The 144,179-nt window shown below is 41.3% G+C and overlaps 2 protein-coding genes and 1 long non-coding RNA gene across 9 annotated transcripts in view; 1 reads left to right on the top strand and 2 right to left on the bottom strand.

Moving 5' to 3' along the window:
* Positions 1-21,460, top strand: part of LOC120298227 — a 183,409-nt gene extending 161,949 nt beyond the window's left edge. For both annotated transcript variants that reach the window (XR_005554005.1, XR_005554004.1), the window contains exon 3: positions 19,851-21,460. This is a non-coding gene — a long non-coding RNA (uncharacterized LOC120298227). The remainder of the gene's footprint in view (positions 1-19,850) is intronic.
* IFRD1 (interferon related developmental regulator 1) overlaps positions 1-47,793 on the bottom strand; it is an 80,342-nt gene extending 32,549 nt beyond the window's left edge. Inside the window, exons 1-5 of one of the 3 annotated variants that reach the window (XM_039321708.1) lie at positions 47,445-47,792; positions 30,834-30,938; positions 22,067-22,148; positions 459-583; positions 200-357 (exon numbers count right to left, since the gene is read on the bottom strand). In XM_039321708.1, coding sequence (XP_039177642.1) covers positions 200-357; positions 459-583; positions 22,067-22,148; positions 30,834-30,938; positions 47,445-47,493 — 519 coding nt within the window. In that variant the 5' untranslated portion in view covers positions 47,494-47,792. Of the gene's footprint in view, positions 1-199; positions 358-458; positions 584-22,066; positions 22,149-30,833; positions 30,939-47,444 lie in introns of all 3 variants that reach the window. The other 2 variants (XM_039321709.1, XM_039321711.1) reach the window with 2 other exon arrangements.
* A 20,690-nt stretch (positions 47,794-68,483) lies between these two features.
* On the bottom strand, positions 68,484-134,177 carry ZNF277 (zinc finger protein 277). Of its 4 annotated transcripts, XM_039321716.1 has the most exons (10): positions 133,947-134,177; positions 131,877-131,968; positions 128,606-128,647; positions 127,063-127,173; positions 109,246-109,378; positions 75,660-75,727; positions 73,370-73,466; positions 70,687-70,729; positions 70,107-70,281; positions 68,484-69,212 (listed from the first exon to the last, which is right to left on the bottom strand). In XM_039321716.1, exons 1-10 carry the CDS (start codon positions 134,172-134,174, stop codon positions 69,020-69,022), a joined length of 1,182 nt encoding a protein of 393 aa, XP_039177650.1. In that variant the 5' UTR covers positions 134,175-134,177; the 3' UTR covers positions 68,484-69,019. The 4 variants fall into 4 exon arrangements, with proteins under 4 accessions (XP_039177650.1, XP_039177652.1, XP_039177654.1 ...); XM_039321718.1 differs by lacking the exon at positions 128,606-128,647; XM_039321720.1 differs by lacking the exons at positions 127,063-127,173; positions 128,606-128,647.
* Between the last annotated feature and the right edge of the window lie 10,002 nt (positions 134,178-144,179).

The raw sequence follows: 144,179 nt of genomic DNA, 5'->3' as shown, positions 1-144,179 counted from the left end.
AATGTCATTCTTTTTTCCTTTTATTTTGACCCATATGGATTCTAGGTTTTCATCCTTGGTTTTGTATATTTCTGTAAAGATGTAGTGATCGTTTATATATAATGCAACTCCACTTCCTCTTTTGTTGAGTCTGTTTCTTTTGAGTAGTTTATATCCTTCCACCAGTATATTCTAGTCATAAGTTTATCTATATACTTACAGCTTGCCTAGCTTGCGTACTTGCTGATACATCACAGAGTATTTTTTTCAGGACAGGTGCAAGGGTTTTAAAGACTTCCTCACTTTCAATTCCTGACCCCAACTGTATGCAGAGCAGACAAGCCAGTCCGGTAGCTGCACGCTGTTCATCACCCTTGCCTACAATGAAAACCAATAAGAAATCATGATAAAATACATCTGAAAAAAATGGACTTCATTAACAGAATATTACTTTTCAGAAAGATAAAGAATAGCATTACCTTTCTTGATACAACGTTCAATACTGTCTGTGAGTGTTATTCTCCTTTCCAGGATGAACTCATAAAGCATTTTTGATGTCAAAGCACTTTTCAGACCATCAAGAGCAGACCATCTTGTCTTTGTACTTTTGAGATAAAATGCAGGAATTCATGGTAAAATGTCAGTTATAAAAATTACATAATCCTTTTTTAGATTTCCTGCACATTTGTAAGGAACACATTACCATAAATGACATATTATCTATCTATATACTACTAAAACTCTTGTGTCTGTAACTTTTATCTAGGAGAAACACTGCATTTTTGACCCAAAGTATTGAAAGGGGCTAATTTATAGAACACATGATTTCCATGATACTGAAATTTGGCAAATAAAATGATCACAAAACATTTTATGACATAATATAAAATATCAGAAAACATTTCCTATGATCAACCTGGGATACTTTCAGTACAAATGTATCTCTGAATATCTCTCTGAATTTTTAAAGAAATTTTCTAGAACATTAGAAGCTCTATGCCAGGTCCACCATGGTGTCCTGCCATTCTGTTGAAGGGGAGGGAGGATGCCTTGCTGGCATTTTTACATACTTTTGCTGTAACTGCTTAGGAATTAGGGAGGGGGATTGTCTTCGGAGACAAAGCAGACTCCTTCCCAGGCAGTTCCAACTTTGTTCCAAAGCCGTCATATCCTAAGAGTGACCTGTTATCTGCCCAGCACCTCAGCATTCTCAAAATAATCTTGCGGTATCACTTTGGCTGCTGATGGACTGGTCAGGGGGTTGGATTTGAGGAAACGAAAGAATTGTTTTGTGCTTTGCACAGGACCTTCAGATTCTTCCTGACTTGTCTGCAACCACTTTCTCTCAGTAAAAGTTCTTTTGATTCAACTCAATGAAGTCAAGAATTTTGCTTTCCTGAGGAACCAGCTAGGGCATGTCTTTACATTAGGCAGAATCTGCAAGTTCAGTCAAACCAAAGAGGCACACAGCCGTACCATGGGGACCATGCACACGATGTCAGCCTTAGGCAGTAATTAGGTGGAAGCTGAGTGCTGGGGGGAAGCGTCGTCCTGATCTCCCCCCAGGCTGGGCGTCTCTGAAAGGAAGGAGGAGGTTGGGAACCTAAGAGACTAATCAGTCCCCTTGGAGTTGGAAAGAAGGACGATTAGGAAGGAAGAACCATGGGGTGCCCCTCACCCAGGGCAGCCGTGGGAGCTGACAGAAGTGGTAGCCAGAGCTAGAAGAGCTTGAGGACGGGGAGGAGGAAAGTGGAGAATCTGATCATCCGACCAAGCTTTCCAAACCTTGAAGGCAAATGAACCCCATGCCATGGCTGCTGCCAGCGAGATCTGACAGACCCAAAAGGAAGATGATGGGGGAAAGTGCTTGTTGTTAGACACCATGGTGGGAGCTTCATTGACCCCATCCACTGTTACCGCAGCTGCAGACGTGGCACTGAGGGGGGCCACCAGGGCTAATGCTCCAGTGGGGTCTGGCCAGGCAAAAGCAAAGCATTGGAACACCCCACCCCTTGGCATGAAGTTTGATGGAGATCCCCAGCAGCTGGGATTTTTCCTAGCTCATATACTAACTTACATGCAAGAATAAGGGCCAGAGATTCCCACTGAAGGTGCCAAGGTGAGGAATGTCACCCTGGCACTGGAAGGAGCTATGGCCCATTGGATGGTGATGCTTCACAACGCGAATGAACTGAGAAACTTCAATCGCTTCATGACAGCGCTTCATCAGCAGTTTGAAGACTTCTTAGCTAACTGCAAAGCGAGGGACTGCATTAAGACCATGCATCAGGACCACAGAGCAGTGGCGGAGTTCACGAAGAAATTCCATGACCTGGCATGCTGACTCAATGACTGGCTGGAGGACATCCTCATCAGCTGTTTCAAGGATTGAACAACAATTTGTATAATGCCTGCATCTCGAGGGGAGTCCCCGCAATCCTCCACAATTGGTACATCCTGGCTGAGGAAGTGGAAATCAAACAGGCAAATAACAAGTATCGCCTGCCTAGACATGGAAAAAATCACCCCAGAGAAGAGAGATGACAAAACTGCAAAACCTGCAGCCATGCTCCACTACCTGCTTCAAATGAGGTCAGGAATGGCACCGAGCAGCAGAGTGCAAGACCGGCCACCCTACCAAGAAAACCACTTCTGGTCCTGCGGGGAAGGCCACCAAGGCACCACCACTGGCTAGGGAAACAGTGCTGAAGGTCATTGAGTTCATCCTGTCACCAAAACAAAATGAGGGAACTCTGACCTCACCGATTGATGGCCAGGAGCTAACTGACACCAATTCCGATGATGATACCCTGGTAAGTGGCCCAATCACACTAGTAATAATCCCCATAGAGCTACATTTCCAGCCTGAAAGTTAATTAACCAGGCTGTACCAGGTGCCTGGTGCCAAGTACTGGTCGAAAGGCTGGGCATTCAGTTGAGAAGGCTGAAAGTCCTGATCGCTTTTAGCCAACTAGATGGTTCCATAGGAATGGGCATCCTGGAAACTTTTGTCACAGCCAATAGAAATGCGAATGGGGGCTTCCAGTTTTGTGCAGTAGCATAAGCTGAGGGATCATGGGGCTCCGCACCCTACGGCTGATTCTTTTGTTTGGGGACCCTAAATGGGCCTAAAGTTGCCCCAGAGAGGTGACAAAGAAGGAGGGAAGCCCCACCGACCATGGAGAGACAGTGGTCAATCTGGTCGGTCCAAGAAAAGCCCTCCAGAAACCAGCAGGAGAAAGTCTAGCTTAACTCCAGAGCTACAAGCAGCCGAAATCCAAAAGTACTATTTTAAGCTGACTGTAAACAATGTGATTGGAACTAGGTAAGAACATTGATTTTCTCTCTTCCACTTGATAATTGATTTCCTGGGAAAAAACAAAACCCCAAGAAGCAAAAAGCCTCCGAAAGTGAGAAAGAAGGGGTTGCCCCACTCTCCTACAGACGGAAGCGGCGAATTAAACTTTTTATGGGTGACAGAAATCTATTGAAATGAAATGAATAAAAGACCTAAATCTGGACAAGTTTGAAATTGGTGGAATTTGTTAAGATTTTCTTTTTAAATCATGAAAAAGAATAAAGCAATTGTTTATTTTGAAAACTGAAAAACAATCTGGTGCTGACATTTAGTGGTGGATGAAAATATATACAATAGTAGTTGCTCCAATATAGGAACTGGCAAAGCCCAGGAAAAGATAACTTGGTTTGGTGATCTTCAATGTTTTAATAACAGAGAACAGCTGTGACAAAAAAACAAAAACATTTTGAGCTATCTACAAAGTGAGAATTGTAAACTTTAGAAAAAAAATTGACCTTTCTGGATTATAAATACCTATTCAATTGTGACTCTAAAGCTGTTTGCAGAGAAAGGAAAACCCTGATTTTTGGCTATCATGGAAAATCAGAGAACTGCAGAAAGAATATACCAAGAAAAAACAAACACTTTCCAGGAAAAGATAACTAACACTCTAAGATCACAAAATAAGTCTGAGGACAAGAAAAAAGATTTGACAAAATGGATTACAGAGCTGTCAGGAGAACTACAAGAACTTGAGAGACAAAAATGATAAGAGAAATTAAGAGAGAAAGAAAAGATTTTCAATGAATACGAAAGGGCAAAACCTTCCCATAAAAACATCTTACTTGATTTGCCTTTTGTACCTGCAACAACATCTACAAGACTATGGGAAGACTTTTGATTCAGCGGAGCATATTGATCAGGAAAGATGTTTGGCAAAAAAAGAAAAAAGAAAAGGCTAAAGTGAGAATTAATAAATTAAATGATGGGACTTATCAGAGGGAATATTTAAAAATTAAACATCTGTTTGAATATGGTTAAAGAAATAGAAAGATTTTGGATATAAATGAATTTTAGTTTAAGAGGGATGAGCCGCTCAAGTAACACAGTATTTTTCTTTCTTTTTTCTTTTTTGTTTTGCTTTTTGACATGAGAAATATAAAAATGTTGGGATGGTTTATATAAAGGAAATGTTTTAGATACTTAAGTGTAATTGATCTTGAGAAAATTTCAATGGATAAAAATGTTTTGATATATCTAAAAGATTAGATCATTGGATTTATTAAATGGAACATTTGAAGATTAAACATATGTTTGAATTTGGTTAAAAATAAGAGAAAAATTCTGGATATAAATATACATTAGCCTAAGAGGGACATGTATTTTAAGTAGTATACTATCTTCTTATTTCTTTTTTTTCTCTTTTTTGTTGTTATTGTTTTTTAAGACATGAGAAATGTAAAAGTGTTGGGATGGCCTGTATGAGGGAAAATACTTAAGTGTAATTAACTCTGAGAAAATCTGAACCGGTAAGAATGTTTTGAACATTGGAGGGAAAACAAATTTAAATAAGAATTTTGTAAACAGGATCTATGACGAGGGATGATCAATTAAAAAAGAAGCTTTATATTGATGTGATTATTTGCAGAAATATTAGAAAAATGTCTATATTTGTTATTTATCAAAATAATAAGAACTGTATTAATTCAAGGTTGGCAAAAGAGAATATTATTGGAAGAAAAGAAAATCAAGCAAAGCTATTATGTGGACTATAGAATTATAGAAACTAATTGTTATTGTTTTTTAAATATAAACCCAGACAACATGCTGTTTACCAAATATTAGATTGATTATGTTAAAAAAATCACATTTCAATAAAAAAGAAATGTGAATGGGGGCCCACTTAGAGACTCTAAGCTTTATAGTAGCACCCGAGATGGAATGGCCCCCATTGCTAGGGCTAGCTTGGCTAAAGAAGTAGAACCTTTATGTGAACTGGAGAAGGGGACTGTTAAAAATCTGAACGAACTGCCCTCCCCAGAGTGAGAGAAAATCCGGAAGGCGACATCCCCACGGCGGAAATTAGGGGCAGCAGCGCAAGGGGACAACCTTGCTGTTATCCCCAATGAGTATTAGGATCTAAGACAGTGTTTCTCAACCTTGACAATTTTAAGGCATGTGGACTTCAACTCCCAGAATTCCACAGCCAGCATTGCTGGAATTCTGGGAGTTGAAGTCCACATGCCTTAAAATTGTCAAGGTTGAGAAAAGAGCGTTGTCTTACCTGAACGCTTTTTCTCAGCAGGATGGTGTAGACTCCACTGATTGGGTAATTTAATCCCACCTGCTCAGACTAAGACAAAAAAACTCTGCCACGCCTCCTTCTGGGTGTGACTTCCCAGTTTTTGTCGAGGCGAAGCTACCAGACGCAAGGCTCCAAACAAAAAAGGAAGACACAGGCCTAGACTAACACTAACAGGGTGGGTGTGGAGTCTACACCATCCTGCTGAGAAAAAGCGTTCAGGTAAGACAACGCTCTTTTCTCCATCAGGATGGATGTAGACTCCACTGATTGGGACATACCAAAGCTGCTCATGTCCCTATAGGGAGGGAGTCTAGGCTTGTGACCCCTGAGAACCCACTATTTGCTGTAGGACTCTCCTACCGAAAGCAGCCTCAGCTGCTGCAAATTGATCTATCCTATAATGTTTTATGAATGAGGAAGGAGAGGACCATGTCGCAGCCCTGCAAATCTCCTCGAGTGATGCCTGGGTAGACCAAGCCGCTGAGACAGCAGCACTACGTGTAGAGTGAGCAGTAATATGTGAAGGTACCGGAAGGGACTGGGAAATATAAGCCCTGGAAATACACATCCTTATCCACCGACCAATGGTGGAAGAAGAGACCTTCCGACCCATAGTTGAGGGTTGAAAGGACACGAATAATGCCTCGGACTTCCTGAAGGTCGAGGTTCGTTTAATGTAATGGCACAGAGCCCTGCGCACATCCAACATATGCCACCGTCTCTCCAGATGATGGGAAGGGTTAGGACAGAAGTTAGGAAGGACTAGTTCCTGCGAGCGGTGAAACCCTGTATTGATCTTTGGAACAAATGCAGGATCCAACCTGAGGACCACTCTATCCTCATGGAACATGCACAAGTCCTCCCTGACCGACAGGGCCGCCAATTCTGAAATCCTCCTGGCCGACGTGATGGCCACTAGGAAGGCTACCTTCAATGTAAGGAAGTGAAGGGAGCAAACTTTCAGAGGTTCAAATGGAGAGGACGTTAAAGCCTGTAACACCTTAGAGAGGTCCCAGGATGGATAACGATGAACCGTGGGAGGCCCTACATTGGCCGCACCCTTGAGAAAGGCACTGACTGCTGGGTGTTGGGACAGGGAAACCTGGTTGTCACAGGTGAGAACTGTCGACAAGGCTGCTATCTGCCTACGTATGGTGCTGGTTGACAGACCTCTAGTTAACCCCTCAAGTAAGTAATCTAATATGTCTGGGATGGAGACAGCAAGCGGTGAAAGCCGCTTTTTGGTACACCAAGAGCAAAAACTTCTCCAAGTGGCGTCATAGATTCTGTTGGTCGAGGGACGCCTCGAGGCCTGGATGACGGAAATAACCCCAGAGGAGAAAGACTGTTTGGTCAGACTCTCCCGCTCAAGTGCCAAGCGGCTAATTGGAGCCACTGTGGATCCGGGTGTTGGAGGTTCCCCTGGCTGAGAGCTACTTGGTCCGGGGGAATCTTCCATGGAGGTGAAATTGACAGGTCCACCAGGTCGGCAAACCACGGGCGTCTTGGCCAAAATGGAGCCACTAAGATTAGCTCTGCCTGTTCCTGGATGAGCTTGCGAATGGTCGCTTGTATTAGTGGAAGAGGAGGGAATGCATAAAGTACGCCCTCCGGCCATCTGCTCCGGAGGGCGTCCGTTCCCTCCGCCCCCCTCGCCGGAAACCTGGTAAAAAATCTGGGGAGCTGTGCATTGATCGGAGAGGCAAAGAGATCTAGGATGGGCTGTCTGAACCTGCGTGATATTTCCTGGAATAGGATTGAGTCTAGCTTCCACTCTGAGTGATCCACTGTGACCCTGCTCAGGGAGTCTGCCTGTTGATTCGCCTCCCTCGATATGTGCTCTGCCCTGATGGACCTCAGGTTGGACTCTGCCCTCAGCCCTATGGCCTGGGCTTCCGGCATGAGTGTCCAAGAGTGGGTGCCCCCTTGTTTTTTTACGTGAGCTTTGGCCGCAATGTTGTCTGTCAGGATTAATACGTGTTTCCCTGATACCAGGGGGGAGAATCTTTGGAGAGCCAGGTGGATGGCCCTGAGCTCCAGCCAATTTATATTGTGAGCCAGGTCTGAACTGGACCACTGACCCTGGGCTAAGTGGTTCAGAATATGACCGCCCCAACCGAACAGACTGGCGTCTGTGGTGAGGGTGATCCTGGTGGGTTCCTTGAACAGAGTGCCCTTGGACAAGGCGGACGAGGTCCACCATAGGAGGGAGGACAGAGTGTGATGGGGAACCCTGACCTTCCTGTTGGAGGCGCTGATGTTGCGTTTCTGAAAAGGAAGAAGGAACCACTGGAGGTTCCTGGAGTGCAGTCTGGCCCAAGGAACGATGCCCAGGCAAGAGACCATCTTCCCCAGGAGTTGGGATAATTGTACCAGGGGTACTCTTTTTTCCCCTCGGATCTGCAGTGTCAGCTTCCGGATGCTGACTTGTCGCTCCTGGGAGAGATATACCTTGCATAGGCTGGAATCTATCAGAGCTCCTAGATGGAGCAGACGTCTTGTGGGTGTGATGTGACTCTTTTTGAAATTCACGGAGAACCCGTGATCCTGAAGTGTTTGAATAGTGATTGCCAGGTCCGACTGCCCTGATTGGAAAGATTTGGACTGTATCAGTATGTCGTCCAGGTAGCACTGTACCCGTACGGGTATCATCCTTAGATGAGCCGCCAGCACGGCCAAGATTTTTGTGAAGACCCTCGGGGCCGAGGATAGGCCGAAGGGAAGAGCCCGGTACTGGTAGTGTTTGTGTGCGTAACAGAACCGCAGGAACCTGCGGTGTTCCTGGATGATCGGAATGTGTAAGTAAGCCTCTGTCAGGTCGATGGAGGAAAGGAAATCCCCCTTCCTGATACTTGCCAAGATGGACTTTAGGGTCTGCATCTTGAACCTCCTGTAAATGAGGAAGTAATTTAGACCCTTTAGGTCCAGTATCGCCCTCCAACCGCCTGAGGCTTTGGGAACTACAAACAGGATGGAGTAGAACCCTTCCCCGATCTGTTCCTGAGGAACCCTTTCTATGGCTCTGATCTCTAATAAATGAGCGATGGCTGTTGTGATTAGTTGTGTTTTTGATGTATTGTTTGAAACCGGGCACTGTATAAAACGATCTGGGGGAGAAGATCGAAACTCTAGGGAGAGACCCTGTCTTATGGTCTCTCTGACCCAGGCGTCTGTGGTTGTGTTTTCCCAAACGTCGTAAAACAGTGCCAGTCGACCCCCAATGGGGTAGTCCTCCTTGGCGTCACTTGGACCGCCTGTAAGGACGACTGCCTGATCCCCTGAAGGGACGCTTGGTCTGGAACTGACCCCTGGCTGCACTACTCTGGCGGTCCTGTTGCCGATCCTGTCTGAAAGAATAGGATCGCGAGCCTCTGGGCCAATCCCAGGACTGCCCTGCCCGAAAGGGCTGTCTCCAATCCCAGGAACCGCTGGGACGGAATGATGGCCTACGGAAGTCCTGTTGGGGCCGTCTATCTGGTTTTTTAGAGGGATGGGCCAGCGCCTTGCGCTTGTCCTTGCCCTCAATGATATGAGGCTCTAGGACCGGACCAAAAAGGTGGGTGCCACTGTACCTAGATTCTGCTAAGCGCCACTTTGCCTTTAAATCCGTGCGCCATTGCTTCAACCAGAGCAGCCTACGTGACGCCACTGAGGCTGCAATGGATCTGGCTGAACATCTAGCCGAGTGTAAGGATGCATCCGCAATGTATTCGGATGCTGCCACTATTTTCCCTATTGTTTGGTGCGCTCTGACCTGATCCAGCGGAATGAGCATCTGGAGTTCCTGCAACCACATAATTGCCGAGCATGCAAAGAAGGAGGATGAGGTTGCCGCCCTTATGGCCCAAGCCGAAGATTGGTGAGCTCTATGAAAAGAGAACTCGAGCTTTTTGTCCTCTGCCTTCAAGAATTCAGCCATGTCCCCCGGGACGGCGGTATTGGAGAACAGAGAGGTCAGCGGAGCGTCTACAGATGAGACTTCTAGAAGAGAAGCGAAAGAAGAAGAGACATTGTAAAGTTTCTTGTCTAAACTGCTCTGTGAAGGAGTGGTAGCAAGGGATGCCCACTGCTTTTCCACCGTAGACCTGAAGACCAGTGGGCATGGAATCTGCGGTTCCTCCTTGACCTTTTCCGCAAACAGAGGGTTGGCTTCCCGGTTGGATGAGGAAGAAGGAGTCTCCTCCTGGGCTGAGGTAAGTTTTACCGTGTCAATAGCCCTTACGAGGAGTGACCGAAAAATGGCCGGATCGAAAAGCCCGGAAGAGGTCACCTGTTCAGGAGCTGGATCCTCCTCCTCAGACAAGGGAGTGTCTGCAACTCCCAGTTCCACTGATCCCTCCTCCCCTAATTGTGAGGATGTCTCCGAAACAGCAGAGCTAGGTCTAGTATCACGCTCCACCAGAGGTGGGGGAATAGATGCGGGAGGAGTAGGATGGGACTGCACCTGGCTACTCTCAGTTGATGACATAAACTGCCTGAATGCTTGGTGCATGAAGGCCCGGAATTGAGCCTGGGACCACATTTCCCCTTGGTCCCTGGAACTGACCCCAACCTCCGTTGAGGCAGACCTGGTCTCAGGTGGTTGGTGTGCTGATGAAGGAGAGGAGCGAGGAGGACCTACCTGCTCGGTTTCCCCCCGAGGAGACCAAGGTCTTGGGACATCCTGAGATGATTCAAATTGAGGTTCTGTCAAAGGAGTATCCAGTGGGGCGGGGGAAACCGTTTCAGTCCCACTGGATCTGAGCCTTTGTGCCTTGGAGAATTCTCTCTCCAATGCTAAGTGTCTCCTTGTGGCCTCTCGCCCGGCTGATTTGGAAGTATCTTTGGAAGACAGATGTTTGGTTTTAGCTTTTTTCTTCCCCCCCCATGTCCAATTCTTCAGATCTGCGCTTTGCTTGAGCGGGGGGGACACTAGATTGAGAAGCCTGGGGCGAGGAGCTGTCTGCCATTGCTGTCTAGGTATTCCTGGACAGTAGTACCTAGAAATGGGGGGAGGAACCCAACACGCAGATCACAGTCAGAGATGGAAAACCGATCCTCACTCTGAACAGAAGTCAATGGCAAGAACAGCCAGACAGTGTTCTAATGCTGTCTGTACAGGCCTTGTGACAAAAGGTCACGGGCTAAACTGAGAAACAGGTGGACAATAAAAGAATCTCTTCGCTCTTCTCTTCTAGGCCTTAGGACCAGTTAATAACACCTTGGTCTGCTCAAATGCAGCCAAGGCCCACACCTGGAGTAGCCCCCTCAAGTTTGACCACAACTCCTGTGGATACAAAAATATCTTCCCCCCTGAACAGGTCTGCTCACAGACCAAGTGACACAGGCAACAACTATGCGTCCGCAATAATGCAGGAATAACTGCCAATGATTATGCAAAAATTTCAATTAGGCCTCCAAAATGGCGTCCGCCATGTGGGACCTCTAGAAGCAGCCGCGCTAGACCATGCGGTCAAAATGGCGGCCGCCAGGCCTTAAGGCCTGGAGAAGCAAAACCCTGTCGTATTTTAAACAGGAGAATCAATTACACAGCAGGGGAATACAAGGCTGATTTGGGATTCCTCCCCCAGTCCCCAAGCACTTGCGATTAGTAGCGCAGCCCCTGCTGCGATCCAGATAAAGCTGCAGTCAGGAATTCTCCCTCAAGGCCTCGAGGCAAGTAAATCACTCAGGAGGTCTCCGAGTTGAAAAGCCGACCTCCGCTACCCAGCTGAATTGGCGGAATCGCAAAGAGGCTACAGATCGTCGGAACGGGAGCTCCCTAACGAACGAAGCCTGCAGCCTCCTTTTCAAAGCCCAAAGGGCTGCAGGGGAGGGAGGACAGAGTCCCTATCCCCCCCAATGCAATCCTCTTAATTTGGAAGTGAAGCCGAATTAATCTAATTGTTAATCAATTTGAATTTAAAGTATCCCATTTTAATTTGAATAGCCTAAAAGAAAAAAGGAAAGAATCAAACTTAGCTAGGAGCCTTCTGAAAAGCGTCTTGCTGAGCACGAGACTAAGACAAAAACTGGGAAGTCACACCCAGAAGGAGGCGTGGCAGAGTTTTTTTGTCTTAGTCTGAGCAGGTGGGATTAAATTACCCAATCAGTGGAGTCTACATCCATCCTGATGGAGAAACACTGATCTAAGAGATGTTCAGTGAAAAGGGGTTGGACGAACTTTCCCCCTACCAGTCGACGGACTGTGTCATAGAAATTCTGCTAGGGATTAAACTGCCAAAACTGAAGCAATACTCGATGACCTAGAGGGAGCTGGAGGAACTGCAGCTATTTATTGACAAGAACCTCACCTGCAATTTCATCTAGCTGCCACGACTGCAGGTAGTGACCCGTTCTATTCCAAGAAAAGAAGGATGGACTGCTTCGTTTATGCGTTGATTATAGAAGGCTCAATGCTGTGTGCATGGAAAATGTCTACCTATCACCCCTGATGAAGGACATGTTAGCCCATTTGGCCAAGGGCAGGTATTCACTAAACTGGACCTGCGAAAAGCCTACTATTATGTGAGAATCAAGGAGGGAGACAAATGAAAAACCTTTCTGAATGTTTCTAGTTCAAAGTCCTCCCCCTTTGGCCTCCAGGATGCCCCTGCCGTGTTCATGCAACTAATCAGTGAGGTCCTACAAGAGTACCTGTATAAGGGGGTTCTAGTATATTTGGACAATATTTGAATTTACACTGAAACAAAGGCTGTGCACGTGAAACTGGTGAGGGCTGTCCTCAAGAAATGACAAGCTGCCAAACTGTATGCCAATCTTTCCAAATGCGAGTTCCACCAAAGCACAATAGTCTACCTAGGCTATCTCATCTCGCATGAAGGAATTGAAATGGACCCCCAGAAGGTTGGTGTTGGAATGTGCTCCACCCCAAACCAGGAAGCAGCTGCAGAGTTCTTCCTGGGCTTTGCATATTTCTACTGGCAGTTCATCCCATCTTTCACCCAAATAGCACTCCCTGTTACAACCCTATTAAAGACAAAAGAGGAGGACAAACCTAAGCCCAGTCAGCCTCTGGAGTACCAAGTGGCATTGGAGAAACTTAAGAGATTGTTTGCAGCTGAATCAGTTTTAAAGCACCCCAACCCAAACACAACCCTTTGTCACTCAAGGTGACACTCACGATGTTGCTGTAGGGACTGTGTTGCTACAGAAAAACGAGAATGGCCAACTGCAACCCTGCGCTTACACCTAGAAAACTATCAGGGACTAAACAAAGGTGGGCAATATGAAAAAGGAGGCTTAAGCGGGCGCTGGATGTTTGTGTCCTGGAGGCACTTCCTTGAAGGAAGCAAGGTGTCTTTCAAAGTATGGACTGATCATAAAAATCTAGGGGCACTGAAGACCCCACGGGGGCTATATCCCTAGCAAATGTGATGGGCACAGTACTTTAACTGTTTGAACTTCACATTACAGTACCTCCTGGGAGAGAAAAAACTTTTTAGCAGATGCGCTATTGGAAATGCCTCAATACAATTGCTCTAAATTAGAAGTAGTCAAGCCACTGTTCCCATCACACCAATTGGCTGCCCAAGTGACCACCTGAGCAAAATGGAGAGGCATCTGATAACGAAGTGACTGCAGGCCTTAAGGCTGTGCTGAAAGAGGATATCTGCTCAATCAGGACGGACTAGCTTGAATAGGGGCTAAACTCTATGTACCGGAGAGTCAAAGGCTGATGGTTTTAAGGAAAAGCCATGATTCCAAGGTTGCGGGACATTTTGGCTTTGTAAAGACATTACATCTGGTAAAAAGGCAATTTTGGTGGCCGTCCCTGAAAAAGGACATTGAAAGCTATGTGGCCAGTGGCCCTGTTTGTACGTCAGCCAAGCAGTGGCAAGGGAAAACCCCAGGACTCTTCCAAACCATGGATGAGCCATCAACAACCTGAAGAGAGATTTCCATGGATTTTATTATGGAACTTCCTGAAAGCTCAGGAAACACTTATATATGGGTGGTAATTGATTTATTCTTTAAACGTGCACTTTGTCCCATTTCAGAGGATTCCATCGGCACGGAGCTAGCCAAATTATTTTTACACCATGCCTTCCAATTACATGGGGCACCCCAACGCATCATCTTGGATAGATGGGTACAGTTCACCTTAAGTTCTAGCAGGCTTTCCCAAACCTACTTGGATTGACCAGGGGTTTAGCTCCAGTCACCATCCCCAAACAAATGGGATGTGTGAATGCACAAACTTGGTATTGTAACAGAACCTCAGATGCTATATTATCAACAAGATAACTGGACTGATTTATTGCCTTTTGCAGAAGGGGCATTGTCTTACCTGAACGCCTTTTCTCAGCATGACGATGGAGAATCCACCAATGGGTTAGCTTCGTCTTTTGCCGAGATAGACTAAGTCAGCCAAGTTGCCACACCTCCCTCCCTGGAGCAGGACCCCCGTCTCAACTGAGGCACAGCTGTTGGATATGATTTAGGTGTGTTGGCTCAATTTTCCCTGACACAGGACCTGACAGGCCCTAAGGGTGGGAGTGGATTCTCCATCGTCATGCTGAGAAAAGGCGTTCAGGTAAGACAACGCCCCTTCTCTAGCCTGACGAGTGGAGAATCCACCAATGGGATGTACCAAAGCCTCACTGTCCCTGTGGGTGGGAAGCAGTCTGGGCCTGTGTCCACTCTCTGATACTATGCATTGGAGGACCCTCCTACCAAATGAGGCCTCCAACGATGCAAACTTATCTAGTTTATAGTGTCTTACAAAAGGGGAAGGTGACGCCCACATCACTGCCCTGAATATTTCTTCAATCAGCGCCTGAGTCGCCCATGCTGCTGATGTTGCAGCGCTGCGAGTGGAATGGGCGGTGATCTGATTAGGAACTGGGAGTGATTGCCTCTGGTATGCTCCTGTTATGCAATTCCTGATCTATCTGCCGATTGTGGATGCCGTGACCCTTCGAGCTTTTGAGGGAGACTGGAAGGATACGAACAGGGCCTTAGGCTTGCGGAAGGGTGCAGTTCGTTTTATGTAATGCCTTAAGGCCCTACGAACGTCTAAAGCAGTGGTTCTCAACCTGTGGGTCGGGACCCCATTTGGGGTCAAACAACCATTTCACGGGGGTCGCCAAACAACGCAGTCCACCATTTTTTCCCCTTTTCCTTAGCTGTGCTACTCCCTTTTATTCTATTGGCTTTTGAAAGCCAATAGAATAGACTCTCTTGAATAGAGTCTAATTCTATTGGCTTTCAAAAGCCAATAGGAATTGTCCAGGCTGTCTCTGCCCTGCTGAGCCCACCAAAAGTCCCATTCTGCAAACGGTGCTGCACCAGTTGAGTAGTCCTTGACTTACGACCGATTGAGTAGTCCTCAACTTATGACCAGTTGGGGGTCGCGGCATTAAAAAGGTTGAGAACCACTGGTCTAAAGTATGCCATTTGCTTTCCAATTCATGGGAAGGCTGAGGAGAAAAATCTGGTAGCACCACCTCTTCCATCCTGTGGAACAAGGAATTGACCTTTGGAATGAAGGATGGATTCAGTCGTAGGATCACCCTATCTGCGTGGAAGATGCAGAGGTCCTCCCTAACTGATAGTGCTGCCAACTCTGAGATGTGTCTGGCCGAAGTTACGGCGACCAGAAATGTGACCTTAAGTGTCAGGTACTGTAAGGTGCAGGTCCAGATAGGCTCAAATGGGGATGAGGTGATGGTCTGTAGGACCTTGAATAGAACCCAGGAGGGATATCTGTGGACCACGGGTGGTCTGTTGTTTGTTGTGCCTTTAATGAAGGAACACACTATGGGGTGTCTGGCCAGTGGTTCAGAGTTGTCATACCTGAGGATAGTGGACAGGGCGGCCACCTGTCTGCGAATTGTGTTGGGTGCTAAACTCTTCTTAAGCCCCTCCCACAAGTAGTCTAAGATCCTTGGAATAGTAATTCTAGAAGGATCTAAATGCTGTCTAGCGCAGCAGCTACAGTAATTTCTCCACGTGGAGTCATAAATTCTGTTAGTTGTAGGCCTTCTTGAGGCCTGGATCGTGGTAATGACGTCTGGGGAATAAGACTCCCCTATTAGGAGGCTCCGTTCAAGTGCCAGGCAGTTAGTTGGCGCCACTGTGGCTCTGGGTGTTGTAAGGCCCCCTGGCTGAGGGAGATTCGGTCATGTGGAATCCTCCCCGGAGGAAATACTGAAAGACTCACGAGGTCGGCAAACCACAGCTGTCTGGGCCAGTGTGGAGCAATAAGTATCAACTCTGCTTGTTCCTGCAATATTTTTCTGATGGTTGCTTGCATCAGAGGAAGCGAGGGAAAGGCATATAGCAGCCCCCTGGGCCAAGGCCCCCGGAGCGCATCTGCTCTCTCTGCCCCTGGTGACGGGAAGCAGGAGAAAAACCTCGGGAGCTGGGCATTCTTGGAACTGGCGAATAAGTCCAGTACTGGATGGCCGAACTTCTCTGATGCCTCTCTGAAGAGAACTGGATGCAGGCTCTACTCTGAGTGGTCTACTGTTGCCCTGCTCAGGAAGTCCGCCTGTTGATTTGTCTCTCCTGATATGTGTTCGGCCCTGAGGGAGACAAGGTTGTTCTCTGCCCAGATTCCCGTCGATTGAGCCTCGGCCATGAGAGATCTGGATCGTGTACCCCCGTCGGTTGATATGGGCCTTTGCCGCCACATTGTCCGTGAGAACTAGGACGTGCTGATCCGCCACTGAGTTGTGGAAGTGGCGAAGGGTCAGGTGTATGGCTGAGCTCTAGCCAGTTTATGTTGTGTCTCAGATCTGCTTTAGACCATTAGCCCTGTGCCAGCTGTGATTGTAGGTGTGCTCCCCAACCGAATAGGCTGGCATCCGTGGTCAGAATGACTCGGGTGGGTTCCTTGAACATGTATCCCTTTCCCACCGCTGGGGATGACCACCATTGGAGAGACTTCAGGTCCTGTGGTGGGACCCTTACCTTCTGGTTGGAGGGGCTGATTCCTATTTTCTGAAACGGGAGCAGGAACCATTGCAGGCTTCTGGAATGTAGTCGTGCCCAGGGCACGATTGCTATGCATAAGATCATCTTTCCCAGAAAGTGGGAGAGTATGACCAATGTGGTGGTCTGTTTCTTTTGAATCTGACTGACCAGGCCTCGAATGCTGGTTCGACACTCTTGAGATAGGTAGACCTCACACTTCAGTGTGTCTATCACGGCTCCCAGATGAAGAAGGCGAATTGACGGAACTGACTGACTCTTCTGGAAATTTACTGAGAACCCGTGGTCTTGAAGGGTTCTTAGGGTCAATGACAATTCTGACTGTGCCACCTATACTGATGAGGATTGTATGAGAATGTCGTCCAGGTAGCACTGGATACGCACGGGGATGGTTCGTAAATGTGCAGCAAGTGCTGCCAGTACCTTTATGAACACTCTGGGGGCCGATGGCAGTCCAAAGGATAGAGCCCTGTATTGAAGATGTTGGCCTGTGTAATAGAACCTGAAAAACTTCCGATGCTCGGGAAGTATGGGGATGTGAAGGTAAGCCTCCGTCAGATCTATGGATGTCAGGAGGTCTCCCCTTCTGATGCCGGCTAATATGGACTGGAGAGTCTGCATTTTGAATTTTCTGTATGCCAAGTGATTGTTCAGACTTTTTAGGTCTAGAATTGCTCTCCATCCCCCCAAACTCTTTGGAACTATGAATAAGATGGAATAGAATCTCTGTCCCTGTTGCCCCGTTGGTACCGGTTCTATAGCCTGAATGTCCAGGAGATGCTGGATGGCCTCCTTGATGAGGCCCCTCTTGATCGGATCCTTGGATGATGGGCAAGGGACGAAATGGTTCGGGGGCTTGCAGGTGAATTCCAGTGAGGCCGAATCTGAGAGTGTTTAGTACCCAAAGGTCTGTGGTGGTGGCTTGCCATCTGTGTGCAAAGAGGGCCAGCCTGCCACCAATGGGGAAGCTTTCCCCATCACTTGGATTTTCGAAAGGGGCGGCCCCCCACTCCTCGAAAGGGCCACTTCGACTGGAATTGTTGCCTATATCTGTCCCCATTGCTGGATCTGTCGACTTGACAGTCTGATCTGGGCTGAAAGGGGCATGAAAAGGAAGGAAGCTCTGGGCCTGCTTCAGATCTGAAGGATTGTCTGCGAGCGTAGGTAGAGAGTCTCCTCTCAGTCTTCCTTGAGAGGTGCGCCAGGACCCAGCATTTGTTCTTGTTTTCTACTAGGTAAGGGTTTAGGGCCTCACCGAAGAGTAGGCCACCCTTATAAGGCGCAACGGCCAACCGCCACTTGGCCTTGATGTCAGCTCGCCATTGTCTGAGCCACAGTAATCTGCGTGCTGTGATGTTGGACGCTATTGCTCTGGCACAGTAGTTGGCGGCGTGCAATGATGAATCTGCCATGAATTCAGCTGCCACCACCAACCTCCTTAAATCATGGTGGGTTCTCTCCTCCTCTGGGGAAATCCTGACCTGGAGTTGGTGCAGCCAAAGCAACAAAGTCCTGGCAAAAAAGGAGTTAGCTATTGCTGCTTTGATCACCCATGCTGAGGCCTGATGTGTTCTGCGGAAAATTAGTTCTGCCTTCTTGTCCTCTGACCTCAGGGCCTCTGCCGTGTCCCCGGATACCATGGCTGATGAAAATAGAGCCGCCAGTGGCTCATCTACTGCTGGGACCTCTATTACCTCTGATAAGGAAGGCAGGATCAATGTTGAACAGCTTGTCTATCCCCCCCCCCATTGAGGTGAAGGACCCTGGTGCTCCCCAATTCTTCTGAATTGTATTAAAGAAGAGGGGAGGGCAGGGGATATATTGTTGTGTGTAGGTGAGTTCCGAAAACACCCTGCTGTTTGTGTCCTGACATGTAGAGGGTCCCTCCTGGGGGACCCTTGGCCTCTTAAACTTTACTGTGCTGCTGGCCTTGTGGAGCAGGGATATAAAGAAGGTCGGATTGAAGAGGCCTACGAACGGTGGGGGTCTGGAAATATATCCTCATCCTCTGACAGCCCCTGATCCATTTGCTCGTACTCCCCCATGGGGACCTTCTGCTTCTGGAGGAACGAGATGGTAAAACTGATCCCTGGTATGCCGTAGCTTCCTCTTGGGAAAGGAAGGATCAGCCCCTTGAGACAACCGATCCGGTTCTGGACCTATGATGCCTTGTAGAGGCCATGGCCTGCACGATAGCCTGGGATATTAGGATTGTAAGTGTTCCGATGATAGGGCTCCCTGATTGTCTGAGGGGCAAAGTCCCTCTGCTGAGTTTGTACCGGGTGCCCCCAGACTCTCAGGCCCCTCACTTAGGAGGGATCCTGATTGTTCTGCCTCGGCCTCTGTTTCCAGAGGTTCCTGAATAGACTGCAGCGGCCAAAAATCTCCTCCTCTGCGTTAAGCAGGGGGAACTAGTCCATCTCCTGCTGTGTTTTGTCTCTTTTCGGCTCTAGAGAACTGTTTCTCCAGAGCCTGATGTCTTCGTTTGGCCTCCTTATCAGCGGCCTTGGAGGATCTTTTGCCCGATATTGCTTTGGCTTTAATCCTTCCCGCTGCTTCCTGATTGGATGATCTTGGCTTCTTATATCCAGGAGGACTAACAGAGGAGTCCTGCGCTGCCTGAGCAGCAATGGTGTCTGCCATTGACACAAAAGATATCTCAGCGTAGGAACTGAGAGGAATCTTCAGGTGAGAGGCCTGGTGATAGGTCGTTTTAGGCCACAGAGCAACCTGGTGATGACTGGAAGCAGTCCAAAGTGGCAAGACCAATAAGTAGTACAGCCACACCTCTGTGCTCTTTTAATCCAACACTCTGTTGTGCTGCTGTTAGTAGTAAGATCAAATCAATGATACGACCCGTACACAATTGTTGGGCAGACACTCAGTTTGCCGTGACTCTTCCTCTTCTTTCTCACTTCCTCCTCCTTTTTTTTTTTTAAATTCAAAGGTGTGGTAATTGAACTTGTGCCAGATTGTGAGTGACTCAGCAGGTACGGGGGAATGGTATTATCCTGTACTGGGAAGGTTTGTAGCTGAGGAGGGGCGACACGCACTTCCCCTTCCTCCCCCCCCCCCGTTCAGAACCTCTCCGGCTTGATCCCGTTCCTGATTCAAATGGAGAGAGAAGTTGAAATCATCTATCTTGTGCCAGTCTGAGCCAGCTGCTGCTTACTGGCGCTATGCCTCAGGTGGCAATTGATGTCCAGCCTGGATCTGAGCGAGCTGGCTAGCAGGCTAGCCGGTCGTTTTAAATTTCGTGGCTTGAAAATGGTGTTGTCATGGTTCCGACTAATGAAACACTTCAAATATTGTATATTCTTGCTTTGACAGGTGTCCACAAGCTTGCAATGGCATCCACCTGAAAAACGCTCTCTACAGCTGGTGGGAGGTGAGCCAATATCGAGCAGTCCGGCTGTACCGCAGAGGCTAGTAATGGCTTCTTTCCACCTGGGGGGAGATTCCTCCCTCCCGCTCTGAAGCCACGCGGTGCCAAAAATGGCGACTGGTTCTTTGTTTCCCCTCCGAGGATCAGCTGGGGCTTGAACAGAACCCTGCGGTCCGCTCCAATCAGCTGGAAACTGCGGCGAACAAATGCCTGCTCGTTTCCCACCCCACGCCTTAGGTAAAAGGTAAGAAAAAGTTAAATACAACCTGATCTACTGATCTGTCCTAGAGCCAAGTTTGTGTGTCCTTTCAGGCGAGAGACTAAGTCGAGACTGGGGTCCTACTCCAGGGAGGGAGGCGTGGCAACTTGGCTGACTTAGTCTATCTGGGCAGAAGATGAAGCTAACCTATTAGTGGATTCTCCACTCGTCATGCTGGAGAAGCAGCATATGACAATTCTGTGCATAGCTCCCAGGATTCATCCCTTTCAGAGTGGCTACAGGACAGGAGTTTAATCCAATGCTCAAACGACCCCTAAATAACTCTCCGCCACCCTTGTTAAAGAAGTGGGTCTCTCAATTATGGAATATATGGCCTGTGGTGAGAAAATCCCCGGTGGATGCATGGGAGGCTTACAAAGCCTAAGCCAACCAGAAGCGAGGGGAACCCAAACCATTCAGTATTAGTGATCGAGTCTATCTCTCCACTTATTACCTACAGTCATTACAACCATCGAGGAAATTAGTACCCAAGTTTGTGGCACCCTTCCCCATCAAACATAACATCAATCCTTTGACTAGAGCTGGATTTGCCCAAGTCCTTTCAGCGGGTCCATCCTGTATTCCATTGCAGCTTATTAAAACCTGAAATTACCTACCCCCTCAGGCCCAGGAACTGCTTCCCAAGCAATTAATGGTCAAGGGGGAACAACAGTTTGAGGCCCAAGAGATTTTAGATTCACGCAAGCATAGGGGGAACCTCTAATATTTAGTAGCATGGACGGATTTCCCAAAGGCTCAGAATGAGTAGGTGGACCACTGCCATGTTAGGGCTCCTAGACTTTTAAGGTGCTTTCACAATCAATACTTTGATAAACCCAAATGAAATTTCCCGCGTTACCTTTTTCTCTCCCTATTTATTTTGTTCTGTTCTACAGGACTAATGGCATTATTCAGGAGGGCAGCATTACAGGTCCACCATGGTGTCCTGCCATTTTGTTGAAGGGGAGGGAGGAAGGCTTGCTGGTATTTTTGCATGCTTTCGCTTTTGCTGTAACTGTTGGGAATTGGGGGGGGGGATTGTCTTCAGAGACGGAGTAGACTCCTTCCCAGCCAGTTCCAGCCTGGTTCCAAAGACATCATGCCCTGAGAGTGACCTCTTATCTGCCCAGCATCTCAATGTTCCCAAAACAACCTTGCAGCATCACATTGCTGCTGGTGGACTGGTCAAGAGCGTTGTGTTTGGGGAAACGGAAGAATGGGTCTGTGCTTTGCACAGGACCTTCAGATTCTGCCCAACTTTTCTACAACCATTTAGTAAAAGTTTTTTTGATTCAACTCAATGGAGTCAAGAGTTTTGCTTTCCTGAGAGACTACCTGGGGCAGGTCTTTACACTCTGCCATTGAGAAATATGGTAAGGACATATCTCTGAAATGACCAAAAAGATCATGGATTGTCTATTAGTAAGTTAAAACTAAAGTTTGCAATGTTAAGATTTGGAAAATGCTCATCAAAATTCCCCAAATTGTCCCAGTTTTGATAACTGCCTCAAATGCTTAATCTCTGTTCTATAGTGACTATAAAATATCAAAGGCATTTTTAAAAGACATTTTTTTTGTAAAGTGCCCACAGCCCTTTTCCTTTCTTATAAGTCCAAAGTGAAATCCCAAGTTTTGTTAGAAAACTTCAAAGAGAAAAATAACAACAAACAATAAGGGGGAAAAGCAGTAAACAAACTGTGAAGTCTAAATTTAAACTAGGCACATTTACAACACTACTAATAATTAAAATTGCTGGTAGAAATGATGGCATAAAACATATTTGTTAATAACTAAAAATCATAAACTTGCACATCAGCAGTAAAGTCCTTAGGGACTTTATCATGACTTCAAACCCACAAATTAGAGAGAGTTACTCAAGCGTACTTCTCAGAACTTCCCTACCTCTTATCCAAAGTCAAGTCAATAAACCCCTTCAGTTTATATTCCAAATCCTCTTGGGTTGCTTCGTCATCAACCTCAGGTCCTGTAACATGACAAAAAACATTAGAAAATGGAATGTTAACATCTAAACTTATGCATAACTACAATACCAAACTGATCACTAGGTTCAACTGAGTGTAATCTATCTGTCATTTCTCCAATTCTATTCATCAGATCTTGTGTTATGTTCTATTAATAACAGATTAATCATTACATGAGACATGCCTAATTTTTGTAAAAGCAGAATGAATATAATAAAATATAAACTGCAATCAATGTAGGCTAAATCTGTCATTCATATTTGTGGATGTTCTCTCACTGTTTAAAAAACAGAATATCTACACACACTTCTTAGCATGACTGCATCATAAAATAGAATTGATTTAGTTGCTTCATCTTCCCTGAAAAAAAGCTGTATTCTGACATTTTTTTATTTTCAAACTGGGTAAGGAAAATATTTTGATTTAGTATTTTTTTCCAAAGTGCTCCATTTGCATTCAGGCAGCAGTTGCAAATGATTCTCTTTTAGCTACCTTCCAATTATCTGTCCCAAATAAAAGACAAATAAAAATGCTCTTCACAAACCTAATACAGGGCACATATGCATAAAAGCATTTTATCATTTTGAAATTTAAAAAAATCCCTTTCAATAAAATTTCTCAATCTGATTGGTAAAATAATTTTGAAAAGGTTTTATTAAGAACATTCTGCAAGCCTCTCTTCTAACCCACCTGTTATTTATCTCATTCTCTAGATTCAACATTTATTTCTGCAAATGTTTCAGAAATGTCTCTTTGCTCTACAATATTCCTCTGCCAATATTTTCATATTTTCAGTAGTAGAACTGAAAGAGTTTTCAATTTTGTAACAATGAAGTGAAAACAGATATCCTCTCATTCTCAAATTCAGATTTGATGGGTCTGGGATGAAAGATTTATTTTTTATTTTATTTTATTTAGAAAATTTATAATGCCACCTACTCGCACACGACAACTGAAGGCGGCTCACATGAATATAAAAACACCATATAAAAGAAATAAAAATAATAAAATAACACACACACACACCCACACACACAGCAACAACAACATATTCATACTACACATTTAATGGGCTCCATCCCACTCTGGGTTTCCCAGGCCCGCTGGCAGAACCACGTCTTCAGTGCCTTCTGAAAGAATATTAGAGTGGAGTCAGTCTAATCTCTGGGAGGATGATGTTCCAGAGAGAGGGAGCCACCAGAGAGAAGGTCCTTCTTCTGGATCCCCCTTAGGGAATAGGACCCGCAACAGCTCTTGCCTCCCCATTCTAGTGGGTCAGATAGATGTGACCGGCAAGAGACAGTCCCTCAGATAACCTGATACCAAGGCATGAAAGGCTTCAAAGGTGACAACCAGCAGCTTGAATTGCACCCAAAAACAAATCAGCAACCAATGCAGTTCCCGCAGGAGAAGTGATACATGTACACACCGAGGTCTTTACAAAGCCATGCAAGCTGCTGCATTTTGCACCAACTAGAGCTCTGGATGCTCTTCAGGGTAAGCCCCATGTAGATCAGGTTGCATTAGTCAAGACAGGAGGTGACCAGGGCATGAGTGACTGTGAGGAGGGATTGTTGGTCCAGGAAAGGGTGTGAGTGGTGCAGAATCTACAGTTGCGCAATCCTCCTGGCCATGACTGCCACCTGCTCTTTGAGCAGGAGTCGCAAGTACAGGAGTACCCCCAGATTATGCATAGGGTCTGTTTGGGGCAGTGCTACCCCATCAAAGACCAAAGGTGGCAATTCTCCATGGGACAAGGAACCCCAAACCCAGAGCCACTCGGTCTTGCCAGAGTTCAGTTTCAATCCATTGCTCCCCATCCAGCCCCTAAAAGTCTCCAGGCACTGCGAGAGGGAGGTCACAGCATTGCTTAATTCACCATGGGCTAAGATATACAGCTGAGTATCATCAGCATATTGATGATATCTCAGTCCATGGTGATGGATAATCTCACCCAATGGCTTCACATAAATGTTGAATCGGAGCGGAAAGAATACTGAGCGCTGCAAAACCCTCCTATTAATACCGACTGAGAGCGGCCACAGACGAAGGAAATGAACTAGGATAGCACAGAGGCCCCAACTCCCAAAGCCACTCCAAAAGAATATCATGCTCGATGATATTGAAAGCCGCCAAGAGATCAAGTTGAGCAAGGATGGATGCAGTACCCCATCCTATTCCCGCCAGAGATCATCAAAAAGTGCAACCAATGCTGTTTCTGTCCCATATCCAGGCCTGAATCCTGATAGGGGTTTAGATAATCCGTTTCATCCAGAAACCTCTGGAGCTATCACACAACCACCTTCTCAACAACCTTCTCCAAAAAGGAAAGATTGGAGACAGGTTGGAAATTATCCAACAGGGTGGAATCCGAGATGGCTTCTTGAGAAGAGGGCAGACCACAGCCTCCTTAAAGTGCTAGTGCACTACCTCCTTCTGTAGGGAAGCATTAATCACCTCCAGAGTCCACCCACCTTTCACCTCCTGGGAAGTTTTCATAAGCCAGGATGGACATGAATCTAAAACACAGGTGCTTGCATGCATATTCCCTAGGATCCTGTCTGTCAGGACCCCTCAAATAGATTTGCCTACAGTTTATTGCTTATGCCTATAAATTCTTTTTTCAGAGCCTGCCATTATGTTGGAAGGAGGGTTGGTTGGTTGGGTAAATATATTTGCCTTGCTCTGCTTTGCCCTCCCTCTATGTGAAAGGAATGTGGCTTGAAAACTCTGTCTTATTTCCAGATGACGGAGCCTGGGACTGTTGGGAAACAAAATCTAGAGAGACCTTGGAAAGGGCACTAAAACTAGGTTCTCAAAACAACCTAGTACCTATGGATTGCCTGGATTTCAAACGGACAGTTGGACACTGGGGGTAGGAGACCGGAATAGGCATTTTGATGTAACCTTTTGCACGCAAAATCCTCAGACTTTGCTTTGCCTTCCTGCCATCACTAACTCTCAATAAAAGTTCCTTTTGAAACAATGCTTTCCTTTTGAAAGTTCTGCTTCTTTGGGAGATCTAGTTGAGGTAGATCCTTACATAAAGCAAGGTCTGCAATAGTGCCCAATCCGGAGAGGCATCTGCCCTACTATGGGGGGCCATGCATATGTCTCTGCATGACAGCGAGATGAAAGAAGCCGGGACCAAGGATTGGAGTGAGTCAGAAGGCACCTCCGGTTGGCTGGAGAAAGCCGCTGCCCTGGAAGACACCACAAAACCAAGATGGTCACTCGGTGTCAAGATGGAGGAGGACTGGGAACAAAGGGCCCAAAAGATAACCTTCACTTATGGGGGTCGGAAAAAGACTTGGAAGAAAAAGTTACGAGCTGCTTTCCGATGGTGGACAAGCAGTCAGACCAGATGGAAGGGATCCTGAAGCAAGCCATGCAGTACATGGTGGAGGCTTTCAAGGACCTAAAAGCTAAATCCCTGGGGTGCCCAGAAATGGAGGAAGAATTAAAGGAGGACGTCGAGCACGGAGAAGGAGAAATTGCAGTTACCAAGATAGCAGGGAGGACGATGGGCTCAATGGAGACTGCGGCAGCTACTGCAGCAGTGCAGTAGCGTGCAGTTCCCCAGAGAGCCCAGACCCCATGACAGCCCAGAGATAGGACTCCCCCAGACGAGCCAAAGTTGATTCCACTGGGAAAGAAGTTTGACAGTTGGAGTTCTTTTTGGTTCACGTTCTCACCTACATGCAAGTGTATGAGAGGACCCCATCCAATATGCAGCCAAGATTAGTCATCACCTTAGCCCTGGAAGGGGCCGCCACCAGGCGGATGGTGACCCTACATAACTGTGATGCTCCCAAGCTTGGGAACTTTAACCAGTTCATGACAGCACTGAGGCGCCAGTTCGAAGATCACCTGGCAGACCGGAAGGCCTGGGATCACATAAAAACAGTGAAAAAAGGGCGTCAACCAGTGGCTGAATATACGGAGGAGTTCTGCAAATTAGCACGCCGCCTCAACTGTCTTGAAGACATCCTGGTAAGCTGCTTCCAGGACAGGCTAAATAACAATCTGTACAATGCTTGTGTGGCCCGTAGAGCTCCTGCATGCCTATGTGATGCTGCATTGTGGCCAAAGAAGTAGAAATTGACCAGACCCCAAACCAGTACTATCCCAGTAAGCCAGGAAAACGAGGTCAACCTGAAAGATGGGGAGAAGCTAGCAGACCCTCCACAAGCCAGCCGCGATCAACCGCCTACTTCAAGTGTGGCAAGGAAGGACATATTATAGAAAGCTACAGCCAAGAAAACGGACCGCTATGCCGGCATTGTTGGACTCAGGGTGCATCTGGTGCAAATAAGCCCAAACCTGCTTGGGAAACTGTGGGTTCATCTAAGGAGACTCAAAGACCCAATCACTTTTTGCCAGCTTGATATGTCAGGGGCAGGGGGTATCCCAGCCAGCTTTGCCCCTAAGCCCCTGGGACTAACCATGGGAGGCCACTCAGACTTTAACCTTCATTGTGGCTCTCGGTATGGAATGGCCTCTGGTTTTGAAATTGACCTGGTTAAAAAAGTGGATCCTCCTAATCAACTGGAGAGAGGGGGATTAAAGTTTCCAAAGAAGAGAATACCTCCCCAGGGTATGCGTGATTATGAAGTAGAGGGCTTGGAGCGAGAGTGGAGTGTTTCTAGTTCAGGGTGCTCCCCTTTGGACTACAGGGGGCACCAGCAGTGTTCATGCAACTGATTAATGAAGTCCTCTATGAATATAGAGGACTTCTATAAGGGGGTTTTGGTGTACTTGGACAATATCTTGATCTACATCAAGACCAAGGCAGAGCATGTGAAGCTGGTTAGAGCAGTCTTAAACTCTGCTCCGCCAAACTATATGCCAAACTTTCAAAGTATAAATTTCATAAGAACAAAATTGACTATTTGGACTACCACATTTCGCACAAATCACCACGAGGTAGGCCTCAATAACAGCTCTTACCAATGTTCAATCAAGTTCATCCCTTGTCTTCTGCCAGCGGTGCTTTCTAGACGTATCTTCATTTGTTTCATCCCTTTCAATTCCTCTGTATACCATGGAGGGTAGAGAGGTCTATGGGTGAGGAAAGGTCGCATGGGCACAATCCCATCCAGAGCCTCAGTTACCTTACTATTCCAAACAGTGACTGACTATTCCTTAACAGTGACTACGTAGCAGATCTGCAGTTATAACCCCTAGTTCCTTATGGAACCTATCTGGGTACAGTAGTCAATGGGAATGGACCAATCTAATAGGTCCTACTTTCCTGTGGGAGGGGGGTACAGTTCACGAGAAACTCATTGCCACTAGACTGTAATCTGATCATGACAGGAGGACCAAAGACAAGTCCTCCAATTCCAAGTCACATAGGCTCTGTTCCGACAAGAACATCAAATTGGGTGTGTGACCACTATTCCTGGGACAGGCTCATGGAAATCCTGGTTTCCATGAAATCTCGGGCTATCTCCAACCCCAACCCCAGCGATGGCAGACTGAAGTCCCCAGAACTATAAGTCTGAGAAATTCCACTGCCAGCCCTGCAATGAGGTTCAAGAGCCCGAGTAGGGAAGCTGCCACACAGCAGGAAGGCTGGTACAGCAGCAGCAACCCCACCTGATCCCTTGAGCCCAACCTAAGAAAAAGGGTCTCACAGCCAGGCACTTGTGGAGCTGTGCCCCTGGAGGCTGCCAGAGATTCTCTGATAACAACAGCCACATCCCCTCCCCAGTCCTAAGGTCTAGGCTGGTGCCATGCTTGATAACCTACTGGGTGTATTTCTAACAGAGGAACACTTCCCTCTGGGCCCAGTGAGGTCTCGGTTATATAAGCCAGATCAGCCTTCTCTTCAAGGATCAAATCAGCAATAAGGCTACCCTTATTACAGGCTGATCTGACATTTAAAAGCAACAGCAGTCCAGGGCCACCACAGATGTGCTGAATGAGATGAGTATAGGAAGGCAAAACACAAAATCGGTACTAAACACCAAGGTCACATTCCCCATGAATGCCCCCTTGCCTCCCGTATCTCCTGTTACCCTACACCACTGAAATAGACCGCCCTCCTCTGCCTTCCCTACAAACCATTTTATCCTTACTTCTCAATTCTTCCTTTAAAAAAAGGAACCTTCTCCAATTGAGGAAGTCAGGGGCAGGGTGAGCCCAACAGGAACTTGCTCTCAGCGACCTCAAACTCACACCACCCCTTCCTCACTGCTGCATAGGGACCACCTCCAGCATGCCTTTATCCCCCAATCCACTCATAATATATTCACTCAATGCACAAACAGCACCCTGCCCAGTTGCTGTCACCCACCAAGCAGGAGCCATTCCTTCTCCCCCCACAGTCTCACCCAGGGGAGACGGACCAACATATTCACCTGACTCTCACCCAACTTTCTCCCTTCGGGTCCAGAGTTTCCTGAACAGCCTTCCAAGGCCAGATTACAAAACATTCCAAACATTGCACAAAATAATCAGCGGAGGAGCCAAAATGCATGCTATGCTGGACTTCCGGTTTTGCCCGGGGGTGCACAGTCACAGGATTGCAAAAGCTCTGCTTCCCGTGGCTCTTTTCACCCTGCCAGGGGACCCTAAATGGATCTAAAGCCGCCCCAAAGAGACAGCAAAGAAAGAGGGGCGCCCCAGAGATTCGGGAACAATGGTGGTTGTCCTGTTCAATTGGGAAATTCCCTCTAACCCGACAGGAGAAAGGCTGGCCCCATCTTGGTAACCAGCCCAAGCTACTTGCAGCCAAAGTCCACACGTACTCACCAGAACATCGGTGAACTGCGTGCTGAAACTGGGTGAGAAATTTGATCTTCTCTCCCCTACTCTATATCATGAACATTTGGAAAAGATACCTGAAGAAGCAAAAAAACCTCCGAAAGTGAAAAGGAAGGGGAGCTTTGCTCCACCCTCCCATGAAAGGAAGCAGTGAATTAAACTATTAAGGGGGACAAAAAACATACTGTTGCTGACATCTAGTGGAGGAAGAGAATATATAACCTTAGCTGTTTTCTTATAAGTATTGGCAAGACGCCCAGAATGAGATAACCTACTTCTTTGATCTTTAAAAAGAGCTAAACAAAACATTCTGGGCCAGCCACAATAAGCAAAGATTATAATTGAAAAAACATAACTGACCTTCCTGGATAATAAATACCTACTGACTGTGACTTTAAAACTTTTCAGAGAAAGAAAAAAAATTGAATTCTAGCCTTCATGGAATCTCAAGAGCTTGAAAAAAGATTTGTCAAGAGAAACCAAATACTTTCCAGGAGGAAATGTCCACTATGTTGCAACTAATCCAAACAATAATGGCTCTAAACCACAATGAAATTAAAAACAACTTTGATGACATATCTTTACGTTAACCTCACAACATAAGACTTTTCAGAAAATGAAAGAATCTACCAATGGAAGGGATTGTGATTTAATGCACATGGAAGAAAACACTCAAGACATGACTGAAGCAGCCGAACTGGAAGAGATAATCTACACCCCAGAATCATAAAACAAAGCCGAATATAAGAAGAAAAACCTGACAAAATGGATTACAAAGATACAAAAAAATCTACAACTTGAGAGACAAAAAAGATAAAAGAAATTAACATCTTATCTGATTTGTCTCCCCCATCCTTAATAATATCCACAAGAAAATGGCAGGATTTTTAAACTAAGTGGAATAGATGGATGAGAAAAGCCGTTTGGCAAAAGAAAAATACTAAAATCACATAATATGTGAAAAAAACTGTCTTATCAGATGCAATTTTTAAAGTTTATGTATTTGTTTGAATATGGTTAAAATATAACATGGATTACTTAATTAGTAAATATTGAATGGAATAGAGTTAAAAATGAAAAATGGGGGATATAAATGAATTTTAGTTTGAGAGATTATGTTTTTCTTTTTCTTCTTTCTTATTCTGAGTAGTATTGTATTTTTTTTTAATGATATGAGAAATGTAATTGTTGGGAGGATATTGTGAGGGAAACAGCTTAGATATTTAACTGTAAATCAACTTTGAGAAAATCTTAACAGATAAAAATGATTTCAATTTTGTGGTGAAAAAGTCTAAATGAGGATGTTGAAAACAGGACATATAACACAACCAAGAGGACTAACTAGAAAAGTAGTTCTATATTGATGCTATTACTAATTGGATAAATGTTAGAAAAATGTTTATATTTAACCTCTTTGTTACTAAAATACTAAGAACTGTATTAACCTAATGTTTGCAAAAGAGAACAATATGGGAAGAAAAGAAAATCAAGGAAAGCTGTTACGTAGAGTATGATATGATAAAAATTGACTATTATTGATTGCTGTGAAATGCGAACCCAGAAAACATGCTGTTTACTAAGCACCAGGTTGTTAGTTTTAAAAAAATCAATAAAATATGTATCAAATAAGGCATGCTATGCTGCACTAAATATTGTTGCACTTGTGCAGTCCTACGGCGTCTGCTAGAATTCAAACAGTTCCAAGCTCCCACTAGGATGTTCACACAGAAATGGAAAAGAATCAAAGGATGTAAATGCACAAGGGAGTCTGCAAACAGCCCTTATACTTTGCAAATCATTCTTTTGTTTATGAGTTGACTTAAAATGATGTATTACATTCCCCATCCAAACTATCTCCAAAGGGAGGCTATATTATCAAAAGCATTTTTTTCATATAGGCCCAAATGCTCACATACCATCTTCATTGAAGCTGGCAGGATCACTGAAGCCACTGCAGTGGCTCATAGTTTCAACTGATGCATCTTCATCACTAAAAGGTTGCATGTTTCTGTGCTGGGCACCTACAAAAGTAATACATAATTCACATTAATGATGGGAAATTTATTTTCAACTGTCTACAGAAAGACATTGCCAGATCTTTTAATTTATAAAATTAGGATCCCCTACTGAGAATAAAATGAATGCTGGGAACCTTGTTGGAGACCAGATACTACTTGGATTTTGAACATTTTGAGCTAACTATTATAGTGCTTTCTTAGCATAAAACGTTCAATGTGTAGTACTGTAAGAATATTCTATTTTGCTCCAGACTATCTCTGCCTGTTAACTATTTAAAATATGCTACCCAAAACAAATATGAGTAAAGAATAAAACTGAAAGGCTAAAATAGTACAGGTCCTCACTTAATGACCACTCACTCAGCAACTGTTCCACTTATGACTGAACCTTGGAGTTCCAGCCATCACAGCATCTTTGAGATCATTTGATTGCAATCCAGGTGTGTGGATCATAATTACAACACTGCATCATCCAATGTCATGTGCTTGCCATCTGCAATCTTCTTTTACCAGTTTCCAATAAGCAAAGTCAATGGGGATGCCAGGAGAAAGTAAAAAATGGTAGCCACATGGCATCCTTAAATATTGTGATTTGCTTAGTAATGCCAACCAGGGCTGTTGGAATTGCTGTTGCTAAGTAACAGTCATGTGAAGCTGTGCTTTCTGACTATATTATTTACTGATAGCAATTCCAATCCCAATTGCAATTGTTAACAGAGGACTACCTGTACCCTGGATTTACAATGAAGATCTAATTTCCACACAGCAAATAGGATATTTTTCCCCTACTTTCTTTGAAGGTAGGGTTTTAATTTTTTTTTCCAATCCTAAATCCTATGTTCTCTGGGAGGTAATAGCCTCTTTCTTTAGTTTCAGAATGATCCAGAAAAAGAAGTTAAAAAACAAAAAAACTTGAGAAAAGTAAAAGTGGTAAATTATATACATTGACTGTACATTGTGTGCATAATTATTAGGCAAGTATTTTCACCATATTGTCATTTTCATGATTATTTTCCACCTCCAAGTTGTGTAAACTTGAATGCTTATTGGATATAAGCATATCAGGTGATGTGTATTTGTATAAAGAGGGAGGGTGTGGCCTAAGGAGATCAACACCCTATATCAAGGTCCATATAATTATTAGGCAGCTTCTTTTCCTCAGGCAAAATGGGCCAAATATATATATATAAAACTGACTCTGAAAAGTCAAAAATTGTAAAAAGTCTTTCAGAGAGATGCAGCACTCTTGAAATTGCTAAGATATTGGTGCATGATCACAGAACCATCATTTTTTTGTTGCAAATAGTCAACAGGGTCACAAGAAACATGTTGAGAAAAAAAGACACATATTAACTGCCAAAGATTTGGCAGTGCTGTCATATTCCAGAATTACAACCTACCTGGACTGCCCAAAAGTACGAGGGCAATTTGGAAATAAAACACGCAGATAAGAGAACTTTTATTATACACATTAGAAAATTACAACATTATATTACTTTTTGACATACTCACTATTCAAACTGAGGCACTTGTCATAACGTCTTACAAGGTTTGAAATTTCTTAGTAGTCGCTCAGTGCCAAATATGGGCTATGGGGGGTGATCAAAAACATCCCAACAGAACTGCTTCAAAAGTTCTTGGGTGTGTCTAGCGGTGTGCGGGCAAGCATTATCATGAACCAACACCACACCAGAAGTGGTGCCAAAGAAAATCCTGCCAAATGTGAAGATGCTAAAGGAGTACTACTAATGAAGTTCATGAGAGTGGTTCAACCATCAATTCAGAAGTCTACTGTGAAAAGTTATGAAAACTCAGACAAGCCATCCATAACAAGCGTCAGGGCATGCTGACTCCCATGTAGTGTGACTACTACTAAGGAATTTCAAAACTTGTAAGACATTATGACAATTGCCTCAATTTGAATGGCAATTATGTCAAAAAGTAATGTAATGTTGTAGTTTTCTAATGTGTATAATAAAAGTTCTTTATCTGCAAGTGTCTATCATTGATAACCAAATGGAGGTTTATTTCTGAATTGCCCTCGTACAAGGTGTTCAGTGCTCAGAGACATGGCCAAGGTAAGGAAGGCTGAAATCCAACCACTACTGAACAAGACAGATAAGTTGAAATGGCAAGACTGGGCCAATAAATATCTGAAGACAGATTTTTTTCAAAGATGTTATTGGACTGATGAGAATGATTCTTGACAGATCAGATGGATGGGGCCGTGGCTAGATCAGTAATGGACATAAAGGTCCACTTCGACTCAGATGCCAGCAAGATGGAGGTGGGGTACTGGTATGGGCTGGTATTATTAAAGACAAGCTAGGGGGACCTTTTGGGGTTGAAGATGGACTCAAAATCAACTCCCAAATCTACTGCCAGTTTTTAGAAGACACTTTCTTCAAGCAGCGGTACAGGAAAAAGTCTGCATATTTCAAGACCATGATTTTTATGCAGGACAATGCTCCATCACATGCATCAAAGTACTCCATTGCATGGCTAGCCAGTAAAAACCTTAAAGATGAAAGAATGACATGACCCTTTTCCTCACCTGTCCTAAACCCTATTGAGAACGTGCTCTCTTCTTATACGGAAGATTTACAGTGAAGGAACAGTACACCTTTCTAAACAGGTCTGGGAGGCTGTGGCTGCTGCTGCACAAAACATTGATCAACAGATCAAACAAACTGACAGACTCCATGAATGGAAGGCTTATGACTGTTATTGAAACAGAAAACAATACAGGGTGACTATATTGGTCACTGATTTTTTGTAAAATCTCAGAAATGTTTATTTGTACATTTTGTGTTGTTAATTATTCTCACTTTAAAAGATGTAAATAAATAAAATGGGCAAATTTTCATTTTTCACTTAGTTACACAATAATTCTCCACACCAATAGTTGCCCAATAATTATGCACACATCTTCTTCTAAGAAAACCAAAACCTCACTTTTACTTTAACTATTCAGGTTTGAAGTTTATTAACATTTTGGATTGACCAAGAGTATTGTAGTTGTTCAATAAGAAAATTAATCCTCCAAAATACAACTCGCCTAATAATTGTGCACACTGTGTAGGTGTGTTTTTTATGACTGAGTGCTCCACTTCTTTTGCAGAAAACGGTTTTTCAAAGTAAGCATATTGTACTATTTCCCAACAATGGAGTCAGGGCATTTTCAAATGAGTCATATGAATTGCATATAGGAAAAGACAAATAAATGAAAAACTATTTCCTGTAAGATAAAATTATTCTGTCCCTTGTAAGCTAGTCTAATGTATGACTGGTGAAATTTTGAAGCGCAACCTAGCTTATAAGAGCAGACTACCTAATGCTGTCAATTCTGTTCTACTGAAGATAGCATGCAATTTGTGCTACTCTATTTCAAGTTGGGTTTGGTATTAGAGGAAGGAAAAGGACAGTATGCTACAGAAATAAAGGTGGAGTCTTTTTTTATTCTGTCTGGATAGATAATATAAAATTCCTTTCTATTACAGCACTGTTTTTAGAATCTGTTGAGCTGCACTGTAGCAATTACAAGTGTCATTTTCCATGTTACGCATTCTATAGATCAATGGTTCTCAACCTGTGGGTCAGACCCCATTTGGGGTTGAACGACTATTTCACGGGGATCGCCAAACAACGCAGTCTGCCATTTTTTTCCCCTTTTCCTTAGCTGCGCTACTCCCTTTTATTCTATTGGCTTTTGAAAGCCAATAGAATAGACTCTCTTGAATAGAGTCTAATTCTATTGGCTTTCAAAAGCCAATAGGAATTGTCCAGGCTGTTTCTGCCCTGCTGAGCCCACCAAAAGTCCCATTCTGCAAACGGTGCTGCAAGTTGTCTGCAGCAAAGGCGAGCTGTCTGGAAGCTTCCACCCCTCCCTGCCGAGCAACTACTAAAAATATAAGTAAAAGAGGGCCAGGGGTGGGAGGTGGGAGGCTGGTGGGCGCAGGGAGGATTGCTGGCGCGCATGGGGCCCGGTGGGTGCCTTACCTCCCTTGGGCTGGGCCAGCTGGTGGCCCAGCCGGTGGTCGGCCTGCGCCGTCTCTGCCGCTTGCCAGCTACGCCTCGGCCAGCGCAGGGGGCGGCACCACGCATGTGCGAGCCAAGGTTGCCTACCCCTGCCCTTGAGGATTCTCATCCATGGAATCCTTCTCAAGCTGTCTCTAAGCTTATTGAAATTACTCTCTTAAAGTCCATGATTTTAGTTTAACTCTGTTCTATTGCTTGTGCTTGCATAATGTTGAATTCCAATATTTCATGATCACTCCCCCCCCCCAGGTTCCTGTGGCTTCAACCCCTTCTATCATTTCATCTCTGTTAGTGAGAATTAGGTCCAATATGGCTAATCCCATACTTCCCTTCTCTCCTTTTTGGGAGACAAAGTTGTCAGCTAGGTTTGTCAAGAATCTGTTTGATCTTCCACTTGGTGCAGAGTTTGTCTTCCAATTGATGTCAGGGTAATTTTAAGTCCCCCATTACTATTGTGATGTGCTTCCTACATAGCTTAGTTAGCTGACTAGCAAAAAGTTCATTCATTTCCTCTGTTTGTTGGGTGGCCTATAGTATACACCTATGGCAATATCATTTCCCCTCTTTTTATATTTATAATGCATTCAAGACAGTTTTCATCATTGTTGTGCTCTATTTCTGTAGAAATGCAGTTATTTCTTATATAGAGAGCAACTCCACCTCTTCTATTTGGTTTGTTTTCTTAAAATAATTTAAATCCATCTGGCTGTGTGTTCCATGTGTGGGTTTCATCCACCAAGTTTCCGTAATGGCGACAATATCATATTTGCCCTCATTTACCTGAATTTCTAGTTCACCCTGTTTATTGCTCATATTCTGTCCGTTGGTGTATAGACATTTGAGTCTTTTATAACTGATCCTGTGTTTACTTTCTACATAACTTGTGTGGTGCCTGAGTTCCCCTACTTTCTTACCACCTGTTTGATTAGTGCACTTTGTGTGGCACTCCCTATTAAAAGCTTGACTTTACTTGACAGCTAGGTTGATATTCTTGTCCAGACACACCCGTGTTACGTGCTCTGATAATCCTATAATTTTTAGATTGCCAGGGACAGGAATGTTCTGTATCAATTAACTCACTATCCCTGTTGTTCAGTTTAAATATTTCTCCAGATAATCTGTGAATTTATTGCCAAGTAACTCAGTCCCTTTCTCTGATGGATGCAAACGGTCTCTTTTGTACACTTTTTCACTGGACCAGCTGCAGACATCATGACTAATATAATCAAAGCCTTCCCCTTTACACCACTTTTTTAGGCACATATTGAATTCTGCTATATGCTGGCCTTTTCCATTTTGTTCCTTATACACTGGTAAAAACCTCTGAAAAAGTAAGCCTATAGCCTATCCTGCTAAGTTCCTGCCCCAAGCTCTGGAAATCATTCTGCACAGAGAGTACATCTTTTTGGAACAGATTGTTAGTGCCAAGATGTACAATAGCCTCCACATCACAGTCCTTGCTGGCATTCTTCATTATTTTAGAAATATGCTTCTTGTCCCTACTGGCAGTAGCACCTGGGAGACACCTGACCTCTTTTGAAACCTTGGTATCCTTTCCTAAATTTACATAACTTATAATTGAATCACCAACCAGAAGGTGGCTTCTTTTTGGATGCCTTTCTCTTCTTGCACAACTGATGTGTTACATCTGATTCGCGCTTTCCCCTGTCCAAAACAAGTTCTTCATCTCGGACCACGATCCCCTGCTTATTTGAATTATCATCACAAATACCTTGACTTGTCTTCTTAATGTCCCTATTAAAGTCAGCAAGGGCACTGTATCTGTTATGCAGGGACACAGTGAAAGCTTTGTGTTTATGGTTCACAGCTCTCACCCTGCCAGATCCCACGGTTGTCCATACTGCCCTTCTCCTGCAGGATCTTTGTGGTAGAGGGAACTGATAGCACAGCAGTTCAGTAGAGCAGAAGGGCTGGACACCTAATTTCTGCCTAAAGAGCACAGATTAAAGACACTAGATAAGTAATCTGTCCTTGTAGACTAGTGATTTGTTTACAAATATGACAATTTCCAAGTTTGAAAAGGGTACTGCGAAAAGACAGCTGCAAAACAAGTGTTGCACTGAACTAAGCCAGACATTCTGAAATGAAAGGAAATCACAAAAGTAGCAGACCACTACTTTTGTCCTCTGCACTCCTCCTTCTTAATTCACAGATTGCAGAACTTCACAGCAACCTCTGGGCAGTTTAAATGCAATGGAGGTCCAATCAGGGGCTCCATTGCATTTAAACTGCCCAGAGGTTGCTGGGAAGATCTGCAATTCCTGATCCATCAGGAATCCTGTATTACATAAATATAGGCCAATCAATCTCCAGGTATATAGCAGTAATAAGATAGAGTGACCAAGGTTTCATTTATTCAGTAGATCTGGGAATGCAAACAGATTCCATTAGCAGAACATCAGACTTCTGGTCCAGTTGGGGATTCTCTATATTATTACTACTCCATAGTTTCACATGAATTAGTAGCAACAAAAAAAATACAGATAGTCCTTAACATTCATTTAACAACTGTTTAAAATTATGACATCGCTGAAAAAAGCAACTTATGACTGGTCCTTGCACTTAACAGCTGTAGCAGCATCCCCATAATCATGTAATCAAAATTCAGGTGCCTGGGAACCGACATACATTTACAAGAGTTGCAGTGTCCTAGTCATGTTTGTTAGAAGTCCCTAAGAGGACTCCAAAGCAGGATTTGTTTAACCATTTGGCAATCATAAAATTGGTCAAGATTCATTTACTGCAGCACCTTCCAATTAGAATAAATTTGAGGACCAACTGTAAATAAGAGTAACTCCTTAGAAGAGTGGCCATTTATTATATTATTTGTGATCCCTCCTCTCAGATTTAGAAAATGTGAGATGCTGCAACTGGCAAGTGCTGCCAAGAAATCTTTCACTGATTCCCCCCAAAATTAAAGTTGTTTGTTTGAATAAATTGGACTTGAGATTCCAATTGCCTGGATTGTTTTTACTCTCTATTGCAGGGCTTTTCAACCGGTGGTACATGTACCATCTGTGGTACATTGGCACCTGGCAGGTGGTACGCGACCACCCTAGAGAAGTGGTAGAGGGGGAGGGGAATGAACTGAACTGGCAGCAGCACCGCACAAGCCTGAGCGAGACGGCTGGAGCTGTAGGGCTGTCAGGGCTCAGCAGAAGCGCCAAGATCAGCACCGGACTCCAGCAGTTGAAAAGCCCTGCAATAGAGAGTAAAAACAATCCAGGCAATTGGAATCTCAAGTCTCATTTATTCAAACAAGCAACTTTAATCTTTGGGGGATCAGTGAGAGATCAGCTGCAGCATGCTGATCCTAGCATGTCTGTGGTGCCCAGAAAAAGCGCCGATCAGCTGGAGCCCTGCCCCTCCTCCGCAGAGAGCAGATCCCCATCATCCCCAGCCCGGCAGGAGTCTTCCTGCTGCACCGTTGCAGACAAAGGGGGGCTCCGGTGAGGAGGTGGAGGAAGAGGATTTAAGCAAGCTTAACACCTGGAGTGGGGATCCCCCCAAAAAACAAACATGCTTCGTGGGTAACCTTTCAGCATGACAGAAGTAACCAAAACCTGCTGCATCCATCCAGCAGATGGGGGGGGGAATAAAAACCAAACACCTCCCCCCTGCTGCCAATCCTCAACAAAAATGCTAACAACGAAAACCTCAGACAGGAGGAAGAGCGCAGGACGGCGGGTAGGCATCTTGCTTGGCTGTGGCTTGGGGGGGGGAAGGGGGCAGCTTCACCCCCCAAACACTGCCCTCTCACGAAAGCAGGATGAAAACTCCAAAAAACGACAAGGGAAAAAGGTTAAAAACAGAAGAGTGTCTTGTGATGGCTTGCTTCCTCACTATCTTCTAGGAACTGAAATATGTAAAGATCACAAAAGAAAAAACTTGGCTTTCTTTCATTGTAATTCAGAAGGCAGGAATGAGAGGATTCGGGGGGGTTGTTTGTTTCAAAGGAAGGGAAAGAAGGGATTTGGGTCTGTGGAGGACGCAGCAGGAGAACAGTGATGGCGCGCAGCTTCTGGTGTTGGGGGCGGTCTTTTTAAAAGAGCAAAACGAGGCAAAAAATAAAAAACCCCCACTCTACCCCCAAGAGCTGGATGTGGATGTGATCTTTTTTCTTGTTCAGAAGAGAGACTCTTCTGTTTTAACCTTTTTTCCTGGTCGTTTTTCGGAGTTTTCATCCTACTTTCGTGAGAGGGCAGAGTTTGGGGAGTGAAACTGCCCCCTGCCCCCCAAGCCACCAGCTGATCAGCGCTTCTTCTGGGCTCAGCAGACGCGCCAGGATCAGCGCCGAGGTCCAGCTGGAGCCCGGAGCTGATCCTGGTGCTTCTGCTGAGCCCTGACAGCCCCGAAGCATCGATCAACTGGAAAGCGGTGCTGACCCTGGTGCTTCTGCTTAGCCATGATAGCCCCGAAGAAGCACCGATGAACTGGAAAGCAGCACTGATCCTGGCGCTTCGTCTTAGCCCGGAGAGCCCTGCTGCTACAGCCGTCTCTCGCTCAGGCTTGTGCAGTACTGCCACCGGTTCAGCTCATTCCCCTTCCCCTACTACTTCTCTAGGATGGTCGCATACCACTTGCCAGTTGCCAATGTTCACATGTGGTGCGCGTACCACCAGTTGGAAAGCCGTGCACTAAAAGACTCGATAGCTGTCATAGAAATGAAAAAGGCCTCATACTTTTTAAGATTTCAAAATATAATGGAAGATAAGGAAGAGGACCGTCTAAACCTGATAACAGAATTATTGGCAGACGCATTAGGAATTTGGAAACAGGAAATGGAAGGAGAATTAGACCAGATCTATCGAGTCAACTCAAACTACGCTAGAAGAAATAAAGTTCCCAGAGAAGTACACATTAGATTTCTTAAAAGATCCATAAGAGATTTTGAAAAGAATAGAGATGAACCTTTAAAATACAAAGAAAAGTAAACTGTAGTTCTCAAACAAATTCCTAGGAAAATAAGAGAATCCTGAAGAGAATACCAGTTTCTGTAGAAAATAATTGAAAAAGGAGTGGATTTCAGATAGCTGATTCCAGAAGGGATTTTAACCTAATGGGACACGAAAAGATATAGACTCGACACACCATCTAAAGCAATGGTGGTTCCGCCCCAGGCGCCTAATGGACCCAGATCGGTTCCAGGAGGAACTTGGGGAAATACCTGACTCCCTTGTCCACAACTCAGCCGGATCCCTGGTTACGGCCTGGAATGAGGCGACGTCCGGGACCCTGGATCAAATTGCGCCTCTGCGACCTCTCTGTGGTAATGGTCCCCGGAGAGCGCCTTGGTTTACTGAGGAGCTCCGGGAGATGAAGCGCCACAAGAGACGTCAAGAGCGACGTTGGAGGGCCAGTAACTCTGAATCTGATCGATCACTATTAAGAGCCTATCTTAGGACTTATTTAGTGGTGATAAGGGCGGCAAAGCGTGTTCACTTTTCCGCACTTATTGCGTCCGCAGAATCTCGCCCGGCCGCTTTGTTTAGGGTGACCCGCTCCCTTCTTAAAGTGGAGGAGGCAGAGGAACCCTTGCAGGGGAGAGCTGAGGAATTTGTTCAGTTTCTTTTGGACAAAATCGCTCAGATTCAGAGGGACCTGGACTCCGACTGGGCAGTGCGAGCCGAGATGCCGGGGGCTGGTCTTAGTCATGTTATCTGGAGCGGGTTTGAGCCTGTGACCCCTGATGAAGTGGACAAGGCCGTGAGGGCGATGAATGCTGCCACCTGTTTATTGGACCCGTGCCCCTCCTGGCTGGTTTCTGCCAGTAGGGAGGTGAGACAAGGCTGGCTCCAGGCGATAATCAACGCCTCCTTGATGGAGGGGTCTTTCCCGCAACCTTGAAGGAAGCGATGGTGAGGCCCCTCAAGAAGCCTTTCCTGGACCCAGCTGTTTTGAAGAACTTTCGTCCTGTCTCCAACCTCCCCTTTGTGGAGAAGGTTGTAGAGAAGGTGGTGGCATCCCAACTCTTGCGATCCTTGGATGAAACGAATTATCTGGACCCTTTTCAATCTGTTTTCAGGCCCGGCTACAGCACTGAGACTGCTTTGGTCGCACTGACCGATGACCTCTGGCGAGCCCGGGATAGAGGTCATTCCTCTATCTTGGTGCTTCTTGACCTCTCAGCGGCTTTCGATACCATCGACCATGGTATCCTTCTGCGTCGTCTCGGGGAGGTGGGGGTGGGCGGCACCGTATTGCGGTGGTTCTCCTCCTACCTCTCTGACAGGTCGCAGTCGGTGTTGGCGGGCGGACAGAGATCGACCCCTAGGCGCCTCGATTATGGGGTGCCTCAGGGCTCGGTCCTGTCCCCCCTCCTTTTTAACATCTACAGGAAACCGCTGGGTGAGATCATTCGGCGACACGGGGTGAGGTATCATCAGTATGAGGATGATACCCAATTATATATCTCCACCCCGTGTCCTTTCAGTGAAGCAGTTGACGTGATGTGCCGGTGCCTGGAAAATGTGAGGGTCTGGATGGGGGTGAACAGGCTTAGACTCAACCCTGACAAGACCGAGTGGCTCTGGGTCTTGCCCCCCAAGGGTCATCCTGATGGTCCATCATTGGTCCTGGGGGGGTAAACTTACCTCCCTCAGTGCAGGCACGCAATTTGGGTGTCCTCCTGGACTCACAGCTAAATTTGGAACAACATCTATCGGCTGTGGCCAGGGGGACCTTTGCCCAGGTTCGCCTGGTGCACCAGTTGCGGCCTTATTTGGATCGGGAGGCTCTGCTCACGGTTACTCATGCCCTTGTCACCTCAAGACTGGATTACTGTAATGCGCTCTACATGGGGCTACCCTTGAAGAGCATTCGGAGGCTGCAGTTGGTTCAGAATGCAGCCACGAGAGCGATTGTGGGTGCACCAAGGTACACCCACGTGTCACCTATCCTCCGCGAGCTGCACTGGCTTCCTATGGGTCTCCGGACGCAATTCAAGGTGTTGGTTATCATCTTTAAAGCCCTTCATGGCTTAGGACCAGGTTACTTACAGGACCACATACTGCCGCATAGTTCCCAGAGACCGGTGAGGTCCCACAGATTGGGCCTCCTTCAGGTCCCATCGGCCAGACAATGTCGGCTGACGGGCCCTCGGGGAAGGGCCTTTTCTGTGGTGGCTCCGACGTGGTGGAATCAACTCCCCCCCCGAGATTCGAACTACTCCCACCTTGCCGGCCTTCAAGAAAGCCATTAAAACTTTCCTGTTCTGGCAGGGGTTGATGTCCCTGGGGGGGCCGGGACACCATTGGGACATGTTGTATGAATGCACTCATTTTTATTGTTATATTTATTGTTTTAATTTTGTACGCCCCCCCTGAGTCCCTAGGGATTGGGCGGCATATAAATTTTATTAATAAATAAATAAATAAATGGAATTCTATGACAACCATAGAGCGTTTCTGGAAGGAGATGATTTTGAATCTGGTACGAGAGAAACAAAGAAACAGGAAGAGATGGCAGTAGAAGGAGCAGTCAAACCAAGAGAGGAAGAAGAAATTAAAAACACAAATATAGAAGAAGGAGCAAGAGTAAGAGAACAGAGACAGATAAGATCAACCAGAAGACTAAGACCTAGATATAATTGAAAGAGATGGAAAAGGAAATGAATATAAATGAACTAAATTCTCCCTCAAAAAAGAAAAAAAATTTTTACACGACTACAAAAATTAAACATGGATATAATTTATCTCCAAGAAACACATATTAAAAGACAACACTATAAACTATTAGAACAACCAAAAACTAGTAAACTTCACTTTGCATTAGCACATCAACAGACAAATTTATGCAGATTAAGAGGGAAGAATATTAGCGGTGGAAATAATGATGGATCAAAAACAGATACTGAAGGTAGCAATATATGCATCAAATGATAAACAAGAACAATTTTACCAAAATTATATAAAAATATTATGATTATTATGAACTTTGGACTATAAAAGCACTAAACAAGGGAGGATAGGAAGAAATATATTACCTAAGCATTGGTGGCGAACTTATGGCACATGTGCCAGAGGCGGCACTCGGAGCCCTCTCTGTGGGCACAGGTGCTGTTGCCCCAGCCTTGCCTCCCCCCGCGACCCCCTCACCAGCAGCCCTCCTGGAGGAGAATTGCCCCCGAGCGTGATCCATGCGGAGCAGCACAGCCAAGGACATGACAGCCAGGCAGCGTAGACAAGACTCTGCCCTCATGCCCCATTGCGCACAGCTGATGCTGCGGGGCGCAGGCAGAGGGTATGGCCACCATGGCGGTGCTGGACTGCCTGGGTGATCTGTGGCGGACCCTGGAAGCGGTGAATGGCTCTGCAGGCAGGCAGGGTGGGGGCGGGGCAGGGGGTAGAGCGGGGGCGGGTCCAGTTTTTGGGCACTCAGTCTCTAAAAGGTTCGCCATCATTGACCTAGAGTGTTTTTAAAAACGGCAGAAGAACTCTGTATCCAAGATATATGGAAAGAAAAAAATCCAAAGAAACTACAATATACATTTTAGTCAAATAGACATAAATCATGGTCTAGAATTGATATGATATGGACATCCTCGGAACTTAGCATGATGATACAAGAAATTGAAATAGAAACTAATATATGGGCAGATCATAATCCAATATGATTGGATTATGACTTGGAGAGGAGTTAAGAAAAACAAATCTATATTGAAAGAAAAAGAATTCATACAACTAGCGACAAAGGAAATGGACTTTTTTTTCAAAATAAACAAGAAAGAAGAGACATCACTTCAAAATGTGTGGGACATAGCTAAAATATATTTCAGAGGGTTGGCTATAATTTATACTGCTAAAAAGAATAAAGAAAAGAAACAACAACAGTTAAAGTTGAAGGAAGAATTCAGAAAATTAGAATCAGAATTACAAATAGACCCACAAAAGAAAATACTTAAAAAGCAAATGGAGATAATAAAACACAAATAAAACCTAGCTGAGACGGAAAAAATGGCTCAACAGATTAAAAGGGGTAAACAGAACTTTTTTCAAAATGCCAACAAACTGGGGAGATGGTAACACATAGATTGAAAAAAGAAAAAGAGAAAAAACTGTTGCAAGACTCAAAAGGTGAATTACAGTTTCAGAATGATACAATTAAAAAAATTAGCAAAGACTATTATGAGATACTTTACAATGCAGAGGAAATTTGAAAAGAAAAAATACAACAGTATTTAAAAAAAGCAGACTTACAAAAAATCTCAGATAATATTCAAAATATATTAAATGGAAAAATATCAATGATGGAGATTAGAGGCTATAAAAAGGCAAAAAAATGATAAGACCCTGGGTCCAGATGGATTACCCATAGAGCTTTATAAATCATTAACAAGATATACTAAGCCCAATATTAAAAGAACTGTGCAATGAAATACTTTTGGAGGCTAAAATACATGGACTGAAGCCAATATTATCCTAATACCCAAACAAGACTCTGATCTAATGCAAATAAAAAATTATACAACAATATCGTTATTAAATGTAAATTATAAAATTTTTGCCTCAATAATAGCAGAAAGACTAAATAAATTTTTGATTGAATGTATATATACAGATCAAAATGGTTTTCTACCTAAAAGACTGATAAAAAATAATTTAATAATTATTCTTGATGTGTTAGAGTACTATGAAATTCATCCAGGGAAACAGATGGCTTTAATATTTCTAGATGCACAGAAAGTGTTTGACAACGTAAACTGGCAATTTATTCCAGCAGCTAGAGGAAATGACCTTTGAAGAAAATTTTACAAATGTAATCAAAACAATTTATCATAAACAGCTAAAATAATTGTAAATGGAGATTTTACAGAAAACTTTGGCATTAAAAAAGGCACAAGACAGGGATGTCCACTATCTCCATTTATATTAACACTGGAAGTATTGAATACAAATATCAGGCAAGATATAGAAATTAAAGGACTGGAGATAAAAGATGAAAAATACAAACTACAAGCATTTACAGATGACTTGGTTTTTATATTGGAAGATCCACTTGAAACACGCACTAAATTTATGGAGAAAATAGAAAAATTTGGAGAAATGACAGGGTTGAAAATAAACAGAGAAAAGACAAAAGTGTTTACTAAAAATCTAACAGAAAAACAAAAAAACTAGCAAAAAACCCAAATCTTCAAATAGTTAAAAAATTTAAATATTTGGGAATTTATTTAACAGCAAGAGTGCAACAATAAAAGAAACCAATTATGCAAGATTGCTAAAACAAATAAAATTGGATTTGGAAAAGTGGAAAAATTTACAACTTTCAATGCTCAGGAGAATAGCAACAGTGAAAATGAATATCTTACGGAAAATACTCTTTCTATTGCAAATGATACCTGTAAAGACTGGGAAAAGCCTTTTTTGATGAACTAAATACAACAATACTGAAATTTATCAGGCAAGAAAAAAAGCTAGAATCAGACTGAAAATGTTACAAGAAGCAAAAGAAAGTGGAGGATTTGGACTGCCAGACTGGACGTTATACTACCAAGCAACTATATTAACATGGACTGGACATTATACTACCAACTATATTAACATGGCTTAAAGAGTGGATAATCATCAGATAAAGACTATTATACCTAGAGGGGCATAACCTACAACTTAGTTGGCATGCCTTTCTGTGGTATGGGAAGAATAAAATTCATAGATACTTTCAAAACTACTTTATAGGAAATGTACTTCTTTTAGAATGGGAAAAAATAAAAGCAAAAATTTATATCAAAATACCTGGATGGCTTTCAACAATGGAAGCATTTGCTTACCCAAATTTAATGAATTACAACAAAGTTCTGACCTATAAAGATATTTTGGACAATGAAGGGAAATTGAAAGACAGATAAGATTTACAAAAACGAAGTATTGATCTATCATGGTGGCCATATTTTCAAATTCAAACAAGATATGAAAACGTTAAAATAATGGGATTTTATAAAAAACAGAATTTAACTAGATATTGCTAAAAAAAACAAAAAAATGATTAAGAAACTCTATAAATATTGGTTAAGCTTAAAGATGGAGGAGGAACAAGTAAAAGAAACAATGATAACATGGGCGAAGAACTTTGGACATAATATAGAATTAGAAAACTGGAAAAGGTTATGGGAAAGAAATGCTAAATTAACGAAAGCAGTGGCATATAAAGAAAACTTACATAAAATGTTTTACAGATTTCATTTAATACCAGTGAGATTAGCAAAAATGTTTAAAAATACTTCAAACAAGTGTTGGAAATGCAAACAAAAAAAGCCAGGTACTTATTACGATATCTATTGGACATGCCCTAAAGCAGGGGTGTCAAATTGTCATCCTGAAGCCCATTGCCGGCAATGGCAAAACCATCCCCATGACATCACGAGTTTTACATGTCTGCCCTAAAGCTAAAAGATTTTGGTCAAAAATACACTTATGATTGGAGAAAATGACTAAAAAACAAATAGATTTTAAGCCAGAATTATTTTTGTTAGGAATAGGAGCAAATTATGAGAAAGACTGTATATATTTAATTTTACATGTACTAACTGCAGCAAGAATTGTATTTGCCCAATATTGGAAAAATGAAAATTTACCAACCAAAGAACTAATTAAGAAAATTTTAGAGTATGCAGAAATGGATAGATTGACTTTAAAGATAAAAGAGAAAGAAGAATCAGTGTATTTTAGAACATGGGATAATTTTTATCTATGGCTACAAAAACGAGTTAAGAGAGAAAGGAATGTGATATGTAACTTTGAATATATATTAGCAAGAAGACTACTGAGCAATTAACATATTGTTTATGATAATTATTGATTTTTAAATACATGAACCCAGACAGCATGCTGTTTGCTAAATATTAAGAATGTTATTTTAAAAAATCCTAACCCTAACCCCATCCTATTCGTAATCGCGCGTGTGTGTATGTGTGTGTGTGTGTGTGAAATCCTAAGCCTAACCCCATCCTATTCGTAATCGCGCGCGCGCGCGCGCGCGTGTGTGTGTGTGTGTGTATCCGTTAACCACCACTACTGAGACTATTACTCGTGGCAGAAGCGAATTAAAAGTTTAATTTTACAAATAAAAATAAAAGTTCAGCTGAAATAATACTCTGAAACAATATCTTGAATTCCTACATGAATTACAGCGAACAGGGTTCAGGTGTCGCTGTTTCACATTTCTAGCTCCCGGGACACCAGGCCACACTGTCTAACTTGGACACGCCATGGAAAGACAGGGCAGGGCCGAGTCCAAGGCGTCGCCCACATCCACGGCCAAGTACCACCCTCCATCTACGAAGAATCACCCCTGCAGGCGGGGCTCCCCCCCTCCCTCACGCCTCTGTAACAGAAAGCTAATAGGAGCCGCAGTTCAGACCTGGCCGCCCAATCATTGAGAACGAAGCAGCACAAAACTACACTACCCAGAATGGCTTGCGGTGGCGGCAGCATGCAAGCACCATCCATTCACCTGATGTTCCGCGCGGGGTTCCCCCTCCTCGCCGCTTCAACTTGGGCATGGCAGCGGCCTACAACGGTAGTATCTTCGCGCGACTTCTGCTGGCGCTCCGGCACCGAAGTCTCGGTCTCTGGTTTTACTTTCTTTCCTTCGTCGGGCGGTAGTGACAATCAGCGGATGGAAGACCAGGAGCGCTTTTTACTATAGAATTGTCTTTCAGAGGCCGGCTTCCCGGACCGAGGCAACTGATGCGATTGAGGAAGGCAGTTGATAAACAAAGCTGCTGAAGCGGTAGAAATCCCCGTGGATGCCCGTAAACGGAATCGATACATCTTTCTCCTCTCAGATGCCTGGAACTAAAGTCGCAGGGCGGCTACCGACCCGACTTTTATACAAAGCTACAGAGGCGGGCTCAATGATATTTAAGGTGTGGCTTTAAAACAGCCAATAGAACCCATCGTTCTAGTGACATTTCAGCGAGAAATCGTGCGTAAATGTCTAGCCCGGGGGTAGGCAACTTTGGCTCTCTTATGACTGGTGCTGGCTCAGGAATTCTGGGAGTTGAAGTACACGAGTCATAAAAGAGCCAAGGTTGCCTACTCCTGGTCTAGCCTCTGTAGTTTTCCATTCTATTCGCTAATGACTGCTTTTGTTTACAGGGCGACGACTTGCGTCGATTTTTCCCCCTGTGGACGGAAGTTTCTATGCAGCTTTACATTCTGGGAAGTATAGTTTATAGCCTTGGAGCCATTAAGGTGGACAAAGTTCTCACGTCGCCGGTCTCGCTTCTACCCGTGTCCTGGTATGACCTTTTGAAAGCAAGACGGGAGAACCTCGCCGACGCGGTGTGGATGGTTCCCAGTTTTTCTCGGTTCCAGCAACTCCCGGAAAGCTGCTTGGGGTAATTACAGGGGTGTGTGTGGATGTCTGCATTGTAATCACAGCACCCTCTCAGAAGTGACAATATGATAAACTAAATAACTGCAACCAGTATAAAGTAGAGAAATTAGAAAAGAAAAAGAATATTTATTTTACAGAATATTAAATTGTTGCTACATATACATGCGGGATTTTGATCATCAAATCATAAAATGAATTTATTATCAGTATTTCTTCTCGTTACAAAAGAACTACATTAATCAGAATGGCTTACAGCGGCCACACCTAGAATACTGCAACCAGTTTTGGTCTCCACACTATAAAAAAGATGTTGAGACTCTAGAAAGAGTGCAAAGAACAACAAAGACGATTGGGGGCCTGGAAGCTAAAATATGAAAAACAGTTGCAAGAACTAGGCATGGCTGGTCTAGTGAAGAGAAGGACCCTGGATGAGATGATAGCAGTGTTCCAATATTTAAGCGGCTGTCACAGAGAGGGGGGCAACAACCTATTTTATAAAACATCTGAAGGCCAGACAGGGAACAACGGATGGAAACCAATCAAGGAGAGATTCAACCTAGAAATAAGGAAAAATTTTCTGATAGTGAGAACAATCAAGCAATGGAACAGCTTGTCTTCAGAGGTTGTGTGTACTTCATCACTGGAGGCTTTCAAGAAGAGACTGGACAGCCACTTGTCAGAAATGATAGAGAGTATCCTGTTGAGCAGGAGGTTGGACTAGATGACTTACAAGATTCCTTCCAACTCTGTAATTCTGTCATTCTGACTGGAAACTAGTTAACAATATTCATACAAACATTTCATATTTTTTAATGATCTAATAAAACTACTAGTGCAAGTTTGGAATCCAAATAAAACATCTGGGATAAAAAAAAAAGGTTGGGACATGCCAGCAGTAATTTTTTTTAACAATCTATTTTTTCTAAGGATCAGATTTTCTCATTTGTTCATACAATGTGGTAAAAGGCTGTGTAAATACTTTGTAAAGTCAAAAAGAAGTTAGTTTCTCAAGCTGCCAGTACAGTATGTGAGAGTGGAGTATATTTTACCCTTTTTAATAGAGAAATAAATAATAAAATAAATTTTATTTACTTTAACAGTTGAAATGTTGACTTTTAGCTATAATAAAGATTAAATTGTCATCTATATTAATATCAAACAATGAAATGTTTCTTCAATATCTGAAAGTCAGTGTGCCATTTGCATACAGGATTCATAGTGTCCAAAGAAAATACAATATTAGGAAAAACATTGAAAATACTAAGATTTCATACATTTTGTCCGTTTTTATTTCACATAAAAATCAAGCAAAACTAATTACATATATGAGAGAAGATAATGTAAGAAATGTTCATAATGGATTTTAAAGGCAATGATACATAAGAGTTTATGTACAAATTTTACTAGTATTTTGTCATGTTGGAAAATCTAAGAACTAAGTCCTCAGATTCTTACAGCATTTATGCATTTGTCTGTCTTATCTGAAGGTAACCAGAGAGATTGACGGAAAAAATAGAAATAGAAAATATTTCTAGCAGATTATAATAAGAGTTAGCAACTAAAAATGGATTATCAGCATCATTTACAAGCCAGCTTTGTACAAATCATTAGCAAATACCTTGGGTATACCTAGGCCACAGGTCGGCAACCTGCAGCTCTGGAGCCACATGTGGCTCTTTGAGCCTTCTGCAGCTCCCAGCCTCCTCTGCCATTTGCAGAGAGAGAGAGAGAGAGAGACAGAGAGAGGCACTTGCACTTCCCTTCTCTCTCCCTCTCTCTCTCTCTGTGTTTGTGTGTGTAAAAAAAAGAGTGCCCTCACCCTATTTTCCGACAACCTGACAAGCTTATTGGGCGGGGCTCCTACCTTGGCTGCATCTCTGCAGGAAGCAGGAAGGGCAGGAGAGAGCCAGCCTCTTGAAGAATAGCTTGAAGCCAGCTTGCCAGGTGAGCAGAAGATTGGAGAGAGGGAGGAGGGGGGAGAGAGAAAGAGAGAGAATGAGAAAGAGAGGAGAGGGGAGAGGAAAGAGGGAGAGAGGGAGAAGGGGAGAGGAAAGAAAGGGAGGAGAGGGAGAGAAGGGAGAGAAAAAGAGAAGGGGAGAGGAAAGAGGGAGAGGGGAGGAAAGGGAGAAAGGGCGAGAAAAAGATAAGAGGGAGAGAAAGAAGGTGGGAGAGAGAAAAAAGGAGAGAAAAAGAGGGAGAGAGAGAGAACTCATGCACAGCAGCCTCTATTTCTTTTTAATTAAACTCTTCAAGCTCCCCCCCCCTTGTATACGCACATGCGCGCACAAGTTTTGCAGCTCCCAGTGTTTTCTCTGGGAAACGGGTCCAAGTGGCTCTTTGAGTGTTTAAGGTTGCAGACCCCTGACCTAGGCAAATGCAGCACAATATTGTACTGTCACCTAGTGTTTCAATTGCATTTAATCACTATAAAGGAAAGTGAGGACATGTTGGAGACAAATGAGGGGATATAGATGGATCCTGCAAAAGTGAAAGCTGTATTGGAATGGCAACCCCCTCGCATCCATAAACAACTTCAAAGCTTTCTGGGGTTTGCTAACTTTGGCCGCCAATTTATCTCCTCTTTCGCAAAGATAGCCATGCCAATAACCAACTTATTGAAAACGGGGAGGGAGGGAGAAACCCCGACCTTGTCAGCCATTGCCTTGGTCCCTAGAATGTCAAACAGAATTCGAGAATCTAAAAAGACTCTTTGCAACCAAATCTGTTCTCAAGCACCCTGATCATGAAAAGCAATTCATCATTCAAGCCAATGCGAGTGGCGTGGCTGTGAGTGCTGTTCTCTTACAAAAAAATTACCGGGGGGGGGGGTTTACAACCCTGCACTTACACTTCCTGGAAGCTGACAGAGCGGTGGGATTTTTGAGAGAAGGAGGCTTTTGCAGTACAATGGGCATTACTATTGGGGGGGGGAGATACTGTACCTTTTGAAGTATGGACTGATCATAAAAATTTGGAAGCTCTAACCCCCCCCCCCAAATTATCAATACTTCAACCATTTTAACTTCACCTTAAAGTATTTCCCAGGCTGAATTTTTTGGCTGACACCTTGTCTAGAACGCCCCAGTTCAAAAGTCACCGGGAGGAAGTAATCAACTCCATTATTCCCCTGCCGCAATCTGCTTCTCAAATAATAACTAGATCATAAACACAAGGACCACCTGATGGTCCTGACGATCGCTTACTGAAGGAACTAAAGGAGCAATTAGAGACTGACACCTGGATCAAAGACAATAAATTATTTTAACCTTTAGGGGAGAACTAGCCTGGAAAGGCTCTAAGTCAGTGGTGGCGAATCTTTTAGAGACCGAGTGCCCAAACTGCAACTGAAAACCCACTTATGCATCACCAGGTGCTGGGTGGGCATGGCCACAGAGTGGGCGTGGCTATGGTAGTCATGGCAGTGTGGATGGGTGTGGCCACGATATTGCTCCTGGGGAGGGATGCCTGTGGGAGCAGGGATGGGGGAGATCCAGGGCTTCTCTGGTGGGGCAGTGGGTAGGAGGCTCATCCTACAGGGTGAGGTGAGGCAACGGAGGGGGGAGCGCAGGGGTGCCATTGCTGTGGGGCAAGGCAAGGTGGGGACTAGTTGCAGACAAAGGGGGGCTCTGGTGAGGAGGTTGAAGAGGGTTTAAGCAAGCTTAGCAACCAGAGTGGGGATCCCCCCCCAAAAATAAACATGCTTCGTGGGTAACCTCAAAGTACTACAGAAGAGACCAAACCTGCTGCAACTACTCAGCAGATGTTAGGGGAATAAAAACCAAACAGCCCCCCTGCCAATTCCTAATGAAAGCCTTGGACAGGGGGAAGAACATGGGCAGGCTGGTGTCTTGCTCAGCTGATGGCTTGGAGGAGAAGGGCAGCTACACCCCCTCCCAAACGCTGCCCTCTCACGAAAGCAGGATGAAAACTCCAAAAAGCAACAAGGAAAAAAAATTAAAACAGAAGAGTGTCTCACGATGGTTTTCTTCCCCACTTCCTTCTAGCTGCAGGTTAAATATGTAAAGACCACAGAAGAAAAAACTTGGCTTTCTTTTGTTTTAATTCGGAAGGAACAGAAGGATTGGGGGGAGTTATTTCTTTCAAAGGAAGGGAGAGAGGGGCTGGGGGAGCACGGCAGGAGAATGGCGATGGTGCAAGGCTTCTGGCTATGCAGGACGGCGTTGGGGGGGCGTTCTTTTTAATAGAGCAAAATGAGGCAAAAAGTAAAAATCCCTCACTCACTCCACCTCCCAAAAACACAATAACAGAGCTTTCAATGATACAAACAACTTTTTATTGAAAAGTAAAAGTTGCATTTGGCATGCTTTTAAAGAATTAATGTGATTTTTGCTGTTGTATGCCTGCTGATAATTTATCTACCCTTGGCTCATAGTTTGTAAGTTTGAGAGCAACACATGCAGCACTCAGGTTATCTGTTATCTGCTTCTGGTATCAGATTTGATATAATTCAAAGCTGAAAACAGCTGCTCACAAGCGTAAGATGATCCAAACAAAGTAAGGAAAGCAATCCCAAGTGCTTTCATGGATTTAAATTATCTAGCAGAGAATTCCAGACTTTGAAGATTTCGTTCTCAGAACTAACTGTGCTGTCCTTTGTCATCCCTTCCATATTCTCTAGTGTTTCACGCAGGTCACAGAATTTATTTTTCCAGATAGTGTTTTCTTGAAATTCCAGTAGCTCCATTTCCAGATTTCCTAAATCTAACCAGTCTAAGCAGGAAAGATCAAGTTCTTCTAATTTGGCTTTATCTGGAGAAGTAAGAAAACAGAGGGTTGTCTCCATCTTATGGAACTGTGAAAATCTGTTACTAAAATTTGCCTTTGCAGCTGCTACAATGCTAGAAAATTCCTTGTAGATTTCCTGATGGCTTATAGGATTGTCTGCAAATGTAGAATTTTCTAAATGAACTTTTAGACTAGGAAAATATTTCAGCTGCCCACTTTCAAGGTCTCTTTCAAAAATCTGCAGTTTTCTCTCAAATATTTTGATATCACAAAGCATCCTTTCTGCTGTTTTCCCTGCACCTTGTAATTGTTTGTTCAGTAGACTGAAGTGTTGTGTAAAGTCTGTAAAAAACATGAGGTTGGTGAGCCAGGCTATATCAGTGAGCTGTGGATATTCTTGCCCTTTTTCATGCATAAACAGCCTAATTTCATCCAAGCAGGCTACAAATCTCTCCAGGATTCGTCCTCTGCTCAGCCACTGGACATTATTGTACTTAAATAAACAATCATACTGTGCCTGAACCTCCTCAAGAAGTACTTGAAACTACTGACAATTCAGAGCACAAGCCATGATGTAATTCACTATTTTTGTGACATCTTTGAGGACATTGTCAAACTTTTTGTTGCTTTCCTTGGCACAAAGAGCTTCCTGGTGAATGATGCAGTGGAACTGAATTACTTTATGTTTTGTTTCTTGAAGAAACAACTGCATGAAACCAGATGTTGCCCCCACCATAGAAGGTGCTCCATCACTTGTAATTGAAACCACCTTTTCTGGTCTTATGTCTTGTGACAAAAAAGCTTCCTTCACAGCATTGTAGATATCTTACACCTTGTGTTCTTTCAGGCAAAGACATCAGTTTCAGCAGCTCTTCTCTCATGATGTCACCAACAGGATAACACGGGCCGCCCTTACTGCTCTGCTGCCATCGCCCAAGAGGCTGAGGCAGGGCAAGGTAAGGCAGCCTCCCCGCCACCAGCTGCCATTACTGCGCTGCTGCTGTCACCCATGAGGCCGAGGCAAGGCAGCTTAAGCAGGTAGGCTGCCCCCGCACCTTTCGCTGCCACCGCCATTGCTGCCCCCACTGCCCCTCATCCTCCTCCCCTGCATGGCCAGCCGCTGAAACTTACCACTGTCAGCTTGTGTTCACTCGCTGTCTGCTCTGACTCATCCTTGCTCACTCGCTGTCTACAGCAAATGCTGCTCCCGCCGAAAGTTGCTCCTTTTATAGCCTCTCGCCTTCCTATATGGAGATCTGTGTATCATGGAGAGCTACGAGCTGTGCATGAGCAGAGAGGAGGAGGGAGCAGTTCAGCCCAGCAATGTTGCTCTTGCCAACAGAGACAGCTCTGCGTCCCACCTGTGGCACGCATACCATAGGTTCATCACCACGGGTCTAGGGCCTTCTTTAACTCCTTCCAGAAACAGGCTGTAAATTGAGCCTCTCTATCTGAAATGACCCTATCAGGGAGGCTGTGCAGCCAGAAAACCTACTGGATGAACATGTGAATAGGGGCGCGGGCTGATGGCAAGCCACGGCAAGGAATGAAATGCGCCATCTTGGTCAGCATGTCCACCACCACAAACACCGTCATGAAGCCAGAAGATGGGACCAAGTTCATCAAGAAGTCCATGGGCACTGCTCCCCAGGATCTCTCAGGCATTGGCAAGGGCTGAAGTAGACCTGGTGGGGTCCCCATCACTGACTTGGCCTGCCTACAATGTATACAAGATGTGACGTAGGCCTGGACATTGTGTCATACTCGGGGCCATCAGAATGTACCAGGTTCAGTGTCTTGAACAGGCCAAAATGCCTGACCACTGGATTATCATGACATTGGGCCAGAATAAGCCCTCTGAGTGGCCCTCCTGGAACATAGAGCTGATCATGATATTTTAGGAGTTCATCCGTGATGGTCCATGGGGAGTCTGGCCCCAACTCCTCCTTTCATTGAGCCACCCACACATCATGCTGTTGTGCCTCCCGAATTAGAGCCTGTATATCTATTGACTACCAAACTGCAGAGAAAGACTCTATGGGGAGATCTGTCCTGGGCAGAAGCTAATCTTCCATATGGGAATATTCTGGTTTCCTTGACAGAGCATCCACTCTTTGGTTGCGACTGCTTGGTATGTAGGTAATGTGGAAATTGAATTTAGCGAAGAAGAGAGACCAGCAAAGAAGAGAGACCAATGAATCTGTCGTTGGTTCAATTTCCGAGCGGTCTGCAAGCTTTCCAGATTCTTGTGGTCCATTCGGATGTCAATTTGATGCTGAGTCCCTTCCAAATGATGCCTCCAGGCATCAAATGCCACTTTGATGGCCAGTAGCTCCTTTTCCCAGATGGTGTAGTTGCGCTTGGCCGGATTAAGTTTCTGCGAATAGTATGCGCAAGGGAAGAGGGCACCACCAGGTGCATCAGCCTGAAGTAACACTGTTCCAATGGCAATGTCAGACACATCTGCTTCCATGACAAATGGCCGTTGCAGGTCAGGGTGTGTCAAGATGGGTTCCTTCATAAAGGCTTTCTTTAAGGCCTGGAAAGCTTGTTGCTCTGGGGTACCCCAATGAAACTGGGTCTTTTTCTGCAGGAGCTGTATGAGGGGTGCAGTTATAGAAGCAAACCGGGGATGAAGGTTCTATAGTAGTTGGCAAACCCAAGGAGTTGCTGGGGCTGTCAACTACGCTGTCCACTACGCAGAGACTCAATGTTGCTCGGCTCCATGGCGATGCCCTCTGGAGAAATGCGATGACACAGGAAATCAATGGTCGTTTGGTAGAATTGGCATTTCTCCAGTTTGGCGTACAAACAATGATCTCGGATCCGTTGCAGAACCTGATGGAGATCTCCCGCGAAGGGGAGTAGATCAGAATGTCATCCAAATAGATCACAACAAACTGATCTACCAGATCCCAAAATGTTCATGAAGTGTTGAAAAACTGCAGGGGCATTGGTCAGCCCAAACGGCATCACTGTATACTTGAAGTGCCCATACCGGGTGTCAAATGCTATCTTCCACTCATCACTCAACCAAATCCTAACGAGATTGTAGGCTCCTCTCAAGTCCAATTTTGTGAAGATTTTTGCCTCCCGGAGCTGTTCCAGAAGTTCGGGGATGAGGGGCAGCGGGTATTGGTTATGTACCGTAATGGCATTTAATTTTCGATAGTCACAGCAAAGCCTCAATTCTCCGGACTTCTTTTTTAAAAAGAGTACTGGTGCAGACATTGGCAAAGATGAAGGCCAAATAAAACCCCAAGCCAAATTGTTGTCCAGGAAGTCCCGCAATGCAGTCAACTCGAGGTCCAACATGGAATACAAATGCCCAACTGGGAGACGCGTATCAGGGACTAAGTCAATGGGGCACTCATAGGACCTGTGCGGGGACAACTGATATGCCTCAGTCTCGCTTAACAATCAGCGTAAGGGGTAGGGGAGAGGAGGGAGACCCCTGGGGGACTCACCACCTGGCCGGCACAGACTTGGCGGGTGTGGTCCACACACTGTAAACTTGGAAAAGTGACCAAATTCTGGGACCAATAAATCTGCGGGTCGTGTCTGCAGCCACACCAGTCCCAAGACCACAGGGAAATGTAGGTCAGAAGTTATGTAAAACTGAATAGCTTCCTCATGCGAGCTGATGGCCATAACTAACAGTTGTGTGGCGGCCCTAATTGGCCCAGACAAGAGCACTTGGGCATCAATAGTCTCTACTAACAGAGGCAGTTCCACCAGGCATTGGGGAACTGCCCATTTGGCCACAAATGCTGTGTCCATAAGGTTTGTGGTGGCCCCAGAGTTGACCAAGGCATGTAATGGAATCCCCTGTGGCTTCCCAGAGAGGATCAAGTGTGCCATCAGTATCAAGTGCTGTGGGGGTCTGAGGGCAGTATCCAAGGGATGTCGTTCAGTGTCAGGGGAAGCCTGACCCAAAATGCCTTTTAAACTGGGCTCCTGGCATTTCCCAACAGATGAGGTTGCTTTCGCGGGGCAGGCTTGGTATCTAACACCCCTTGTTGCTTCTTGGGGCAGAAGGCAGGGTCTGCCAAATGCCCAGGGTCCCCACAGTAGAAACCCAACCCCCCCCCAAAGTCATCTATTCATTTCTACCACCAATAAGCGAGGTCTGGCAGCATCTAACTCCATAGGCTCCTCCTACAAAATCGGAGTCTCACACACAACCGGAGCCGCCCGGGTTTCTCAGGTGGCATGACAACTCCTACACTGCTACAGTCGAGCGTCAATCCTCAGAGATGGATCAACCCATTGAGAATCAGGGGAACATCAACACAGGCCAGCTCATCCAACAGCTCCTCTGACAAGCCATTCTGAAAAGCGTTGAGGAGTGCAGCTTCGTTCCAGGCCAAATCCTGGCTAAGCAGCTGAAACTCACTGATATATCTCTGTAAAGGGTATCAGCCCTGCCTCAGAGCTTTCAGGTGTTGGGTCGCAGTCTGCATCTTAATGGGGTCCTCATATATAAGATGCATGTAGTCACCAAAAAACCCAAAATTATCCATCAATGGACTAGGCTGGACTAGCAGGGGTGTGGCCCAATGAGCTGCAGCACCAGAGAGGAGGCTGATCATAAACCCCACTTTATCTTGGTCAGTGGGGAAGTCAGCCGCTCTCAGGCTGATAAAGAGCTGGCATTAATCCCCAAAAGCTGGAAACATCTCTGGAGTGCCATCGAATTTGTCAGGCACTGCGACTGGACACTTATCTCGGGGTTGTGGAGCAGCAGGAGCAGGGGCTTGAAGCTCAGCAACCTGAGCTGCCAGCAAAGCCAGCTGCTGGGAGAGTTGGGCATTCTCCACACATAACTGCTCCATGGTAGTAGGGGGTAGGAGGCCAAAGGCAAACTGTTTTGTTCCAGCCTACGTGAGTCCTTGTACTCACAAGGAGAAACCCCTCTGTTAGGAACTTTCTCCTTAATTCCAGGTTGCTTCTCTCTTTGATCAGTTTCCAACCATTGTTTCTTGTCATATCCTCTGATGCTTTGGAGAATAATTTGACGCCTTCTTTTTTTTATTTTAATTTTTATTTTAGACCAACAAAACAAAAAAAAAACCACAGCAAAACATTACACACATATACACATAATATATCCTTTTTTGTTAACAGCAATTTGTAACAGTACTCTTCTATTATTTACATTTCCCCCCTCATTCTTCTTTGAAATATTTGTCCTTATTGCCCCATTGTTTCTTATTTACGTTTTCCTTTCATATTCTACTACTTACTAGGAATAATTCATATTATTATTATTATACATTATTATACACATATCGCCTCTACCAACACCTCATTTTAAATTTTCAACATTATTCATTGTAGTAACTCTCGTATTTTTTATAAGACTCGACCGGGATTCCATACAAATATTTTCATATACTGTTTTTGCTCTAATACTATTTCCAACATTAAAATTCACCCCTTTTCATCCAAATATATTGATTTTATTTTATCTTTTCTTTGACATATATAATAATTCCTCCTTTCTTGTTTTATGCTAATATTGTGTATAATGTTTCTAAATTTATTTTCTCTAGTAGTTTTCTATAATCCTATTTTATATAAACTTCCTAAAGATACATCGCATCTACATCCAATTTCCTTAAATTGTTAAACGTTTAAACTCTTTTTCTTGATATATTTAATCCATTAATGTTTACAGAAAAGAGCTTAATTACGTCTTCCATTTTTTACTTGATCTATTTTTTTATGCTTTTTGTCTCTATAAATCTTCCTTTTGCTTCTCTTTCTAACCTTTCTCTTTCTTGTAACTTTTGTATTTCTCGCTCTCAATCAACTTCCTCTAATAAATCTTCATCGTAACTTTTACTCTCCAGCTCTTCCCCACTTTCTTGTTCTTCTCCTTGTGAAAAGTATCTCTCATAAAAGTCCTGTGCTTTCTCAAGTGTATCTATCTTGTATTTTTTTTTCCTGCCAAGTTAAAAGTATGCCTTCAAGTATTAACCAATGAAACATAACTTTATATTTAATTGAGTCATTAAAATTGGTATTCTCGTCTCTGATTTCGTATACTATGTGGTATTTGTTTTAATACAATTATTTCTTTACCCTTATATATTATTGATTCGTCTCTTGTTTTTTTATATATTTCATCACTTATTGATCTTCTAGTAAACCTTATATGGATCTCTCTCGCCAATCTATGCCTTCTTCCATAATTTGTATATACTCTATATATTTCGTCTATGTCTCTTCTTACTTCCAGTTTTTCTTTGCCTAAAATCTCCGCCAACATCTCTGCCATCTTTTCTCCCAAATCTTCCTCTACAATATTTTGAAATCTGAGAAAGAACGAAGCTTTGTTCATTTCCAGAAAAGCAATAGATTCAGTCAACTCCCTATTTACCTGCTCAGATTTCTGTATCATCCCTTCTATTTTACTGTCAACAAGTTCCATTTTTGTTTCAACTTTTTGAATTCTTTGTTCATTTTCCATCATTGTTTGTTGTATATTACCTATCTTATCATTCATATTTTTAATTTCATCTCTCATTTTTCCAATATCATTCTTAATTTCTTTATGATGTATTTTCATTTCTTTATGATTGTTTGCTATTGCCTCTTGGGTCATCATCATTGTTTCTTGAATCGTTTGTAGTGTTATCTGCAAACTCTGTGGGTTCATTGCCAATTCTACTTTTTCTTTTTATTTCCCCAACATGATTCTTTGGCCTGAAGGAGAGGTAGTTGTGGGATTTGTAACTGTTTTTTTGCTAACTTTAGTTGTTGTTACAGTACTTGTCATTTTTATTACTTGAATAATATTTCTCCACTTTTGCATAAAGAATATATATAATACTTCTAACTATAAATCAATATAATGACTATAACATCATTATATAACATTAACGTTAACAACTAAAATTAAAAGTCATACCTTTCCTTATCCCACTATTATCTAGTACACTTTATAATATTCTTAACATCTATTATATATATACATATATATTTCTATAACACTATACACGACACATATACTATTCTCTAAGTATTGTCACCACTCTTAATTTCATTCACTATCACTCTTACTTGAATAATCACCTGTTTATATTTCTTTACTATATTATGATTACTTTTCCACTTCTATTAAGTTCAATTACTCAATTACACTTATTTCTATTTCATTAATACAATTCATTTACTTCATTACTTTTAATACATTTGCCTGAGACCACTTTTCTGCTTGTAGCTTAATCACTGCTTGTATATGAGTAAATATTACATCAGCCTTTTTCCCCCCTCAGTCTCAATTTAATATGTCCACCAATCCACCAAATTTCATCTCTTATTGTTTCTTCTCTATATCCAATATTTCCAAACCATCCACTCGTCACTTTGTCCAGATATATGTCAATTAAAGTCCAAGTTTCAATGTTATTTGTTCTTCAAAAATAAGCTAAATTTCTCTGTTGTGTCACTTCATCTTTTAATCCTTATGTTAATTTTTCAAAGTCCTTCTTAATCACCTTTTATTGCCTCCAACCGTCCTTTCTCCAGTCCTTTTTTTTATTTCATTCACAACTTCTTGCAGTTCTTAAATTCCAGTTTCTCACATTTTGTAAACTTTGCTGTGGGCTCTCAGCATTCTTCATGCTGTTCTCGTTCTGCTCTATTTGCTCCCTTCTCCGCTCTGTTTCAATTCAGTTGCTGCTGTATTTCTCTCCTTATAGCTTTACTTTTCCTGCGCCTTCTCTCAGCCAAATGATCCTCATCTCCTTCAGGGGTTTCCTCATCTCCCATTACAAAACTGTCGGTTCAATTTTTCACTCCTTCTCAGACTGCCGCTATTGCTCCAAGCTGGCCTTAAAGACCGGTTTCTTCTTCGCCAATTTTAAGACTGCTGCTCCATTCTGCTCAGGTGTTTGCTTTCCACCCGGCTTCTCTGAAGCTTCCTCTTTAATTTACTGATCTCTCCAGGATCAGCAAAGCCCTTGCTGGGCTCTTGGCGAAGATTTTCCCAGGACTTAGGAACAGAGAACTGTTCCTTCACCCACTCCACGATGATGTCACAGTCGGAAGTAATAGAAGGAACATTAAACATAAACAATCAAGATAGATGAGTTCATAGGTGGGATATTTCATTAATGGCAACTTAGTCCAGATGACAATAACTCTAAGAAACTATTGAAAATGTCCTGAGAGATTCCACCCTAGTGAACTCAATAAATGAGGGTTGAAATCTTGCAGTTTCTAAGATTCTCTATTTACTATTAATATGAAAACATCAGAAACATCATACTTAAGTCTATATAATTCTTACTATCTTAATTTTACCAAGCTGTGCTTCACCTCAAAATAAAATTTGTTGGGAAGAATGACATCTGCTTGGCTTTAACTTAAAACAGAATAGAATAGAATTAGAATAGAAGCTGGAAGGGACCTTGGAGGTCCAGCCCTCCGCTCAAGCAGGAGAACCTATACCATCTCAGACAAGTGACTGTCCAGTCTCTTCTTAAAAACCTCCAGTGATGGAGCACTCACAATTTCTGAAGGCAAGCTGTTCCACTGGTTAATTGTCCTCACTGTTAGGAACTTTCTCCTTAATTCCAGGTTGCTTCTCTCTTTGATCAGTTTCCAACCATTGTTTCTTGTCGTATCCTCTGCTGCTTTGGAGAATAATTTGACCCCTTCTTCTTTGTGGCAGCCTCTCAAATACTGGAATACTGCTATCATGTCACCCCTATTTCTTCTTTTCTTTAGACTAGCTAAACCCAAGTCCTGCAGCCATTCTTCATATGTTTTAGTCTCCAGGCCTTGGATCATCTTACTTGCTCTTCTCTGAACTTTTTCCAAGGTCTCAACATCTTTTTTGTAGTATGGTGATCAAAACTGGTTGCAGTATTCCAGATGTGCTCTCACTAGGGTTTTATAAAGCGGTACTAATACTTCACATGATTTTAATTCTATGCCTGTTTATGCAACCCAGGATTGTATTAGCTTTTTTGGCTGCTGTTGCACACTGCTGTCCACTAGGACTCCAAGGACCCTCTCACAGTTACTGTTTTTGAGCCAGATCTCACCTAATCTGTACTCATATCTTTGATTTTTCCTGCCTAAATGTAAAACTTTGCTTTTCTCCACATTAAAACTCATTTTGTTGGATAGGGCCTATTGTTCCAGTTTGTCAAGATCTTTTTGAATCCTGAGCTTGTCTTCTGGGGTGTTGACTATTCCTGCCAGTTTAATGTCATCTGCAAATTTGATGAGTTCCCCTTCTATTCCCTTTCATAAGATTGTATGGAAAAACACAACTGTGTCCTTTGCAAAGATGACCACCCACTCCAAACAAGCGACAGCATCTCTATAATACCAATTGGATTCTTCTATTGTTTAAAAAGAGAGTTCTGCAGTGAAACTTATTTTCTTCTGTTTTCCCACACTCAAGGTATATCCAGGATTTAATTCTAAATTAAATGACTGCAGATGAACAATTTTGAGAGACTACGGTGACAGTGGCAAGTAATCTATCTGGTAGAATATTGGAATAGAGAAATCTTACCATTAGCACAGAACTGGGAGATTAAAGGTGAAAACTATATAAAAAAGGAAAAACTGATGGTATACATTTGTGGGAAAAGTTTAACCCAATTCCAGCAGGAATGATTTCCTTATATACAGCTTATCATGTAGCAAGGCAGGCTAAGATATTTAAAATATGGTTTCTGACAGGACTTTTTTTGTCATAGAACAGACCAGAACGGAGTTCCGGCACCTTTTTTTGACAGTGTTTCCAGAGTTGCGTTCTTCTCCTATTGTTTCCCTTCCTATCCTCATTTGTTTTTGAAAATGCCCCGCTGGCGGTACAGTGTGAACGGGGTCCCCTCCAGTATTGTCTGCCTCCTCTAGGAGGAGCCATGAGACACCAGAGCACCACAGCCAGAGTGTGGCTTGATTGGCTGGTTCAGACCATGTGGTGTGGAATCCGATGGTGGCGGTGGGAGATACATAAGCATGGAGGCCTCTTTCACAAGAGGGTGAACGAGCCTTTTGCCTTCCCTTACAGAAGGTGGGGTGTGAGGTTAACAAGAGGCGAAGCGAGAGGAAAGAAAGGCAGCTGGTGTGGAAGTTGGCTTGACAGCGAAACTTTGCTGTTTCAATTCCTTGGGTAGTTCAAAGGCTGGGATGTCTACGAAAATCTCTTTTTAGTCTTTTATACTTTATATTCAAACTGCAGAGGGGAAGAATAAGAATAAAGCCAATGTCTTGTGATTTGGAGGTATTATTATTAATAATATATATTATATATTGGTCAGATGTAAAGGCTGACCTACAGTATGAGGTTTAATCAGATCTATTTATATAAATTGAGTTTAACTTAAAGGTAAATTAAAAGTAATCTGTTCACTGACAAAAGTTTCAACTTTAATTTGTTTCAAGTCAATATCCATATTAAACTCCAAATGTAAATTTTTCCACCTTGTTTGACAACTTCTTAAAAATAATTCAATCTTTTACAAGCAACCAAATTTTGTTTTATTGGGCCAATTTCATACCACATAGAAAGCTGACATTTCCTCATTAAACTAAATGGGTAAATGTCCCAAAAAATTAATAAAATGCCTTCTTGTAATTTAAAGCCACACAGTGCATGGTAACATTAATAATATTAACTTACCTTGAACAAAATCCTAAAATTGAAGGGTTTTTTCCCACCCCAACTATAAAGGTAAACCTTGTAGGGTAGGCAAAGTGGGTTGTATGACATGTATGAGTTCTGGCACCTTTTTTTTTTTTTTTACAAAAACACTGGGTTTTGAAGAAAAAGAGAATGTTTTTAATAGTAATAATAATCCAAATGTAAATGAATAATAATGTCCAAAATAATAGGATCCAATATGAGTCAGTCACTGGGTCTAAAGGTTTATTCTTCCAAGCTTTCGGGCTCATGCTGGAGCCCATCCTCAGGGAACTTCTCTCTCTCCAGAATATGTGCAGTGGGCTATTCTATGTGTTGTATTTATACAGTCCCTGGTTGTATGTGGCTTTTAGCTATTAATTATGTTGATGCTCAGCCATTAATTCATTAATTGTTGTTTCCTTCTGCTGGCCACACCCTCAGTTCCTAAGTACCTGGTAAAGTTGGTGGTTAAATGAGCACTCCCATTGACTGACAAGGGGCCTGTTTCCAGGCTTCAATCATTTCTCTGGCTATTTTTGTTCCTGCTCAGCCAACAAACCTAGAATCTGTGGAATTGAATGCATGTCCTTGTTCATTGTAATGTGAGGCTACCAATGAGATCAGGTCTCCTCATCTAACCGCTTGCTCATGTTCTCACACGTCCAAAGTAAATTATGAAAAACCTCTAAGTAGCATTTAGTGGCTGGGGGGAATAGGAGGGCTAGAAAAAAAGGGGTTACTAAAATACTGTTATAATTTTTGCTTGTGCTTTATTTAAGAAATAAAAAAAACCATTCCAAAAAAATCAGTATATTTTTAGAACACATCTTTTTCAAGAAGAAACAATATTTTAGAAATGATCTTTTTGTATTTATGTTTTTGGGCATGCAGCAAAACTAATGTTTAAAATGTTGTTCCATTTCTGTAGGAAGAAATTACACGTTACTAACTCAACCTTAAATTTAATATTTTTAAATATTCTATCTCAATCTCATAGGGTTTGATTTCTGAACAAAGAAAATAAACTCACAATCCAAAGACTTATTGTTTAGCATTGGAGGCACAAACAAATGGCTCTAATTGTTCAATGGCTTGTGGTATTTTGATTAATTCAGATAATATATTTTAAAATTATTTCCAATTGTTTTATTGTTCTGAGAATGGTTTTACTATTGAACATGTTTTATATTTTGTACCACTTCACTGGCATTGCCTCTATAATTTTTGCGTCCACATGGAACAAATTACAAGGAACCAATATCCATACCATTCTTTTAAATGCTTGAATTGATTTCAGGAGCATATCATTCCGTATTAAGTACAGTCTTATGATGCTGATAAGAATTGATGCTGAAGACAGATTTGCTTAATCCAGCTCCCAAACAACAGCATGTAGGGACATAAAGTCATCTTTACTTGTTACATTTGACTGCAGATGCTTATGCTATGATAGCCAGGGATTGTTTTATGGAAAACCTTCACACAAAACGAACTGTAACAGTGTATATGCAGGAATTTTTTAAAATACTTTTATAATGTATTGAGAATTATGGTTGTAACACTAAATATATTTTTCTATCATTATGCCTAATTGAGTACATTTGACATAAGCTAAAATCTTAAACCTATTAGCTGTTTTAGAGCTGATATTCTATTGTCTGCTGGAACTTCATTACCAAATGGCACTCACACTCCTTGTTGGCAAAGAAGTGCTGCTGGCTGTGTTTTGTTGGCAGGTGATGGGGGGGGGCGGGATAGATGGAAGATCTGCAGCAGAGCCAATCTCGGGCTAATAGGTCTTAAAGCCTTTGTTCCTCTAACAACAGATAAAAATAAAGACTGTTCCAGTCCTGGATTTGCCATTAGGTGCTTCTTCCCACTCCTGTCAGTGAGAAAACAAAAGAAAATCAAAAGGGGGAGAAAAGAAAATCACAACTCCTACCTTTTATCTTAGCCAGGGGTCTTCAAACTTGGCCCTTTTATGACTGTGGACTTCAACTCCCAAAATTCCTCAGCCAGCATGCCTAGCTGAGGAATTCTGGGAGTTGAAGTCCACAAGTCATAAAAGGGCCAAGTTTGAAGACCCCTGATCTTAGCCAACATAAGTCAGCATGCTTTAGGAAGTGACAATACCATCACCATTATCATCCTCCCACAAATCTACAAACTGGATTGTCCTGTAGAAGACTGTATTCTAAGCAATCATAAATGAAGTAGTAAAATAAGACAAAAGAAAGAAAGGGAAATAAAGGAAAAGAAACAATAAGTACAATTAAAAAAGAAAAAAACTAAAGAAATGTATGACTTTCAACTTTCTTTTCAAGATGTTACATAAATCCTTTTAGTCTCTTTCCTTCAAATGCATAAATCATCAGTTCATTAATTTCTTCTTTCAGCAAAACATCCATACATTTCCAGTTTTTCAGAAAAGTTTTTATTGTTTTTTCTCTGACCAAAGAAGTCAGTTTGCCATCTCAGTGAATTCTGACATTTTCACATTCCCTTTATCCAATGTAGGGATTTCATTTTTATTTATTTAGATCCCACTTTTGTTATTTTTACAAATAACTCAAAGTGAAGAACATATCTAACACCTCTTCCTCCTATTTTTTCACAACAACTCTATGAGGTGAGTTGGGCTGAGAGAGAGAGTGACGGCCAAAGCTCACCAGCTGGCTTTCTTGGTTAAGGGGAAACTCAAGTCTCCTGATTTCCAGCCTGATGCCTTAACTCAGTGGTGGCAAACCTATGGCACATGTGCCAGAGGTGGCACTCAGAGCCCTCTCTGTGGGCACATGCACCATGCCCCAGAGATGGCAACTGTCCCTCTTCAACCAGCCGCCTGCTAACTTGCCGAGGTCCCACGTGGCTGGATGCATCCCAGCACGGCTGGTTTCCCTCCCCCCCATCCCATCCGTCCTGGGCTCGCATGCTCTCCTTTTCCTGGGCACAACCCACTGCATTGCCTCCTCAGCTGTCGGCCAGCCATCCAGCTCAAAGGCGATTTCTCTGAACTGCTGGCTGGCAGGCTGTGGCTGCTGACGGACACTGTCGGCCCCCATGGACTCGCTGGCCTCTGTGTGTGGGGGCCAATGGTGTCAGGCAACCGCCCTGTCCCCTGCCTCGCCTTGCCCTGCGACAATGGCACCCCCACCCTGCCTCACCTCACCCCGCAGGACGAGCCTCCTGCCCACCGCCCCACCTGCCAGAGACCCCCTGGATCTCCCCCAGCCCGTCCCGTCCCCCACAGGCATCCCTCCCCAATAGCAACATCAAGGTGATCACGCCCACCTTGGCCACACCCACCAAGTCTGCCATGACCACCACAGCCATGCCCACTCAGTGGGCCACGCCCACCTGGCACCCAGTGATAAATAAGTGAGTTTTGGGTTACAGTTTGGGCACTCGGTCTCTAAAAGGTTCGCCATCACTGCCTTAACTGCTAGGCCAAACTGGCTCTCTCACTGTTCATCCATTGTTGTGTATATAGTATTCTTGCTGAAGTTAACGCATACAAAATCAATACACCATGAGTTTTTTCTAATTAATTATCCTTGAGTCCCAATAAGAAAAATTCTGGTTTCTTTTACAATAATAACCTTTAAAATCCTTTGTACACATTTATATCTAAAATTTCTTAGTTTTTTTTTCTTCTTAGCTTTTGTGCAAATCCACCTGGCATGATAAAATGATCCTCATGTTTTCATATTTCCAACTCTGGTTTGAAATACAGTTGTACATTTCTGATAATTTATTTGGTGTCATAGACCAATGATACATCATTTTACAATTTTTTTCTCATAAATCATGACTCTAAATTTAATACCAGTTGCCCATATTCTTTCTCAAATAGCCATCTCTATATTTTACCTCAAATTAATAGCCCATTTTGTCATTCAATCTTTAACTTATTCTTCTGTTTAAAAACTTAAAATTTTATTAATTTTTGCTACAGTATTACATGTTCATCATTTGTATGCACTATAGTTCAATTTCAAATTATGCTTTGTAATTTTCAATTCATTTTATCTTTTTATTTCTATTGTATCTTTTTTTTAACTGTGCATATAATAAAAAACAATGTCCTTCTACAGCAGGGGTGTCAAACTCAATTTCATTGAGGGCTGCATCAGCATTGCGGTTGCGAGGGTGTGTGGCAGGGTGGGTGTGGCCTACTGGGTGGGCATGGCCAACTCTACATTGTTCGCGTCAAGGGTGCCTGTGGGGGCCTGGGCAGGAGTGGAACAGATCTGAAGGTCTCTGGCAGAAGGGGGTGGGACTGGGGCAAGCGCCAAGGCATGGTCCATTTCTTCATTCCTCACAAAGGGTGACACCTCCCCAGCATGCACCCAGGGAGCAGGGCCGACACGGCAGGGGCTGGTTCCTTGCTGTTTCTAGACAGCCTTGTGGAGCTAAGAATGAATGCATTTCAGCATAGATGGCCACCACAAAATTGTACACTGGCTCCCAGCCGGCCTGGGCCAGGGCCAAGGCAGCGGGGGCCATTCTCTCACTGTTTCCAGGATGGCTTCGCGGGCCACATGAAACCACTTCGCGGGCTGCATCTGGCCCCCGGGCCTGTGTTTGACATGTCTGTTCTACAGTTAATTGTTTTCTTGACTTTATCTCAATTTCTCCACCCTCTTGTACTAGTAAATATTTGTATGTTAACCATTTATTTCTATCTGCGATTTCTCTTCTATAGAATGCTTCCTGTACAGAGGTTGATAAAATATATATTTAGCCACAACCTTTACTTATATTTATTTCAATATGGCACTTTTCACATAATGATTTTTAAAATCTACATTAACATTAATTTTATTGTACCATAAAAAAGCTCATGCCCACCAAACTTCATTCTTTTATTTCTCAGCAGGTCCCATTCTTTCATCCAACCCAAACAACTTACTGCAAAATACAATTTAAAATCAGGTAATCCTAATCACTCTTTTGCATCCTGCAGAATTTATATGTAATCCTTGGTTTCTTTCCCTGCCATACAAATCTAGATAATAACTTGGCTATTGCTTAAAAGGCATATCATTTTTCAAAATTGTATTGTTTGAAATAAAAACAACACTCTAGATAACACTTTCATTTTATTACAGAAATTCCTCCAAGAAAGGATAAATTTCACCTCTTTCCATCTTAATAGATTTTTCTTAATTTCATTCCATACTGTAATATAATTACTTTGAAATAACCATTCATGTTGGACATAGTAATACTCAAATATTTTACCCTTTTCTCAATTTGAAAACCAGTTATTTTTTCATTGTAATTATGTTTCTATGTTATTTAACTCGTCATGAAGAAGCTCATTTAATACACTGCTCTGTTTCAAAGCCTCTATGTTGGAAATATCCTCACTAATGACAGATATGTTTTCTGTTCGTTTTTCAGCTGTCAGACCATCCTCGTTGTCAGAAAGTGCACAGAGAAGAGTATCATTTTCATAGGTAGGAAAATAGTACCTGAACAGAACAAAAAAAAGCAACATATCTAATTGATATTTTCTTTACCCATACCTCTTATAGCATTATGACTGAACCTAACATTACTGAAATGGTTATGGCTATTGCAACTCCATAAACAATAATAGCCTGTCATTTAAGTAGAAATTGGCAATAGTGGTGGCTATCTCTTGGTACTGCTGTGTTTTGTGTGATACTGGTTAGGGTGGACTGAAATGATGTGCGGTGCACTATAGATCTATTATTTCTTTATTTCAATGCTATTGGTGCTAGGGAAGAATGGCAGGACAGCAATAACAGCATGTAGATAATGCCAAACAAAGTACTCATGCAATTGGATCCTGTTCCCTGATTCCAATTCTTAACACAGTTCCCAGTGAAATGGGAAGCATTACTGGGAAACTGCTTCACAATTTGTGATATGTGCACATAATGAATATGTTCACATGCATATATATATGTATCTTTTTATTTCATATAATCAATATATTCAGTCATTACAGATTCTTGAAGGTACAAACCAACAATGCCGGTGCTGTTTCTGAATTTCAAGTTGGTAATAAATTAATTCTGTATTCCTACTTTCTATAAACTTTAAATTATCTTGCATTCTTAAACACATTGAATTGTTTGTAATAGAAAAACTACTGTTCTCTCTTTGTCACTTGTTAAGTGACATACCCTGTCTAATGAAAATATTCCATTTTAAATCAAGCAATAATATCTAGCAAATTGTAATAGCACTTTTATTTGAAAGTGTGTTGATCAGATAGCATTTTGAATGACTGGTTGGTTTGCAGCCTGCATAGATTAAAATAATACAAACTTTGCCTGTCAATTCGGTCTTATAATACACTGTCTACAATACTGATGGAGCACGCATACATAACTTACTGTGGTTGATCCCAAACAGATCTGTTTGGCAGATCTGCTATATGTTTGCTATCGTCCAAATGATGTATTAACTCTTTTTTCAACTGGAATTTTTTCTCACATTTAAAACACTGACACTGGTGCACCTGTCTCCTGATGAAATTCACTAGTTTTACTTGTTGATAAAAATTCAGATCTATCAAACAAAAACATGTTTTAGGGAAGAAGATGACATATCCAAATAAGATTATTGGACCACATAATCTTGTGTTTATAGTGCTTAAGCCTCATTTATTGTTCTTAAATAAGTTAGTTCTGCATATCTGTTGATCATTTGATTTAGAAGAGTAATTGTATATTGTTTAAGGAGAAATAAAGTGAATAGTGCCATGATATTTATTCCTTCATGCTGAAACCTGAGCAGCTATTAAAAAATCATGCAGCTCATTTACATAACACTTAAGAAAGGAAAACTGCAGTAAAAGTCCAGGTAATTAAAAAAAACCTTGAACTGTATATGCTGATTTATGTTCTAACACCCACCCACCCCCCAGATTTTTATGAGGAGCAATTTCTTTAATACAAAGTGTGGATTACTTACCATACTCAGACTTAATTTTTAACAAGTTAAATCCATGAGCCTCCTGGGTTTGGAAAGAAAAAAAGTTTTTGAAAGATTTTGAATTAGTTATATTTGATTAATGCTAATTTTGTGAAAACCAGAAATAACTGTACTATATAATATTATATTGAAACATACTGCTCTATTATTTTTTACCCAAATATTTGTTGTAATTATAAATGTTATAAAATTCCAATAAGCACAGTACAAAACATTAATTCTTCAAAATATTTATTTTCTTCTCAAAACCTTAGAACTAGGGATTATCACTTTTATCCAGCAAACAATGTTAATATAAATCATGTCTTACCACACAGTTTAACCCAGCCACAGCCCCTTAAATGAATATTTTAGTCACTAAACTTTATCCCAAGCTATTTCTATTCTGGATTGGATGGAGATTTCAGCCCCTCTCAGATTTTCAGTTTAACACATAAATCATTTCAAAATGAACAGGTAACTAGAACATAGATACAGCCCTTTTCCTACTACCTCAAGAATTAAAACAATTTAAGTGTGGGAAACTCTTCCTAATCAACTTAGCTTACAACTTTGTCATCCAAAAGGTAGAGGGAACTAGAGGAAAAACTATACTGGACCTAATTCTTACTAATAGAGAAGTGATAGAGGGAGTTGAAGTTGCCAGAACCTTGGGCAAGAGTGACCACATCACATTGGAATTCAATATAATGCAAACTTAAGCTATAGAATATAATGCAACCAGTGTTTTAAACTTTAAAAGAGCTGATTTTAAAAAATCAGAGAGAGCCTAAGCAAAATTTCATGGATAAAAATTCTAAAGGGCAAAGAACTCAAGAAGCATAGGAAACTATGAAAAGTATGATCATAAAAACCCAGATCATGCCAAACCAATCTTATTTCATTCTTTGATAAAGCGACTAAATTAGTAGACCAGTGAAATGCTGTGGAGATAGCATACTTAGACTTCATCGAGGCATTCGACAAAGTAGACCATAACCTACTTCATGGTAAGCTAGAAAGAGGCGGAATAGACAGCATCACCACCAGATGGATTTGTAACTGGCTGACAAACTGCACTCAATGAGTAGTCCTTAAGGGTACTACATCCACATGGAGAGAAGTAAGCAGTGGGCTATCACAAGGCTCTGTCTTAGGCCAAGTACTCTTAAATATCTTCATAATAACTTAGATGAGGGAATAGAAGGCAAACTCATCAAATATGCAGATGACACTAAGCTGGCAGGAATAGCCAACACCCCAGAAGACAAGCTCAGGAGCTAAAAAGATTTTGACAGACCCGAACAATGGGCCCTGTCCTCTCCAACAACATGACATTTAATGTGGAGAAAAGCTAGGTTTTACACCTAGGCAGGAAAACCAGGATACAAATACAAATTAGGTGAAACCTGGCTCAAAAACAGTAACTATGAGAGGGACCTTGGTGTCCTATTGGACGATCACTTAAACATGAGCTAGCAGTGTGCGGCAGCAGCCAAAAAAGCTAATATAATCCTTGGTTGTATAAATAGACATAGAATCAAAATCACGTGAAGTATTAGTACCACTTTATAAATCCTTAGTAAGACCACTTTTCTTTGGGAAAAGTGCAAAGAAGAGCAACTAAGATGATTAAGAGCCTGGAAACAAAACTTATGAAGAACAGTTGCAAGAATTGAGTATGGCTAATCTAGAGAAAAGAAGGACTAAGAGGTGACATGATGGCAGTATTCCAGTATTTGAGAGGCTGCCACAAAGAAGAGGGGGTCAACTTATTCTCCAAAACACCAGAAAGCAAGAAGAGAAACAATGTATGAAAACTAATGAAGGAGAGAAGCAACCTGGAATTAAGGAGAACCTTCCTAACAGTGAGGACAATTAACCAGTGGAACAACTTGTCTTCAGAAGTTGTATGTGCTTCATCACTGAGGGTCTCCTGCTTGAACAGGGGGTTGAAGATCTCCAAGGTCCCTTCCAGCTCTTTTCTGATTCTTTGGATTCTCTCTCTCAAATCTTCATGTGTTGATATTGGAGGTTTTATGGAGAGGTGTACTTCTATTGCTTGCACCATGTATCCTGTCCACACATTTAGAATGTTAATTAAGTGGAATCCTAGACCACACAAAATGCTACATTACATTCATGGAAGCATAGCTTCCCTTCAAGAGCAAGATCGGTGTCCACACATCCTTCTCTACTAAATCTGAAGCCCATCATGCATTCACCTAAATCCCTAAAGTATTTAAAATAGATTTCCTGAAATTTCTGAGTCAAGATGTTCCTCCTTTTTCCAGCATGAGTAGCTCTGGATCTAATCTGTAAATCCAAGACTATAGTTCCATTAAAGTTAATGAACACTAACAAAGAGATAACAAACAACTGGTTTATTATAATGATTAAGGTGTAAAGGATTGGGGAGATGTAGATTCAAGTTTACCCTTAGCCAGGGAAATTCACTGGGCCAGTCCATCTATCAGCCCAATTTTTTTTTACAGGTTTATTATAGATAAAATGAAGGGGAACTCCATGAAAATTCCTTTGAGCTCTTGGGAAAAAATTGGATCTAAATGGAATAAAGAAATTCATAATAAAGAACCTGCTAAAACAAATACCTCCATAACAAACTCACAGTATGTAATTTCTAATGCATAATGTAAAGTATGCATTACTACATTCTTCTTACCTCCATGTGAACACAGAGTTTTTCTGGGGTGTCATCTTGCTTTTCACAGAAGAGGCAGACTGCACAAACAGGATGTTCTTCCCAATCAGACCAGTCCCTATAAAGAAACAATGTAACGAATCATCTGTAACTGGCATTTTGGAATTGTCCAGAAAAACTATAGGCATGGAAACAAAATCTGTTTTAACTCATGTATTCCCACAAAAAAGCAGAAAGGTGGAATTCTGTTCCCATCAGTCAGCTGCAATCTTAAGCTATCTCCTCTTGCAGTTCTGTCCCCATAGGTCAGACATGTCAAACCCGCGACGTCACATGATGTCGCGCAACATATCGGGACGGTTTTGCCATTGCTGGCAATGGGGTGGGCGTGGCTTCCAGATGACGCATCCGGCCCACGGGCCGGCAGTTTGATACCCCTGCCATTGGTTTTTAGTTTTTCCTTCCTGCCTCTGAAGATACTCAGTTTTCTATGATCACTGAGCATGTCTAATCCACTCTAAGTTGTTTTGCCATGTATACATTTTCCCACATATTATTTTTGTAGCATTGCAAGCGTTACAATTCTCAAGCACGCTAGTATTTTCTTCTTGTCCCAGCATTTTGATGAGATAACTATTCTATCTATTAACTATTATATAGATGGAATATAACAATATATATCACCCAAATGGGGCAAAGATTCTTCTGGCTGGGTGCTGCTTATTTCAAAGAAAGAAAGAAAGAACATATCCCAGAATGTTTTTTTGCAGTTACCAAAATTTAAGTGGTTAATTTTTAGAAGCAAAGCAAAGTAGATGCCATGTATTTAAGCTTAAGTGTAGCTTTATCCCATTAAAAAACCAACACCTCCCCCATCTCTTTTCCATCTACTGAAACAATGCCACCATAATATTCTAACTCCTTTGTGGTCTTTGGCCAACACAATATTGCAGTTATAAAAAGTGGCTTATGTAAAACTAAAGAGTACATGTAAAATATTGTATCTTTCTGTTTGGAGATTTGATAAATATGTATAATTTCATACTTTAACAATTGTTGGAGGCTATATACTATCTAACATGAAGATAAGAATGCTTTGAGGAACACTTGTCAGCTTGTAAGGTCAATTCTATTCTAACATGACAATATTTCACCAACCATTTTCCCCCCAGTTTTTTCAGACAAGGCTACTCTATAGTAATTAAAGCTACTTGTATAGGCCACATTCTAAAGACCCAGATAAAGAATTACATTCTCATCACCATGGCTCAGTTTCACCTTCTTCTAACTTGCTTGTTCTCCAATTTCATCCATTGTTAACTTTAAAGTAATAATCTGAAGAAATGGATATAGCTGGAGGCAAGAAGTTAAGGTTTAGTTTATTGAATACTGATGAGAAAAACTATTGTTTTTGTTCTGTAACCTCTCCTGGGGAATGAAGGAAATGTGGCTCTTTTGACATTCCTTTCAGTCTAATGCAGGGGTCTTCAAACTTGGCCCTTTTATGACTTGTGGACTTTAACTCCCAGAATTCCTCAGCCAGAGTGCCTGGGAGTTGAAGTCCACAAGTCATAAAAGGGCCAAGTTTGAAGACCCCTGGTCTAATGGAAGCCACATCCAATATACCTGAAAGGCATCAAGTAGGGGAAGGATGACAAGACAAAGGAAATACACAATGACCAGCAGTCTAGTGGTAAGACATGAAATACTGAAACTATTCTGGAATTTGAATCTAAAATTGTGCAAGTTGGATTGAAAACAGCACTTAAAAGTGTATATCATACTTGTCTGTAATTTCTTCAACCAAACCTTTCTGGGCTACAGAAGGCAACTACAGAGAAAAGCATCAGCTGCTTTAAGGAGTTACACATAGGTAATATACGAATGTCCCCACACTCTTCAAGGAACCACTTCTCTTTGAACTCAAAGAGCTGCACAGCCCTGCCTGATTCTTTCTGTATTTATTTATTTTATATTCCACCTTTATTGTTTTTATTGTCTATTAACAGGATCACTCTGTAACATTTTGTTATAAATTGCCTACTACGTTAAAGAACTCTAACATTTTCCCTTGAGGTGGAAAAGTAAGTTTGAGGTGGGATATCATTAAAGAAAATAAAATTAAAGACATTAGATTGTCCCTTTTTAATCTCACTATGCCAGTTTATCATCATTCCCCATAATTACTATTTATACTTGAAAAGGTTGAAAATCTCATTTTTAATTTTTTCAGTGACTGCTATTTTGTCTATCATTATCATATAAGCAAGCCTAAAGAATCCCTTAAATATGAAACAAAAATTCCTAATACTCTTCTTGATTGTGGAACAATTCTCGATCATCTTCTGATTGAATCTGTTCCCAGGACTTCCCAAATTCCTGAAAAAAATAAAATAAAAATGAGTTAAGCAAACCAAATTTTTTAGATTTATTCAGAAAGAGCAGACATTCTAAGTTAGAAATGGAAACTCTCAGCAATCCTTCCCCTTGGCAATATCCACTGAAGAACTTGAATGCTGCAGTTTAATAACAGTCTCACCTTTATCTGATCTGAGTTTTGGTGGTGCCTTATCTGATGGAATGTTTAAGATAAAGTAATTTTATAGTTTTGTATCTAAAATATTAATTCACTGTATGAACCAGTTGAAAATATGTTTCTCCTTGTGAAAAGAAGAACACATGGTGTTAACTGAAATATAAGGAAATATGGGATTTCATTAAGAGAGCATAGCAAGAATGACAATCCCTTACAGGAACTGAATTTTGATCCATATCAGTTTTATTATGGAACCCAAATCAAATTCATTTCTTAGGTTTACTGAATTTTGTAATGATTGTATTCCTGTCTCATATGATAAATTTGTGTGATTCAAAAAAAAAAAAAGGTCCTAACAATTAAGTACTCCTGGCAAGCTAGAAAATTATGAGAGTCTGCAAGAATTGAGAAGTTTCCTATATTTCCCAGTACAACTTATTTCTAAACAAAGTTTTATTTTCTTTTTTAAAGAAAAGCATATAAATTTATTTTTGAATAATTGACTCTCTTTATGAGATGAATGCTCAGTATAAAATATGGGAACCATCCAATGTGCTTAACTATTTTTATCTACTTTTCTGTGTTGTTGTGGAAAGTACCAGACTAGAGGAAAATACTATGGAACAAGATAAGCCCTCTTTGGATAACTGAAGGATGGATTAAAAATAAGTCTTTCATTTTCAGGAAAGTGTCTGAGTTCCTACATTAGTATACTGATAGAATGTAAAGAGTATTAGCTATCTGGGAATACAATACATTGGATTGAAATAGGACTGAGCATTACTCAAAAATAGTGAAATACAAGGCACTATATTTGTCTCTCTGCCTTGACATGAAATCTAGCTTTAGGATGGATTGCATTAATGTGCTATCCTGTGAGATGAAACCATTTAACCTATGCTTTATCCTTACAGGAATTGATCTATGACTTGTAGATCTTCCTGGGCTCAGACTGCCATAGTTAAGGGTCATTTTATTTTAATATTTTTTGGAAAAAAAGTTCCTTATGGTTTAAAGAGCTTGAAAGATATAAAATAATAACTCTGCTTAAAACACCACTTGGATACTTCTGTGGCAGGTGAAGTATCTTAATTAAAGAACATTGTCTCAATGCTATTTATTATACTTGCATTCACATTTACCTGCTTCTTCAACAATTGTAAGAAAAAACACCAGGTGAAAGAGATTAAAAGTGAAGGTATCACGATAAAACTGTTATATTTTGCTTCTGGGGGTAATTATGTCAAATGAAACAGGCCTAGAGTACTGTGTACTGTAATCGGAAGTTCTTACAACGTATCAGGTAAATGGTGTACCCATTAAAATAGCTCATAACAAGATTTTATTATAGTTTGGGGATTTAAAATTCTGTAATTAAATCAGAGATGTCTTACTCTCTAGGATAAACTGTTGGAGTGCAGTAAGATTCATGAATATTGCCAGGCCAGTAAGATGTGAGTTAACATCTCTAACTGCAGGGTCTTCTTAAAAGTGCTGCACTCTTCTAAGGAATTAGCTGCTATTTTTAAATGAAAAGATAACAGCTGGAAAAAAGCTAGGTTGGAGAGAGGAAAGAAATGTTCTGTCAGAACCATCAGCTTCAGCTTCGCTTCATGCAGGGGTTCTGTCATTAGTGGGGGAAGGGAGGGGAACAAGAGGGGGAATAATGGTCAGGTTGCTGTATATTTTTTATGAGGGGAAATTGGGAGGGGGGAATTGACAGTTGAAGAACAGAGCAGCCTAGAATCTGGTTCATGCTGGTGCCCCTGCATCTTCAAGGCAATTTGCCCTGAATATGGAATTTCACCAGCCCAAACATCTCTGTTTCTCATAATATTGGATTGGCTATGCTATGGACCACAGGAGGAGGGCTAGGGAATGCACGGGTTTAATTCTGTATCACTACGTGGGAATTTCAGATTCTGCTTGACTCTACTTCAATCAGTATTCCTTAGTAAAAGTGCCTTTTCACTTCAAATGGAGTCAAGAGTTTTACTTCCCTAAAAGATCAAACTGGGATAGGTCTGATATTAAGCAGAATTTGCAATTGTGGTCAAGAGGACATCATCTCTACTGTGGGGACTGTGCACACAATGTCAGTTCAAGGGAGCAACAAAGAGGAAATCGAATGCTGGGGGCAGGGTTCGTCCAGGCCCGCTCCTGGGCTGGATCTCTCTGAATGGACCCGCCAAGGCCCAAGTGGTCCCTGGGTGTTGGAAGGAAGGACTAGGAAGAGAAGCCCTCAGGGGTGACTTTCACCCACAGAAGCTATGGCAGCTGCCAATGGAAACAGAGGATAGTGTTGGAAAAACTGGAGGAGGAAGAGATGGGTGGAGAACAGGGTCAAGCCAAATGATGATGGAACAAGCCATCAAATTCATGCGGCGAGCTTTCAAAAACCTCAAGGCGTGCAAAGCCCTTGCCCAAGCCTCCCAGGCAGAAGATCAACCACACCTGGCCTCAGCAACCGATGAGGCAACCGCATCCACCGTGGCATGCAATGGAGGAGCTGGATCTGCGGTAGCAGCAGCCTCTGCAGCCCCAGCACCTGGAGGGGCAGCCTAGCGCTGCCCCCTGCGGGACTGATGCCAGCAAGGACAGTAAGACCTCACTGCTGGGCATGAAATTTGATGGAGACCCTCAGCAACTGGGGAAGATTTGCGGGAAGCTTACTATAGAGTCCGGATTAAGGAAGGGGAGAAATGGAAAACCACTTTTAACTGCCTCTTAGGGTGTTTTCCATTCAGGGTTCTCCCCTTTGGGCTACAAGGGGCCCCTGCTGTGTTCATGCAGCTGATAAATGAGGTGCTGCATTAGCATCTACAGTATACAAAGGTGTGCTAGTTTACCTGGGTAACATATTGAACTATACTATGAAACTATGGCAAAGCATATGAAACTGGTTAGAGCAGTGCTTAAATAACTTAGGGCCATCCAACTATATGCTAAACTTTCAAAGTGCAAATTCCACCAAAGCAAGATTGACTATTTGGGCTACTGCATTACTCATGAGGGGATAGAAGTGGACCCCGAGAAAGGCAAAGTGATGCTAGAGTGGGTTCTGCCTCACACCAAAAAGCTTCCTGTGATTCACAAACTTTTACCATCATTTGGTAAATGATGCCATCATTCACTCAAATTGCTCTCCCCATCATCAATTTACTAAAGACACAAGGGGTGGGGAAACCCAAGCCGAGTCAGCGCTTAACTGGTCAATGGAGTGCCAGGCAACGTTAAAAAACCTCAAATGGCTGTTTGGTACTGTACCTGTGATAAAACACCCAGACTCTAATGCCCTGTTTATTATTCAAGTGGATGCTAGCAATGTGACAGTGGGAACAGTACTTTTCCAAAGGAACAGCGAGGATGCCCTGCAGCCATGAGCATACACCTCCAGGAAATTGAGTGACACTGAACAGCAGTGGGAAGTGTAGGAAAAGGAGGTTTATGCAATGTGCTGCACACTCTTAACGTGAAGACACTTCCTGGAAGGGAGCAAGACCCCTTTCAAGATGTGGGCTGACCACAAAAACCTAACCCTAAAAACGCCCCGGTGGCTATCACCCAAGTAAGTCTGAAGGGCTCAGTACTTTAATTAATTTAACTTCACACTCCACTAACTACCAGGGGGAAAGAATTTCCTAGCCAATGCATTGTCCAGGATGCCCCAATACACTAGTTCCAAACAGGAAATAGTGAGACCATTTATCCCATCTCACCAACTCGCAGCACTGGTCATCACCCAAACACAGGTGAAATAACAACCCCAGGTCAGGGGTGACATAGCAGACTCCCTAAAAGCAGCATTAGAGGGAGACAAGTGATTCCAGGTTTACAATGAATGCATGTTGTAAAGGAGCTTAGCCTGGGTGGGGGCAAAGCTGTATGTTCCAGAAAGCCAAAGATTACTAATCCTGGTGAAAAGCCATGATTCGAAAACTGCTAAACATTTTGGCTTTGTAAAAACACTGCACCTGATTAAGTGCCAATTCTGGTGGCCATCACTAAAAAAGGACATTCAAAGCTATGTGGCTAGCTGCCCAGTCTGCGCTTCAGTGAAGAAATGGGAAAGGAAGACACCAGGACTCCTCAAACCTGTAGCGGAAGGAAATTTCTATGGATTTCATAGTAGAGCTACCTGAGAGCTCAGGAAACTGTTATTTGGATGATCACTGACTTGTTTATTTATTTATTTATGAGACTTATATACCGCTTTAAGTGCAAGCACTCTCTAAGCGGTGTACACCAGTAAGCAATGTATATATATATATTTACATTGCCCCCAACAATCTGGGTCCTCATTTTACCTACCCCGGAAGGATGGAAGGCTGAGTCAACCTTGAGCCGGTGAGATTTGAACCGCTGACCTGCTGAACACAGTCAGCTAAAGTGGCCTGCAGTACTGCACTCTAACTGCTGCGCCACCTCGGCTCTTATTGTTCTCTAAACAAGTGCATTTTGTGCCCTGCCAGAAATGGAAGTGTGAACATGCAAATGGGATGCTAGAGCAATAACTGGGGTACTACATAAATTACCAACAGGACAATTGGACTGACCTCCTGACATTTGCTGAGGTGGCCTATAACAACTCTATATAGCAGCACCAGATTCACCTGTTTAAAGTGGCCACAGGACAGGACTTTGTACCCATCCCTGAACTGCCCTTGACTACCCCCCTCCATCTCCTCTTTAAAAGACTGGGCTGCCCACCTATAGGACTCCTGACGTGTGGTCAGGAAATCATTAGAGAAGGCAAGAGAGTCTTCTAAGAAACAAGCAGACAAAAAAATGAACAAAGTCCAAACAAGTGTACCTTTTCACTAAATATTTACAGTCTAGAAAGCTCTCAAAAAAGTTGTGTCCCAAATATGTATATCCTTTCCCTATCAAAAGAATCATTGATCCAGTCACAGGGGAACTTGAGCTGCTGAAATCACTTAGGTGCATTCACCCAATCTTTCATTGTAGCTTACTGAAACAGGAAAGTCAATCCTCTCTGCATGCAAGGCTACCACCATCTGAGCCACTCATGATTGAGGAAGAACAACACTTTGAAATTAAAGGTATTTTGGACTCACTCAAACACTGTGGAAAACTTTAGCACCTAGTAGCGTGGAAGGACTTTCCCCCCTCAGAGACTGAATGGGTGGATTTTAAACATATTAAAGTGAGCAAACTTCTCAAAAGCTTCCACTACCAGTATCCTAATAAACTGAAATAGCTTTTTGGACTAACTGTATTTTGCCTTGTTTTCTCTCTCTATGTTGTGCCTTTCTGTCTGTTTTGCAGGACTAACATCCCTGTCAAGGGAACAGCATGTCAGAACCACCAGCTTCGCCTTCACGCCTTGCTGGCCTTCTATCATCAGTGGAGGAAGGGAGGGCAACAAGAAGGGAACAAATGGTCAGATTGTTTTATATGTCAGTCCCATTCGTCATCTTCAGGCTGGTGTTTTCAGCTTCGTGCTTTGAGCAGCAATGTGTGGTCTTAGCTGTTTCTTCCTTTTAACTGCCAGTGGGGGTATGAACTGATTGGGTGGGAGCTTGGCTGTGTTCTGATTGGGTGGAGGTGTGTTCTGAATGGTTAGGGGCTTGGCTGTGCTCTGATTGGCTGGGGGAGTGTTCGTTTGGTTGTGCTCAGGTTAGTCTGAGTTGCAGAGGGGTTTAAGATTTTGGGCTGCCTTGCTATTTTTTGGCTTCATGTTCGTGGTTGTGCCTCCTCTTCATGGAGGGTGTAAGTTTGCTTCATGTATGGATTGGAGGGGTTTAAAGTGGCAAATGATGCAGCTGTGGTCTGGCTTCTGGTTTGTGGTCGTGCCTCGTCATCGGTGTGGCTTTGGGTTTGTTTTTTGCATGGATGTGTGGTGGTGACATCCTTCGATGTCATATCCCTCTTCACCCAAGTGCCTATCAAAGAAGCCTTGACAGCTATTCAAAACAAATATAACCCCCCCAAACACATCTTAGATCTGACCAACCACTGCCTATCCAACACATACTTCATCTATAATGGACAAAAATACAAACAAACAGAAGGAGCACCCATGGGATCACCCCTCTCACCTGTCATTGCCAACCTCTACATGGAACACTTTGAAACCCAAGCTCTAGAAAAATCGGATCACAAACCCAAACTCTGGCTCAGATACGTAGACGACACCTTCATAATCTGGCCACATGGGAAAGAAAAACTGGACAACTTCCTCACACACCTCAACAGCCTACACCCCAAAATACAGTTCACCATGGAAACAGAAGCTAACAACCAACTTCCCTTCCTGGATGTCTTAGTCTACAAGAAATCCAATGGCTCCCTAGGACACACCATCTACCAGAAGAAAACACACACAAACCGCTATCTGCACGCTCTCTCACACCACCACCCAGCACAGATCAACTCTGTAGCCAAGACACTCATCTCCAGAACAAAACGCTTAGCTGACGAACAACACCTAAAACCCGAACTACACACTCTCACCAATGTACTAACATCCAATGGATTCCATAGAAATAAGATTACAAACCTAATCCAAAAAGAAACCCCCACTAAAATCCAAGACAAAGAACAAGAAAACGGCAAAGCCCTCCTCCCATACATAAAAGGCACCACAGACAGAATCAGTAAGATCCTCCATAAACACAACATCAAAACAGCATTCTGCACAAACAGAAAAATATCCACCATCCTTAGAAACCCCAAAGATAAAATTGAATTAGAAAATCAAGGAGTATACGAAATCCCATGCACCACTTGTCCCACCACATACATCGGACAAACCAACAGAAGAATAAGTGCACGCATTGAAGAACATAAGAACTCAGTCAAAAAAGAGGAACCAACATCTTCCCTGGTCCAACACCTTAAAGCCACAGGACATGAAATTGACTTTAAAAATACCAGAACCATTGCCAAAAGTGAACATTTTAATAACAGAATAATCAGAGAAGCCATCGAGATAGAAAAACGCCCACACAGCATGAACAAGCGAGATGATACCTCCCGCCTACCAGCCATTTGGAAACCCGCCCTTATTGACAAACGACTCCCTAACACAAAAAATGATACCAGACCCACACTCACAAAAACCACACAGGATGTCACCACCACACATCCACGCAAAAAACAAACCCAAAGCCACACCGATGATGAGGCATGACCACAAACCAGAAGCCAGACCACAGCTGCATCATTAGCCACTTTAAACCCCTCCAATCCATACATGAAGCAAACTGACACCCTCCATGAAGAGGAGGCACGACCACGAACGCGAAGCCAAAAAATAGCAAGGCAGCCCAAAATCTTAAACCCCTCTGCAACTCAGACTAACCTGAGCACAACCAAACAGAACACTCCCCCAGCCAATCAGAGCACAGCCAAGCCCCTAACCATTCAGAACACACCTCCACCCAATCAGAACACAGCCAAGCTCCCACCCAATCAGTTCATACCCCCACTGGCAGTTAAAAGGAAGAAACAGCTAAGACCACACATTGCTGCTCAAAGCACGAAGCTGAAAACACCAGCCTGAAGATGACGAATGGGACTTCGTCGAAACGTCGCCAAGACACTTCCAATTTTACGCGGGAGAAAACCCGAACAACCAAAGACCTACACACACACACACACACACACATATAACAAAATTACACGCAATACATAATTTTTTTAATTAGTGCTTCTCCACTCGGTACTTCCATGGCTTTCCACTTTTGAGCAAATAGTATCCTTGCCGCCGTTACCACGTGTATGATTAGATATGTGTCACCTTTATTTACATTTTTCCCTAGTATTCCTAATAGTAATGTCTCAGGTTTGTATTGGATGTTTTGCCTAGTAATTTCTATTGCCCATTCCCAGACCATAAGCCAATACACCTGTGCTTCTCTACATGTCCACCATACATGAAAAAAATGTGCCCTTTTCTTTTTTGCATTTCCAGCACATAGGTGAGTATCCGTTATACATTTTGGCTAATCTGGCCCGGGCAAAATGCCATATGTAAACCATCTTATACAGGTTTTCTTTATATGATGTCACCAGTGTAATTTTTGTTCCCATACTTGCTGCCATTGATCCATATTTATATTATATCTTAAATCCATTGCCCATGTCACCATTGTTTCTCTAACCTGCTCCTCATATAGTTTATATTCCAACAAAGTATTTATAAATATTCTTAATTTGTTTTTTCTTGGGCCTAGCAGTATTTTATCTAACCCCGTATCTTGTCTGTTAATACCCCATTCTTGCTTATCCTTCATGTATCTTGCTTGTATCTGGAGATAAGACCACCATTCCAGGTCTATTCCTTGTTGTCTTAACTCTTGTTTTTGTTTTAGGTAACCTTCTTTTGTCAAGATGTCTTTATATAACATAGCCTTGTCTTTCCTATACAGATTGGGATATATGACTGCCTCTAATGAGGATAACCAAGCCGGGATCTTTGTATAATGTTGACGTTTGACTATATTCCAGCTTTTTATTAGTTCTTGCCAAACCTTATGTCTTAAAAAATACTGGTGGTTTCTGCTCTGCCCCGTCTATATATGAGCATGCCAACCCTGCTGGAGGTCGTAACCCTCTAAATGTAAATATCTTTTTATTTTCTAAGGTTATCCAGTCTCTAATCCACGTCAGGGCCGCTGCTTGGTAGTATAGCTCCCAATCTGGGAACCTAAACCTCCCCTCTCTTCGGCATCCTGTAATGCCTTTAATTTTATTCTTGCCTTCTTTCTTGACCACACAAATTCTAAAGTTAATTTATTCAACTCCTTGAACAATTTCTTGTCTAATTGAATTGGGATGTTCTGAAACAGGAATATCATTTCAGGTAGGATGTTCATCTTCACTGCTGCAATTCTCCCGAGATATGAGAGATGTAAATTTTTCCAACAGTCTAAATCTTCTTTTATATTCTTTACCAATTTGCCATAGTTATCTTAATTGATGAGCAGTGTGCTGAAATAACTATTCCTAGATATTTTAATTTGGAAACTACTTGTATACCTAATTTTCCCTCAAGATTTCCTTTCTGTATATTAGTCATGTTTTTTGTAATAATCTTTGTTTTATTTCTATTTATTTTCAAACCTGCCAGATCTCCATACTCTTCCAATATTTCGAATAACTTCTGCCCTGATTGTTCTGGGTGTTCTAATATAAATACTAAGTTGTCTGCATAAGCTTGAAGTTTGTATGTTTCTTTCTTAATCCTAAATCCTTTAATCTGCTCTTCTTACCTTACTACTCTAGCACGTTTCTAATGTATATATAAATAACAATGGTGAGAGAGGACATACTTGTCTTATGCCTTTCTGTATATTGAATTTATCAGTGGCCTCTCCATTTATTATGATCTGGGCCTTTTGTTCAGAATATATTGCGGTTATCACGTTTAAAAATTTTTCTCCAACATCCATTGATTTTAATTGTTGGATCATAAATAGCCAATTGACATTGTCAAAAGCCTTCTGTGCATCAAGGAACAGAAGTGCCACTTGACGATCACTATGCGACTCATAAAATTCAAGAATGTCTAAGATTGTTCTTATGTTCCGCTTAGTCTGCCTGTTTGGTAAAAACCCATTTTGATCAGAATGTATAAAATCAATAAGATAATTTTTAAATCTCTCCGCCATTATTGAGGCAAAAATTTTATAATCAGAATTCAATAATGATATAGGTCTATAATTTTGTATCCGTGTTTTTTCCGCTTCTTCTTTTGATATCAATATTATGTTTGCCTCTGTCCAGGACTTAGGTAATCTAGCTTCGGTTAATACAGTGTTGCAAAATTCTAGCAAGTATTGACTAAGTACACTTTGTTGCTCTTTATATAGTTCCGCTGGTATTCCATTTGGGCTAGTCGCCTTATTGATCTTTTGTTTACTTATAGCCCTGGTTATTTCAGCCATTCTTATTTCCTCATTTAACATAGATTTTATTTCCTCCGGTATCTTTGGTATATCTGCCTTCTCTAAGTATTCTATTATTCTTTCTACTTTCCCCCCCTCATTTCTCTTATATAATTTTTCATAGTATCTTTGAGCAATTCCCCTTTTTATAGTCTCCTCCCCCTGAATCTCTTCTTTCTCATCTTCCAAATTACTGATCCATAGCTTCTCTTTCTGTCTTAATTTATATGCCAGCCATCTTCCCAGTTTGTTCGTGTGCTCAAAGTTATTTTGCTTAGCTGCCTGTAATTTTTGTGCTAACTTTTCCGAATCCTCTATACAAAGTTTATGTTTAATTAGATCCATTTTGTTTTTCAATCCTTTGTTTTCAGGATCTCTCTGAAATTGTATTTCGGCCTGTTTGTATTCTTCCTCAAGCCTCATCCTATATCGTTTTTACTCTTTGTTTCTCTTAGCCGTTTTTACTCTTTGTTTCTCTTAGCCATGTACGAGATTGCTACATCCCTCACATATGCTTTAGCCGTATCCCAGATGTTCTGCAAGGATGTATCCCCATTGTCATTCGCTTGAAAGAAAAAGTGCATTTCTTTCTCCATACTTTCCTTAAATTCTTTTTCTTTGAGAATCGCTCTTTGGAGAGTCCATCTTGGCCTGCTTCTTTGTCCTTTCAAGCGAAAACTTATTGGGTTATGGTCTGCCCAGAGACTAGGTTCTATATCAATTTCTTGGATTTCAGAGTCTAATTCTTTTGAAAACCACAGGTTGTCTATCCTTGTCCATGATCTGTGTCTATTAGAAAAGTATGTGTATTCCCTCTTATCATAATTCCTTTCCCTCCAAACATCATGTAAGCTAAGATCTGCACACATCTCAAAAAAGGTTTTGGGAAGTGGGTTTTTTTTGGTTTCCTTTCCTTGCCTCCGTGCTTTTATAGTCTTTTGTTTTATCTGCGATCGCATTGAAATCTCCAATTATACAAAAACCATCTCCCTCTATATCACTCATCTTATTATGAAGATTGTTGAAAAGGGATACTTGAGCTCTGTTTGGGGCATATATTACAACAATTATTGTTTTTTTATTCAGTTTAGCCTCAATTATCAAAGCCCTTCCCTCTTTGTCTTTATAAATTTGTTTCAAAGTTATCTTCTGCTTAACATACAGAACTTCTCTTTTTTTCTCTCGTCTAGTGAAACATATAGCCTACCTAATTTAGGTTGTTCTAATAGATATTCTTTATCATTTTTTATGTGAACCTCCTATAACGCAATAATGTCTGCATTTAATTTAATAAGCTTACTAAAAACTTTCCTACGCTTTACTGGTGCGTTCAACCCTCTAATATTTGTTGACCAAATCCTATACTCCTCACCCAGTATCCTGTTTTTGTTGTGTCTTTGTGCTTCTAGTAATTTTTATTTCCTTCGCCTCCTCTGAACGTCTCCCCTGTTGTTCTAGCCTATCTTGTCCTCTTCCCCCTCTCATTTCCTCTATGCTTTGTTCTGTCCCTCTTTTCTCCAACATTCATTCAATATCTCTTCTTTTTTCAACCATAGCTCTTTCTTCCGCGAGATCTCTCAAGTCTTCCTCTGAGGCACAGTATTGCCTGTAGAAGTCTTCTGCTTTCTCCACTGTATCCAATCTAAACCTGTTCTCCTGCCAAGTCACAATAAGCCCCTCTGGTGTTAGCCATCTGAAATTTACATTGCTTTGATGTAACCTGGAGGTCAGAAAGAGGTAGTTCTTTCGGAGGTCTCTCATCCTTTTAGGTATTTGTTTTAACACAATAATTTGTTTCCCTCTGTATTCTAACTGTTTGTCACATGTCCTATATAATATTTCATCTCTAATTTTCTTTTCTATAAACTTCACATGGACCTCTCCTTCACATGTTGTCTCCCATAGTTTGTCTGCACCCTGTATGTCTCATCCATTCCAACAATAATCTCTTCTTTGTCAATCTCAAGACCTCCTGTCAACAAATCCGCCATCTTGTCTGGGAGATCTTCTCCTCTTTCCTCTACAACATTTTGGAATCTAAGATATTGGGTCGCCTTCTCCGCTTCCAGTAACGTCACAGCTGTCATTAACTCTTTATTAGCCACAGTTAAGTTTTTATCCATCTCTTCCACCTTCTTTTCTTCATTATCCAATCTTTGCTCTACTGCCAGCAACTTCTGCTCATTTTGTGTGATTTGCTGCTGAACCACTTCAAATCTTCCGTCCATTGCCTGAATCTTCTCTCTCATTTCTCCAGTAACATTCCTAACCACTTCTAGTTCCGTTTTGATTTCCTCATGGTTCTTCATCATGACTTCCTGCATTGCCTGCATCATTGCCTGTAATTCTTTAAGTGGGTTGGAACATTCTCTTTGAAGCATGTCATCTAACGATCTTTGGCTCATGGGACTTGAACCTTGTGTTGCATTTTTCTCCCCCCCACCAATCTTAGCTAAGTTTGGATTGCTTGCCATTTTAAATAAACTTTCCCACAACTTACTCTTCTTCCAAAATATCCACTTTCCACTTCCCTCTTTTTGTTCTTCCACTTTCTCCCCCTTTACCTTGTTCCCCTCTCAGGTGTTTAAACAATAATATCGCTGGTATATTCCGTCTATGTAAATCTATCAGCATAATACTAATACAAATACAAGTTCTAAAAATTCAATCTCTGATGTTAACTTTAAACTTTCCCAGCATTTCCTTTTTTCTTTGTATAACCAATAAACCCTTCAATTTCTCTTTAATACCCTTTCTCTTATCTTCTTTCTTCTGTCTCACACCATTCCGTTCTATACGTCCATGTAATCACCTGCTATCTCCTCAACAACACTTTCCAAAGTTGTCAGTCTCTATATCGTTCCAATTCCTCCTGTCATGCAATCTCTATTCCTTTCCAGGGAGAAGGGAAAAAAAGACACCTTTCCGCCAGCCAATCCACTTAGCAGTCAAAGGCAAAAGCCAAAGGCCATAAGACTCTCAGACAAGGTTCTTAGCTTAATTAAAGGTTGATTCCTGTCCTTTTATGTGACTTTAAAATGCTACGTCTTTAATCAGTGCAGCCTGGCTCCTCCACATCAGGCTCTTCCAGGAGCTCTTCCTGCCACTTTCACTCGCCACCTCCGCTCCTCTCCTTCAGCTTCTCTTTTTCCAGGCTTCCCCTTTCCGCTTTCTTTTTTGAGGCATCTACCAAATCCGCTCACAAAGCTTTGGGAAAAAGTCAATCTAGTCAAATCCGATTTACCGTCATTCCACTATTTCCTCGCTTACTCCGTCCAGCTGTCAGCTTCAGCGGCCATTTTTGGCCGTCTTCTTCCCGATCTGCTCGGTTCTGGGTTTATCTATTCCCGTCACCAGTCGCCACCGACAGCAGAGCAGATCGCCCACACCTTGTCGCCCCGAGGCTTCTTTCGGCTCGGATGAGCCCCACGGACCTAGGACGAGCGTTTGGTGATGCCAGAGAGACCATTTGCACTGCCGCCCGCTCTGACAACTGGCTCCATTATATTTTTATAATGGGAAATTCGGATGGGGGAACTGACAGTTGAAGAACAGAGCAGCCTGGAATCTGGTTCCTGTTGGCATCCTGGCATTGTCAAGGCTGTTTGCCCCGAGTATGGAATTTCACCAGCCCAAACACCTCAGAGTTTCTCATAACATCACAGTGGCGCTGGATTGGGTACGCTACAGCCCACGAGAGGAGGGCCAGGGGAAACCAGGGTTTTAGTTCTGTATTTCTGCGTGGGAATTTCAGATTCTGCTTGACTCTACTGCAACCAGTATTCCTTAGTAAAAAGGAATCAAGAGGTCAAGAGTTTTATTTCCTTAAGGGATCAAACTGGGGCAGGTCTTTTTTTTTTTTTTAGTTTTATTCATTTATAACATAAAATGTGAAAATACAAAAGCAAATAGTAGGGGGCAACAGTAAAAAAAGGAAAACAAAAAAGGTGTGAAGAAAGGAGGCAGAAGAAACAAAAGTCCAGAAGCGGTTTCCAAGTAGAAACAAAAGTACTTATGTTCTTTTCTTTTATCAGCACAATCAATTTGGCCATCTCTGCTAATTCCATCAGCTTTTGTAATCATTCATCCATGGTAGAAATCATGGCATCCTTCCACTTTTGTGCATAGGGAAATCTTGCTGCTGTCACCATATATAAAATCAGAGTTTCAAATTTTTTTTCCAGTTCTCTTTCCATTAGGCCCAGAAGGAAAGTTTCTGGTTTAATCTTTATGTTCACTTTAAGAATTTTCTCCATTAATATATGAATCCTACTCCAATATATCTTTGCCTTATCACATGTCTAACATAAATGATAAAAAGTCCCTTCTTTACATTTACATTTCCAATATTCATTTGAAATACCTTTATATATTCTAGATAACTTATCTGGTGTTAAATACCAGCAATACATCATTTTGTAGAAATTTTCTTTTAGGTTATAATTTAATGTCAGTTTTAAGCCTTTTATCCATATATTCTCCCATTGTTCTAACATCACATTATACCCAAAATTCCTTGTCCACTGGCTCATACAGTGTTTTACATGTTCATTTTCCAAATTCAATTTTAATAACATTTTATAGACCTTGGCAAATATATGATCATCACTACCACATAGTAGGATTTCCAATTCATTTTTAGCAAACTCAAAACCATGGGCTTTTTTGTCTATTTTAAATCTTTCCTTCATTTGTTGATAAGTAAACCAGTGACAAGCGTGATCTTCTAATTCTGATTCTTCCCTAGACTTGAGGATAGAGTCTCCAGAATTGAAAGATACTAGGGTTTCGTAAAAAACCTTGTTTTATATTTATTCCAAACTTTTAATATGGCACATCTAATAAAGTGATTATTAAAATTAATATTTACTTTAATTTTATTCTGAAGGTTCACCCACTCTTTTAACCAAATCAAACAGCATGCATCAAAATACTATTTCAAATCTGGTAAACCCAGACCCCCTCTTTCCTTGGCATCTTGCAATCACTTATATTTGATTCTTGGTTTCTTTCCTTGCCATGAATTTAGAGATATCCCTCTGCCATTGTTTAAATGGAATGTCCGTTGCAAGTACTGGTATTGTCTTTGGTAAAACATTCATTTTAATTACTGAAATTCTGCCCAATAATGTAGTTTGTTCCATCTTTGTAAATCCTTTTATATATCATTCCAAAGAAGTACATAATTATTTTGAAAGAATTTTGTGGTTGTATTTATCAGCATAACCCCCAAATATCTCACCTTTTTCTCAAACTTGAAACCAGATCTTTTAGTCAATATATCACCTTCCTGGGAGGACATATTCTTGATCAACATTATTGTTTTCTGTTTATTTATTTTAAAACCTGCTAGAACTCATTTAATTCCCTCAACATATATTCTATCTTATTTTTGGGGTCCTGTAGGAATACAATCAAGTCATCAGCAAATGCCCACAATTTGTAAACTTCTTTCTTGATATTTATACCCATTATTTTCTCATCTTGCCTAATGTCTCTATTCAAAATTTCTAACACCAAAATAAACAACAAAGGAGACAAGGGCCAGCTACAGGGCTTGCCATTCGGCGGTGGGGGGGAAAGGAGAGTATGACCCACCACCGCCGTTCCAAGCAGCCAGCCAGCCGAGCAGAAAGCAACGGGCGTCCACCCAAATCGCCCCCCCGACGTCCTACCTCCCTGCCGGCTGCCGTAGGAACCGCAAGAAACGGCGACGGGCGCTTCGCCAGCCAGCTGAGCAGCGGGGACTGGCTGGCGACCGACCAAACTGAATGCCGACCTACCTCCTTACCGGCCACCATAGGACTGGCGCCGAGTGCTCCACCAGCCAGCAGGGGAGCGGGAACTGGCTGGCGACCGCCCGAATTGAACACCGACGCTCTGACTCTCTGCTGGCCATCGTAGGATGCACAGACCCCAGCGCTGGGCACTTTGCTAGCCAGCTGCTCAGCGCGACCCAGCAATTTGGCAGAGAGAGAGAGCAGGAAGAGCTCTCCATTGAGGGCTGCACAGAAAAGTCATACTCACCAGTGCCGGAGGAGCCAGGACGCGAGGCAGCGGCAGGCGGACATGCTTTGGCCGGTCAGGCGATGGACCAAGGGGGCGGGGTTTTGTGGGAGGAGGGATTGGGTCACAAGGGAGGCTTTATAAGGGCAATTAGGCGGATGGTGGTTTGTGGGTGGAGGGTGGGGTTTTGGGCATGGTCTTATTATAAAGAGCACTGGGAGCAAGCCACTCCCAGTGCTGACTTTGTTAGGCATTGAATAAACTACCTAACTTGCACTATGTTCCTGGTTCCTGGTTTCTTCGTTCGGGGCGACAAAGGACCTAGATTGACAATACCCTTTTGAATGTCACATGGATTGGTTAAATCACCATTAATAACAATTTTTGCTTGCTGTGATGTGTAAATAGCTTTAACTCCTTGAATAAATCCCTCTCCATTTCTTCCAGAACTTTAACTGTAAAATCCAATTTAAATTGTCAAAGGCCTTCTCTGCATCTAGGAATATTAAAGCTGTCTGTTTCTCATAGTAGTATTGTAAGTATTCAGTGATATTCAGAACAGACCTCACATTATCCCTTAACTGTCTTTTTGGGAGAAAGCCAGATTGGTCTTCATGAATATACCTGTAAAATCTTCTTTAGACTTTCTGCCAAAATTGCAGCAAAGTTTATAGTCATTGTTCAGTAATGAGATTTGTCTATAATTCTTTGTCTTTGTAGGATCTTGACCCTCCTTCGGTAATAACTCAATATTGGCTTCCTTTCACATTTGGGGTATCCTCCCCTCCTAAACTATATCATTCATTATATCCTTCAGTACTGTAGAAGTTCTTCCTTGAAACACTTGTCGTATTGACTTGTAAGGCCATCTGGTCCTGGAGCTTTACCTGTTTCATTTTTTAACAGCTTCTGATATTTCGAAGACTTATTGGTCATTCCCGTTGCCTCTGAGAGTGTGATAACTTAGGTAACCTTTGTCTTAAAAGATATTAATCTATTTTAGACCTATATAACTTCTGTTTTTTTATACAAGTTAGAATAAAAATTATGGAAAGTTTTTTAACAAGTTCATTATCAGTTATTACTTTATCCCCTTCACAAATTTTCTCAATCAATCGGTTTTCCTTTTCCTTAATTTATATGCCAACCATCTCCCTGGTTTTGTTTACAAATTCAAAATGTTTTTGTTTCACATACTTCATTTTTGTTTCTATTTCTTGATCTGTTAACATAGACAGTTGTTGCTGTAACAATTTAATTTGATGGGAAATTTTTACATCTGTAGGTGTCTTTTGTAACTCAATTTCTTTTTGTCTAATCTCATCTAATATATTTGGCATCTTTTCCAGGGATTTCTTCTTTAAACAATTATACTGCATGAAATAACCCCTCATAACAGCCTTACTTGCATCTCATATAGATGTTAAAGGTATTTCTCTACCTAAATTATCAAAATACTCATTTAATTTTTTTACAGTCTTTCACAATCACCTCCTTTTGCAAAATAATGTCATTTAATCTCCATCTATAATTCAATCTTTTTCCTCTAAGTACTGAAAGCACTAGGTTATGATCAGAGAAGATTTAGGTAAAAATCAACTTTTAAAATTTTATTTGCAAGATTTTTAGAAAGTCAAATCATGTCAATCCTTGAAAAGGATTTATGTCTTTCTGAAAAAAAGGTATATTCTCTAGCACAGGGCTTTTCAACCAGTGGTACGGGTACCACTTGGGGTACATTGGCCCCTGGCAGGTGGTACGCAACCATCCTAGAAAAGTGGTAGTGGGGGAGGGGAATGAGCGCCAGGATCATTGCTGCTTTCCAGCTGATTGGCCCTTCTTCGGGGCTGTCAGGGCTCAGTGGAAGTGTCAGGATCAGCGACAGGCTCCAGCTGGAAAGCAGCACTGATCCTGACGCTTCTGCTGAGCCCGGAAGCAGCGCCAATCAGCTGGAATGTTGCAGCATCTCCAGAGTCTTGTGATTTACATTTAGATGCTTGGCAATTGATTGGTATTTATGACAGTCAGTGTCCTAGGGTCATGTGAAGTGACCAAAACCTGCTGCAAGCACCCAGCAGACAGGGGGAATAAAAACCAAACACCCACCACCCCACCTCCATTGCCAATGCTCACAACAATGAAAACCTTGGACAGGAGGAAGAGCGCCGCTGGGCAGGCAGGCAGGCAGGTGTCTTGCTCGGCTGTGGCTTGGGGGCACATTTTCAGTGCCATTGTAACTTCAAACAGTCACTAAATGAACTGTTATAAGTCGAGGACTACCTGTGCTTTATCACTTTTTTCCTTTTTGGGGGGGGGTCATCAAGTTTTTGACACCTTGCTAGGCAACTGATGGTACTCGGATATTGCCAAACCCTAAAAGTGGTACAATGGGTGAAAAGGTTGAAAAGCCGTGCTCTAGCAGAACCATTTTTATATCTCCATAAGTTTATTAGTACTAAGTTATCCATCATGTCAAAGAAAATTTCGGTAGTTTATCCTGAGAGGGTTTATCCCTTTAGATCAGTGGTTCTCAACCTTCCTAATGCCGCGACCCTTTAATACAGTTCCTCATGTTGTGGTGACCCTCAACCATAAAATTATTTTCATTGCTACTTCATAACTGTAATTTTGCTACTGTTATGAATCGTAATGTAAATATCTGATATGCAGGGTGTATTTTCATTGTTACAAATTGAACATAATTAAAGCATAGTAATTAATCACAAAAACAATATAGCAATGCTCGCTGGAGAAGCTTACTCTTTCTTACTCAAAAATGTTGGGAGGGAGGGAAGGGGAAGGAAGGAAGGAAGATTGAAGGGGAAAGGAAGGAGATGGAGAAGGAAGGAGATTGAAGGGGAAAAGAAGGAAGACTGAAGGGGAAAGGAAGGAAGGAAGACTGAAGGAGGAAGGAAGGAAGGAAGGAAGGAAGGAAGGAAGGAAGGAAGGAAGGAAGGAAGGAAGGAAGGAGAGATTGAAGGGGAAGGGAAGGAAATGGATGGATGGATGGAAGCATTGATCTTTGGAGAGTCATGTTTTTCCAGATGGTGATGAACTGCAACTTCCAGCATTCCCCACTCTTGCCCTTTCCCAGCCGCACCCCCGGGATCTGCCCGCCCCTCCAGCCTCCAGAGCGCAATTGCAGCGGCGGGGTCGCGGCAGCCCCTTTCCACGCCGCGCAGCCCTTCATCACCACGACCCTTCCCCAACTCGCACGCGAGGGGTGTGGCTGGAGCGCCAGGTCCCACTCGGAAGGCGCTGTTCTCCCCTCCTGGCCCGGTCAGTTGGCCTCCAACGCACATACAAGCAACGTCACCACCTGGCCACTTCTGAGGCCCGGAGCCCGGTGAGCCGGGAAAGAGTCGCTCCTGCCCGCCAGTCCCAGGGCGGCGCTGAGCGCCAGAGGGGCCTCTGATGGTGAGGGAGGCGGGCTGGGCGGTGCAGGGGAGGCTCCGGTACGGCAGGCGGCCAGGGGCGTAGTGTAGCCGGGCAACCAGGAGGCATGGGGACTGGCTCGGCACTGCAGCTCAGCTCAGCCAGCAGCAGCGCGTTGCCAGAGCAGGGTGGGAAGGAGGCAGTGGAGGCAAGTCATGAAAGCAGCGTCCACACGTTTAGGGTGCAAATGCCTTGGATGGTTTGGCTCCCCCACTGCTTTATTTACTGATCTGTCACAAGCTTGTGCAAACAAGCCCCGAGGAGTTCTGAACAAGCGGTTGTTAAAAAAAAAAGCTTTGATCAACGAGACATAAAGGGGAACTCGCTCACGGCTTTTTTCCCTTTCTTGGCGACTGGGAAGGCAGCAGCCAGAGATGCCACTGCACAAAGGGAGGTAGAGAGAGGGGCGAGGGGAAAAACCTCACTCAACTTTTGCCCTTATCAGATTCTGGTCAACACCCACCCACTTCACCTCCTGCTACAGATCAACGCTATCCCTCGGGAGTATTTCGCCAGGCTTATTTTTTTTTACCTTGGACCTGCGCTTCTCCCAGACGGAAGCCAGGCAAGAGGACCTGAAAAACGCCGAGCAGGAGGTTCATAGCCATGGCGACGCGGCAGTAGCTGCTCTGCGATGGGTAGTGCAGCCCCGCCATGCTGCTGAGGCAGCTGCATTACTGTCTGCCCGAGCTGGCTGGCGGAGCTAGCCATGAGCAGAAATTCTCACTAGTGTCTCAGTTCCTAAGACCATTGGAAATGTGTTTTCCGATGGTCTTAGGCGCCCCCTGTGAAAGCATCGTTTGACCCCCAAAAAGGTCGCGACCCACAGGTTGAAAAACGCTGCTTTAGATGATAATCTATCTAAAGCTGGTAAAGTCACTCCGTTCCAATCCCCCAACATGAACCAATTTACATATGAAAATGCTATTAACTAGTCCATAAGATATTTGAAGAATTTGCATTTATCATCATTAGGCCTATATAGGCCTACTACTATTGATTTTATTCCATTAAGCTCAATTTCCACTACTACAAATCTACCATACTCATCTACTAAAAGTAGGTTAGGTTTAAGTTGGGGTTTTATATATAGAACATCTCGATTGGTTTTCTTTAAGCCAGCAGATATAAATTCCTCCCCTAGTCGTTTATTTATTAAATATTTCTTATCTTGTTTCTTGAAGGCAAATTATATCAACATTAAGTTTACTCAGATAATGAAATAATTTTTCATGTTTGGATGGGACATTTGCCCTATTAATATTCCAGGTGATAGCTTTAATCTTCATCTTTGCACAAAGTAGCAGATTCCTGAACCACTATCGCCATACTATCCCCTTGGCATTGTTCTGCGGCCGATTTCTTGTCTCCATCCAGATCCTCACCTGACTCTAAAATTAGTTTATGTCTAATCAGAAAATCCTTGGTTTTTTTCTATAGTGCTCAATCTGAATCTTTGCTCCTGATAAATAAATGTCACTCCTTCAAGTTTGTCCCAACGAAAGGGGATCTTTCTCTTCTTTAAGATATCAGTAAGAAAAGCATAGGTTTTCCTTTTTTTCAAAATTCTCAACGGGATTTCCTTCAGCACAATAATATCCACATTTTCCATTCTCAGTTTCGATTTAAAATGGCAATCCAAAACAAGATTTCTTGTTGTTCTTCTTACAAAGTGAACTAACACATCCCTTGGTAGTCTTTTCATAGTAGAAAATCTGGAGTTTACTCTAAACACGTTATCTATCTCTAGATTCATAATTTTTTCTTCCCAATTGGTCAGCTGAGTCAGGGCTTTAACCATCCTTAATCTAATGTCTTCTTCTGGCTGTTCAGGAATAGCTCAAAATCTTAATTGGAACTGTTTTATCTGACATTCCAAAATTGCATTTTGGTCCAAATCAGCTTCCAGCAAATTATTTACTTTCTCCATCTCATGTTCCAAAAGATCAGATCTCATTTCCACTTTCTTAATCTCTCCAGTCAAGTGTTGTATTTCACCATGTAGCTCTTTCGCTAAAGCATCAAATTTAGCCTTGATACTTCTTCCCATGTTCTGAATTAACTCCTGTGTCTTGGATGTATATTCATCCAAAAATGATTTTAAGAGGTCTAGATCTCCTGATAACCTCTCAGTCTTCTCCACTCTTTCTGGTTGCCATGTTTAATATGTAGATAAATCTTTAAAATTTGAAGTTAAACACTTTAAAGTTATAAATTATAACTTTAAATTATTATAAGTCCAATAATTTGCAAAACTAGTAAAAAATGTAATAGTTAACCATATCATAATCCTTTGGCTCCCTCTTGTGGTCAACTAGACCAATCAAAAGCCGTTAAGTTTGGTGTTGTTTCACTCTCCCCTTATAGCAAATTCAAAGCCTTGTTTAAACAATCCTTTGTTTTAAAGGCAAAAAAAGGAAAGAAAAGAACAGAGAAATCCACAAAATCAATCAGACATATAGAATCCTACAAAAATTTATATCCGTAAGTTTCAAAAATAGTTTCCACAATCATTTCCAGCTCCTTTAATTTGGCTCGGAAAAGCTGACTCCTCCCTCCATGCCATTTTTAAAATTACAGAACTTCAGAAATGACAATAGTTCCACAAAAACGAAACAACAAGCTGCAACTAGAGGAAGTCTCCCTTGACAAGAAAGGTAAATATATTAAGAAATAAGTGTCTAAGAACCAGAGGCATCCCTTAATGTCTGAATAAATGGCTGGTTCGTCCACAGCTAACTTGCATGGTTGCCCCGTTCCAGCCAGGACTCACCCGATTACTTTTTCATCAAGAAGCCTAAAGCTGTGGAGAAGGGGTGTTGTCTTACCTGAACGCCTTTTCTCAGCACGGAGATGGAGAATCCACCAATGGGTTTAGACTGTATTCCTGCCCAATCAGATTAAGTCAGCCAAAGTTGCCACACCCGTCCTGGACCATAGAGATCCTAGTCTTGACGTGAGCGAAGCCACTGACTGACAGCAAGACGTTGTGGCTCACAAACTAACTAACCCTAGGCCTAGATGACCTATGAGGGTGGGTGTGGATTCTCCATCTCTGTGCTGAGAAAAGGCATTCAGGTAAGACAACGCCCCTTCTCCAGCACTGGAGATGGAGAATCCACCAATGGGACATACCAAAGTCTACTGTCCCTGAGGGTGGGGAGTAGACTGGTCCAGTGTGGCACTTTGATGTACAACCTGTTGAAGAACCCTCCTACCAAAGGAGGTCTCTGCGGAGGAAAACCTATTGATCTTATAGTGCCGAATGAAAGGGGATGGCGAGGCCCATGTGGCCGCCCTGCAGACTTCCTCAATGGGAGCTTGAGTGGCCCATGCCGCAGAAGTAGCTGCACTTCGTGTGGAGTGTGCTGTAACCCGTCTTGGAACTGGCAGTGACTCGGCCTGATACGCCCCGGCGATGCATGCCCTAATCCACCTACCAAAGGTGGAAGAGGAAACCTTCCGACCCCTAGAGGAAGAGTGGAAAGATATAAAGAGGGCTTCTGATTTGCGGAATTCCGCTGTCCGTGAAATATAGTACTGAAGAGCTCTACGGACATCCAAGGTATGTTATTGTCGTTCCAGGGCATGCGATGGGTCTGGGCAAAAATCCGGCAGCACTATCTCCTGTGACCTATGAAATAAGAAATTGACCTTCGGGATGAAGGTAGGGTCAAGTCGAAGGACCACTCGATCCTTGTGGAAAACACACAGTCATCCCGGATTGAGAGCACCGCCAATTCAGAGATATGTCGTGCCGACGTGATTGCCACCAAGAATGCCACCTTGTGGGACAGGTAGCGGACGTCGCTTGTCTTTAGGGGCTCAAAGGGTGACTTGGTAAGTGCCCGCAGGACTGTGGTAACTCCTACGAAGGGTACCTGTGCACAGTGGGCGGTCTGGTGTTAGCGGCCCCTTTAAGAAATGAGCGGAGTAAAGGGTGATGACCCAACGACTCCACCAAGTTACAAGTGAGGACCATGGAAAGAGCGGCGATCTGCTTGCATAATGTGTTTGGGGCCAAGCCCCTCTCCAGACCGTCTAACAGGTAGTCCAAGATATTGGGAATCGTAAGTTTCTCTATGGACAAGTATCGGTCGGAGCACCATGATTGAAAGTTCTTCCACATGGCCTCGTATATCCGATTCATGGAAGGGCGGCGGGAGGCCTGAATTACTGTGATGACTCCTTGCGAGCAAAGCTCCCTTGCTAAGATTGAGCGCTCAAGTGCCAGACGGCTAACTGCAGCCATTGGGGTTCTGGACGGAGAATAACCCCTTGGCTGAGAGAGACCCGTTCCGGAGGGATCCGTCCAGGGTCCGTGAGGGAGAGGCTCATCAGATCGGCAAACCAAGGTCTCCTTGCCCAATACGGGGCCACAAGGAGTAGCTCCGCTCGTTCTTGAAGTTTGCTTACTATCGCCGGGAGGAGTGGTGGTGGGGGGAAAGGCGTAAAGCAGACCCTGCAGCCACGGGCTCCAAAGAGCATCCATCTGTTCCGCCCCAGCTGCTGGGAACCGGGAGAAGAAGCGAGTCAACTGGGCATTGGACGGGGACGCAAAGAGGTCTACAAGTGGGAGGCCGAATTGGTAACAAATTTCTTTGAAGATCCTCGGATGGAGACGCCATTCCGAGTGATCTACCGTTGTCCTGCTCAGAAGGTCGGCCTGAGTGTTTGCTTCCCCTGAAATATGATCGGCCTTGATGGAGGGCAGATTTTGTTCTGCCCAGGATCCCAGTAAGAGGGACTCGGTCAATAGAGTCCGCGAGTGGATGCCCCCCTGGCGATTTACGTGAGCCTTGGCTGCCACATTGTCCGTGAGGACCAGTATGTGCTGCCGTGCCACTAGGTTGAGGAAGTGACGGAGGGCTAGATGGATGGCTCGTAGTTTGAGCCAGTTTATGTTGTGTCAGAGATCCGATGTAGACCAATGGCCCTGTGCCCACTTAGACCGAAGGTGTGCTCCCCAGACAAACAGGCTGGCGTCGGTCATGAGTACTAATCTGTCTGGCTCTTTGAAGCATGACCCTCTGAGCATGGCTGGAGATAGCCACCACGTGAGGGAACGCAACACCTGTTGTGGGAGTCTTACCCTTTGTTGGGATGCATTGAGATTCTGCCTCTGGAAGGGAAGCATGAACCACTGCAGTTCCCGGGAGTGGAGTCTGGACCACGGTACAATTGCTATGGCCGAAATCATCTTCCCTAACAATTGGGAGAGGCTGGCCAACATTACTGACCGACCCCTGCGTATTTGGAGGACTGACTCCCTTATGCTGTCCCGGCGTTCTTGGGATAGGTAAACTCAGCAGTCCACCATGTCTATGATGGCCCCGAGGCGTAACAGCCTTGTTGTAGGAACCAGGTGACTTTTGGGAAAGTTTACCGAGAATCCGTGGTCCTGGAGCAGCTTTACCCCCAGTTTGAGGTCCGACATGGCGGATTGGGTGGACGATGACTGGATTAATATGTCGTCCAGATAGCATTGAACTCTGACTGGTATCATCCTTAAATGAGCTGCCAGAACAGCCAGGATCTTGGTAAACACCCTGGGAGCCGATGATAGGCCAAATGGGAGCGCCCTGTACTGGAAGTGGCGTTCCTTGTGTGCGAACCGTAGAAACTGGCGGTGGGCCCAGAGAGATGGGGATATGAAGATATGCCTCTGTGAGGTCGATAGATGTCAGTAGGTCCACCTTTCTTACACTTCCCAAGATGGAACGGAGCGTTTGCATCTTGAATTTGCGGTATGCAAGATGAAAATTCAAGCCTTTGAGATCTAGAATGGCTCTCCACCCCCGATGCCTTGGGAACGAGGAAGAGGATGGAGTAAAATCCCTGACCTCTCTGGTCCAGTGGTACCGGTTCTATGGCCCATATATGTAATAAATGTTGGACTGCTTTGTTCATCAGCCTTTTTTTTGTTCGGTTCCGGGGGTATGGACACGAGAGGAACTGATTTGGGGGGTTGGAGATAAACTCCAGAGAAAGACCGTGACGAATGGTGCTGAGCACCCATGCATCTGTGGTGGTGGCCTCCCACTGGTGTGCAAACAGGGGGAGTCTGCCCCCAATGGGAGGCACTGGTGGGGAGTCTACCTGGAACGACGGAATGGCCTTTTGTTCCCTCTAAAGGGCCGCTTGCCCTGTGCCTGTTGCCTGGATCTAGGAGCTTGTCTATCAGCCTGCCTCTCCTACCTATCTTGTCGGGCCTGAAAGGGTTGTAAGGGCGGGGTGTAACTGTATCTGGTTCCTGCGCAAAAGGACTGTCTCCTTGGATAGTAACTGGAGCGTTTGTCCGGCCTTTTAAGGAGATGGTTAAGGACCTTGTGTTTGTCCTTGTTTTCCATTAAATAGGGATTCAGCGCTTCCCCAAACAGCTTGCCTCCCTGGTACGGGGCAGCTGCCAGCTTCCATTTGGACTTGGCATCTGCTTGCCAGTGCTTCAACCAAAGCATACGCCGACCAGTGATACTGAACGCCATATCTCTGGCCGAAAACCTGACGCATCTGAAGCATACTCCGTGGTCGCCACCATTTTACTAAGGTCCTGGTGGGTGCGGATATCCTCCGCTGGAACCCGGGCTTGGAGTTGTCAGAGCCATCTGAGTGTGGCTCTGTTGAAAAATGAGGCAGAGGTTATGTTCCTGATCACCCACGCTGCCGTTTGGTGCGTTCTGTGGTAAGTGGACTCGCATTTGCGGTCCTCGGCCTTAAGGGCCTCTGAAAAATCCCCGGAGATGGCGGTGGCCGATATTAGGGGCCCTAAGGGCTCGTCTACCATCGGTACCTCCAGCGCCTCCTCCAGCTCTTTGGCCACGTTGTACAGCCTTTTGTCGATGTTACCTGGGAGGGGAAGCGAAGCCGGAGAGGTCCATTGTTTCTGTATTGCATTCAAGAATAAGGTGGGCGGTGGATGTAGTAGGGTAACAAAGAATGAGGGGTTGAATAGCCCGCTAAAAGATGGCACCTCTGGAGGAATGTCTTCCTCTTCAGACATTTGGACCTCCTGCTCTTTGGTGGCTTGGTCGAGGTAAGAATCCTCGGAAACTGATGAACCCGATGGGGAAGAGGGATTATAATAGGTCTCCGTCCCCGGTTGTTGAACGGGACTGGACATAGACGTCCCTGGTCCCTGGAGCCTGAGCTCTGGCTTCAAGGGCTTGGTCTACTGCTTGTGCAATCAGTAGAGCTAGTCGGTCCTCCGAAGAGAAAGGGGCCGGCCCACTAGGGTGAAGCCCTGCTGCCATGGGAGTGAATGTGGACTTGGGTGCCCCTTGAGGCACCCGTGCCGAAGATGATTGGGAAAAGGAAGGAATCTTGCCTGCCCCACCCTGAGCAGGAAAATGCAAGGATTTTTAGAGGGGAGGTTGGAGCCCCCAGGGGTAAGTCAAAGGTTAACCCTCCGGTCTGAGGTGTTTCCAACCTGGCCCTTTTTTTGCACCTTGGAGAACTCCTTTTCCAAGGCTTGGTGTCTCCTGCTGGCCAGTTTATCTGTTTTCTTTGAGGCCTTTTTTGTAGATCTGATGCTGGAAGCAGCTGCCTTTTCAACGCCTTCCGGACCAGGGGACCCTGATGAGGATGGCAAGGCTCCCTTTGAGGAAATATTAGATTCCTCCATTCTCTGATAGCTCAGGAACACGATAGGGGACCCCTGGTATCTGGAGAGTATTCACACTGGGAAAGGACAGACGTACTACAGGGGACGCCTGGAACCCAGGTACCGACTCTGTGTGGATAAGGACAGGCGCATGAGCCAAACTTTGGCCAGAAGACATCCTCCTTAGCCATTTCAAAGACGGACTAAATTATGATCTATATGACGCTTGCCTGCCCCGAGGGGACCCACACCAACTTGAGGAATGGTACATCTTGGCAGAGGAAGCAGAGATCGACATATTGAAGAGACACCGCCGAGGAAAACAATGGAGCCACCCCCCGCCTGAGCTGACACACGAAACGGTGAAATCATCGGCTACAGCCAAGAAGCAAATGGGGTGTTTCAAGTGCAGAAGAGAAGGGCATCGAGCTGTAGAATGCCGCTCCAAAGCCCCCCAGCACAACCCAGACAGATCCCCAACCAACAAATCCGGAAAGTCTTCAGCTAAGCCAAAAGAAACTGCCATGAGAATAATGGAAATTACGGAACCCCCCACTTCTACTCACCAAGGGGAAAAAATTCCAGCCTACTCCACAGGGCCGGTGGATGCCTCAGATGACAGCTCGGAGGGCGAACCCCTGGTAAGTGGACACATCGCACCCATCCTCAAGACAGTGACTATATTAATCCCCCCCATGCCCGAAGCTGTGAAGGTGAAAGCCTTAATAGACTCTGGCTGCACCCGCTGCCTCATTAGCCCAACACTAGTGGGGAATCTGGGCATCCCATCCAGGAGACTGGAACAACCAATCTCATTTGGCCAGTTAGATGGATCCATAGCAGGGGGGGTGCCAGCTACTCTAGCCACTCTACCAATACACCTCTCCCTGGGCAAACATGAAGAGGACATAACATTTGTGGTGACCCCAGGCATGGAATGCCCAATGATTCTAGGGATGGAATGGTTGAAAAAAGGGAACCCCTGGGTAAATTGGAGGACGACAGAAATCAAATTCCCGAAGGGGGATCCTGTGGACTTAAAACCCCAAGGGAGGCTACCAGAATCAAGAATAGAAAAAGCATCCATAGGAGAGGAAAAAAGATTAACAGAAATACCAGAGGAATATAGAGACCTTGCTGAAGTTTTCAGTGAGGAGAGGGCGAATGAGCTCCCCCCCCCACTGACCCACAGACTGTACCATTGAATTCAAGCCTGGGGCAAAACTCCCGAAGCCCAGATTATACTCCATGAGCCCAAAGGAGAAGGAGGAAATGGAAAGATGTATTAAAAAAAAACCTAGAGAGAGGTTTCATTGAGCCAGCCAAGCCTAAAGTGGCTGCCCCGGTCCTTTTTAGAGAGAAGAAGGATGGCTCTTTACGTTTATGCGTGGATTATAGGGCCCTGAATACAATCAGTGAAAGCAACCTATACCCTCTGCCCCTCATGAAAGACATGCTGTCACACCTATCGAAAGAGAAAATTTTTTCTAAACTAGACCTAAGGGAAGCTTACTATCGCGTGAGAATTAAGGAAGGGGACGAATGGAAGACTGCATTTAACTGCCCCATGGGGTGCTATCAATTCAAAGTCTTGCCATTTGGATTACAAGGGGGCCCTGCAGTCTTTATGCAATTAATCAATGACGTTCTAAGGGAGCACCTGTTTAAGGGGGTCCTTGTTTACTTGGACGACATTCTTATCTTCACCGAAACAAAAGAAGAACACGTCAACTTGTCAGAGCGGTTTTAAAGAAGCTGCGAGCCGCCCACCTATATGCCAAACTCTCAAAATGCGAATTCCACCAGGAAAGGATAGACTACCTAAGTTATCGCATATCCCCACAGGGCATTGAAATGGACCCAGAGAAGGTCAAAGCAGTATTAGATTGGGCACCACCCCGCACAAGAAAGCAACTACAAAGTTTCCTGGGCTTTGCAAACTTTTACCGCCAATTCATCCCCTCATTTGCCCAGATAGCCTTGCCCCTCACTAACTTACTAAAAACGAAGGGAGCATCCTCAGTAAAACCTAGCCAGCCACTAACATGGACAATGGAGTGCCAAGCAGCGTTTGAGAGACTAAAGGGACTTTTTTCTGCCGAACCAGTACTAAGGCACCCAGACATGGACAAGCCCTTCGTAATACAGGCAGATGCAAGTGATGTGGCAGTGGGGGCTGTGCTATTACAAGAAAACAATGAAGGTGTATTGCAACCCTGTGCATATACATCCAAGAAACTCACGGAAACAGAACAGCGCTGGCCCGTATGGGAGAAGGAGGCTTATGGGATACGTTGGGCATTACTCATGTGGCGACAGTTCCTGGAAGGCAACAAAATCCCCTTCCAGGTGTGGACTGATCACAAAAATTTGGAAGCCCTGAAAACGTCCAGGAAACTCAATCCCAAACAAGCCCGCTGGTCCAGCATTTTCACCAGTTCCAATTTAAGCTCAAACATTTACCAGGAAGAAAGAATCGCATGCCTCAATATAACAGCGCACGAACCACAGACTCTAGACCAATAATGGCAGAGTCACAACTGGCAGCACCAGTAACCACAAGAACCCAAGCCAAATTAAAACCACAACTGGACAGCCAAACTGGAATTGAATTCAGAAAAAGTTTGGAAACAGATGAATGGTTCCAGAAAAACAAAAATGTGTGCACAATGAGAGACGGGTTGCCTTGGGTAGGGGAAAAGTTATATATACCAACAACTCAAAGAGTAACTTTCATGCACCTTTGCCATGACACAAAATCAGCAGGGCATTTTGGATTTGTAAAAACTTTACATTTAATTAAACGGCAATTTTGGTGGCCATCCATGAAAAAGGACATAGAAAGTTATATTGCCAGCTGCCCAACTTGTGCATCTTGTGCAGAGGTTGCAAGGGAAATCACCAGGGCTATTACAACCAGTGGCAAATCCCTCAGCCCCCTGGAGGGAAATAGCCATGGATTTTATAGTGGAATTGCCAGAAAGCAATGGGAATACTGTTATCTGGACAGTCACGGACTTGTTTTCCAAACAGGTGCACTTTATCCCTTGCCAAAAGATTCCCACTGCAAAGGCCTTAGCAAAACTTCTCATCCAGCACATTTACAGATTGCACGGGGCACCCCAACGCATCATCTCTGATAGGGGAGTGCAATTTACGTCAGCATTTTGGAAGGAATTTTTATTCCTCTTAGGGACCACTCAGGGACTGACATCTAGCCATCACCCTCAGACAGATGGACAAACGGAACGTTGTCATTCAGTACTTGAGCAATATTTGAGATGTTTTTTAAATTTCCAACAGAGTGATTGGACGGACTTACTTCCTTTTGCAGAAGTTGCCTACAATAATGCAGTCCACTCCAGCACAGGCTACACTCCTTTTCAAATAGCCAACGGTCAAAGTTTCAACCCTATGCCAGAGTTAACCCCAAACGAACCAACGATCCCTTCACTGAAAGAATGGATGGAAAAACTACAAAACACCTGGCCAATAGTTAGAAAAGCACTAGATGAAGCTAGGCAGGCATACAAAGCACAAGCCGATAAAAAAAAGGGTTGAGCCTACACCATTCATTATAGGAGAAATGGTGTACTTATCTACAAAATACCTAAAGTCCCTACAGCCCTGTAAAAAACTTGGACCAAAATATATAGGACCTTTTCCAATTAAAAGAATCATAAATCCAGTAACAGTAGAATTAGAATTACCCAAAAATCTCAGGCAAATACACCCAATTTTTCATTGCAGCTTGCTGAAAAGAGAGCATCAGTCACCTCTACGGCCAAAAATCCCCCCCCCACCTCCAATCACGGTGGAGGGCGAACAACACTTCGAAATAAAGGAGATCCTTGACTCTAGGAGATATCATGGAGCAACTCAGTACCTAGTTGCCTGGAAACACCTCCCTCCCTCACAAAACGAGTGGGTCCATAAACGTCATGTCAGAGCCCCGAAGCTATTGAAGAAGTTTCACACAGAGTATCCTAACAAGCCTGACTAACTTTTATACCTGTTTTGTTTCTTCCAGGTGGATCTCTCTTATTTTTGAGGGGGCCGGATGTCAGAATCCAATTATATTTCATCTTTAGTTATCAAATATAGAAAACCCCAATTCTGCCTTCTCTGGATTCTGCCATAAGAGGGAGAGAAGGGGGAGAACAAAGGGGCTTTATGGCCCTCACTTCCTTCAGTATACTTCTAAGGAACTGAATGTGTGTATTGCAACTTCAAAGAGTTTGAAGGTGGTTAGCACCAAAAGGCCTCATCATAACAAAGGAGGCTATTTACCTTTCATGTAGTTTATCTGAAGTCTCCATCCAGACGGAAGAAAGGAGAAAAGGGGGTGGGATTGTGATGCCTGAAACTGTCACTGGAAGAGGGGGGTGATTGGGTGGGACTACTGGGGAACCCCTTAAAACCTCGAATGGGAGAGCTTGAACCCCAAGTCCTGTCTAGCACGCCTGCAACCACTTTTTCTTAATAAAGGATTCCTGTTGGAAGAATTATTCCAAGAGTTCTGTCTTCTTAAAATGCAAAGTGGGGTGGGTCCTTACAGAGACTGTACCTGCCTAGAGCCAAATCTGCATGTCTATCCTGGGCAAGATCAAGTCAAGACTGGGATCTCTATGGTCCAGGATGGGCGTGGCAGCTTTAGCTGACTTGATCTGATTGGGCAGGAATACAATCTAAACCCAGTGGTGGATTCTCCATTTCCAGTGCTGGAGAATTTGCAGGAGCTCTAGTGAGATCCTGCTGCCCTTCTTCTGGCAGAAGTCAAAAAGTGGGGCAGGTCTGACATGTTCTTCTCTTCTAAAGGGCTTGTGGTGTAATGATATCAAAATGTTTCAGAAATTTAATTAATTCTTGGTTTTTTCCAGCTCTAAGATAATTTTGCAATTTTGGGTTGTTTAATGGCTTATCTTTTTGTTCTGTTAGAAGGATGCAAAGATCAATTGTATCAGACAGATAGTCCTGGCAGATGGCCCAATATAGAAAACACCAAAGGGCAATAGGTTTTCCTTCTCACTGAAGTCATAAAAGCGAAAAGAGGATGATGCTACCTCACTCTCTATATACATGCTCACAGATGGTAATTCTTATTGCATGCTTGCTTCTTTCTCTTGGCATACTGAGACTACACAGAGGCTATTTTGTAAACTGCCCTGCAGGGAATTTTAACCAAAGACAGTTCAACCTAACTGATACACATACAGACACACATGTATCAATACTTAAGAATGAACAAGGTACATAATCTGGTGGTATAGATTAACTTTCCTGACTTTCAGTTTTATCACTGGGAATTTTTACTTTGATTTCTGTAGGTATTGCAAGTGATCCAGCAAAAAAATGAATACATAGCTACTATGTGATCTTTGGACATTGTGACAGGAGCTTGGCCTTTTATTGCCAATTTAAAACATGTGATTTAATGCAGGAGGAATACATATTGCCTAAAATTATAAAATGGCAAAGTATTTATATTCAAACAAATTACCTCTTCATTTTATGAATCCAGAAATGTCAACAGGATCTAAACCTCACAAATTACTAGGACTGAAACATAGTACATGTTTTGTACACCTACTATATTTATTCTAAACAACTTAAAATATTGCTAGGTGAATATTAATTATTTGCAAGAGTTCTCAAATGAAGAATTGTAATACATTGTATTAACTAATAAAGATTTGGAACCTGAGAGTATTTATATAAGTATATATCAACTACCTACGGATGCCAAGCAATTAGTCAAGCATCCATTAATTCAAAAAGGTGGGACGATTTCTTGACATTAATTCTAAGGTAAAGGTTAACAACAAGGAAAAAGTACTTTAATTCTGAATAACAGAAACAAAAAGACATAATCGTGTGTAAAATTCTCAATTCCCAACAGTTATGGTATGTTACAGATAACACAGAATCATTTCTTATACCTTATTTTTACTATGCTTATAGTTATTATTTTAAAATTGATAAACTTAGTTTTTTTAAAATCTAAAAATTATAATCTGATATGATTTTATAGCATTATAATTGAGTTCTGAGTTCCATAGTCATTTCACAGTAGCTTTTATAATTTATGTCATTACTACAGTTTTGTAGCAATTGCCTTAAAAGCATAGGCTGTTCTTAAATATAGCTGTTAATCCTACAATTGATTTTGTAACCCTACAATTGATTCTGTAGCCCCAAATTAACAGCCAATAATAGCCACTTTTAGTTAGTCAAAAACTGAAACAAAGTCATTTGATTGATTGAATCCAGTTAAATGATTACTGGTCTGTGCATGAAGAACATTAATAGTTGGTATTTTATTGATGATCTAAAATATAACTTGGTATGAATTCAACATAATTAAAAGGAAATATCAGTTAAATATATATGTATACATACAACTTACCAAATAATTAATAATATAAAATCTATCATATTCTTGGTTTTTAGCATTGATTTTACGATGTTGCTTCTTCCTCATGTGGTCCTTGAGTTTGTTCTTATCCTCGAATGTTTTTTCACAGTATAAACATTGGAAACTAAGAGTTAGCAAAAGAAAAATGAAATTATTATAATACTATCAATTAGCAAAATTACTTGTGATGTTAATCAAAGTGGTTCATTTTTAAATATGTAAGACACTCTTTACCAGCATCAGAAAGCTATTTAAGAAAACTTTTATTAATAAATCATTCAAGCAACCTCTGCAGCATCTAAAATCAACTCTGTTCAATTGATAAACTGGAGAGGCAGTTTAATGTAATGGTTAAGGTATTAGCCTATAAACCAGGAAACTGAATTCTAATTCCACCTTAGGTATGAAAAACCAGCTGGGTGACTTTGAGCCAATCAGTCTCTCTCTCTCTTAGCCCAACTCACTTATAAGGGAAAAACAGAAGGAAAGAGTATTGATATGTTTGTGCCATGAGCTGCATATGAAAAAAAGACGGGATAAAAAAAATCTAAAAATAAAAATTAGAGTGCCTGGAATCTAGGCTCAAATATGACTTATATTATAACCAACCCACAAAAATAGGCAATAAAATTAATAAAGTAACTAGACAATAAAGTTAAGCAGCTAGGAGCACAAGTAGTGTTCTCATCAGTACTCCCAACAAAAGGCCAACACCCACTGAGGGAAAAAAGAATTCTAGAAATAAACCACTGGCTAAAGGGTTTGTGTTGCCAAGAAAACTTCGGTTTCCTGGACCATGCTCTGCATTTCCTATGCAACGGACTCTTGGCAAGGGATGGGCTGCACCTCATGAAAACAGGGGAAAATCTACTCAGAAAAAGACTGGCCCAACTCATTAGAAGGGCTTTAACCTAAAACTGAGGGGGAAAGATGACCAATCATTAGAATCTCTAGAACACAAAACCAATCATAAATCCCAAGAAAACAAATAAAAAAAGTAGGGAGTGATGAGAAAAAAGAAAAAATCAAACGACAATCAGGAGCTCTGGGAAACATACACATAGACAGACATAAAAGCCTTAAATGTTTATATACTAATGCTCAAAGCTTGGGGAATAAACAGGGTGAACTAGAAGCAATAGTATGGGTATGACATAGTTGGCATTACAGAAACCTGGTGGGACAAAACCCATGACTGGAATGGATTGATGGATGGATACTAATTGTTCAAAAGAAACAGAAGTACAAAAAGAGGAGGGGAAGTTGCACTATATGTAAGAGAATACTACGTATCTACAGAAATGCACATGATCAAAGATAAAGGCCCTCCAGAATCTATATGGGTCCATATAAAAGGAAAAAAAGTGACATTGCCATAAGGGTATACTACAGGTCACTCAACCAATCAGAAGAAATAGATAGACTCTTTCCCAACCAGTTAACAAATGTACAGTATGTAGGAAGCATACCATAGTAGTAATGGGAGACTTCAACTACCCAGATATCAGCTGGGAGACAAACTCTGCAGTGAGTGGGAGATCAAACAGATTGTTAACCAACCTAGCAGACAACTTTGTCACACAAAAGGTGGAGGAACGAATTAGACTTAAAGCTATACTGGACTTAATTCTTACTAATAGAGAAGAAGTGATAGAGAGAGTTGAAGTTTCTGGAACCTTGGGTGAAAGTGACCACATCATACTGAAATTTAATATAATGCGAACACTAGTAATAGAAAACAACCCAACGAATGTCTTAAACTTCAAAAGAGCTGACTTTAACAAACTCAGAGAGTACCTAGGAATGATCCCATGAATGAAAATCCTAAAGGGGAAAACAACCGAAGAAGCGTGGGAAACTCTGAAAAATGTGTTCATAAAAGCCCAGACTAGCACAAGAAAAAGAAAAACAAGAAATTCAAGAAGAAACCAGCATGGCTGCACAAATATCTCTCTGACAACTGAAAGACAAAAAGGTCAAATACAAAAAAATGGAAAGAGGGGCACATAACTAAGGCCAATTATGAGCAGACAGCCAAAACATGCAAAGATGAAATCAGGAAAGCAAATCTTTATTCAGAATGAATAAAGATTTGCAACAGAAATCAAGGATAATAAAGTTTCTTCCAACCTATTAACAAGAAAAAAGTCAACGAAATTGTAGGTCCACTAAAGCAGGGCTTTTCAACTAGTGGTACGGGTACCACCTGTGATACATTGGCACCTGGTAGGTGGTACACGACCATCCTAGAAAAGTAGCAGGGGAGGGGAATGAGCTGAACCGGTGGCAGCACCGCACTAGCCTGAGCGAGAGATGGCTGGAGCTGCAGGGGTGTCAGGGCTCAGCGGAAGCGCCAAGATCAGCCCTTCTTCGGGGCTGTCAGGGCTCAGTGGAAGTGCCAGGATCAATGCCAGGCTCCAGCTGGAGCTCGGCACTGATCCTGGTGCTTCTGCTGAGCCCAGAAGAAGCGCCAATCAGCTGGAAAGTTGCAGCATCTCCAGGGTCTTGTGATTTACATTCAGATGCTTAGCAACTGATTCATATTTATGATGGTAACAGTGTCCCAGGGTCATGTGAAGTGACCAAAACCTGCTGCAACCACCCAGCAGACGGGGGGGGGGGAAATAAAAACCAAACACCCCACACCCCACTGCCAATCCTCAACAGAAATGCTCAAAACAATGAAAACCTCGGACAGGAGGAAGAACGCCGCCTGGTGGACAGGCAGGTGTCTTGCTCGGCTGTGGCTCGGGGGGCACTTTTTTAATGCCAATGTAACTTCAAACACTCACTAAGCAAACTGTTGTAAGTCGAGGACTACCTGTACTTTATCACTTTTTTCCTTTTTTTGGGGGGGGGTCATCAAGTTTTTGACACCTTGCTAGGCAACTGGTGGTACTCGGATACTGCCGTATCCTAAAAGTGGTACAATGGGTGAAAAGGTTGAAAAGCCCTGCACTAAAGAGAGAAGATGGCAAGGAAACAACAGGCAATGGAGAAAGCATCAGTCTTCACACAAAAAGAAACTATAGCCCAACACACCAAAAAAAAAAAAAAAAAAAAAACCCACTGCAAAACTAGAAACAAAAATTAAAATAAGCAAGAAAATGGTAAGAGAACACCTCTCTGACCTTGACAAATATAAATCACCAGGACCCAACAGATTACATCCCAGAGTTCTTTTTTTTAAAATATTTTATTAAGTTTATATAAATAAGGAAAAAGTAGGAACAATGCGGGTATGGGGGGGGAAAGGGATGGGGGATTTAGGATGGAATAAGGATAGGTACAATAATCACATATTTTAACAAACAAGCTACCGTCTGGATCATAATGAGTAAATATCATACTCAACCATTTTTAAAATAGGATTAACTATAACCATATTACTAACAATTAGTAAACAAATAAATTCATCTATGTAAATAAACATGAATAATAAAATCTCAACTAGTCATGATTATTAACATTAACGGTTAGAAATCACTAAATCACTAAAAATAAAGATGTTATCAACCTATAAATTATAACTCAGTTAAAAAATCAATCATCTATTCTAAAATATTAAGTCCTTTTCAGATTCTAATGCGTCTCTAACCATTGATAAAAATTTTCCCAAGTTTTAAAATAAACTGAATCATCTTTTTCTTTCATCTCCAATGTTAATCTATCCATTTCTGCACACTCTAACATTTCAGTAATTATAGCCTGGTCAGATGGTAGATTCTCATTTTTCCAAAATTGGGCAAATACTATCCTTGCAGGTGTTGAAACATGCAGTATCAAGTAGTCATTCTCTTTACCATAATTAGGTCTTAATATTCCTAGCAAAAACAATTCCGGTTTAAATTCTATCTGTATTTTCATCATCTTTTCCAACCATCTATGGGGCTTAGACCAATATTTCTTAGCATTAGGGCATATCCACCAGGCATGGTAATATGTGCCTAGCTGTTGTTTACATTTCCAACAAGTATTTGAAACATTTTTAAACATTTTTGCTAAGTGAACTGGTGTCATATGCCATCTGTAAAACATCTTGTATAAGTTTTCTTTATATGCTGCTGCTTTTGTAAGCTTAATATTTTTATCCCAAAGTTTTTGACAGTCTTCTAAGTCTATAGAATATCCAAAGTTCTTTGCCCATACTATCATTGTTTCTTTCACTTGTTCTTCTTCCATTTTCCAGTTTAAAAGAAATTTATAGTTTCTTAATCAAATTCTCATCTGTTTTTAACAAAATTTTATCTAATGGAGTCTGTTCTTTGTAAAATCCTGTTGATTTTATATCTTTTTCGTATCTTGTTTGAATTTGCAAATAGGACCACCATGTTAAGTCAATACCTTGTTGTTGAAGAGTTCGCCTGTCCTTAAGTTTTCCATCTTTGTCCAAAATATCTTTATAACTAACCAGTTTATCATAGTTAATCAGGTTTGGGTAAGCAAATGCTTCCATTGTTGAAAGCCACTCAGGTATTTTCATATATATTTTATGTTTAATTTTCTCCCATTCTGAGAGTAGTATGTTTCTTATAGCATGATTTTGAAAGTATGCGCTTTAGTTTTCTCATACCATATAAAAGCATGCCAACCTAGTTGAAGATCGTGTCCCTCTAAATAAAGCAATCTTTTATTTCTCAATACAATCCATTCTTTGAACCAAAGCAGAATAGCTGCTTGACAATAAAGTCTCCAATCTGGAAGTCCAAAGCCCCCTCTAGCTTCTTGTAACAGTTTACATTTGATTCTAGCTTTTTTTCTTTGCCATATAAATCTTAAAATCATTGCATTTAGATCATCAAAAAAATTCTTACTCAGTTTAACAGGAACTGTTTGAAATAGAAAAATTAGCTTTGGTAAAATTTTCATCTTGATTGTCGCTATTCTTCCTAGGAGTGATAATTGAAGATTTTCTCACCTTTCCAAGTCTATTTTTATTTATTTCATTAATCTCTCATAATTATCTTCTTTTAATGTAGTATATTTTGCACTTAAATAAATGCCCAAATATTTGACTTTTTTAACTATTTGAAGGTTTGTCATTTTAGCAAGTTGAATTTTTTGTTTATCTGTTAGGTTTGTTAATACTTTAGTCTTTTCCCTATTTATTTTCAGTCCAGCCACTTCTCCAAATTTCTCAATTTTCTGCAAGAGTTTATCGGCTGTTTCCAATGGTTCCTCTAAAATAAAAACCAAGTCATCTGCAAAAGCCTATAGTTTATATTTCTGGTCTTTAATCTCTAGACCTTTAATTTCTGTATCTTGTCTAATATTTCTTGCCAGTACCTCTAATGTAAGGATAAATAACAGGGGAGACAGTGGACATCCCTGTCTGGTACCTTTTTAAATATCAAATCTATCTGTATAATCTCCATTTGAAAGTATTCTTGCTGTTTGTTTCTTATAAATTGCGTGAATTGCTTTGTTAAAATTCTAACCAAGTTGTTGAAACATAAATTGCCAGTTTAAATTATCAAAAGCTTTTTGTGCATCAAGAAATATAAGTTCCATCTGGTTCCCTGGATGGATTTTATAATATTCCAAGACATTTAAAATAATCCTCAAATTGTTCTTTATCTGTCTTTTTGGTAGGAAACCGTTTTGATCTGAGTGAATGAATTCAGTCAAAAAGTTTTTCATTCTTTCTGCCATTATTGCAGCAAAGATTTTATAATCCACATTTATTAGCGATATTGGTCTATAATTTTTAATTAGTGTAAGATCAGTATCTTTTTTAGGTATCAAAGTAATATTAGCTTCAGTCCATGAGTCCGGTATTTTTGTCTGTGTGAAGACTTCATTACATAAATCTTTCAAGCTTGGAGTTATAATATTGATAAATATGCATCAATATGATAAATCTTCAGAGTCAGTTAAATCTACAATACAATGGAAACTAATTGAATAGAAAAATACAAATGGTGAGAGTCAGGAAGAGATAACATAAAGGAAGTAAGATAAACCATATAGGCAAAAATAGTTGGGTCTGAGAAAGGAAGAAAAGAAGCCATAAAAATATATAGGAAATGATGAGCCGAGGTGGCGCAGCAGTTAGAGTGCAGTACTGCAGGCCACTTTAGCTGACTGTGTTCAGCAGGTCAGCGGTTCAAATCTCACCGGCTCAAGGTTGACTCAGCCTTCCATCCTTCTGGGATAGGTAAAATGAGGACCCAGATTGTTGGGGGAAATGTAAGTATATATATACACTGCTTACTGGTGTACACCGCTTAGAGAGTGCTTGCATTTAAAGCAGTATATAAGTCTCATAAATAAATAAATAAATGGCTAGCCTTCCTGGACAGGCTGAATGGGAAAATAGGAAACTAAGCCAAATAAGATAAGAAGAGAGGCACACTGAATTGAAAAGCAGGAAAGGAACGTATTGTTTAAAATGGGGACATAAATATCTACTGAGTTTAAAATAACCATTTAAATGTCTAATTTTTCTTATTCTTATTGTATATGTGAATATGATTTAATATGTTACCAGGAAATGTGTATAGGCGGTCGGAAAGAGTGTAACCTCATACTACCTCAGCCAATGGGGAAAGAGGAGGGCTGTAGCGGCCGGTGATAGGGATGAATAAAAGAAGGAGATATTTTGGGTTAAAACTTTGGAGAGAACCAAGCTTTGATAGCTTCTCTCCCCGCTTATTGCAATAAACGAAACAAAAGGCCTTCACTGTGTCTTGGCTGGTTATTGGTCAGGCGAGCTTGCCTCTGGTCACAAAGGAAAGTAGTCAGGAGCACATAACAGCCTTGGGGGCTCGTCCGGGATTTGCATCCGTTCCATCTTTGGCAGCCGGGGATATTTGAAAGGGGAGTGCGCACCTGGGTAAGTTTTTCCCAGCCCTAAAGGTCGGATTGCCCCTGCTCAAACAAGGAAGAATTGGAGATCCCGAGATGGAAAGCCAGGACCAGTGAAAACCTAAGGGAAAGTCGGCCAACTTAAGAAAGGACTTCAACTCAGCCTGCCAGGTTAGATACGAGAGGGGTATCTATATATCAGAGGGGTGTTAATGGGCAATAAGAGTTTAAAGAGGAGGGATGCCTCCCCGGCCAGTGTGCCGGCCAATAAGGAAAAAGAGGAAAGGTATTTACATTCCGGAATGAATCCCTTAGGGAGATGGGCATCCCTTAGGGAGAATGTTGGAGTATTTTAAGTCAATGCTTTAAACAAGGCATTTGAACAAAGGAAGGATGATACATTACAGTATATATTTGGCCTAAGTACATGTTTGGCCAGCCAATAAATTAAATTGGGCTTCTCAGCTTGACATAGAGCGGTGGGGAATGGATAGGCAGTAGTTAAGGTCTATCAGAAACGCTCCTTGCATTTCCCTACTGCCTGGAGAACAAGCCACAAGTTGCCCCAAGAGAGTAAAAGTGGAAATTTAAAGTGGAAATGATGTTTAATGGTCTGTATGTTTGTGTGTTTATATTGACTCATTTCTAAAGACCTGGGGGAGGGGAGGGAGAGACCCTCTAATAGTAATATACAAAACAACGTCTTATTCCAAAAGGAAAATTGGGAAATGGAGCTCATTGGTTTTGAAAAAGTTCCTTGAAAATAAGAATGATTGTTTTGCCTGGGGTGAAGCATTTGGAATTTTTTTGTGTCTGGTGTAAAAGCAAGAAAGGATGAAGAAGGCTAGTTTCTTAGTAATTAGAAGGACAATGGAAGGTGTTAAAAGAATGGAAATAATCAGATGGAAGAGAGGGAAAGAGAGAGAGAGAGAAAGAAAGGAGCTGTGTGAAGTTTTATGCCTGGCCAGGATGAAAGGCGAGAACTCTGACCTGCTATTTTGTGTGAAAGAGTTAAGTAGAAAGCTATGCATTTCTTCAGGTTCCTACAGTTTGGAAGGTGACAAGAGAGGGGAAAACCCCTCTCCAAGGGGGGGGAATTGTCCCCCCCTAACAGCTTTTGAAATCAGGCAATCTAGGAAAGAATTGCCCAAACTAATAGAAGATCCTATTGAAGTAGGAAAACGGGTTAGAAATGTTTTTAGGACCAATGGAAAGCATGGGAAGGTATTAGGGTACAAATGCAGAAATTAGGCACATGGAAAACTAAAACAATAGAAGATTTATTACCGGTAAAAGAGGCTCAGTAAGTATATGCGAAGAGAGAAGAGGAGAGAGATAAACGTGAGATAAGATAAAAATGATGGCTCAATTGTTGCAAACAGGCCAGCAAAGAGGATGGGGAAGAGTAATTAGGAAATCAGTAAGGCAGGTTGGGGGTGAGGACAGCCAGTTGGCACCAGGGGATATAAATCCCTAGGAGAAAATTTTTTCCCAGTCCTTAAATAAATAAATAAATGTGCCTTTTGTAAGGGGGAAGGACACTGGGAAAATGAGTACCTTAAGAGGAAGGAGGGGGAATAACTAGCAAATTTGGTGAATTTTGAGGATTAGGGGTGTCAGGGGACTAATCTGTTTTCTGGTTCAGCTTTTTAAGAACCCCTGATAAACCTTAAAGTTTGGATCCCTGGAGGAGAAAAGGGTATACTCAGTGGATTCCAGACTACGAGATTTACCCTAAACTATATACCTCCAGGAATGCAAATTGGGAAAGGGAAGATTAAGGATCAGGGAATTGTGGGACATGTAGTAAAAGCAACAATATTTAAATCTGCTATGGTCCAGACAGTAGTAAAAGGACCTGGACTTTGTATTGGTTAAAAGGAGCTGCAATTTGGCCAGGGGGTACTTAATTGGTAAATTGGGGGTTGTTATTATGGGGAATGAAAGAGAAATAATTGTAAATATTATGACCTTGAGTGAGGAAACTCAAGAAAAAGTGGACCCTCTTATATGGGCCCAAGAGGGCAATAGAAGAGGGGTATACATGGATCCTTTAAAGGTGACTTTAAAGAACCCTGGTGAAGTAATTCACCAGATATAGTATAACATTACATTGGAAGGAAAAATGGATTTAAAGCCCATGGTGGAAGGGCTATTGAAGGAGGGTGAAATTTTTGAGCAATCCTTTTAAACATGTTTAGTTTGTTACTTTTTTATCCCAAGAATTTCTGCCTTGGAAATGTAAGAGATACAGAAAAAAGAAGAAGAAAAAAAAGGGGGGGGGAGGCAGTTTCTGTCTGCATGTTGTTGTTTTTTAAAGAACAGAAATTGAGTAAAATTTCCTGACTGTAAGAATAATTAATCAGTGGGATAATTTTCTCCAGAAACTGTGGATGCTTCATTATTGGAGGGTTTTGGGAGGAGGTTAGAAATTGATAGGTTCTGAAATGGATAGAGTTTCCTGTTTCAGTAAGAGGTTGGACTAGAGGACCTCTAATGTCCCATCCAACTCTGATATTCTGTTTTTGTACCGTATATGCCGGCGTATAAGGCGACTTCCGCAAGCGTTAAAATCGGTGCCAAAGACGGGGGTCGTCTTATACGCCGAGTCGTCTTATACGCCGGAAATACTGGTAGTTTCCGGCGTATAAGATGACGTTCTAGGAATGCGATTCGGCGCCAAAGACGGGGCTCATCTTATACGCTGGGTTGCCTTGTACGCCGGCATATACGGTATGTGTGGCATGCTTCAGTGATCTTCCTTTGCATTTTAGTTTGGATTTATCCTTAATAATGCATTTGAGGGTATTCTTGTCAAAGGAACAATCTTATGATGTTTTATTTAACATCTGATAAATATGTGTCTTTGGGACTCCTTGCTACTGCAGAAAAGATGATTAATTGCTGCATACTGTGTGTGTACAATTTGTTTTCCTTTTCCTTGGAGCCAAGGAGGGGAAGGGAAATCCTTATAGAAAACCAATTTGGTTTCAGGGTTATAGCCACAGGCTGCAAGGCTGGATTTGAGTTCAAATCCTGCTTTAGCCACGAGGGTTGGCTGAATGTTTTGGGGCTGGTTTATTTTTGTTCAGCCCTAGGAGGAAGGTATTGGCAAGCCACTTCTGTAAATGTTATGGCAATTTTCCTCCTGAGGGCTGTTTCAAGCAAAAGTTTTGTATAAATTTTTACTCTGCCTGGTTTAGTGAGTGGGGGAAGGGGGAGACAATCTTTTGTCTTCTTAGCTATCCTGGTATTCTTTGATGTGCTGCCACAAGAGTGATTTGAATGTTATTTGCCTGAGACAAAAGGTATTCCAGAAATGTTGGCCCAATGCTAATTGGTGAGCCTATGTGCTTTACCTTTTAAAATCCTGAATGTGTTATTTACAATAAGTTTATTGAGTTATATTTTTGTAACATGGTATCTAATCAGGGTGAAAGGGGGAGGAGAAAGAAAAATGTGACAATTTTTGATAGAGCTTCCATGGACAAGTATAGTCTATCTGATACAGGACAAATGGTGTTTTTTTTCTTTCCTCCACTTTTAAGCTGTGAAAGCAAATACATTTTTATGTAGCTTCCCAGTTTTGTAAGATTTTATTCTGGGAATTATAAAGAAATGGGACAGCAACTTTTTGGCAGAAGAAAGGATTGAGGGTGTTTAGCAAATAAAGCCCAATTGGTATGAAAGGAGGTAAAATATCTAGAATATATTATAGTTGAAGGGGAAAGGAAAATAGATAGTAAAAGGATTGAGGATATAGTAGATTTATAATTACCAAACAACAAAAGTGGTCTTAAGGGGATTCTGTGGTTATCACAAGGTACTGCAAGAATGGTGATCCAAAAACTATATGAGGGGAATCATTGGGGAATTAAAGCATAGGTAGAAATGTATTTGAAATTCCATGCTACCCTTGGAATTTATGGGATAGCCCAAAGAGCTACAGAGGGATGTCTGATATGTAAAAGGGTTAATAAAGGGTTAAGGCTCCCAAAGGAGGGAGACAAATAGCTAAATGTAGAACAAGTACTGGGGTCTCTGTCTTCTCTTTGACAGGAAGGCTTGGTGGTGCAAACAACTCCTTTTGGAATTTCCAGTCCATAAGATCCAGCCGGAACAGTGGGTGCTGATACTTAAATGGAAGGAGGAACTTCTACAACCAAAGAAGGGAAGTTTCTTATATTAAATCTGCTGTCCGGAGGGCTGAGAAGGGTTGGACTCACTACACACGAGCAAAGGTGGTGACTGGACCTGAAAGAGGGTAGACGGTTGTTCCAGGACAAGGACTGAAAGCCACGTTTAAAAGTACTTGAATAGGTACTGGACCAGAACCCCTACCTATTTTGAATATCTCTATTAGAATTTCAAGTGACTCCAGATGAAGAACAAAAATGTTGGTGGTGACTCATCAGAGAAATAAAAGTTGTTTGTTACAAATAAAATGAATAACTAAGTCAGAAGTCATACCATTAGAAACTGAAAACGCAGAATTGTACATTGTAAGAATTAGGTGGTAAATGTATATCTTTTGTTATTGTCACTGTGATTGCTGTATCTGTTATTATTGTTGTAATTGTGGATCAATTTGTGGGTGTGAAATACTGTGTAAAAATCATGAGGGGTGGATTCTACTTCTAATATTACTGAAGACAACACACCAGAACAGCCTGGGAAATAAAGGTAAATATATATATATATATAATTGTGGGATTTAAAGATAGATGACAATCATGAAGCAGAATGGATATTGCAAAAGGAATCAGAAAGGTGGCGAAAGCTCCTGAACAAAAATATGAAAATATGTGGGGTGATTGGAGTTGATTAACGAATTAGCTTCCCAATTTTGGATGGTTAAAACAAATATTTATAGGACTAGTGTTTATAGTTGTAATAGGTATTATGTGTTGTGTCTGTCTCCAATGTTTACTCTGCTGTATTTCATTTTGCACCAAAACATTGGGGTCAGTAGCGAAAAACATCTCTGGAGAAGATGTACAGATTCAATTTATGTTATCTAATATAGCCAAAAATGAAGATTCATCAAAGTATACAGAAATACAGGAGGGATTGATAAATATGCATCAATATGATAAATCTTCAGAGTCAGTTAAACCTACAATACAATGGAAACTAATTGAATAGAAAAATACAAATGGTGAGAGTCAGGAAGAGATAACATAAAGGAAGTAAGATAAACCATATAGGCAAAAATAGTTGGGTCTGAGAAAGGAAGAAGAGAAGCCATAAAAATATATAGGAAATGGCTAGCCAGGAAGGACAGGTTGAATGGGAAAATAGGAAACTAAGCCAAATAAGATAAGAAGAGAGGCACACTGAATTGAAAAGCAGGAAAGGAACGTATTGTTTAAAATGGGGACATAAATATCTACTGAGTTTAAAATAACCATTTAAATGTCTAATTTTTCTTATTCTTATTGTATATGTGAATATGATTTAATACAGTGGTTCTCAACCTTTTTAATGCCGCGACCCCCAACCCCCTCGTAAGTCGAGGACTACTCAACCGGTCGTAAGTCGAGGACTACTCAACTGGTGCAGCACTGTTTGCAGAATGGGACTTTTGGCGGGCTCAGCAGGGCAGAGACAGCCTGGACAATTCATATTGGCTTTTGAAAGCCAATAGAAATAGACTCTATTCAAGAGAGTCTATTCTATTGGCTTTCAAAAGCCAATAGAATAAAAGGGAGTAGCACAGCTAAGGAAAAGGGGGAAAAATGGCGGACTGTGTTGTTTGGCGACCCCATGAAATGGTCGTTCGACCCCAAATGGGGTCCCGACCCACAGGTTGAGAACCACTGATTTAATATGTTATCAGGAAATGTGTATAGGCGGTCGGAAAGAGTGTAACCTCATACTACCTCAGCCAATGGGGAAAGAGGAGGGCTGTAGCGGCCGGTGATAGGGATGAATAAAAGAAGGAGATATTTTGGGTTAAAACTTTGGAGAGAACCAAGCTTTGATAGCTTCTCTCCCCGCTTATTGTAATAAACGAAACAAAAGGCCTTCACTGTGTCTTGGCTAGTTATTGGTCAGGCGAGCTTGCCTCTGGTCACAAAGGAAAGTAGCCAGGAGCACATAACAATATCTTGTAGTGCTACATAAGATTCTGCAGGAAGTTCATCAGGTCCTGGTGTTTTATCTTTCTTTTGCTTTTTTATTGCCTCTGTAATCTCCATCATTGATATATTCTCATTTAGCCTCTGCCGCATATTCTCAGGAACCTTTGGGAGGTTTGCTTCTTTTAAGTAATCCTGGACTGCTTCTTTAGAGACCATGTCCGCCTTATAAAGTGTCTCTTAGTAAGCCTTCGTAATTTTTTTCATTGTCATTGTGACAGTGTAGCTCACCCTCTGAATCCCATAGCTTACTTATTAATCTTTTTTCTCTTTCTTTTTTAAATCTATATGCAAGCCATCTCCCTGGTTTATTAGCATTTTCAAAGAAATTCTATTTAGATCGTTTAATCTGTTGTGCCATTGTATTCATCTCAAGTAAATTTAATTTGTGTTTTAATAATTCCATTTGTATCTTCAGCTTTTTTTTTGCGGATCCAATTATAACTCAGATTCCAGAATACTAAGTTGTTCTTTCAATCTATGGTGAGTATGTTTCTTTTCTTTATTCTTTTTGGCAAGATAAGTTATAGCCAAACTTATAGTATGCTTTTGCCGTGTCCCATACAATTTGAATAGAAGTTTCTTCTTTTTTATTAATTTTAAAGAAAAAATCCATTTCTTTTGTTGCAAATTATAGAAATTCCTTTTCCTTCAATATTGATTTATTCAAAGACCATCTCGATCTTTTCCTAGATCCTTTCCAGGTCATTTTAATTGGATTATGATCTGCCCAAATATTCGATTCTATTTCAATTTCTTGTATCGTGGTCTTTAAATCATGAGAAGCCATTTCATGTCAATTCTTGACCACAATTTATGTCTATTAGAATAAAAAGTGTATTGTGCTTTTTCCGGATTCATCTCTCTCCATGTATCCTGTATACAGAGTTCATCTTTCATTTTTAGAAAGGGTTTAGGTAAGATATTACTTCCTTTTTTCCCTTGTTTTTAACTTTTGTAGTCCCATACTGGATCAACGATTGCATTAAAATCACCAAGCATACACAGGTTATAATAATTTAAGTCCACAAGTTTATCATATAATTGCTGAAAAATTGATCTTGTTTCTCATTGGGAGCATATATCGCAACCATCAGTATTTGTTTTTGGTTCCATGTGATCTCCACCATTAATATTCTTCCCTCTTCGTCAACATAAATTTGTTTTGAGTTCATCTTTTCTTTTATGTATAAAGCTATCCCTCTTTTCTTTTGTGATGCCAAAGAGAAATAAAGTTTACCTAGTTTTGATTGTTCAAGGATTCTAGAATGTTGTATCTTAATATGTGTCTCCTGGAGACAGATTATGTCCATTTTTACCTTTTGTAATCTATGAAATATTTTATTCCTTTTTGATGGGGAGTTAAGACCATTTATATTTATTGAAAAAAATTCCAATTTCCTCCATGATTTCAATTATGTCAGGATCTCAATTTTCTAAGAGAACATATCTGTCTCTGATCTTTAGGTCTAACATCTTCCTCTGAGTCTTTTGGCTACTTCTTCCTCTGTTTGTTTTGATGTTTCTGTAGTCATTTCCTCTGATTTCTTAGATTCTGCCTCGCCTTTTTCCAAGAAGGCTCCATGATTGTCAAAGAAATCCTCTGCTTGTCGTGGAGTGCTCACTCTATATCTTTTTGAATCCCAAAAAATTAGTAATCCTTCTGGGATCAACCATCTGAAATTCACTCCTCTGCTAATCAATTTCCTTGTTAAGAATTGGTATTCTCTTCGAGCTTTTCTAATTCTTCTTGGAATCTGTTTGAGAACTACCAGTTCTTTATCTTTATCTTTATATTTCAGTGGTTGATCCCTTACTACTCTCAGGATCTCATCTCGTACTGCTCTTTTACTTTACTTTTACTGGGCACTCTGTTTCTTCTTGCATAATTTGAATTCACTCTATAAACCTGATCGACTTCTCTTTTGATTTGATCCATTTCCATTCCAAGCAAGTCCGCCAATAATTCACTCATCAATACTAACAGGTTCTCATCACTCTCTTCTATCATGTTTTGAAATCTTAGAAAGCATTATGCCCTTTCTATCTCCATCATTGCTATACTTTCTTCCAGCTCCGCATTAGATTGCGCCAATCTCTGATTTTCATCTTGCAGAGCTTCTGATTTCTGATCCACTACTACTGACTTGTCTTCTATTTTTTGCATTCTTTGAATATGTAACATTGCCTCTTGAAAGGCTTCCATTTTTTGGTCCATCTTAAGCAAATCATTTTTCAAGTCTTCAAAGTCCTTTTTCATTTCCATTTTAAAGTCTACAATTGCCTGGAGAATGGCTTGCGTATTCTTTTGCTGAGTGTCCAGTTTTAAAAACGTTGTAATCGATTTTTTGAAGCGCTGGACTCACTGAGGTTGATGCAGGAGCCGAGGAGCCCTTCCTCACCCCTTTCGCCAAATTTGAAACACTCATCTTGGTTACTGTATTTATTTATAATCCACCATCAAGCCCAATGGCCCAGTTAGTTATAATCCAAAAATAGGGCCCGATGGCCAATTATAATCCACCAAATAGTTCAAAAAAGGAAAGAAGTAAAAAAGAAAAATTATAATCCAAAACCCTCGTATTATCAAGTATCAAGGTCAAAAGTAGTTTAAAAAATATAAAAGCCAAAAAGAAAAAAAAAGGTAAAAATAAAAGTGAGAATATCCAATACAAGTATTGTTAAAATGTAGGAAAAAATATAAAAAGGAATACAAAGTCTCTAGACAAAGAAAACAAATAGAAAAAGAGGAACATAAAGGATATGTTTATATCCACACAGCAAAGCTGATAAAAAAGGAACAATAGAAAAAAAAAGAAAAGAAAAAAAGCAGTATCCAATTTATAATCCAGTTAGAGACTTACAAATCTTCTTCTGTAGTTTCCTTATTTTGAAAAGAATAAAGCAAATCCAAAAAAGGGAACCAGACACAAAGCAAAGCAAAGCAAAGCAAAGCAAAAAAAGTCTCTCTTAGTAATCTCCAAGAGAGATAGGAATGTCTGGGCAGACAGCCAAGTGTCTGGGCATTGAGCCAAACTCCACAGCTGAATCAACAAAGTTAGTGTAAAAAAAAAAGAACAAAGGAGAAAAGTTGCAAAATAACCACCAGGGAACGCTGTTTCTTTCCCCGCCGTTTACATAGAAAGAAAGTAAAAGAAAAAGTTCCAGCAGTAAATACACAAAACTAACATTTTAAAGATTTCTAAAAAAGAGCAATTAAGGTGGATTTTCCCAAGTAGGATAGTAATAAGTCTTCTTTCCCTCTATAGTAAAACAGGCTGATTCCTTCAATCTAGCTTAAATTCAAAAAGTTTTCAAAAGTTTTAAAACGCTGAAACCGCTGTTTTTCGGAAAGCGGGAGAAGCAAAAATCCCCTCTTCCTCCTCCCTTTAGGCTTCCAGCTTTACTTTAAAGGCAGACAATTTTCTCAAAGGTCCACTTTGCAACAAAAACTGATATCATCTCACCCGGACCAGTTGCTTGCTTCCTGAAACATCTGACTCCTATCTCCGATGATCTGCTGAAGATGGCAGCAAACGCGAAGCTCTCCGCCTTTCTCTCGTCGGTTCCAGAGGTTATTTTGAGTTCAGAGAGCCGGCTACCACCGGCTCCCTTTCCTCAAATAATTCACCTCTCAATGGCCACCCCTCCAGGGTGGCATTCAGCCCTGATGGGCCTGCCAGCGAAAGAAATTTGGACCCTGCGAACGGAGAGTCGTATCCCAGGGTCTACTGCCAACGATGCCACCGGAAGCCTCCGATGTCACCAGAAAAAAACAGATCAAGGAAACTACAGACCAATCAGTTTAACATCAATACCTGCAAAGATCTTAGAAAAGATAATCAAAAAACAGATCTGCAAATAACTAGAAGCAAACAAAGTTATAGCTAGTAACCAGCACAGATTTGTTAAAAACAGATCATGCCAAACCAATCTTATTTCATTTTTCGATAAAGTGACTAAACTAGTAGACCAGCAAAATGCTGTGGACGTAGTATACTTAGACTTCAGTAAGGCATTTGATATATAGTAGACCACAACCTACTCCTTGGTAAGCTAGAAAAAGGTGAAATAGACAACATCACTACCAGATGGATCTGTAGCTGGCTGGCAAATTGTACTCAACGAATAGTCTTCAAAGGCACTACATCCACATGGAGAGAAGTAAGCAGTGGGGTACCACAAGGTTCTGTCTTAGGCCCAGTACTCTTCAACATCTTCATAAATGACTTAGAGGAGGGAATTGAAGGGGAACTCATCAAATTCACAGATGACACCAAACTGGCAGGAATAGCCAACACCCGAGAAGACAAACTCAGGATTCAAAAAGACCTTGCAAACTTGAACAATAGGCCCTGTCCAACAAAATGAGTTTCAATGTGGAGAAAAGCAAAGTTTTAGATTTAGGTAGGAAAAATCAAAGGTACAAGTACAGACTGGGCGAGAACTGGCTTAAAAAGAGTAACTGTGAAAGGGACCTTGGAGTCCTAGTGGATGATCATTTAACCATGAGCCAGCAATGTGCAGCAACAGCCAAAAAAGCCAATACAATCCTGGGTTGTATAAACAGAGGCATAGAATCAAGATCACATGAAGTATTAGTACTGCTTTATAAAACCCTAGTAAGACCACACTTAGAATACTGCAGGCAATTTTGGTCACCATATCACAAAAAAGATGTTGAGAGTTTGGAAAAAAATCAGAAAAGAGCAGCTAAGATATCCAAGGCCCGGAGACTAAAACATACAAAGAATGGCTGCAGGACTTAGGTTTGGCAAGTCTAAAGAAAAGAAGAAATAGGGGAGACATGATAGTAGTATTCCAGCACTGTTTTAATTCTTGGCTATATACAAATAGATACCTGTCAATTTTTTTCTGAAGAACATCCAAAAACTCCTTACAGTTCACAATGTTATCTGGCAATCCAATATTGAATGCATGATCTTTTGTCATGTGATTGAGAAGGACTGACCTAAAAAATAAATGAAACAGAATATAGGTGTTGCTTCCCCCCCCCACATACATTTCAGGTCCCCACTAAATAAACTCAAATGAAAACCATAATCCTTAGAATTAAGCATTGCTGCTTAGATTTCCAATTTCACTGTAAACAGCCATACAAAGATTAATAATATTCAAAGCAGCTCTTAATATCCAGAAATTCACAAATGCTACTTGAAATACTTTCAAAGAGTGCTAAGTAACTGTAGTGATCCTTTTACTGACAGAATTTGTGCTTAACCAAAGAAAAATGTGAATTTCAGACCAATACAATTATTACTGAATAACTTCATGGAAATCTTTTTATTTTGCTAGCAGCAAGGAATTAGGATGCATATATTTCAAAGTTATTTCCTTCTCACAACACCATATCACAACATCATCTGCATCTTTAAAACCAAAATCAATTCTGATTTTGATCAATATTGTAATTATACATCAGGGATACCATTTTACACTGCAGCAAAGAAGACAAATGATTTTAATATATTTCATACTTCATTAGAATAGAAACACTGGTGGCAAACAACCACAATCATATATATTTTTTTAAAGCAAAGACCATATTTATTTATTTATTTATGAGACTTATATACCGCTTTAAGTGCAAGCACTCTCTAAGCGGTGTACACCAGTAAGCAATGTATATATAAATTTACATTGCCCTCAACAATCTGGGTCCTCATTTTACCTACCCCAGAAGGATGGAAGGCTGAGTCAACCTTGAGCCGGTGAGATTTGAACCGCTGACCTGCTGAACACAGTCAGCTAAAGTGGCCTGCAGTACTGCACCCTAACTGCTGCGCCACCTCGGCTCATCCTGGCTCATCCTGGCTCATTCTCATGTTCACATCATACTATTTGCTGGGCTGAATAGTTGCATCAAAAATAGAATAACATAGAGAACCAAAATGATATTCAGAGTAAGCAGGGCCCAGCCTACCTAACTATCATCTTCAGATTCCAGGATTCAAAACTTTCTACTTTGTTAAGTTTCAGTATGTTGAAACCTTGAACTTTTGTTAGGTTAACTAAAATAATAGAAATAATTTAAACATATAATATGGTTATTATTTATTTAAATAATAAACATATTTTATGTCTAAAATACTATTAAACATATTTTATGTAGCCCATAAAAATGACTCTTGATGGCTTGCAAGCATAGAAAGAAACCCAATATCAAACAATCCCGTACACAAATAAAAACACAGCAACACTGCAAGAATAGAAATAAAATAAAAGGTGACAATATGAAATCCAATCTGAAGGCTGTCTGAAAAACCTTGGCTTTTAGGAGCTTGCTGAGAACAGCAGGAGCCAGTCTGATCTTCAAGGGGAGGAGGGGACGGGAGGGCGCTATTCCACAATGTTGGCATATCAGAAAAGCAATGCCCCCTTACCTCAGCTCCCCGTATCTCCCCAGGCTGGGTTTATGTAATGTTCTGAAATTTTCAAAATTTAATTTTATAGAAATGCAGCACATGATAGTAAATAAATTATACCAGTCTTCATAATATATATGTTTTTTCTCATATATTTTTCTTTTTTCTTTCATATGGTCTTTTCTTTGTCTGGGCAATGGTGTTTCATGGTATCCATGGAAATCCACCTTTTTTGAGTTGGAGTTTTATTCCAGATTTCTACCATAATAATAAATATATTTTTCAAACAAGAAGTTTCTGGATAAAACTCTTATATACTCCTATCCAAATATCCTTTAATATAGTGATACACAAGAGGGAGCTGCTCTTCTTAGGTGGATTAATTTAACTAAAGAAACCCTCTTTTTCAGGTAAGTTTTGCTACAGCCAATACAATCAACAAAAATATTCTGAGAGTTAAGTTTAAATTTCCACTTACCAGAATGCTTGCTTTCATTTATTAAAACAAAATAACAAATTTCATTTGTTCATATAGAAGCACTGTAAGGGATCGTCTATTCTCATAAGCATAGAAAAATGATAGTACAAACTACAGCTAAATTTCATACAGAACAGCCAGTTTAAATGACATGACCATCCTATATTTCAACTAAAACAAACAACTGCTTCAACAATGACTTCACACTAAGTACAGAATATGAAGACCAGTGCAGCTTCTTGTCCTTTTGTAATATTTTCTCTTATCTGAGGCCTCCAAACCACCCTGTCAAGTCTTCCAAGCTAAAAATAAAATAAAAGAATGCCTATAGCCTGATTCAATAAACTTTTATGCAGGCTTTGAGGCAAAAGCAGAACAAACCTACGCTAGCAACCATGATTAGCTTTTGCTACCAAAGTAGTGCTGGCTATAGTAACTATTGCAATGTGTTATATATACTAATGCTATGCAACAGGGCCATGAAATTGAAAATGTAATGAAAAGTGATGAAGGCATAGAGCAGGGGTGTCAAACTGTCGGCCCGCGGGCCGGACACGTCATGAGGAAACCACGCCCACCCCATTGCCGGCAATGGGGAAAAAGTTCCAATATGTCGCACAATGTCATGTGACATCGTGAGTTTGACATGTCTGGCATAGAGTCTATAAACCTGTGCTGATTTTACCTAAAATTATAGAGAACTATTTTCAACAATGCTTTCCTTTACGGCTGGAATATACAGATCTAAAATAAATCATAGGTTTGGAGCAGGTTTTCTACTAGGTAGAGCAAAATTATTTATCAGTTTATAAAAGGGTGAAACTCAGCAGGGAGTTACAACATAATGTGTTGCACTGTGCTGAACGATATGTAATATATTCTTGTAATACACTGTACAATATGTGGTGCAGAGAGAAAGAAAAAGTTCTAACAAAATATTAAAATTTGGGAGCTTCCACCAAAATTAATTTGGGGCAGACAAAAAACCCGGTTCCTTCACACCTTAGGTAACTAAACATATATAAGACATCACCACAGTGGGGCATAGTGGTCTAATGGTTAAGACACTGGGTTTGTTGATGGGAAGGTTGGCAATTTGAGATTCAGGTACAGAGTGATGGGGTGAGCTCCCAATCTTCCCCCAGCTCCTGCCAACCTAGCAGTTCAAAAGCATGCAAATACAAGTAGAGAAATAGGTACCACTTCAGTGGGAAGATAACAGTGTTCCATGTGTCTTGGCATATAGTCATACTGGCCATATGCCACGGAAGCATCTTTGGACAAGATTATATAGCCTTTTTGCTATTTCCTATCAGTTATCAAGAGTCATTATAACCATGATTCACCTCTGTGCTGAGGAGCTTCTTAGGAGCACTGGGCGGAATAATGCATGAAGCAGATGACTAGATCAGTGCTTTTCAACCTGTGGTACGCATACTACTGGTGATACTTTGGCACCTGGCAGGTGGTACGCGTTGAAAAGCACTGTAAAAAAAAGTATTTAAAAAAAGTGTAAAAGTGTAGCAGGGCATGATCTGAAGCAACAGCAACACCACAAAGACCTCTGGGAGAGTCAGGTGGAACTACGGTGTTGCCGGAGCTCTACTGAGTTCCCAGGATAGCCATGGGGCTCCAGCTGACTGACACTTCTGGAAGCAGTGCAGCCTTGGGGACAAGGAGGGGAGGATATAAAAGGAGGTTTTGGAGGGAAAGGGAGTAAAAAACCTGATGGGGAAAGAGAAGGAGACAGAGAAAGAGAGGCGGAGAAACTTTTCAGCCTTGGGGAAAGGCATCATCTGCAGCTACATTGAAGAGAAAAGGAGGAGAGAGGAAAGCCTATAAAAGGTTTTGGAGGGAAAGGGAGGGAAAAAAAACTGATGGGGAAAGAGAAGGGGATGGAGAAAGAGAGGCGGAGGAGAGGCTTCTTTGAGTCAACCAGAAGGAGAGAAAGGGATAGAACACTGCGAAGATTAATGTCAAAGAAACAAGCCCAGGTTTCTCATTAAAAATGTTAGTAAGTGGGTGTACAGGTAGTCCTCAACTTACAACACAACTGAGCCCAACATTTATATTGCTAAGTGAGAAATTTGTTGAATGTCCCATTTTATGACTTTTCTTGCCACATTTGTTAAGTGAATCACTGCAGTTGTTAAATTAATAACACAGTTCTTAAGTGAATCTGGTTTCTCCATTGATTTTGCTTGTCAGAAGGTTGCAAAAGGGGATCACGTGATCCTGAATTGTGACCATCATAAATATGAATCAGTTGCCAAGCATCCAAATGTAAATCACTTGACCCTGCAACGGTCATAAGAGTGAAAAATGGTCATTAAGTCACTTTTTCAGTGCCATTGTAACTTCGAACAATCACTAAGCAAACAATTGTAAGTTGAGGACTATCTGTACTTCATCACTTTTTTTTCCTCTTTTTTTGGGGTCAAGTTTTTGACACCTTGCTAGGTGACTGGTGGTACTTGAATATTGCCATATCCTAAAAGTGGTACAATCTGTGAAAAGGTTGAAAAACACTGCACTACACCATGTGGTTTTATGTTGACCTCAGATATGGCGAATTGTAACTCCCATAGAGTTACAATTGTCCTATTAGGTAAAGTCAATGGCTAAAGATCAACAAAAGCCAATAGCTGTTGAGTCATATGTTTCACACCTTTGCTATAGGCTACTACCCTAATTTGTAAGCATACTATAACAACGTCTGAAAACTGTTCTGTGATACCCCATCTGAACTTTTTCCAATTATATAGCATTAGGATGTTAATGAACATAAAATACACTATGTTTAGTACTAACCTGTTGCCTGAAAAAGGCTGGTCACAAAACATGCATATGTAATGAAAATCTGCATCATATCTTTCTTGCTGCTGCTGATCCAGAATATCTTTCTATTGATTGAAAAACAAAATATTCCATCACATCTTTATTAAGAATACGTTGCAAATTAGTCCTAGAAAAAATATGTTTTTTCTTCCATTATTATAATATCATGTTGCACCGTGCTGAAATATATACAACATATTCTTGTAATATATTGTATAATATGTGGTGCAATATCATTTGACCATTGGAAAAAATGTTTTTGCTGTTATTTATTAAGTTAATGTATTCCTATAGTATAAAGTAGCAATAACAGAAACAAATGAAGACTGATCAAACTAAGTATTTTGAATACAAACTGAAGAAACTGTAACCATCCTAACTTTCCAACTCCATGAAATCCTAAAAATATTTAGAAGATCTGTTAAACAACTATGACTTGATGGACTTAGTCTATAATACAAGTTAGTTAATATGACTGTCAATGGCAGCTTGAGAAGCAGATAGATTCCTGTGAAAAAAAGCAGGATGCCTTTGAGCCTCTCTTTCTCTCTCAGACTAATTTACCACTGAGGGTTTGTATGGAGAAAAAGTATGTCTTGCATAGTGTTAGATATCAGTGCATATCAATGCAAAGTAAAAAAAAACCCCACAAACATAAATCAACTTTATACTTTTAAAAATATGTTTAAAAGCAAAAAAGCTTTTCATAAATTATTTCTAATGAGCCTCCCACTTTTTCAGTACTTCTGTTTCTATTCCTACTTTTATTTTTTTTACTGCTTTTACTGCTCAGTACTCTGAGTGCTTAGTTACATGTTGCTTTGGGCAACAAACCAAGGGTGAGAGAATCAAGATATATCTTTGCCATGTAAAACCAAATAAATAAATCATTTATATTTCAGTAATAGGAAATTATCAAGAGACTGGGAAGCAGGAGTGTTGAAGATATTTAGGTCTATATAAATACTGTAGGGCACTTGAGATTAAAATGCTTTACAAATAACCCAAAAGAAAAACTTGAAGCCACCAAACTGACCATAGGATCTCTTTTGTAAGACTCCTACTTATTCATCTCCACATTGCCTTTGACCACCTTGACAATGGGAATAGGAATAATTCAAGCTTATCCATGTTGTTTGCAAAGGTCTGATCTGCTTCTATGTACCAAAGTTTCTCTCCTATAATGTCCTACTATCCTTGACCTTTCATTCTTGAAGTTTGTTTATTTACAAAGGAAGAGGGTGACTGGGCAGAATACCATTGCAGACTAGTTTTACATATGCATGCCCAGTTCTCCAATGGCAGCAAAAACAGAGATTCACTAATGTGAAAATTCCACATCATTTGTTCTTTCACACAAACAACTCTACTGCTATTTCATCAGGAACAGATCATGCAATGAGCTGAAAAGCACCATTCTGAGAAGTGTTTTGTGAAAGATTCATAAAGTTGAGTTCTGTTCTTTTACTCTGTCTGAATGGTATCCTTTCCATTCAATGAATCATTAAATGGTAAAACACAAACACATGCACAAATCAATTCAAAGAGGACCAAGGGAGCAGAAATCTTTCTAAAGCTTTATCTAATTTGGGTCTCCAAGAGTTTAAAATTTGTGCTGCTTCTTACAGCACTTGATGGTTTGGTAATTAAGTGGCTCATATTAATAAGAAGCTTCAATTGTTTCAGTTAATGCTCAGTTGGTAAATTGCTATTTTGCAAAAAGACACTGGAGATTGGAAGTTAACACTAGGACAGGTGATCAGTTCTTGAACTCTCCTTTCTTAGGATTCCTAGAATTCCCATTTCCTGGAGTCCATACTCCTCTATCATCAGAACCTCACCTTGGCAAAGCAATGCATCTTTTTCTAGGAGTGCAACCCTTACCCACATGAATTTAACCATAGACAATTCAAGGATAAAGTTCAGATTCAAGGATAAAGTCTGTAACATACTATTGAAAGAGAACAACTAGGAGTTGTTGACTTCCATTTTATCTGTATAAATCATTTCACAATCTCAGTATATTTAAATAAAATATCTTACCAGTCTTTGTTGTTGAAGTTTCTCCCTTAGTTCTCTGTCTTCAGGTAAGGCATCACATAAAAGAAAATAATCATCCTGATCCTCTGTTACAAAGTAAACCAAAAGTGTCAAAGCAACATGTGTAACTTTTGTTAGTATACTAAGATACTTCTTAAATGGCACATTGCGTTGAGGTTTCAAATTATGCAAATATGAAAGGATGAAATGGTCGCTCATCCTAATTCCCATATAGATAGTGTAGAAGAAGCAAGCTGTAACAGAAAATGTATTTAAATCCTGGGAAATTAGAAATTAAAAAAAAAAGGAATTCAAAACAACTGTTCCTTGATGGGCTAGGTATAAGTTGAAATAGAGGAGAGCTTTCAAGATTGAATTGCAATGCCCTAACCACAAACTACACAAATGCTGCGTGTCCTCTGAAGCATGCCCCATTTTGGGAGTGGCCACAATTCATTTTGGCCACTCCAAAATAGCTCCTGCTTCCAGGACATCATCAGATTGCCTTGTACTATATAAAAAGGCCAATGGATGTGTTTCATAAAGCAATCTCTTCATGGAGATGGGAAGGATTCAAAAAGCAATCCATCATTCTGTGCTGCCAGGACCCAGGTTCACTCTCAAAGAGTTGCCACTAGAAGGATTTGCTCTCAAAGAGCTGTCTGCTGGATGATGCCCTACCTGTATAGTGTTTTAAGTTTTTAATCATGATTGTACTAGAATATGAGAGCCATATAATATTTTAGTCTTATTGCTATCCAAGGTTTTGTCAGGCTCAAGTCTCAGAAATGTCACAGTGCTATCCACGCAAATTCAGATCTCTATTTGCTTACACCTAATAGAATCTTGCCAGACTAAAGCTATAACTTTCTAACCTAACAAATATCCTGGGAGATTCTAGGTTATGACTACCTTAAACTTTTTTCTCACCACCATCCAGTTCAGGATTCTGCAGTTTCTTGTCTTGGTCCCTTTCTGGAGTGTACTGCCTCCTCCCTTGGAAACTAGTATACTACTGCCAACATTCCTCCACTTCTTTAGTTGCACATTCCATCAATGATTTGATGGTTATCTATCTATATTTTATTTACACACACACACACACACACACACACACACACACACACACACACACACACACACACACACTGTACATATGTATATGTATATGAAAAGAAAGAAAAAAGAAAGAAAATTCTTCTTTGAGACCTCTCCAGCTGTTTTCTCCAGATACACAAATAAGATATTCTCAGATATTTTGGGTAAGAATATTGTCATTCATCTGCATGACATTTTGATATATTGTTTTCTCAAAAGACTATAATTGCTCATGTCAGGAATGTGTTCAATACTTTTACCAAAACAAACTGTATGGTAATTTGGAAACATGTAACTTTGATCTTCCTCAATTAAATGATCTGGTTAATTGGATTTCTACAGAAAGTGTGCAGGTAGAACATTCAAAAGTTCAAGTTTCCAATTTTGAAATTTGCCAACATTTTACAAAAGGTTAATCTCTGTATAGAGAACACTAGGCCATTAATTCAACTTCTAAAAAAAAAGAAAGCCAATTTAAATAGTCTATTTAAGAAGAAGGCATCTTTCAGGTCTTGACCTTTTCATTTCAGCTGCTTCTCAAGACATCTGGATTTTCTGGAACTTTGTTCTAGGGTAAGAACAGATGTTAAAGATGCCATATCTGTCATTGGGTCAGAACTGCAATACTAAGTTGGGCAATTTGCTCCAGACCATGTACTTTAGTGCAGAGGTTTAGTCAAATACATAATCCTAAATTAGGGTTGTCAATTTACAGCCAGATTTTTGAAAGTCCTTTTCCACATACTGGCTGCAATATTTACATTCATTTGTCACTGTCTCATCTCCCAGTCAAACAGAAAACTAGAGAAGACTAAATGCTGAAATCATTTTTGTATTGTTAGTTTTTGTAAAGGTATGTTTGGAGATAACCTTGATGAAGGAATATATTAGTAATTAAGAAAAATGACAACTCAGTTCTGGGAAAGTAGAAACTCTAAGAATCCCAAAATAATCCCATAATAATTCTGTTTGGTATAAAAGGAGGCAGAGGGAAATTCTGGTAGATCTTCGAAGTTTTATTATTATACCTTACAACAATAAAGTAGCATTCCTATATTCTGGAATGTCTGTTTCCTGACCTAGCCTACCATATTTTCCAGCGTATAAGACGACTTTCTAAACCCTGAAAATCTTCTCAAAAGTCCGGGCTCGTCTTATACGCTGTATAAGTCCGGTAGCTGTTCTCTGAATTTAAAACCAATCTGCCCCCTAGTGGCCAGCCCCCCCCCTTTTTTTTTTTTACAGAAATAAGCACTAACACAGTGTTTCTCAACCTTGACAATTTTAAGGCATGTGGACTTCAACTCCCAGAATCTCACAGCCAGCAGGACAAAGCATTCAAAAATCCCATTTTTCTACATTGCCCATCACTTTATTCTTTTTCAGGAAAAGCAATTAAATAGTAGAAAACAGTAAGCTATATAAATTAAGGACATTACATCTACAAAAAAAGAAACATTTGATTTACTTCTTATACCTATAGCAGCAGTCATGAATATATGGAAAAAAATTTTGATTCAGCAAATCAATTGATTAAGAAAGATACTGGTCAAAGGAAAAAGTTCAAAGTGAAAATTAAGAAAATAGATGATGGGGTCTACCAGAGAGAATATTTAAAAAAGAAACATTTGTTTGAATATGGTTAAAGAAACAGAAGATTCTGAATACATATGTCATTCTAAGAGAGATGAATTCCTTAAATAATACTGTATGCTTCCCCCCCCTTTTATTTTATTTCTTGATATAAGTAATATAATACTGCTGAAATGGCCTAGATGAAGTAAATGTTTTAGATAATTAAATGTGTCTGAATTTAGGGAAATTATAATGTATAAAAAAGGAAAAAAATGTTTTGAATAAGACCTAAAGGATTAGATGACTAGGCACATTAAATGGAATATTTAAAAATTAAATATATTTTATCAAAATAATAAGAACTATATTATTTCAAGGTTTGCAAAGAAGACATTTTGGGGAAAGGGGGAAATCAACTAAATGTACTATATGTGGATTATAGATTATAGAAACCAATTGTTAATGATTTTTCTTTACAAATGTAAACCCAGCAAACACACTGTTTACCAACTATTAAGTGATTTATGTTTTAAAAAATCAATAAAATATATGGGGAAAAAATACCAGCTGAGTTCAGGAAGCATTAGGGAAGCAGTGGGGACAACACTCACTTTCTAGCAGCAAATGAATGGAGTTCCTATTGTGCTCATCTATAAACAGAAATTCAATATTGTACCGTTTTTTCCGGCGTATAAGATGACTTTCTTTTTTTAAACATACAATCATTTATAAAAATACAATAAAATTTTAAAGTAGAAAAAAAAAAACCCTTACCCTCCCTCCCACTCCCAACCCCCCTCCCTTCACTTCCCAGAGCAGAATACAGGGTTAATAATAAAAAAATTATAATAATTAAGAAAAAAAAAGAAAAAAAAGAAAAAAATATCATAATTAACCTTTAACTCCATAACCTATAAAACAATTCTCTATAATATTTAAAATTCATTCATAAAATAAATGAAACTTTTTAATTCCATACTTTTTCTGAATATAATCTATCCACCTTCCCCATACAATAATATATCTTTCTTGTGTATGATCCTTTAAATAAGCAGAAATTTTTGCCATTTCTGCAAAACTAGATACTTTAAATATCCATTCTTCTAAAGTAGGCAAGGAATCTTTCTTCCAATATAAACCTACTAGTAACCTTGCTGCAGTTAATAAATTCAACATCAAAGTAGTTTCTTTTTCATTTAAGTCAACAAAAATACCAAGTAAAAATAGTTGAGGAGTAAACTTTATCTTTTTTCTAAAAATCTTTTGAATGTTCCACCAAATCATAATCCAAAAAGCCTTTACTTTTTTACAATTCCACCAAATATGAAAGTATGTCGCATCATTATTGCCACATCTCCAACATTTGGGCTGTATATTGGAATACATACAAGATAATTTTTTAGGATCTAAGTGCCATCTATAAAACATTTTATAAAAATTTTCTCTCAAATTTTGAGCTTGTGTAAATTTAACATTTCTTATCCAAATTGTCTCCCATAAATCCAATGAGATCGGCTCCTGTATATTCTGAGCCCATTTAATCATACAGTCTTTAACCAATTCTGTTTCCGAATCTAACTCTAATAAAACATTGTATATTCTTTTTATATGAGCCGGACTTTGGTTTTTAGTCTGAATAACCAATTGTCTATCTTCTAGTGTTATTCCCTCTTTCTTGTCTATAGTCCATCTATCCATTATTTGTAAATATTGAAACCATGACTGTAGAATATTTTGCTGCCTTAATACATCTAGGGATTTCAAATGCCAATTCGAACCAGAACAAATTAACAATTCTTTATACGAGATTTTGTCAAAATTTGTCCCCTTAGAAGTTCCCTCAATTGCATGTCTGGGAATCCCCCAGATAGGTATTTTATAATTTAATCTATAATAATACTTCTTCCAAACACGAAGTAAGGCATTCCTCAAAATATGTGATTTAAAAGTCCGATCAACTTTCTTATTAAAAATTAAATATGCATGCCAACCATATATTAAATCCCAACCTTCCAAAAAAAGAATATCCATATTTGTTAAATTAAGCCAATCACTTAACCAAGTTAGGGCGGCTGCATCATAATATAATTTCAAATTAGGTGCCTTAAGTCCCCCTCTTTCTCGAGCATCCTGTAATATCTTAAATTTAACCCTTGGTTTCTTCCCGGCCCATATAAAATTATTGATACCCTTTTGCCATTCCTCCAAATTTGCCTCTTTTTTAAGAATAGGTATCATCTGAAACAAAAAAAAGAAACTTTGGTAGAACATTGATTTTTACAGCTGAAATTCTCCCCAACAATGACAATTGCAATTTTTTCCAATCTCTTAAATCCTTTTGGACTTTTGCCCATAGTGGTTCAAAATTATTCTTATACAATTTTCCATTTGAAGCAGTTAAATATATATTTAACCTTTTTTACCATCTGAAAACCTGTGGCTTTAATCAAACTTTCCCTATCTTTAACTGACATATTCTTAGATAATATCTTAGTCTTATAATTATTAACTTTAAAACCAGAAACATTTCCATACTGTGTTATAAGTTCTAACAAACCATCAATTGCCTGATTCGGTTGTTCCAAAATTAAAACCAAATCATCCGCAAATGCCCGCAATATATACTCATTCTTCCTTATCTTTACACCCTTAATTAACTTTGATTCCCAAATCTGAATCAATAAAATTTCCAATGTTAAAAAAAATAACAATGGGGATAATGGGCATCCTTGTCTTGTCCCTTTTTGAATATTAAAATTCTCAGACAATCCCCCATTTACAACAATTTGTGCAGATTGCTGCTGATATATAGCTTTAAGTGCATGTAAGAAATTATCCCCAAAATTCATTTTTTCTACCAAAGAAAATAAAAATTGCCAGTCCAATTGATCAAAAGCTTTTTCAGCGTCCAAAAAGATAAAAGCCACAGGAATCTGATTATTCTTATCCAAGTACTCAATTAAATTAATAATGTGTCTAACATTATGTTTCATGTATCTCCCTGTTATAAATCCTGCTTGATCACTATGAATCAAGTCTTTCATAACCTGCATTAGTCTATTTGCCAAAATTTTTGTAAAGATCTTATAATCAACATTCAATAATGAAATTGGCCTATAATTCTTAGGCTCTGTAAGATCCTGATCTTCCTTCGGAATCGATGATATAAAAGCTCTTTTCCAAGAAGGAGGAACTTGCATACCCAACAAAATACTATTAAAGAGTTCCTTTAATGGCTCTATCATTTCTTCAAATAAGATCTTATAATACCTAGAAGTCAATCCATCTGTTTCAAGAGACTTTCCAACCTTTAACTGCTTAATAGCTAAACCAATTTCCTCCACAGTAATTAAACTATTCATCCCATTTTGTTGTTCCTCTGAAAGTCTAGGAAAATGTACTGATTGTAAATATTTATCTATATCCAAACCCCTTATATTATCACTTGAATATAATTTTGTGTAAAAGTCCAAAAAGCTTTTTCTAATCAGATCTTGCTGAAAGACCTCAGTACCTTTATATTTTACTTTCTCTATGATTCTAGCTTTCTGTTTCTTTCGTAACTGATAAGCCAACCTCCTCCCAGGCTTATTCGCATTGCAAAAAGTATTATGTCTCATATACAACAGATTGGTAGCCACCTGATCTGCCATCAACATATTAAATTGTTCCTTAAGCATCTTTATGGATACCTTTAAATTATTATCAGTAGGGTTAAGAACCAACTCTTGTTCTTTTGATTTAATCTCTTCTTCTATTTCTCTACGTCTTTGTAACCCTTTTTCCCTAAAAACTTTATTCAATTGAATCAGAATTCCCCTCATATATGCTTTACTAGCATCCCACACCATAGACATCGATGTCCCCTTATTCATATTTATAGCAAAAAAGTCCTTTAAATGTTCTTTACACTTTTGTACAAACTCCTCCCGATTAAATAAGTTCTCATTCAGTCTCCACGATCTTCTATTCCCATCTTCCAAATATAACTCCATCCACACAGGACTATGATCTGACAATGTTCTGGGAAAAATTTTCACCTTCCTCACTCTAGGGAGGAAGTCACTAGTAATCAAAAAAAAATCAATCCTTGAAAATGACTGGTGCTTATCAGAATAAAATGTAAAGTCTCTATCACTCTATCACTATCACTGGCGCAGTGATAGATTCTCTTACCAACCAGGGCTGTTTTCGAGGGAAACGGAGACAGAGGAGAAGTTCTGAGGTTTATGGGGCAAAGGAATTGAATGTAATTGTCGGCAGGTCCAGAAAAGGGGAGCAAGATTTTTGGAGGAGTTGGAGGTGGCGGCAGCGAGATCTGGGGGCGAGCAGGAATGATGCTCCTTTAAGGAAAAAGTGGAGGAATTGTGATAAAAAAAGAAGGAAAAGAAAAAGAAGCATGATTGCCATGCAGGATACAAGCTAAACTGAGTGCTAATCTGCATAGTGCGCCACTCCCATCTGTCTTGTTTGCTAACATTAGGTCCTTAGAGACCAAGATGGATGATCCGAATCTTGAGCTAGTCATGAACAGGGAGATGAGAAACCACTGTGCTATAATCTTGACAGAGACACGATTAAAGTCATCTATTCCAGACAATGCCATCAGTATGATGGGTTTTACAATATTTCAGCTGGACAGGAACTGTGTTCTGAGTGGAAAATCTTATGGTGTGGGTATATGTATTTGTATTAATGAGATATGGTACTAATTTTAAGGTAATCTCCAATCGGTGCTCTCCTAATGCTGAGTGTTTGACTGTTAAATATAGACCCTTTTATTTGCCAAGAGAATTTACTATTATTCTAATCATAGCTGTGTATATTCCTCCCGGTGCCAACAAGAGTGAAACCCTGAGTGCTCTTTATCGCACTATCAATGACTTGTAAACTATCCATTCGGAGGAGGTTTTCATTGTGGTAGGGGACTTTAATCAGATTGATTTGAAAGCAGCCCTTCCTAATTTTCATCGTGGATTTTGCTACTAGAGGTGTGAATACTCTGGATTTAGCTTACTCTAACATCAAGAAAGCATTTAAGGCTACCCCTCGTCCTCATTTTGGCTCTTCAGATCATCTTTCTGGTATGCTCATGCCAGCATATAAGCCTTTGTTAATTAGAGAGAGACAAGGTAAGAGTGTGGCTGGCAGGAGCTATGGAAGCTGTACAAGATTATTTTGGGCTCATAAATTGAAACATATTCAAATTGGCTGAATGTATGGTCAACATACTGATGTGAATGAGTATGCTTCTATTGTGTCTGCTTATATTCAAAAATTATGGAGGATGTCAGTGTTCTTAAGATAATTTTTTTAAAAAAATACATTTTATTAATTTTTTTAACATAATCATCTTAATATTTGGTAAACAGTGTTGTCTGGGTTTATATTTAAAAAACAATTAATAATAATTAGTTTTGACTTCCGGTGGCATTTGCCGCGCCGATGGCGGCTTTTTTTTAGCCGCCCGTCTCGGGATTGTGTAAGAGCTAGCAAGACAGCGACTATCAGCTGTTTTGCGGCTTGGAACTTTCTTCCCGGGCAAAGGGAAGAAGGTGAGTTTTTTTCTAGATAGAAGTCGAGCTCCTCTAGTCTCCCAGAGATTATTTTTTGGGAGACGAAGAGCTCCTTCGGAGTCCGGAATAACTCCGCATCTCAAGACGCCTTTGTTCTCCAGCAGAGAACCAAGCTAGACGCTGCTTCCACATCTGCTACATAAGAAAGAACTGTAACTAAAATTTACAGCAGACGGAGCTGTTCAGGAGGATCAGAACTGTGCTGAATTTTAACTTTAACTCAAGAAAGAAATATTGTCTTCTCCAGCTATTATTTTAACGATTGAAAAGAAAAATGGCGGAGGAATCCTGTTTCTTTGAGGACTTTCACTTTTACTTGGCAACAAAGTTTCAATAATGTAACAGACTTTGCTTACTTAAAGAGTTTTTCTCTTTTTTGAGTAAGGGGGAGTTGTTTTTATTACCCCATTATTTTATTTTGTTATAAAAAGTGTTTTTTTTCTTTTTTTTCCCTTTTTTCCTTATCTCTTTTTTTTTAAAAAAAAAAATGGCTTCAAAACGCCATGGAATTTCTTCTCTTCCTAAAGTTTCTATTTCCTCTCCAGTAACACAGACTATACAGCAACTTAAGCCTAAGTCTCCTCCACCCTCGCCCCCATCTCAAGTACTCACACTTAAAGATATACAGAATGTTGTACAGGATGCTATGGAGAAAACTGCAAAAGATTAAGTATGAGACAGCAGAGCTTTTGGAGGAGAAAAATCATCAGACGAGGGAAGATATTGTGCTGGCTCTTCAGGGGCTTGCGGCCCACGTAGAACGGCTCGATGATAGGGTGGATGAGGTGGTTGGAAATGTTGAAAGATTAGAAGGAAGAGTTGAAAGAGTTGAAAATAATGTGGATGCAGCACAGAATGAAATTATAATGTCACAATACAGAGATATGGAGTTTGCTTTGAGAATAAGAGGGTTGAAGGAGAATGTGCAAGAGAACTTGAAAGAAGAGATTGCAGCAGAATTAGCATCCATTTTGGGATGTGGATTTGAAGAAATGATGAGAGATATAGACAAAATTTTTAGAGTTAATTCATGGATTGCAAAGCAGAGAAATTTACCAAGAGATGTGGTCATTTATTTTTCCAGGAGATCACTTTGTAATGAAATTATACAGGCTTTTTATAAGCAAAGATTTCAAATTGCAGCTCAAGATGTTATAATTTTAAAAGAAATACCTCCAAAAATTCTTAAAAGAAGGAAGGATTTTGCTTTTTTGGCTGAGGAGTTTAAGAAATGACAGATTTAATTTAGATGGGATGTACCTGTTGGCATAGTGGTGAATTATGTTGGAACACGTTATAGACTTAATACAATTTTAAAAGCAAGAGATTTTTACGTTTCTGTTCTGAAGGCAGGTGCACCACCATCTCCAAAATCTAGAGGGAATGAAAGTAAGTTTGAAGGACAATTGGCTGCAGGAGCAATGTCACCAACAGGAGAAGAGTTGTTGGTTGAATCTATGTGTAAGGACCCACCCCACTTTGCATCTTAAGAAGACAGAACTCTTGGAATAGCTCTTCCAACAGGAATCCTTTATTAAGAGAAAATGGTTGCAGGCATGCTAGACAGGACTTGGGGTTCAAGCTCTCCCATTCAAGGTTTTAAGGGTTTCCCCAGTAGTCCCACCCAATCAACCCCCCTTCCAGTGATAGTTTCAAGTATCACAATTCCATCCACCTCTTCTTCTTCCGTCTGGATGGAGACTTCAGATAACTACATTAGGCAATAACTCTTCTTTGATATGTTAAGCTTAGAGGCCAACATAAACACACATTCAGTCCTTTGAAGTGTGCTGAGTAAGTGAAGGGCCGATAAAGCCCATTTCTCTCACCGCCTTTTCTCCCTCTTATGGCATAATCCAGAGAAGGCAGAATTGGGAGTTTCTATGTTTGATAATTAAAGATGAAATATAATTGGATTCTGACATCCTGCCCCTCTTAACAATAAGAGAGATCCACCTGAAAGAAAACACAAGTAAAAAATTTAGTT

Source organism: Crotalus tigris, unplaced genomic scaffold, assembly GCF_016545835.1.
Source record: "Crotalus tigris isolate CLP2741 ecotype Arizona unplaced genomic scaffold, ASM1654583v1 scf7180000023816.343384, whole genome shotgun sequence".
NCBI classification, from domain to species: Eukaryota; Metazoa; Chordata; class Lepidosauria; order Squamata; family Viperidae; genus Crotalus; species Crotalus tigris.
This window is presented reverse-complemented; position numbering and strand designations above follow the sequence as displayed.

Excerpts from the sequence above, each read along its gene's own strand:
- ZNF277 (XM_039321716.1), bottom strand. The coding sequence starts at position 134,174 with ATGGGAATTAGGATGAGCGACCATTTCATCCTTTCATATTTGCATAAT. Across the intron at positions 131,969-133,946 it reads AACTTCAACAACAAAGACTG|AAAGATATTCTGGATCAGCA; the intron begins GTAAGATATTTT and ends TTCAATCAATAG. Across the intron at positions 73,467-75,659 it reads TTGTTCCACAATCAAGAAGA|GGACTGGTCTGATTGGGAAG; the intron begins GTATTAGGAATT and ends GTTTCTTTATAG.